We start from the raw sequence: 144179 nt of genomic DNA, 5'->3' as shown, positions 1-144179 counted from the left end.
TTTCTTTAAATATTTGGTAGAATTTATCATTGAGGCCATCTACTGTTGACAATTTCCGTTTTGGAAAGTTATTAATTACTGATTTAGTTTCTCTTCAGAGTGTCTATTTCTTTTTATTTTATTTTATTTTATTTTTATTTATCTGACAGAGATCCAAGTAGGCAGAGAGGCAGGCAGAGAGACAGGAGGGGAAGCAGGCTCCCTGACAAGCAGAGAGCCCCATGCGGGGCTTGATCCCAGGAGGTCCTGGGATCATGACCTAAGCTGAAGACAGAGGTTTAACCCACTGAGCCACCCAGGTGCCCCCAAAGTGTCTATTTCTTGAGTAAGTTTTAATAGACTATCTTTCAAGGAACTGGTCCATTTCATTTAGGTTTTCAAATTTATGGACACAGAGTTGTTCACAGTATATATTTATTTTTCTTTTAATGTCCATGCAATCTAGTGTACTGTCCTTTATTTCATTTCTGATATTAGCATGATATTAGCAACTTGTGTTTTCCCTTTTTTTTTTTTTTTTTTTTTTTTTCTTATTTAGCCTGCCTATTTAAAAAAAAATAATCCAGGGGAGCCTGGGTCGTTCAGTTGGCTAAGCATCTGACTCTTGGTTTCAGTTTAGGTCATGATCTCTAGGCCCTTTGCTGGGCTCAGTATGGAGTCTGCTCATCCCTCTCCCTCTGCTCCTCCTCCTGCTCTTGCTCATGCTCTCTCTCTAAAATAAATAAAATCTTTAAAAAAATAAAATAAAAACCTAATCCAACATCCTTGTCGGTGATATTTCATCACCCCCTTCCCTCTCATTTACAAAACAGGAGGAATAGGAAAGCCCTTTCCTTTCTTTATTACAGGGCTTGCCCAAAAATATGGCCTACAATTATAAAACACATACTTAAATCTATTTTTTTAATGCTGAATAAAGATGTCATTTACCACTATATGACTTCCTTCCATGATTTGGGATGTTAGGTAATTTTATCTAAGAAATTTAAAAATGGTTTTCTGTGAACCTGTGAACTTAATCAATGGCTCATTTATTCATTCACTTAGTCATTAATAGTAACTGAGCAACCTGAAGCAGGCACTATGCTACTTTCTACAATACAGTAATCAATATGCCATTCCCAAGCAACCTATGTAACAGTGAAGAGATAGAGAATTAAAGATACTCTATCACTCTACCACAGGTAACTACTCCCAGTCTTTGTCTGCATTCCCACTCCCATACAATTCTGACTCTCTAGGTGATTATTTTTAAATGAATTCATATCAACTTAGAACTTCCTGGGGACTTAAATACTTAGATATTAATATAGATAATGCATATGTATTCACTGAAGTCCAGTTTGGTTAAGAGATCTCTTCTTTCCCATTACAGCATCAGAGAGTGGTGTTCTCAAAGGCTAATGAAAGTATATTTAATTAATCACCTATTTTAACCTCCCGTGTCTTCCCATTTAATTGTTAATAAAATCTAAACTCCAAAAACCTAAAAGTCTCTGCAGGCTTAACCAAGCTAGAAGAGCCAGAAACACAAATCCATACTTTTCCTAGGCCCCCTGGATCATTTCTAAACTGATATTGAGAATCTCTGAAACCTAAAACAAAAAACAAAAAAATAAAACAAAACAACAAAAAAACAAAAAACAAAAATGACTAATTTGGGGAATTTATTTCAAATCTTGGCTAGGAATGTTTTGAAAATACTGGCATTATGAAATGAATAGTGGGATGTGAGTCAATACATTTCAATTCTAGTTCTGAAGAGGGCCTAATTTATTATCTGTATGACATTAGGCAAGTTACTTTATTTTTGGGGGGCCAAATTTGTTCATGTGTAAAATTAAGGTTTGTCTCTGGAGTACTTTCTAGCATTGCAATAGCTAAAAATGTATTATCATGGAAAATGATCTTTTAGAATAAAGTATTCACAGTAGGAAAGCCTTAGGGTGTCTATGGGCTCTGATGCTGTAGCAGCTGAAAAGAGTTTAGCAACAGTATTAAATGTGAGAACTGTTCATAAACTGCAAACAATATTAGGGAAAGAATAACACCATGTGAAAAAATTTCAACAATGCCCTCTCTTTATGATCAAATGAAATTAGTTGCCTTGAACAAAACTGATTTCTTCACCTTCCATAAGAATGTGGACTGATGATATTACCTATATAGAAAAATAGAAATTTCTGATCTTTATACATGTGAGATCAAATTTTTCCCGAGTTTTGATAAACACATAGGTGAGCTACTACACCAATGATCTTAATATCTATCATATGTTTTGGTGGAACTCAAAGATGTAGAGAAACTGGAAATGTCATAGGGAACAGGAAAACTACAAAATTACATTTATAATTTTGGGTTTAAAAAATGAAGTGGTCTCTATGATCATGTAAACTAACTTTTTAATATTTCTTATCTTACCATCCTAAAAATAAATGATTCAGATTAATTAAGAAACATTGAATTTGAGACAGAGATTTTTTTCATTACTCATGGAGAATTTTAACACTAAGTTGCCATTACTGAGGGGGGCCATAATTTTCAGGAGTAGTAACATTTTAAATAGTATCATTAGGTTATAGAAGAAATTGCTATTTATGGAAGGAATTGGAAGTCACCTTCCAATGCTAAAATTATTATTCTATTTGGGAAAATACAGTTCGGCTATCTGATAAAACAATTTCACATATTAAAAAGTAGGTTGAAGGAAAGATGTGTATATAAGAATAATAAAAGGAATAGATGGTAAAGAAACAGTAAGAGACAGCTCATAATGGAGTAGAGAAACACAATTATCCTTTCCAAATAAAGATATTGATGAGAATATAACAAAGAAAGAGAATCTGAAATTGGTCTGCAACATGAAGCTATACTGCAAACATGAGTTCATAGCCCAAAAACATGTTAATCATGCTTAACCATTTAAAGAAAATTACCTGCTTCCCCTTTCTCCCCTTCCCACACATGCCTTGTTGGAAGTGTGGGTTCAAACCCAAAAGAAGACTTGTAGTTGTTTATTTACTACTTTTTCTTTTTATGTTCAAATTTCCCAAGGTCAACATCACCTTGCCTGTTTTTGATCAACGATGGTAATTGTGAAACTATGCCCAAAGACAATACCCAATAAATAGCTGATGATGATAACTTTCACTTATTCTCTTATATTCTTGATTTACTTTCTTTCTCTTTCTATGAGAAGATAAAAATGAGTTCAATGTCTCAAGCTGCTTAGAGACCACATTATATTTCAACTCTTCTTCCTACATTCTATATTTTACCACATAGCTTACTTATAAAATAGGTTACTCTTCAACACTATTTTATTATACTGATTCACTTTTCACTTTTCCTGTCTCTTCTATTGTCCAGCTTAAAAATAAATGATTCTTTCAAGTTCTTTCTTTCTCACTAGTCATTAAATTTTACTTACTTGTATATGAAGAATATAGTGATAGGATTAATACTCCAATTATTCGGCTGGAGGGGAGTTTAGTGTGTGTGTGTGTGTGTGTGTGTGTGTGCGCGCACAAGTATGTGCATGAATGTGTTTTGCATACTCTAAAATAGATACATCTCCCTCTTCTATATAATTTGAAATGATTGTTGAAAGAAAATCAGATGCAAGATCACTACCTAATTGGTTCAGAAAGTCAAAGGAAAAAAATGATTATGGTACTTTTACAGAGGTTGTTCATTGCTAGCAAATAGAAGTCTTGATTTGCTCTTCTCAGCAACAGCAAAAAAGAAAAAAATGGGGGCCCTATAACAATTATTACAGAAGGAATTTTCAGTTTAAGAACCACTTAGTGGAAACAAGAATAATTTAATGTGAAGTCTGCAGAGTAAAAATATTTCTCATAAACCAGTTATGAAAATTACATTATGCTGATTGTATAAAACTGTACTTTAGGAAGGTTCTGTAGAGATAAACTTACACTTTCAATTATCCAATATCTTTACAGAATTCTGCCACTCTTCAGTGGACTGACACTCTTAAAGTTTCATATGTAAATTCTTTGATGAATACCTTTACAGCTCTATAACTTACTACCTTTAATGCACTGATAAGAACAATAGTACACTGGGGATGAACCATGACCTTTGGGTAAAAGGGTGGCATCCCTTTATCATATGCTCTTATACCCAGCTGAATTAAAACATGTCAATGTAAAAGGGATTTGGCAGTTGTTAAAATTCTGTTAACATATGCATAAAAATGAGTGAATTATTATTCCATTTACTCCCAAAATGATTATTCAATTCCCACAGGTACTGGGATTTCTTTTAACATGGTGTAATATCCTAAGTATATACTTGACAGATTTCAGGAAATTAACTATATATGGTAGCACTTTATTGAACAATGCAAAATTTATCTTATAAAGAGTCCTGATCATTTTATATATTAGTATATATGAGTTTGAGAGTTTGGAATTTCGAGAATTTTAAGAATTCCTTTAGTTATTCCATTGTATATGTATATGGTTTGTATTCATCACTGATTTGTGTGTGTGCACATGTGTATTTGTGTATCTTTTATCCCCTTGGTTTCTACTGTTGAGTTTCTACATAGATTTATATTAGAGTTAGCACAATCTTTTTTATTCTTTACTTTTTCTTCTTTTTTTTTTTTTTCTCATTTTAGTGTCACACCAACTCACAGCCTAGTCAATCAAGATAAAAGCTGATAGAATGAATTCACTCAGCTAATACTGGCAAGCAAATGAATATGGTTTCCATTCCAAAGTTTGATATACTACATACTTAAAATGACAGCTTAAAGGACACATTAAAAAATAATTTGTTCTTGAGAAATGCATACTGAAAGGGCATTTTGTTTTCAAGATCATTTTTAAATAGCAAAAAGTGTTTCTTACAGAGAAATCAAAGAGAGGTAAGCAAAAGAAAAAGAGGTAACAAACAAAAGTGTGAATTTTTACCACACATCACTAAAAATCATGTATGTATTGAAATTTTATATGTGAAGTACAACAAAGCATGCATTTATCATTTTCATTTTAAAAATATACTTGAGAACATCTCCATGCCAACAGATAAATTTCTGCAACAGAACGTCTAACAGTTTCATAGCATTTCATTGTTTAACATCTCAGATATTTTAGTAAGTTTCTATTTTGATACAATTTTGAACTAACAGAAAAAAGTTGCAAGAATAGTATAAAAAACATACTTTATATCCTTTACTCATATTAGCAATTGTTCAAATTTTTCTTTATTTCTCTCTCTTTCCACCCTCTTTCTATCCCTCTTTCCCTCTTCCCTACTACTTTAGCACATTTATATACTTAAAAATAATTGCATTTTGCTGAACTACTTGAGAGTGAGTTAAGGAACCATACCTCTTTGTTCTAAAATTATTTACTGTATTTTCTAAGAATAAACATATTATCTCTTATAAAGAAATGCAATTTTGAAAATCAGACAAATTTCAATTATATAAAATTATTGTCTAAACCAAAATCTATATTTAATGTCATCAACTGTTCCAATAATTTCTTTTATGACTATCTTTCCCTGAACCAGGATCAAAGTCAGGACTAACACTCAATTTAGTGGTCATGGTTTTTAGTTTTCTTTATTCTGGAACATGTTCTCAGCATTTTCTTGTTTCTTTTCATTGACACTTTTGAGAGTACGAACAGTTTATAGAATGTCCCTCAACTTCAATTTACCCATTTGCTTGTGATTAAATTTAGACTTTATGTTGTTGGCAGGAATAATGCAGAAATGATGTGTATTTCTATATGCATTTATAAAAAGGCACTTGATGTCGTTTGCTCCAATACTGGTGATGTTAGATTTGATTATTTTTTTTAGTGGTATCCTCCAGGTTTCTCCATCATAAAGTTACTGTTTTCCATTTTCCATTTCTAATTAATAAGTAATTTAGGAAGAGATCTTGTAAATATCAAATTCCTTAAAACAATTTTATCCACGTGTTTTAGCATCCATACTTTCTGTATTTATTAGTTGGCATTCTACTGTAAGAAATAGTTTTCATATACTTTAGTTTTATAATATTAACTTAATACTAAATAAATAATATTAAACACACATTCCATGCTAGATTTTCTGAAAATAAACCCAGTATTTGTGATTTCATAAGTATTTTATGTTAAATTCACAAATATTCAAATGGAAATATAGCTGAAAAAGTATTAGAAAAAGATATCTAGGCCCCAACATAAAAATGTACATGAGTCTAAAAATCATCTCAGGCATAGCCTAAGCGAAATTATCAATAAATTTAGCAATGACATTTCTTTTAATTCTTTTTCTAAATGGTTCTTTGGGGAGCCTGGGTGTTTCAGTTGGCTAAGTGTCTGACTCTTAATTTAAGTGAGAGGTCTCCCCCCTCTTTTTCTATAAATAAATAAATATAATTGTTGGGTAAAAAAAGTCTATATATATATATATATATATATATATATACAGTCCCCTTGTAGGTCTAAATTCTGTTAATATTTTAAAATTGAAGAAAAAAAAGTTCTGTAGTATAAGAAATTTTGTTTCAGAGAAATTCTTAGATACATAGTATATGTTTAATAAGTACATTAAAAAAAAACCTTTTCCATCTCCCTGTTTATTTGTATCAATATGGCTTATAGCCATTTTTTATATTTTATTTTAATTCCAGTATAGTTAACCTGCAGTGATATGTTAGTTTGATTTGTAAGAGCTCTTCATATATTTAAAATATTTATCATGCACTAAATTCCTATTTGTTTTCATCTGTTTCAGACTTTTCTATTGTGTTTCGCCAATCTGTCCATTTCTATGCCAGTTAGTGTCTACTTTAATTCATAAATTTGTATATTTTAATATTTGGATTAAAAGTCTTATCCAAAGTTGAGGCAAACAATAACCAAAGAGCATAAACAAAATTAGACCACCCTCTTAAGAGCTTCTGAGACTCAAACATACACAAATTAAAAACTTTCATTTTTTTATGCTTCACTTAAAGCTAAATCATTCCATCAAAACCATCAGTTATATTTCAGCATAGTAATTAAAAAGACAATCCAACTGCTTATTGAATGTGCTATATAGGTATAACATCTAATATGGCAATATTAGAAATTTTTTTAAAATTCTCTATTTATTTGAGAGAGAGAGAGATCATACGCATGACCAGGGGGGAGGGGTAGAGAGAGAGGAAGGAGACTCCCCACTGAGTGGAGAGCCCCATGATATGTGGGACTCAGTCCCAGGACCCTGACATCATGACCTGGGCCCAAGGCAGAAGTTTTACCAACTGAGTCACCCAGATACCTGGAATATTAGAAATTTTAAAGATGACATAGTGCTACATAAAGTTTCTTACCCCAGGTCAATGTTGGTTTTAGAATCCATCTAGGTTTGAGACCACATTTTGATTGCAATTCAAGCCCGTTATGGGGAGAATAAAACACCCAGGAGCTGAGAGTCATCAGTCGTAGATTTCATCTGAATCATGAAAAACACGAACAAAATGCATTCTGAATGATAATCTCAATTACTATTATTTACTGTCATTTACCCCGAGAGCTCACCTTTAGCAGGAATTACAACACTAACTACCAGCAAATTGCAGCCCAATACCTGACCATAAGTCCTCTGTCAAACATCTAGGTACAGGTGGATGAAGCTGTAACAACCCACTGTGGGGGTATTCTCCATTGACAACAGCGCAATGCTTATAAGTCTCACAATTAGAACATCTGCTATTCTACTTCCCAAATATTCTTGTGGGTTTCTTAAGATTTATTTATTTATTTTAGAGAGAGAATGAGAGCACACAAGCAGGGGAAAGAGCAGAGAGAGAGGAAATGTGGAGCTCAACTTGAGGCTTGATCCCAAGACCCTGAGATCATGAACCCAGCCAAAACAAGAGTCAGATGCTTAACTGACTGAGCCACCAGGTGTCCCCAGTAACTTTTCTCTGGTTATTGTAACTGCTAAATTATCTGGCTCAGATATACAAACACAGAGTATCTTCAAAATAAACCCCCTAATCCTCTCATTTGCTTATCACAGTGTTTATTTGTTCTTGTTGTTCAACAGGTGTTAGTTATGTTAGCAAAGGTTGTTGTTTAATCTTAGTGTTTTTAACTTGTTTTTCTTTCGACATTCTGTTCATGCAGAAAAATCAATGTGGAGTTCAAATTTCACTTTGGCACTTACTTTGGCAAGAGATGTATTTTCTCCGAGCTTCAAATTTGTTATAAGGAAAATACAGATATATAAAGTTGTTATGAAGAGTAACTGAAGTAACACATGGCAGGTGCCTAGAATAGTGGTTGGCATATACCGAGTGCATCAAAATGTTGGCATCTGGTGCAGTTCTCGTTTTATATGTATTATTTTGTTTTGAGGTGGAACAAGGCCAAATATTAAAAAGAAAAAAAAATAGTCATTGTCCCATTCCAAACCCATTCTCTGCTGCCAAAGAGAGCTCAAATAACTGAGAATTCCTAAACAGGTCTCCAGCTCTTTGGTGGATAGTAGGTTGCCTGTAGTTTTTACTACCTTGGCCTACAATGATTAAAAAAAAAAAAAATCAAAGTGGCAGAAAATACTAGGTCAACATTATTTAGTTAGTTCTATTGATATTTTTAAAAGATTGATCGTTAATTTTATCACAGTTCATTAAAAGTAACAAAAACCCTAAGAATGGAGTAGAACCAGGAGCTGCCACATAGCATATTCAGGAAAATGGGTAGAGAACCCATTTTCACCCAAATCTCAGCTTTTTTTTAATTTTTTATTTTTATTTTTTTTTCTCTTTCAGCTTTTTTTTTTAAACTATAGCTTGAATAAGAAAAAAAGGAGAGAAGAAGGAATGGGGTAGAAATATTTACCTTGCTTTTTGGCAACTAAAGACACATCATACCATCAGGGGTAAAATTTACATGCTTTAGAAATTCTCTGTCTCCCCCCAGAATGAACACAGGACCCTCAACATGCAAGGAAGCTCAGTCTCAATACCTCCAGCATCTTACTGCCAGCTATTATTAGAGTCACCCAGGTGTAGACAAGGATTACTGAACTGTTGATAGAGCTCTGCCATTTAATTACTATTTGCCCTCCACTTGTCTTTTTTTTGGGGGGGGTTGGGGAGGAACTGATAGACTGAGCAGTTGTTATCCATGGTCCATTAGAGATCAAAAAGCCCTAATTGTTGATTTAGCTCAGTCGCAGGTTATGGGAAATAGGCTCTGGCTGAGGATGTACTTATTGATTGCTTTTGTGGTACTTTAAATTTTCATTTTTATTTAGGCAATTAAAGGAGATGGAAGAGATTAGATTAGTATTTTTGAGTAAGACAGCATGCCTGCCCAGTTGATGAGGATATAATCACATGCAAAACGGATATGGTCCTGACTCAGGAGTTTAGAGCTTTGTTTAGGAGAAACATGAGAATAAAAAAAAAAAAAAAATTGAAAAGAGAAACTACAGCCCAGATAGGTCCTTCAAAATAGCAGAACTTACTGCTATGAAACTTTGTAATGAAAATGTTCCCTGTCACGGAGTAGATTTCCCTGAAGAGGACTTATTTGAGCTGGAATCTGAAGGATAAACACAAGTTCAGTAGGTGAGGACGGGATATACAGGAACGAGTTCTATGCAGAGACAGAGCCACGTGTGGAAGGCCCTGACACAAAGGGAGTTTAGCATCTCACAACATAGAAGAGGAAGAACACTGTGGCTTGGAGTGGGGATAGGCTAAGATGTGAGAAGAGAGGTCGCTGGACCAGGCTGTCACTCACAGTTATCCATGCATTTTCTCATCTGTCCAATGAGTATTTATGGAGCACTAAATAGGGTTTTTAAAACACTGGGACTAGAGCGGTGGATATAACCAAAAACTTCTCCGAGCAAAACAATGTCAGGTAATACAAACTACTTTTCAGAGAGTTGAATCAGGCTGAAAAGATGGATACAAGTTTTTTTTTTTTTTTTTTTTTAGTAAAACCGAATGTTTGGGGAGAAAAAAAAAAAAAAAAACTTACCTGAAGAAGAAGTGATATTTAATGGGGGGTGGGGGGAAGTAAGAAAGAGCTATTCATTGTGAGAACAAAGGGAAGAGCATTTCACGCAGAGAAACAGCTTGTGAATGACCTTAGGAAAGTAACAAGCTTCAGTTACAAAGAACAGAGAAAGACCGATGTGACTAAAGCATAATGAGCAAGAGAGAAAGTGAACTGATGTGACACTGGAGAAAGAAGCAGGAGCTAGATCACACAGGGATTTATGGACTGGGGTAAAGAACTTAGTTACATTCTCAAAGTGATAGAAAGCCTTTGAAGAGTGTGTGCCGATGGTCGGAGTGATGGTAGGAAGAGGGAATAGACAGGCACATCACCTACTTTTATTTTTAGAACATCAGCCTGACTTCTGGATATAAAATGAATCCTGTAGGGGCAAGATCAGAAGATTAGTTATCAGGATGTTAAATCAACTGCGCTAGAGAATGAAGATTGTTTAGATTACAGTTTAGATGAACACAAAGGTGACTGATCTCAGGTTGATAGGTATTCGAGAGGATATGCTGATACACCTAGCTAAAATGAAGGAAGAAAGAAGAATGATCCCAATTTTTTGTCTTGAACTGTGGCATGGATGTTAGTACTCTTGACTGAGAGGTGAAAAATAAAAGCTTTGAAGAAAACACCTGTAGTTCAAGAGTTCTGTTTTGGGCAGTTAGGTTTGAAATGCCCTTTAGATATTATAGCAAAGATGTCAGGTATGCAGTTTGATAAACAAATCTACATTTCCAGGAAAAGGTCAAGGCTGAACATATAACCTTTAGGGTCATAAACATAAATGCTATGAGAGTCCCTGATGTGAAATGGAAATATTTAAGGTAAGAGGACTCAAAATTAGGTTCTGGGTCAGGCCCAGGTCAAATTTTAGCTTCACACACTGGAAATAAGATTACATCTCCCCTAAGCATTTCACTTGAATTATTTAAGGTTAAGCAGAGTATCCACATGAGCTTTCCTCGGACTAACTTGTTTTCATTAACAGGGGTGAACACAGAGTGTGGACATCTACAATTCCCACTCCTCAACCATCAGTCTGAATACCCTTCTCTACCTTGAATCAACCAGGAAAAACACATTATTATGCCTTGGTTTTTTCCCTATTATACATTCACCATTCTAGGTTCCTTCTCACGCTCCCTTGCAAAATCCCATTCCAACAGTGAAAAACCTGGCTCCCACCAACTTCCATACATTTACTCAATTTTTCAATTGGAGTATACATTTCTAGCAATATTCATAATGTTAAGACATACCTCCATGTGAAACAACTTTATCAACTGGAGTATAGTAATGTATAGTTTCCTTCTTCTTATAGATGCTGTTCAGTTCCAAAGTTATTTAGGTCAGCATCATTTTTTCCTCCATCCTTGGTGAGGTAATTTCACTTATTTTTAGTACTGTTAGATCACTTTATCACACTTTGCATTCCATCCTAGGATCACTTGACCTCCAAACTGATTCTTTAAAATTTGCATGCATTAAGGTTAAATCTTTCTTATCTGAAGTTCTATGGATTTTCACAATGAATATTGTCAGATATGCACCATTAAATCATCAGACAAAATATTTTTAACACCCTAAACTACCCACTGTGCTCCATATGTCCAACTCTCACCTCCTCCTAAAACTCTTGACAGCCACTGATGTTTTTACTATTTCTATTAATTTTGCCTTTCCCAATTTCATATTAAAATTATGCAATTTGTATACCTTTCATATTGACTTATTTTATTTAGCAATATGCATTTAAGTTTTACCCATGTCTTTGTGTTCTTGATAGTTATTTTTTTTAATCACTGAATAATACTCAGCTGTATGGAGGACTGAAATTTATGTACATATTCACCTCCTGAAGGGCATCTTGGATGTTTTCAGTTTTTGATGGTGATACACAAACTTTCATACATAGGTTTTGGTATGGACAAAATTTTCAAATTAGTTGGATAAATATGCAGGAGAACAACTGCTACATTGTACGGTAGGACTGTGTTTAAAAGATGAAACCCTGGGGCTCCTGGATAGCTCGGATGGTTAAGTGTTTGCCTTCGGCTCAGGTCATGATCCCAGGGTCCTGGGATAGAGGATATTTCTCCCTTCCTTCTGCCACTCCCTCTACTTATGATCTCTTGCTCTCTCTTGGTGTCAAATAAAAATAAAATCTTAAATGAATGAATGAATGAATAAATAAATAAATAAATAAATAAATGATGTGACACTGTGTTTCAAATTGGTTGTACCCATTTTGGATTCCCAAAAGCAATAGATAGAAGTTCTTGTTGCTCCATATCCTCATCAACAATTGGTATTATGATAGTTTTGCATTTTATCCATCCTAATATGTGTGCAGTGGTATCTCATTATTGCTTTAATTCACAATTCTTTACAGAGAAATTATATTGAATAACTTTTCATATGTTGATTTATCTAATTTTATTTTATTAACACTTGTGACTTTTAATATACTATCAAATTTATAAATGTGTTTATTTTTCACATCAAGCTTATGTGCTAGAATATAAGGCCCAGATGGTTTTCCTCTATTTTGTTCACTGAAATATCATAAGCACAACCCTGACATACATCTCTTAATAAATGACTACAGAATGAATAAATTATAAAGTGCATTTAAGGAAGAGGAATAATGTATACTAATGATGAACTTCAACCAATGAGGCAGAAGAAAAATAAGGGATAGCTCTGCTATTACAGAAGCAAGAGAAAAAGTAAACAATTATTTGGGCTGCAGAAGAGGGTAAGACAAAGTCAATGATTAGTCCATTAGGTCTGAAAGTTAGGATGCTATTAAAGATTGTAACAAGTTTCTCAATGGAGATGTGGGGATGAAAGTATTGTTTATTTTGTTATTGTTTAAAGAATAAACAATTAGGAAAGGAAAAAGTCTGAGACAGAACAAAAACAGCTCATTCAAGGATTTTGCATCTATGGGGAACAGAAAAATAGAGCAGTAACTGGAAACAATAAAGACTCAAGAAATGGCACACATAACAAATGCTAAGCATGGTCCTCTGCTGATAAGAATAACCAGTATAACAGAAATTGCTGGTATAGGAAAGGAGAAAATTATAGGAGTAAGTATATAGGAAGGTAAAATTCAAAACAAAAATGGAGGTGTTTTGCTTTCACAAGTGTAAGGACATTTATATATTATTCAAAAAGGAAAAAGAAGAAGAAGAAAAAAAAAGGTACAGACAGATGTAGATAGATTTGCTGGTGAGACATCAGTGAACCTCCTTTCTACATTTATTAATTATTTTACAGAAAGGATATTAACTTATAGAGAGAAATGAAGATGACAGTGGCATAGAGATATGTAGAAGACTGAAGAGAGAGGGAACAATAATGACAATTAATTGTTTTGAAGAATGGAAAAGTGAACATATAGGACAAAGGTAGTAATATTGTCAAGTAATATCAAATTTCCAAGTGGAATTTATGATTGGGGATTTTAAGTGTTAAAAGTTGGTGCAATTGCACAAAGATCCAGTTGTGGTTTTGGCACAAAACTGGATTTGACCACACAAGGATATTATTAATCTATAAGGACTGAGGCAGAAAGGAATAAATCAGCCAAGGTTACATTTTAAGACAATGGTATTATAATGATTAGTAGGCAACTGTTATGAAAAAATCTGTATTTTTTTCTGTGCAGGAGGACCAGAACTTGAGACTTTGCCTGCTCATAGCAAGGTGATATGGCACTCCCCATGAGATACTGTGTCACCAGGAGTAGCAGGCTGCACTGACCCTTGGACTAACAGCTTGGTAATCCCAGGAGTCAGATCAGGAGAAAGATATAAAATTACCCTTGTCGGGGCACCTGGGTTACTCAGGCAGTTAAGCAGCCAACTCATGGTTTTGGCTCAGGTCATGATCTCGCAGTCTTCAGACTGAGTCCCACCTGTGGCTCTAGGCTCAGCAAGGAGACTGCATCAGATTCTCTCTTTCTCTCTTCCCCTCCGCCCCTCCCTCTGCTCATGCACATGCTCTCCCTCACTTTAAAAATAAATAAAATCTTTTTTTTTTTTCCAAAGTTCCTTATCTTCTCTAGAAAAATGATGTGAAACATCCATTTAGGGAGTTTATCTTCATCAAAAAACAGCGAAGGGGACATGAAAAGAATTAATTAAAAAAAAACCTTAAATCATCTAGCTGAAATATTAGTTATTTATGGAAAAAGAGTTAAGAGTTATGGAAAGGAAATTATTTAGAAGTTTCCCACTATACTCCAAGGAGAGAGGGCAGTCAACTAGATTAGTGTGGTGCTGTTGGAGAAAGGAAGCAGACCTCTCCCAACCATAGCTTAAGAGGGACTGAACCATATTTTCTTAAGTTTGAAAAATTTCAGTCTTTCTCAGAAGACTGAAATAAATTAGATAAGGTTATACATCTTTACATGTATAGTACAACTACATACACAATCATAAATGCAATGTAAACATATGTATAACATTTTTCAAATATCAAAATATTATTAAAGAGCAAGTGTCATTATTAACAAGGTACTCAGTATACTGGCCTTTCATGTATAAAGGGCAATAGTTGCAACAGGCACTATCATATTCCTCAAATTCATTCTCCTTAAGAATTATTTCATAGTATTGATTTTTTTCTTTTTATTTCAAAACAAAATAGGTCATTAACTTGGATTTATAAACCTATGTGGGATCATAATTTTTATGCTACTTCATCTTATTGCATGGTATTATATATAAATAGCTATGCAAGCCATAAATTGAATCACATCAGACTAATTCTGCTTCTGCTTTGTTTTAAACTGAAACTTATGATATAAAAATTTCATCATTTAAATTTTCAAAAGTTTTAATCATGGCTACCATTTAATTTCTTTCACAATGCTTAAATTAATTAAATGTAAAGTCTACTTCTGTGGATCATATGAAAGAACTGTGCATTCACCTTACCAATATCTTAAAGATATTTTGTTACTAATGAGTTTTCAAAAAGCAACAAAACTCATTCAGTAAATCTATTTCCTTTTTGTGATGTGTACATTTGAACTATTTGTCTTCAAATCTCATAGTAACACATCAGGAAACAAAGGCCCAAGAGAGAATAATCTTGAAATATATAAAGGGAGTTTAATGGTAAATGAAGAAAATATTGGTAATTCAATTCAAGTTCTCAACAATTCCTATCTGAAAAAATATGCCTGGTATAAAACCTTATTATCATAGGAAAGTTATAATTACTGTTAAATATGGAAGTAGAGTGCTCTGAAGATGGTTGTGACTTTGTGATCTAAAATACAAGAAAACCACCAGCATTATAGGTTATTTTCCTCAGAATAAAGAGTTTTTGGTGAGTAAATTTCTTTCCCAGAAGTTTCGTTCCCACAAGGGCAAATATGAGGGCAATCTTGATTAGAAATGGCAAAAAGCCCATCAGATAAAAGGACCAACTGAAATTACCAAAGCAACAAAGAAATGGAAAATAAGACAGTGTTTTTTTTTTTTTTAAATAGATATTACTTAAGTGAATTAGTAAGGCATGCCTTGTCTACACTACACAGACACAACAGGCACAACTTTTTTATGGAGCATTCTTGTTATGAAATACCATATAGGCTTTTAAAACTCTGTTGTAAAAGATACAAATATTTCTATAGAAACTGGCAAATGAGAAAAAAAAAAAAAAGAAACTGGCAAATGAGAAAAAGCAAATTTCAAAAAGAATGTGTAGTATAATATTAAAAAAATAAAGACAAGGTTATATACAGCATACTGTGTATCAATGTCAGTTACCACAATTTATTACCTCTCATCCCCACAGCCACCCATCATTGACCCCATTGTCACAATGGAGCTGGATGTTATAAATATCTTTGCATTGCCAATAGAGGTGCTGGAGGGACACTGTAAAATGAAAGGCACTTCTCTTGCTGACTCTAGGGTGTTTTTTCTTGGGTTTTCTCCTGTGAGACTCAGTAGCCAGCAACCCACAGGACCTTCAGTGATACTCCCCTTCCAATAGTGTATAAGTCTTGTTCTGCCATCTGGGAACCAGCTCAATCCCAAGAAAAGCCAACAAACTTCTTCACTATTGAGTAGACTAAAGCCTTGCCTTCTCCATTGAAATCTGAATCCCATCCTAAGAAAGGGTGGCAGGGGAGGGGAGCTCTTTCAAGTTATGCCTTCCTTGGTTACCTTCCATCAACTCTAGTCTCTTCTTTAGAGTTCTCTTTTGTTCCCTCTTTGAAGTTAATCTTCTATAAATATTTCATTAATCTTTATAATAAGCCTTCTCTATTCAGATTACTGTGTGTTTTTTCCTCTCCTGACTGAACCATTATTTACACGCGCACACACACACACACACATACACACGGGATTAGAAAATTATATTTGAAATAATTAGCAGTGATTATTTCTGGATGCTTGGCTTTGAGTGCTCTTTGTTTTCTTCTATACATTTTCTGTATTGTCTAAATTCTTTACAACAAATATACATTACTTTTGAAACCTGAAAATATACAACATTTAAGTAGGCATTAGAAAACTCTCCTAAGCTAAGAAAATAAAAATATATCTAGTATATTTAAACAATATTGGGAATCTAAATGTTTTAAAAATGCTTAGGTTGGGAGATTCTTTTTTTAATCATCCCAGTTTTATACTGTATTCTCTAAAAGGCTTAAAATGAATTTAGAAAGAAGTAAACACAATGAAATGAATTCAACGAAAAATGTCAGACACTTACGATATCGCAATTGTTATTATAAACTAATTGCTGTTGCAGACAAGAAAAAAGAAGTGGAATTACTTTTACAAACTTGTCCTAGATAAAAATTGCTCTATTCAGTGCCCTTTAAATGGGAAGTGACAGAGTATAAACCGACCAGACAGTACAGTGGATGCATTATCAGCGTGCTGACATGGCCTCCTTTGCCTGTTCTCTCTGATTTAATGTCATCAGACACAAGGTGATTTAGAACATTCTTAGTAATAATGGAGAGGCTGAAAGCAGATGTGTAGATATTTTTAATGCCTTTTTCCTCCCCTTAGGTTTGTTCTTTAGTTAGGGTTATGCTGTGGAGACAATGAGTATATTGCAGAATACAATGAAAATGAATATCAAAAGCAGATTGCATTGACAAGAAAAAATCTATTTATTTTTTTAAAAAATGGATTATCATCCAGTAAAAGTAAAAAAAAAAAAGTATGCATGCATGTGTGCACTTTTTTTTCTAACAGAGTTTTAAAAAATTTACAACTTCTCAAGTACCTCTGAAATAAAAGAATGACTAAGTTACCAGAGGACTGGTTATATTCCAGTTTTCAGTAAGATGCTTAAAACATTTATTAATTTACACCCTTCTTTTACTACATATGCCAAACAAGTAAAAAGTGTTCTAAAAACTAGAGATTATTATAAGATTGTTTTAAGTATCTTCAGGTCATCTGTTTTCTTCTAAGTCAATGTCCTCAAGGGTCTTCATAGATAAGACAAAGCTGATATTTTTCTCCATTACTATAATCAGATTTTCACACTTTACCTAAAATTTCTTAAGGCTTGCATACAGGGGAAGTTAACACATCAAAATATTTATTTAAATATACTTTTATAACAGCATATATTATCACAAAGCTCTATCAATCTGTCCTTACCTTTCTGATCTGTGCAAACTCAAGAGTATCACTAAACATACTGAATCATGTTTGATCATCCATAAGTTTACAAATAAGATGTAACTATGCAACAAAATTGGCTCTTTGAGAGCAATGATAATATATTATTTGTTTATCTATGTTTCCCAATGATTTCTGCTAAACAAGTTTGCCTTTAGCTGTATCACAGCCCCTCCAAATACATGGCATCTTGACTTGCACACGAGCAAGCACACTAACTTGAAATTCATATGAACTTCTATTTTTTTTTTTATTATTACTACCTTTGAATAGCCAGGTCAGGCACAGCTCCAGCAGGATCTGAAATAGTCCTGGACAATACAGGAAGGACATGAAAAGTTCTGTTCCTTCTTTCTGGGATGTTCTCAAATTCACCCTTCACTCTTAGCCTAGTATCCCAAATGCCTGAAGCCTACTTCTACAGCAAGTCTACTTCTTGACTTCTTCATCCTCTTGGGAAGTTTGCTTTTTAAGTTCTTTATCTTATTGCTTACCAGTATCTGGACCTGTTCAACTTATCAGAGAGAGTCAGACTGGGATAGAATTCTTCCTTCAGCTGCAATTATTTAAGCTCCATTTAATTTCCTCCAACATCCTAAAACACCCATCTTCCAAAGGGGGAAGAGGTGCCTGCAGCTATATTGGAGAGACTCTTCATTTTACAACTTATATTCCATTATATTATTTTCAGATAATCATTATCAAAGACCTTTTTTCATACTCTGACACTTCGGTCTTTTGCTGTTCAACTTGCTATATTTCCTTTTTTCTTTTTGAGATGAGTCCGAATTGACAAGGTCTGAATGATCTTTAACATCTACGGTTTTGTACCTGCTTACATATGCTTATAGAATCCAATTTAACTTTAGTTCTTTTACTTGAAAAACTTGAAATCTCCATCATTACACCTCTCCTATCAATTATCTCTAAACCATTACTTCTGCTTCAATAAGTTACCTTTTATGAATCACAATTTATGGCTCATTTATTCATGTTGAAGTCTAAAACTTTCTTCCTTGGAAACTTTTCTTATCCTTGGATATTCTTTGATGTTCTCTGATGCATCCTTAATCACATGTGTGATAAACACTGTTGAACTCTCAACACAGTGCTAAGGCAGGGTTTCTCAAACTTGGCTATGCATTAGAAACAGTTGGAAACAGAACATAATTCTGTGCCTGAGCCACACATCAAGAGATTATTATTTAACTAATCTGTGGTGGAGCCCAGGTACAGGTGATTTTAATACTGCACTTGCACCTCCTCATCCACCCCTTCCCTGAAGATGATTTGAACATACAGTCAGGGAAGAGAGCTACCTGGCTAGATCATGTGAAATAGAACAAAATGTAAGAGGTATAGTTTTTTCTTCGTGGCCATGTAACATAAAGAGACCCAACAAACAAACACAAAACAATTAAAGCACAATTAAATGTAAACTGTTTTGAACTTCACAGAAAAGTCTAGAGGGTAGAAAAATTAAAAAGATAATTATTATCAGAAAAATAATGATTTGTACAAGTAAGAGTAACCAGTGAAGGCTTCATAGAATATACACAACTTAAGTAGGATGTTGGGCCTTTGGGTAAATTCAGAGAAGGTTGAAGAAGATATTAAAAATTAGGGGCAGATGACAAAAATATTGCATAATACTTAGTATTGTGGATATTAAAAATTAGGGGGATAGTAGTGACAAATGACAAAAGTACTGAGTCATACTTAGCTTACTGTTGTTTGACTAGAGTATGTGTGTTTGAAAATTATGAGAAAAGAGTAAATAAGGTGGCAAGCTCAGAGAGGAGTCAATTCCTCTGGAATTGCGCACAGTCAGATTAGAACAGACACAGGATAAACTCATTTTTTTTTCATTCCAGTGAAAGAATACCTGAAAATAAAAGAAGGGCACCTTCATAAAAATCATAAACTCAACCCTTATTTGGAAATGTGAATACAGCCCTGTGGTATGCAAGATAAGAAGTAGCAACTAGTAAGTGGGTTGGGAAGATTTTTTTCATTAAGTGACTACCATAAACAGAAAGACTGCAAGGCAAGGTTTCCTGCGAGAGTAGATGACTAATGAACAAACTTCTAAGTCATAGAAACCCAACCTCCACCCCTGCTCATTCGGTCAGACCTACTGTCCTATAAGTGAAGTATTAGAACGCTACTATCTCAGAGCATGCAACCAGGCAATTTGAGATTTAACTGCAAACTTTGTTTACAAGAAGAGTAACTTGGGCAGTTTAATTTAACTTTTAAATTCAGTTTTCTTAGCTGTAAATTGGAATTACCAGAAAGGTATCTACTTTATGGGTATGTTGTATAGAATAAGCAAAATAATGCAGTTAAAGCAATTAACTCTTTTTATATCCCAGAAGGTAGAGCTATAATCATAAGAAACAATGGATGTCGTGGAAGAGCATCCTTACAGAGTTAACCTCCACAAGATACAGAAAGTCAATGATGCATGTTTTATTTCAAGAGAAGACCACCCAGACTGGAAAGGCCCCCATGGCAAGTAATATGCACTTCTGAGATTCTTTCATTAATCAGAACCTGCAATAAGCAAATTCCAGCTAGGTAAATATTCTCCTGGAGTCTCCTGAAGAAAGGAGCTACCTCACAGAATCACAATAACTGCCATTCTAATATATATATATTCTATATATATATATATTCTAATATATATATATATATATATTTTTTTTTTTTTAACCACAAACTGAAGATGTTTTAGAACATCACAATAAAAGGTTGATGGGGTACTAAAACTTGAGAAGTAGAAGGAAGTTCGATAAGAAACCAAGAGGGATATAAAAGCTTGTAAGTACAGGTAGAAAATATGATAGGTATGGGTTTATAGTCAGGCTATACAATCTATTTAAGAAAGGACTTCCTAAAATAGAAACTATATCAGACATCATAATTGCATTAATAAACAGAAATAATAAGAAATGGATGAAGTAATGGTGAGAATAAAAATAATAACTATGAAATATAAATTATTAATATAGCAATATATATTTAGATAGATTAAGCACACATATATTTCAAAAACTGGAAATACCAAATTCAGTGACAAGTTTTTTACCTTTTTAGGTAGGACTGAGCACTAAAAGAGGTACTAGTGAATTTTATTATAATATATTTAGCACTACTTAACTTTTTAAACCATTTGTATAAAATACTGTGGAAAGTAATAAATTGGTTTAAAATATAATTACCAACATAATAAAATATTAAGTAATTTGTATGAAAATTCTGAAAAAAATTAAGAGGTAATGATGCAATATGGAAGGGAACAAAAAATTATCTACTTAATTAGCTTGGGAGATGCATTCAAGGAAGAGAAGGGTAAAAAAAGGAGGAAGTGATACTTGTCTTACAAGCTTTAGAAAATCTAATATAGAATACACAAGACTTTTTAAGAGACTGGGTGGAACGAAGGATGATTCATTCAGAGAAATGAAGATAATGATACCTGAAATAATTCATGACAAAACTAAAATAGCACCATTTAATTCGTATCAGAAGCAGATACAGCAGTGCAATAAATACAGACATTGGGCTGCATAACAGTTGTGGCAAACTTACACAAAATTCAGAGGGGAATAAAAAACAGAATGAGAATGAAAAATGATATTAACTACTGTCAGGAAGAAGCTACAGCTTCTGGTCTGGGATTATGTCATTTCTTTTATGAGTGATGCCCCAGGGGAGGAAATAAGCAGATAACCTGGTGTAGTCTTTTTATCAACTGGACCTCCGGGAAAACAAACTAATGCTATTTACTAGAAGGAAGAAACCTTATCTCTGAATTGCCCTTAACATGATCTTCCTAAGAATTCCCTATAGTAAACAGTCCTCAAGATCTATAAGGCTTGTTTCCCTGGGGAGATGCACAATTCTGAGGTTAAAAATGGAGATGATTCAAAATGGAAATCCTCCCACTGTGGGAGATGGGAGATGATACTATGAGCCTTACCTATGAATCATGTTTATTACTCTGGAACGAGGTACATGTCCAATGTAAGAAAACAGGCTCTGAGAAGCTATCCTTGATATCTCAGAACTCTGCTTTGAGCTTTTTGATTTCCCTTGACAGTAGTTATTAAAGCTTAATGTTGGGTGAGATCTCTGATCCATGTGAGTCTGATTTTATAATAATATCTGTGTGTTAGCTCAGCTATGAATGACCTAAAATAGAGAAAGGTAGCTAGCTGAATTTCAAGGTAGTTGAACTTCAAGATGATAACTGAACAGCTGGCAGAAATACATGTTTCACACTTTTGAAAATAAAGTTGGATTCTACAAAGAAAAAAGCTTCATTGTGTTCCAGTATATATGTTTATATCCATTATTCCATCTCTACACACACATACACACACACTCAAACCCACAAACTGGATTAGATATATAGAGATGATAAAGACACAGACAAAGATACATAGATACAGATATACAGAGTAACTCACATGTTACATTTGAGAAAACTAAACTCAAATGCTCAGGTTACTTGTACTAGGATTGCTTCATTTGAACTGAAAAGATAATCTGTGCCTCCAATTTAAATTCTTGGATTAAAAGCCATTATCTTCAGGATTTAGGCAATAGTTCAGTTCCATTCCATTCTATAAAAAGTAATTTGATTATTCTTTTTGGTTTATTTATTTATTGAAAAGATTCAGTTATGACAACCTCTAATTTTCTCTTTCCATTAGTTGACTTATAGGATCTAAATAATTTGGGGTGTTGAGTAATCATTTATTAATTCTGGCCATAGAGAATAAAATAAATGAAGACCTAAGCCACTCTTGATTCTTAAGTTTCTAAAGGGTAAATTAAAATATGATAAACTACCAAAGGTTTTTGTTTGGTTGGTTGGTTGTTTTGTTGTTTGTTTATATTTTGTGTTTTGTTTTGTTGTGTATTTGTTTTTTAGGATGATACTGTAAAGAGGTCTTCCCAGGACAAAGGGAACAAATACAGGTAAACATATTGCCCTTAATGCTTCCTCACAGTCAATCACAGAATATGGGTTACTATGGTTTTATGTTAGAAGTAGAAAAACTTAGAAATGGCAAGTTTTGACTTATAAGTATGTGAAATATTTTTTAGTTGTGCTATTACTGGCACTGAGCAGATTCTGAGACGATGCAAAACATCCTATAACCTATAAAATATAAAATTCTGTCTATATGATGTTTTCTTTTTACTTCAGGACTCCAAAAGCACTATAAACACTTAGAGAATGGGTCCTAACAGCCCAAACAGCTAACTTGTCAAAAAACAGTAGCAGTATTAATTATAGGAGCCAATAGATATATCAGTTTCATTTTAAATAAGGGAAATGAAGCACACAGAAATTGCATAATTTGCTATGATACATAGAAATAAAAACGTGGGGTGCCTGGGTGGCTCAGTCAGTTAAGCATTCAACCCTTGATTTCAGCTCAGGTCATGGTCTCAGGGTTGTGAGACAGAGGTGTAGACCTGTCTCGGGCACCACACTGAGCTTAGAGCCTGTTTTACATTCTCTCTCTCCCTCTTCTTCTGCCCTTCCCCCACCTCCCCACTCATGCTCTATCTCACTCTTTCTTTAAAAAAAAAAAAAAAAGTGAAGCAAAGAAATGAAGATGTAGTTTCAACCAGAAATGTTTGATTCAAAAGTCCTTTCTTCACATATCTTCCCACATCTGTCCCCACAATACCTGCTCCTTTACTTAGTGAGTTACATTTTGAGATGTCTTGGGGTAGAAAAGAGAACACAAAACTAACATAATTAGGGGAAAGACTGCAACTTCAAAATTGTTATCATTGCTTTAATGGGTATATGCAAGTTTTTAATGAGTAAATCAATCTGAGAGACTGATTTCCAGTCCAAAATACCTTGTATGAGCTAAACATTATCAATGTAGATATGTTAAGTGATTTGCTAGATTTCAAATCAATATAAGCCAAATATTCTATTCTATTAACAAGTTCTTACTGGGAACCTCTTATCATATGCTAGCTACCCAGATAAGTTTCTTAGATCCACTCTCTGAACTCTACCAAACCATGTAAATCTTGAAAAGAAATCCTGGGACCTCCATTTACTGGTCTGTTATTTACTTTGTATGTTTACCACTTCTATAAATAGTAGAGAATTGATCCTATTACATACATTAAAATAGAACTATAAAATAGAGATGAATTACACTGAATTCTGTAGTTACTTGATTTTATTTGGTACTGCAAAAAGTTCACAAAATATATCACTCACCTTGCATGGACAACTCTTAGTAATATTTCAAGTCTTAGCCTAAATATCAATTTCTCCATGCTATTTATCATCATAAATATCACTTCTCATTAGATATCAAAGCCTCTTGTTATCAAGTTTCATAACGCTCTGTATGTTCCTTTACAACATTTATCATAGTGTAATTATTTAGTTCTTTTTGTGCATATGTATTCAATTCTTATTTCTTCCAATTGACATGCCATCCATGGGAGCAAGAACTTTATATCTCCTGTTAACGGCTATTTTCTGAGACACTGCTTAGCCTAGAACAAAATACTCATTCAGTTATATTTGCTGAAGAACTGAATAATTTGCAATATTTCTGAAGCACAACCTTGAATCAAATGTACTGAAAGACTAGTAAGTGGGTTGTTTCTAGTTTCTCTTCAGGATCGAGATTTTAATTCAGCTTTGCCACTTATGTTTTGTGCATGATTCAATTTAATGACTCAAACAAGGTTATAAGGGAAACATCATTCTTTTTTTTTTAGAGTTGTGCATAATGAAAAATATGGATCTAATAGTTGTATACACAAAGTTCAGATTTCACCAAGTTTATTCAAGGGCTCCCTTTGAATATAAAGGATATGTCTGTATTTCAAAAATATGTCCTCTGTTGAGAGTATCATTTATCATTCAGTAAAGTGATCTAAATGGCTAGGGACTTTGATGTTCCTAACTGGGGAGGGCTTGCTCTTTGCACATGAGCACATGCACGTGCGCACACACACACACACACACATTTCTAACATAGAGTTGTCATTATCTTTTGAATGCTTATTCATAGGAAATGTAATGTTCTTTCTGGAACATTTCATCTCCTATAAATCTCAGACAAAAAATTCATTTTTATTAGCTTACACTAGTTTAAGTCAGTTCAACTAACATATTTTAGTCACAAAAATGAAACATCTTTGGTCCTTCTGAAACCCACAATTTACTATCTATCTGTCTACTCCAAATTAACAACTTCAACTCAGGCAGATTGCGATAAATGTTCTGATACAGGTACAATTTATGTATCTCATTTAACAATTTATGTCCATATGCTAACATTTAGCATGGAAAAAAAAGACTATTTCTTCTTGTCTCCCTTCCTCCCTCCCTCCCTTCCTTCCTTCTTTCTTTTTCCAATTAAGAAGAGGTAACAGAAGATAAGACTGGGATGATCTGTTATGGTCATACTATAAAAGGTCAAAAGTAGCACTGTGGAGTTTAAATATTCCTGAAATTTTACAATTATTTCCTAAACACTATGTACTGGACACTATGTACATTCAATGATAAATAAGTTTTGGTCCATGTCTTCTTAGAGCATATCATCAAATATTGTGGTAAACAGATGAATAAAACATGCATTTTTATATATATGTATATAAATATATGTATATAAAATATATATAATAAATATATATATATTTAAAAGTAGCACTAATATAAGAAATGAAGTAGTAAATTTTGTCTGAGAGGATAGAGGATAGAAGGTAAAAGAAAGCTTTATAAAAGTGACTGTCCCTAATATTAGTTTAAGGGATAACCAAGGTTTAATAGCAGAAGGAGAGCAGGAAGATAATTTCAGAAAAATAACATGATAACAACATGAGATGAGTTGGAGATTAATCGTCATTGTCGCCGCTAACAAGTAACGTGGAAATAGAGGTTTCTTGTTCTATGTTATTATTTTTTTTTTAAAGATTTACTTATTTATTTGAGAGGGAGAGAGAGAGAACAAGCAGGGGGAGCAACAGAGGGAGAGGGAGAAGCATTCTCCCCGCTGAGCAGGGAGCTAGATTCAGGGCACAATCCCAGGACCCCTTGATTATACCTGAGCTGAAGGCAGACACTTAACCAATGGGCCACCCAGGTGCCGCGTGGTTTTAAGGAACTTACTGAAGTGCAAAATGAACTTGGCTAAGATGTTTCTGAGTCCTAGGGACCAAGAGGCAAGTACCTGAGTTCTTCAAAGAAAAGGGAAACAATAATTTAACTCCCATATCAAAATGTCTACTATGATTTATGCATCATTTGAAACACTTCACACTTACTAACTCATTCAATTCTCATAACAACTTTTGTCACCCCCTGTTTACTGATTTGAAGATAAAAGTTCAAAGACAATAAGTGATGTTACAATATTGTACAAGTAGGCACTGGAGGATGGGTAATACAATCCCAGGTATTATGGCTCCAGAGCTTGTGCTCTAATATATGGAACCAGGCCTTAGAAAAGGTAAAATTCTAAAAACAAAATAAGGAGTTCCATTTTGAATATGTTGATTTTGAGATACCCCTGGGGTAAATCCATGTGGAACTGTTCACTTATTTGGGATTTTGTGTCTGAAATGAGAAAGACATCAAAGGCCTCATAATATAGACATTGAAGTCATCAAATGAGGATAATAGCTAAAATACCCTAAACATTTCATACAATTGAAGATAAATTAAAAATGCTAGAGCACAGAGAAATACCTTCTTTTAAGGAGACAACAATGAAGGAGAGGTAATGAAAAAGGGTCACAGAGCTAGAAAAATACTCAGAGTACATGGTCATGAATGAGAAGGTAAGTGTTAAAAAGAGTGCGGTTTGTCATGGTTTAATTAAAACCTTCATAAACTTTTTATACACTGATTATATATCATAGATTCCTAAACATTTAAATAAAATTTTATCATGTTTTCTGACTGTAATTAATGGATGCTGCAAATGAAATGCTGACCTTCATCCCTATAAGTAATAATAATGGGTGGGTTTGTAACAATGGTTAATAGCTCTTACCTCAATGTTTCATTTGTCCTTTTATTTAATATTATTAAACTCTATGAACTCTTGCAAAAATGAAGTAATTAATCTTTATAACATCCTCCGCAGGTAGTTAGATAGCTTCATTATGATAAAGGGAAGAGAGAACATATATTGGTTAAATGAATATTGCAGTATCAGCACCTTAGCATTTCTGATAATCTTTTCAACCCACAAGGATAATTATGTTTTTCTTTTTATAATCTCCTTCAAATATCTGAATGATCCACATATTCTTACTTTCATTTATTCTCTTCACAGTTTTCTGAACGTTGTAAGAAAAATCTACAAGTATAAAGGAAATTTATCTTTTTAAAAATAATTAAAGTTGGAGTTAATAACTTGATAACTTAATTATTCACTTAAATCTTTCTATTTCCTTATAACTTATATTTTATCCTTAAATAAACTGCAAATCATTATAAAATATGTATATTCAAAAAAATTATAAAAAAAATTTTTAAGAGGACTTTAAAATAATCTGGGTGGCTCTTATTTTCATTTAATGTGTTATAATATCTACTTTATTAACTTTAGAATTTCAGGCCAAAATTAAAGGAAAATGGGTTCTAGTGTTAAGATTCTTAATCTGCATTTTTTTCTTGATTGCTGTTTTCTAATATAAGGGAAATTATTAAATTTTTTAGTTATGTCTGTCCGTTGTTTAATATTATTAAAAAATCATTTTTTTAATCAAATTAATTCTTTGACCTTTTATTTACAAATCCCTGTGTTTGTACTGCATTTCCCAAATACCATCATTAGTCATTCTCTCCAGATAATTAAAGACTGATATGCATATGACACCAGCTGCCTTTGAATATATAGAAACTCTAAATTATCATTCCTCATCTTATATCCAAAAATATTGTGTATGCCTTTGGCAAATGGCCTAGTAAAATATAGATACACATTGCTTGTATGACTTTCCACATCTATAAGTATGGTAACTTATCAGAAAAGCAGAGGAGTTTAGACTGGTCTTTTTCTTGAGTGTCCATATTGGATCCTACAACTTGGCTCCAACTCAAGAATGTATTTTTTTTTTAAAGATTATTTATTTATTTATTTATTTGATAGACAGAGATCACAAGTCGGCAGAGAGGCAGGCAGAGAGAGAGAGAGAGGAGGAAGCAGACTCTCACTAAGCAGAGAGCCCGATGCAGGGCTCGATCCCAGGACCCTGAGATCATGACCTGCGCTGAAAGTGAGGCTTAACCCTCTGAGCCACCCAGGCACCCCCAAGAATGTATTTTTTTAATGATTATGACCTTTTTGGGTTTCTTAAAATTCATATTATGCTTACAACATTTTACAACTATAGCTTATGTAGCTGATGGTTAAAGAACAGATGTTTCCTCTCAAAAATACATAGAATTACTAAGGTGTCTGGGCGGCTCAGCTAGTTAAGCATTTGACTCTTGATCTCAGCTCAGGTCTTAATCTCAGGGTCGTGAGTTCAAGCCCTTCACAAATGGGTGTGGGGACTACTTAAAAAAAAACATAGAACTACTAATATTTTCTTTCTTCCTATCAACAGAGGAGACAATTGTTTTCTTTTTTCACAGATTAGTACAAGGGTCCAAAAGGACCACTTAGGGAGCTTGTTATGTGTCCCCCATGGTCTGAAGCCACAATCGACTAAAGTCAGACTCAACCCCGGGGAGACAGTGGCCATTTTCCTGAGATGGCTGATCCAAGAGAAGGAGATGCATTGGGAGCACACTGCTCTTCCTCTGATGATAAAGGTAAGGACACCACTTAAAGTCACCTCATAAAAGCCCCCTACTTGGGGGCTCTGGGGCTTCAACAGAGAAAGACTATGCAAGCAGACCTCACAGAGCAAAGTACAAACAAGAATAGCTTTGTGGTGTTCTAACTCACAATCTGCAGCTCTCAGAATCTGAGAACTAGCATTACAAACCTCCTAGCCCATACTACAAAAAGTGCTCATGAATATTCCCTGGGGAAGTCTCTACGAAATCATGAAAAGTATTCTGCAACAGACTGAACTTTATAAACATCTTCCATGCACTGACACCTAAAGGTGATAGCAGTGGTCAAACATATAGGCATATGTCCTTCCCCTTATTTTTGTCTCCTCTGAGCACCCACCCTAGACAGGTCAGAAACCAAAGTAAGCTGGGGAAAAGAAATACAAAAGCATGATGGAGAAATAGAGCTGAAGTGTCCCATGATCCCTTACAGCATTGCAGCCTTCCCAGAGGAAACTGGGGAGAGGAGAGAAAAGATGTGACTTGTAACAAACATGTTTTGCATGTCGATAATTACCCTGGACAGTAAGAGTATTCTTGATGCAGTGTCTGAAGGATTTTTTATTATCCAAGAGTGATGAGAAAAGATATGCTAACCTGCCTAACATTTTATTCAAGGGAAAAGAAGAGTTCTTCACAAAGCAGTTTTAAAGAAGGAGTGGGAAGAAGTAATAGCATTTTGTTGTTGTTTGAACTTAATTACTAAGTACAGCTCAGACCATTAAAATGATCAATTTAAAAAAAAAATCTTTTCCCCTTTATTATTTGAAGTGGGCCAAATAACAAGTAGTAAGTCAGAGGTCTTGGTAATGATTCACAAGAAGTCCAAGTTCCAGTCCCCAAATGTCCAGGGTCAGAAATCTAATGATGAGCGCTATGAGTCTTTCTCTACCAACTTATTTAATACTATTCTTCATTTCTGCCTGCTCCAGAAAGAAAAACATACCTATCTTTTTATCTCCTTTTCTGGAGTTTTCATGGTCAGTTTTCTCTCTGTGCCTCCCAGATAACAAGCATCATCTCCCTGGTAAAGTCACCCTTGATTCTCCAACATATTCCTAGGCAGAATCTCTGTCCTAAGCTATAGGCTCTGTCCTAGACCTTTCCGACTTTGCCCAAGGGTCTGAAGGGATTCTGGCTAAATATACAAGGAGGACAAGGGGCGTTAGAGAGGAGTAGGGAATTTGGGTAAATTGGAAGGGGAGGTGAACCATGAGAGACTATGGACTCTGAAAAACAGTCTGAGGGGTTTGAAGTGGCGGGGGGGGTGGGAGGTTGGGGTACCAGGTGGTGGGTGTTATAGAGGGCACGGCTTGCATGGAGCACTGGGTGTGGTGAAAAAATAATGAATACTGTTTTTCTGAAAATAAATAAATTGGAAAAAAAATTAAAAAAATATATATATATACAAGCTGGAAAAGGACAATGTTTCACTTTTAAATAATTCTTACAACAAACCTTTATCATTAGTATGCCAATCAACTTTACAACTGATTTTTTAAATCAAAGTACAAATATACTCCAGTACATTATGATCTAATTCATGGACCCCAAGAATGTTGCTCTATAGTTTTTGATGATAATAGTACCTCAGGTTTCATTTAAGCTGTTTGAACATTTGTTACTCAGAAAGTCAGTTGTCAAATCCTAACATGAGATATGTGTTTTCTGGAACAGCTCTATTACATCTAAGAAACTTTTATTTCGAAATCAACAACTTAAGAATTAATTATTGGTATCTTCAAATTGTTTTAATTTCTGGTTTCTCAAATTCAGACTTTCTTGAGAATCTAACAATGGTCACCTGTTTCACTTCAAAGGTCACAGAGAAGTGATCTTGGTTGCAGCTCACCAGTTTCTAAGACACTCCAGCATCTAAATTATTTCTGGAAAGAAATATAAAGGTTCCTCTCTGTGTCTCCTGCAAATTCAGAGGCAAACTAGTGCATAATTATAAACTCCCAACAGAAGAGGATTGGTTAATTTTATCCTCAAGCTATAGTCTAAAAGAAAATTCTATTCTGTAGCAGCTGTTAGGACTCTTGAAAGTATATAAAGTCATCCTTATTCTTAGTGCAGCTGGGATGAATTCAAGCTCTGCCCTCAGCCTTGAGAATCCAAAACTCACCCAGGGTTGGTCAGGAAAAGATTTTCTATCTTTTTGAGAATTCTGTGTAAGAAGCCAATTCAAAACAGAAATCTATACATACTTAAGAATATGTAAAATAAACAATGTATACTACTCAAATTTTACTTAAGTATCCTGTATTGTGCAGTATTTTACTGCTTTCTGCATGAAACTAAGTTTATTATAATTGACCACTAATATGGCATCCAGTGACCACGATTCCCCCAATTTCAATTTATGTTTTCAGCACCATCTCCAGCCAAAATTTCATCCAAGAGTCAGCTCAGTCTGTGATAGAATCTGCATAAATAATAACAAGATAATCATTGCCTCTGCTACACTATGAACACTTTTTTTAGAACAATCTATTAATGCAATGTTTTCAAACTCTCTGTGCTGAAGATACAAGGTTTTTTGTTTTGTCTTAATTTCTAATCTGTAGCAAAAAATAAAAGTGAACTATTAGAAATATTAAAAGGACAAAAAACATTAGATTATCATTTCTCTTTTCTTACCAAAAAATTACTCCATTATTGTATTCAATTTTTTTACATGCTTGCTTTTCATTCCTATACTTCTTGCATACCAATCACCATTTCTAGATGAATAATGATCCTTAATTTCTCCTATGCATAACACTGAAGAACTATAATGTCCGGTATCATAGTACTATAAAAAATTGGTATGTAATATTTTGTTTTGATAGTCGTATTTCCTTAGAATCACTAGAAATTATTTTATATCCAAGTTAATTCCTATGTTTGTAATTAAATACATTAAAAACAAGCTCATTATGTGAGATTTCATTTACTCACATAATGCTATGTTATGTATGCCCTTGTAACACCTGCTCCCTCTGCCTGGAGTTCCTTTTCTTCAATTCACCCTGCAAATTTAAAACCAGAAAACCCTGAAAAATCCAGTTCAGTGCCAATGTCTTCATGAAACTGTCCCAGATTTCAATAGCTGAAAATGGTTCTTCTCTGCTTCCCAAACTCTCCCCAGTCTTCTTTCATGGCACACAACTCAGAGTTGTGTCATGTGTGTGATATTATCACTTCTAAAAACATGTGCTCCCTTCAGGGGACGGCTGTATCTTACCCAGGTACCCATTTATTACATGATTTTTTTTCCTCACAACTCCTTATTCTTTTGATTCTCTATCCTCACTATATTTATTAATTTAATGTTTGAATTACTTTTTTAATCTGTGTGTTGAAATAAACTATAAACTTTGTGGCATCAAGAACCTCATCTAGGGGCACCTGGGTGGCTCAGTGGGTTAAGCCGCTGCCTTCAGCTCAGGTCATGATCTCAGGGTCCTGGGATCAAGTCTCGCATCGGGCTCTCTGCTCAGCAGGGAGCCTGCTTCCCTTCCTCTCTGTCTGCCGGTCTCTCTGCCTACTTGTGATCTCTCTCTGTCAAAAAAATAAATAAAATCTTTAAAAAAAAAAAAAAAAACCTCATCTAACCTCTTTAGCCCTCCATCTCTGATGATGAATTTAACAATAACAGTACAATTTATGTCAGGAATTACTGTAGGCCATTTAGTCCAACAATGCAATGAGGAAGTATTATTATTATCCCCATTTGCTGATGAGGAAACTAAAGCACTCCTTTTAAATAACTTATCCAAGGTATGATAGTTACTTTATTAATTAAGTGTCTGAGAGTGGCTGATACTTCAGTAGTACGTTTTCAGAGAATGTAATATTTATTAGCCTTGTATCTTATTTAATTCTAATGACAGGTATATAATATATGATAAATACATATTTATGAATAAATGAATCATTTCAAAGAAAGTTATCTATTACTGTTACCTTCTTATTAAGGTAACTTGTATTTCCAAAGACATGGATTTTTTTCAGGACACAAGTTACAATATGATATTTTGTAAGAAATTTACTATTATTGCATTTTTGGGAAAACAAATCAACTGTTGCTAATTAACATATCTTTAATATATTTAATAAGCAACATTTTGTGGTTCATAAAGAACTAAATAGTTAAAAAAAACACTGCATATCAATTTGTAATAAAGCAATACCAGTACAATAAGATTTTATTTTTTTTAAAGATTTTATTTATTTGATAGAAAGAAAATGAGTGGGATATAGAGGCATAGGGAGAAGCAGACTCTCTGCTGAACAGAGAGGAGCCCCATGTGGGGTTCGATCCCAGGACCCTGAGATCATGACCTGAGTCAAAGGCAGATGCTTAACAAACTGAGCCACCCAGGCGCCCCATAATAAGACTTTATAAATGGACTTCTGTTAGCTGTTTCATTGAATACATCAGTTAAGTTAGCATTCTGGAAAATTCAGCTAAGCAAAACTTTTGAAAAAATAGAAACTATAAGAAAATAAAATATAGTTTAAGAAACTTTGGCACTGTTTAATAATTAGTATATAGAAAAGTAATGTAATAAGTTGTTTACGAATAGAACAACTTAATAAAGACTTTAAAAATAAGTTGTATAGGGGCACCTGGGTGGCTCAGTGGGTTAAAGCCTCTGCCTTCGGCTCAGGTCATGATCCCAGGGTCCTGGGATCGAGCCCCGCATCGGGCTTTCTGCTTGACAGGGAGCCTGCTTCCTCCTTTCTCTCTCTGCTTGCCTCTCTGCCTACTTGTGATCTCTGTCTGTCAAATAAATAAATAAAATCTTTTAAAAAAAATAAGTTTGTATAATCTAAATGTAGTTCAATGAAGTACATCATTCAGTATCTCTAAAATAGGAACTAGAGTTTTTATTAATAGATGAGAGCCAACTGCTATCAATAACCTTAAGTGGGGAAAAAAAAAAAAGACTTTTTGTCACAATAGCATTTAACCATGAGTACTAGAAAGTTTACCCAGATGTCATTCAAAAAAAGGTACAGCGTTCCCAGAAAGAATAATGAAATCCAAAGATGTTCATTGCCACTTCAGGTTCAGTTTGAAGATGTATACTCTGGGGTCATTTATATGTTTCCAGAGAGAAAGGCAAGAGAGTCATGAACAATTGAAATGAATGTGATATTATCATTAATATGAGTGAGATTAATGTTGAAAACATCATCAGCAGTTTCTTCCCGGGTTCAGAATGGTGCAGATTGGATTTTACTCCAGAAAGTGAAGGGCAAACAAGACAAAAATAATGGCTATTGAGGAGGAAAAAAAAAGGGGAGGCAACAGATCAAGGCATCTAATATAAGTGTAATCTCACATGAGACAAAACATGACTGGGTAAACTGTGAAGATAATATTTGTAGAATCTTACAGCTTTTCTCTTAAGATTTTCAAGACTACAAACACACACACATACACACACACACACACACAAGGCAAATAGGAAATACTAAACATTCTATTTTCTTCTCTCTGATTTTTCTTTATAATATTTATCCAAAATTAGAAAACATAATAACTGGAAAGTTAAGCAATAAAACCTAATCTTGAATATTAGGCAGTTATTGTTTCAATTTTATTGACTTATAATGAGACATCTTTTAATATTGTTCTTCAGGGTCTGATTTGCATGGAAGAAATACACTGCTAAATGCAGACCATTGTCTAAGCTTCACATGATTCTTTTAGTTGAGGAAAAGTGGTGGAGTCCTGTGGCTTCTTCTCAGGCCCTCAATTTATCATAGAGATTAATTTAATAAACTGATGTATACTTCATTATCTGTGTAGAAAACAGTTGGTAAGGTGTTTTATAGGAAAGTTTGACCAAAAACCTATAAGGTTAGTAACTTAGCAGTAGATCAAATGTTTTACTTTCAAGACTTTATCTCTGTTTTCAGATAAAAAACTCAGACTACAATAAAATTGGTAGCCTTTACGACTGTGGGATCAGAGAAGGCGCTCTTTTCTCCACAGCTTCTGTATTGTTGTCTCCTTGAACTACAAAGAAGTACTTGTAAAACAGAATCCTCTAATTTGGAGACTGCTAGCTGAAATTATCATGTAATAATTAGCAAAGCCGGTCTGGAGCAACCCATGTCAAGTATGATGGAACATCTTTGAAGATGCTGGACAAGGAAGAACATTCAGAGAATACTATGAAAAATAATTTGTTTACTGATCTTTTAACTAAACGTAGTTGGGTAGTAATTAACAAGTCTATCTATCAATTACTTTTTAGAATTCATTATAAAAGATATATCAAATGAACAAGAAATTGTCTTTTCAAGTCTGTTAAACACAGGTCAGCGACTTTAAAATAATAATGAAATATATTATTATTGACCAATTAAAAGGCTGCCCAGTAATTATTTTAATAAGACATCTTATAAAAACAGAAGCTCATAAATATGATTCAATTATTCACTGGAAATAAAATCATTTAAAATTGAGAAGCTATTAAAAAAAAAACTCCAAATGAAATCCTTTAAAACTTTGTGAGAGACAAATATGCATATATGTCAAATTAAGCAATTTATAAGAAACTTATTCTCGAAAAGATAAATAGAATTTATAAACAACAGATAGGTCAAATGACCATAATAATAGATTAGAATGACCAAGCACTAAATCTTCAATAAGGCAAATAGGTTTCAACTGTATTAATACTTTACTGCATGAGATTTTTGTAATGTTTTTTAAAGTAAAACATGGATATACTTAGGACTAAAATTTTTAAAAAGTAATGTGAAAACAAAAGATATTAAAATATATTCTCTCAAAATACAAAATAACATATCAAAGGTACACTTAAACAGAAAAATCTACAAAATTTTGATCAGGGTGACGGAAAAAAATAAATTTGTGAAATAAGTAAATATTTAGATCATTTAAGGATTAGACACCACAGGTGTTGAATGGATTAGTGAGTGTATTTTATTATTATTATTAAGATTATGGTTATTACTATTCTTTTTAAATGTTCTGAGATTTTTACACTGATGCAAATTCTTAGACTTTGATCTGGCCACTATGCCATCATAGTGGACAAAGGAACAAGGTAATGTGATTTTACTTCTTTAGAGCTGCTAATTTATGTTCTTCCAAAGAATAAGCAAGCAAAAATCTGGAATATAAATGGCAAGCCTATTAATATCAATAAAGACTATTTTCTGCAACATTTTGTTAATTAATTAGTTCATCAAAAAAATTTTGAAAGCCATCTAAAAATCAGGCACTAGGCTATTTGCTTGGGATATACTTATAAACAAACTATATATAAAACATGGTCTTAGGGCATGTAACTAAATGTTGGACTAACATGGTAATGTAGTTGGCCCAAATGATGAGTTATATATGAGCAATTACAGAAAAAAGCAGTGGAAATAAGACGAGTAAATGACTGAGCTCTTATTATATAATGAAATTGAGAATGGTCACATGGCCTTAAGGAAATGAAAAGGCATTGGGAAAGAACTGATAGTATACATTTCAAAAAATGTGGAATTACTTTTAATAAAATTATATAATCTTCATTTTTATTAATATGTTGCAACAAATTAAGTAATGTTGATAGAGCATGAGGATTGTTATTAGATGTTTGTGTTATTATAGGCCAGTTGATGACAGCTAATCTATAGACTGGGAATTTATAATGGGCACTTCCACATTATTCAGTACTCATTCCCATACTGACTGAGTTAATAAGTAATAAGTAACAATAGACAGTGGACTTTGGAGTAAATTCCAAATAGCAAATAATATTAATAAAATAAACAAACATCAATATAAATTAAATCATAACAGTACAGTTTACTATCTATATGCCACTGAGTAGTACACTCAATATAAAACCTACAGTGTTGGTTATTTTCTAAATCAGCGTTCTTTAAATAAAAGATTTGTAAACTGGGATTTATATCAGGATTTTCAAAGGAGTGGGTGAGTGAGTTCTAAGCAAATCACCTTATGGATTTTAAACTTAGTAGCTAAACTTTCTAAAACCGATCTGCTTGAGAATGTGCCAACAACTCCTGGAGCTAACGGGCTAACATTTTTCCATCTCACTTTTCACAGGCTACCCTCTCCCAAGTCCACAAAACAATGTACTCAAATACTTTTGGGTCTTACTTAAGGTTGTTGCATTGCTTCAGGGTGTGAAAACATCTGGATGCTTATTACAGGAATATTGTGTATACCACACATTTTTCACTTCCTAAAAACATAAAAAGGAACAGTAGATTCTTTTCCTATGAAGTATATAACATAGTTGATTGTTATAAGGCATCATTTCTCAAAAGAAGAAATATACCTAAGAAACATTGAGAGGATAAAGAAAATAAGGTCAGGAAGGTGATACAAATATATAGTACTGTAATACCCCTTCTTATTCTTGTTACATTCATCCAATATCTTCATCATATCATTTGTAACTATTTTGGTTTTCGTTTTTCACTTTAAAATATTTTTCTGAGTCCTCAGCTTGTTTTGTTTTGGACTTCATATTGCCTGGGTCCACTTTATACATGCTTATATTATATTCCTTGGTTTGGCACAGAGGTTTTTAGATCACAATTCTTTGCAACCCACTGAGTTTTTTCTTTTTCTTTTTTTTTTTTTTTTTTTTAGTTTTTTCATTTTGAAAGTTGTTTCAGTTACATATTAGCATGCTAAAAAACAAACAAATAAACAAAACTACCACAAATTTAAAGGCTTAAAACAATAGCCATTCTAAATTACTTCCCAGATTCTGTATGTTGTTAATTTGGGCAGGGTTGAGTTGCTTTGTTGCTCATGGTAGGGACTGAGATCACTCATGGTATCTGGCAGATAGATGGGCTGGTCTAAACAATCTAAGGGGGCTTCACTCATGCCTGGAGACAGATAGAAGGCTGTGCTTGCCTGATTTCCTGACTAGGATGAAAGGACTTTGTACATGGCAGCTGACTTTCCCCAAGGTTAGAGTCCTTAGTAAATCAGCTGGTAGCTGTATGGCCTTATATTTATTTCATTTTTTTGTATGGCCTTTTATGACCTAACCTCAGAAGTAATATAGCATTAACCCTGCCATACTCTGTCGGTTGAAGCATTCACAAACTCCCCTAGTTGAGAGAAGAGATGTAGACCTTATAAATCAAATGGGAAAAAACTAGAATGCCTTTTTATTTTTTTTTAAAGATTTTATTTATTTATTTGACAGAGATCATAAGCAGGCAGAGAGGCAGGTGGGGGCGAGGGGATGTAGGCTCTCTGCCGAGCAGAGAGCCCAATGCGGGGCTTGATCCCAGGACCCCAGAATTATGACCTGACCTGAAAGCAGAGGCTTTAACCCACTGAGCCACCCAGGTACCCCTAGAATGCTTTTTTTAAAAAACAGTATTGTTGGGGCCCCCAGGTGGCTCAAGAGGTTAAGCATCTGTCTTCGGCTCAGGTCATGATCCCAGGGTCCTGGGATCCAGTCCCATGTCAGATTCCCTGCTCAGCAGGAGCCTGCTTCTCCCTCTCCTCCCTGCTTGTGCTCTCTCTCATTATCTCTGTCACTATCTGCCTCTCTCTCAAACAAAATAATAAGATCTTAAAAAAAAGAAGTATTGTTTTGGTAAAAAAAAAATTATGTGCATATCAGCAATCTTTCTCAATTTAGTTTCTTTTTCCTGTTCAAACTGAATGCAAACAGAACTATTAGTGCACATTATTTTAGAACACTTAACTACTACGTATTACTGTCACAACTATATAAAAATATTTTATCCAAATATCTGAACTCTTATTGGCATATGAACATAGGGAAATGTCTAGAAGTAATTTATCCAAAAAGGAAGATTATATTCTCTCTGATATACCTAATCCACTGAAATAAAATAATATCATCAACATCTTTGTCCACCAATTAGGTTCCTGACATATATCTACACTGTGTGAGGTACTACAGGCCATATAAAGGCAGAAAAGCAATCTTTTTTCTCTCTGAACTTACTTTCAGGTGACAGGTGTACCCTAACCTAAACTCCTATCTAAAAACACTTGATTGTAGATCGGGGTTTGTGGAGAAGGAATAACAGGTAAGTTTGAAATGCGGGTTTATCTGTTTGTGCTCGTTCGCTTTAGGCAACAGAACATTTTACCGTTAACAGGGGAAAAAAAAGTTAAAACAGTGAATACTGAAGAGGGAAAAAATTATTTTATTTGCACTCTTGCTGAGCCACTTTTCGGAAAGATTTTCAAGTATCTGAGGCAGAGACTTCCTACAGAGAAGAAAAAATACAGAGAGGAGAGGAGAGTCTCAGACAGCTTTTGGGAGCTCATAATTTTGCCTGGAGCATTGAACAAGAAAACGTAATGAGTTGCTAATTTTATGTTTCAGGCAAAAGTTACAAAAGGAGCTTTTGAGAGGAAATCAATGTGAATAAAATCATCATGGAAAAATTCTCTCTTTTACATAAACACCTCCCAGTATTGCCTCAAAAATTAGAAGACAGGTCAAGATGAATAAAATTGTTTGATTTCTGTAAAAAGGAAAATCTCTTTAAGATATACATCTTGAAAACTAGGGATAAGAATGATAAATTTTTCTTCATGTTTGTCCTATTACAGAATAGGATAGGATAACCTTTAATAGGATGTATATTTTAATATTTTGATTAATAAGCTAAAGTATTATTCATTATTCAACCCATGTCATTTATTTCCAGAGAAAAAAAGTAAGCAATGCAAATTGAATAGAAATACATATCCCCTATAAAATCATATAACATTTTAAAAGGTTACTCAATAAGTTGTTAATTTTAACCCCAGGTCAATTTCTTATCTTAAATATATACACATAAAAATATTACTGAAATGCAGATTCCCAACTATAACCCAGCTCCCTATTTTATGGAACATAAATTACATGCAGTCATAACTGCCCACAATCTAATACAGATGTCAATATTTAATCAAAATTTGATCCTATAATATACATATGTTTATGCAAAGATGTTTCTATATATGTCTACGTCATATGTATATAGACTATACCATAAATGTATATGAATGACTCTGGTTTTTTATTTGGTAGAGAAATTATAAAGCAGAGTCACAGCATTAACTTCCATTTATTCACTTCTCTGCTAAATCTTACTTTTTAAAAAGGGATTAGTATTAAACATTAATTATATTTGCATTTAGAAAAAATATGACTTTAAAATATTCATATTCTCTGATTCATCCCATATCCTTATTGGATTTTTTCTAAAACACAAATTCATTTAAAAGATTTTCATTCATGCATTATATCTAACAGCACAAAGCTTAACTCCAATAATCACTGAATTGTTAAATTAGTATTATACCTATTAAAATGTTTAAAGAATATTTTAAAACATGATGAAATCTCTAAAATATAATGCTAAATAAAAATAATAATACAAATATATAAAAATGATGTCCTTTTATATAAATTTAGTGTTTTTTTCCCATAAATATGTATGTCCTAAGCATTTTATATTATCCTGGTTGTATGGGATGCCTCTATGAACTAAACAAAGATCTCTGCCTTTGTAGAACTTATGCTTTGATGGGTAGAAAAACATAAATAATAGCAATATGTAAATTATTTATTACATTAGAAAGTCATAATGCTGTGGGACAAAAAGAAAAAAAAAGTAGAATAGGAATGGGACACTGAAAAGGCTGCAGATTTAAGTAAAAGTTATCACTGGAGCCCACAATAAAACAAAGATTTGATCAGGTGAATGTGTTAAGTGGTTTACTGGGAAAATTTTAGGGGAAGAGGTAACAGCTACAGTAAGGATTTGCTTGTCTGACCTGTTTGAGGAGTAATCATTGAAGCCCATGCGAACACTAAGGGGGCAAGGATGACAGAGAGATAAAAGAGTACCAGATTATTATCAGTCTTTGATCCTGGGTAACATGGCTTCTACTCTGAGTAAGATGAGAAATTTGCAAAGGCTAGAACTGAGGAGTAATGTGATCTTATCTTTTGAACTTGGACAGGCTAAATTGGGTGATTCCTTTACTGGTCTTGAATGGCTCCACTCATGAGTGTGCAATCATTTCCTGGCCCAGCTGGAGTGGTGGAGGTGGTTACATTGCTCAGCTTAAGTGGCTTATTTGTATTCCTGATGTTCTCCAGTACTCCAGCAGGCTGTCCTATTTATTCATGTGTCACGCTGTAGTCCCAAAAAGCAGCAAGAAGAAGGTCCAAGGCCTCTTAAAGCATAGTTCAGAACTCACATAACTTCATTTCCTACCATTTTCTGTTGGTCAAATCACATTAGTCACAATCCCAATCCAAATTCAATGGGTGAGGTCCACCTTTTGTTGAGCTGGGAAGCAAACTGTGACATTTGTAATCTAACACTCTGTCCTCTGACCACACTACTTAACAATCTTCCCACAAATATGCTCAAAATATGCTCACCCTTATTTCAAGACCCTTATTTCAAGAATTCTCACTCAATAATGGCATTAGGCTTGCAATGCAGGCTCTTGCAATCTAAACTGGATACAGATGCAGCTCTGTCTCATCTTTACCCAGAAACATATGAACATGTGTGTATAGATACATACATGTGCATGCACATGTATGTGCACACACATATGTACATGTATATAAATATATAGATATATATAGATAGATAGATATCTCCCACACATCTAAATAAAATACTTATATAAGGAAGGATAACTGCAATAAATATTCCATTAATTTTTACCAAATTTAAATTGAAAGTTCAGTTGTAAAGAGTGAGTCTAAGTTGGAAATGTATATATATTTATATAGGTGAATAATTTGGAGAGCAGACATAGAAATTTGGGCCAAGGGAACAACACGTGGACAGTACTAGGGGGAAGGGGTGCCTATGTGGGTCAGACAGCTAAGTACCTGCCTTCAGCTCTAGTCATGATCCAGGGTCCTGGGACTGAACCCCACATCAGGCTCCCTGCTCAGTGGGGAGACTGTTTCTCCCTCTGCCCCTCCCCCTACTCATGCTCTCTCTCTCTCTCAAATAAACAAATAAATTCTTAAAAATAATAAAAAAGAAAAGTACTAGAGGTGAAAGTACTAGATTACTAAATAAGAAGACCTTGAAAAGAAGTTGCATAGAGAGTTGTTATAAGATGTAGATCATAAAAATGGCATGAAGAGAGTTAGTTGTGTTTAAGAACATAATTATGGTTACAGAGCAAAAATACATGAAGATTTGCAAGTCAAGAGACAGCAAAATCATTACGAAGGCTTTTGTAATAATTAACCTAAATTAAGGCTTAGATGATTAACCTAAACTAAGAAAGTGGTGATAAGAACAGACTACAAGTGTATTTAATCAAAGACTCAAAGACATACTAGGTGCAAGACTGACATAAGTTGGTGATTGATTAAACATTACAGATGAGGCTGAATATGCAGGCTTTTCTCTTTCAGATTTTTAACTTGAATCAAATTAAAAGAATTGTTCATTGAGATAGGAATACATGACAAAAAATCTTTTGGGAGAACAGTGACAGATTTAATATTAGATATGTTGAGCTTTAAGATGCCTGAAGAGACTTGGGGAGATGTGTCTAGGATATAGTCAGATATTTAAGTCAGTAAAACATTGGGGTGATAATCAGGCGATGGCCTTATCTCCAGTTTAGACACTGTCTGGGGCCAGGAAATCACGTATACGCAATGGGAAGAATGTGGAAAGAGAGAAAAAAATTGAAGACCGCTGATACTTAAGGGCTGGGAAAGGAGAAAAGGAATAATAATGGCAGCTATAACAAGCCACCACAATTATTGAAGTTCAACTACAACATGTGGATCTTGCCATGTATCACAATACAAGAAATTAGGAATTCTATTAAAATACAAGCTGGTCTGCCCCCAGGGCCCACATTTTTTTACAAACTATTATGTGGATTTTCATAAGTTGGGTCTTTTACAGAATAAGAAAATAAAAAAAAACCTTATCACCATTTTTTTGTTTTGCTTTTAAGATTTTATTTATTTATTTGACAGAGATCACAAGTAGGCAGAGAGAGAGAGGGAAGCAGGCTTCTTGCTGAGCAGAGAGCCCAATGCGGGGCTCAATCCCAGGACCCTGAGGGATCATGACCTGAGCCGAAGGCAGAGGCTTTAACCCACTCAGCCACCTAGAAGCCCCCCTTATCACCGTTTGTATACTCCAGAGAAATCATGCTTTTTTCTTTACTCTCAATCATTTAAAATACTAGAGAAAATAGGATATGGCACTATCTTGACCAAGACCATATAAAAATAATTCAACTGCCAAGAATCACTCATTTATAAAAGATTTTTATTACTAATTATCTGACAACCTAAACAAGTCCTAAAATTTTGTACTTAGTATTAGATATTAATAAAATAATTTCTCCTGTGCCCTGTCCCCAACTCCCCTGGCTTCTTGGGTTGAATTTCTAATACAAAGAGCCTAGATGCAAAGCTTCAGTTTCTGAAAAGGAATTTATTGTAGATAAAATGACTGTAGATAAAATAAGTGGGCATTTTTTAGTCTAGTGAGCTTATTTTCAGGAGCTTCGTGCATATATATACTATGTTTAGCTTTTGTATTTCAATAAGCTCTTTAATTTTCTTAATGTGATTGTGTTAAAACAATCTTTTCTTGGTTCTTTACCAAAACCAAAAACATCTGATTTTCCCACCTTAGGAAGTGATCAAAATGATACAGTGGCCATTGATGTGCATTTCTGCACTTAATTTTAACAGCTCTGATTGGAATTTTCTCCTAAAAAGGAACTCTATCTCACAGACTATATTTCTCCCGGTTCCATCAATAAACCCAGAGTTCAGTGTGACCATCTGCAATCTGACTAGAGCTCCTAACTCTTACCAAAGAGGTTTCCATACCTGAAGAATTTAAAATACCCTTGACAGGGACTTAGCACTAGAAATTTGGATTAATTGCTCCATGGCTGTGTTATATGTGAAAGTATTTTTTCAAAAAAATCTCCAGGTGACCTTAGGGGTAGCCACAATTGTGCACCAACATTTTACTTTGTCCACAGTAAGTTTTAGATAATGTTACCGTCCTTATTTTTTAAAAGAAAATATTTTGACAGTAAGTTATATAAAATCCTTATTTTTTGCTTCTCCTGTAAATTTATTAACAAAATAATTTCATTTTTTTAGACAAGGCCTCTGAAAAAGGTCTTCAGCAACTTTAAAACACTAAAATTATTTCAATCAAGCGTACTTTGGAATAATTAACCCTTCAAAGAGAGTTTAAACTCTTTTAAATAATGTCAATTTTACTGATCACTCACTGAAATCAAACTATGGAATGTCACCCCAGGCTATCAATCCCTTTGTGAAATTAAAGATCCAAACATTGGCTGAGAGCAGTAGAGAGAAGTGACACCTTCAATATCACTCAAACTCACCAAATATCCTAATCTTCGGTGACACAGAATATTGTTAGAGTGTTTCCCATCATTTTTCTTCTTTGTTTACTTCAAAGTATATAGAACAAAAGCCTTTCAGTATTTACATGTCAGAAGCCAGATGACAGACATAAAACTGACCAGTTGGCCTGTCTAACAGTATTTTAAAGCAAAGTCCTCTGAAGTTAAAACTGACAGTTTACTATCAGGAGGAAAAAAGATGGCAGAGGAGTAGGGGACCCTATTCAACTAGTCCCCTGAATTGAGCTGGATATCTACCAGACCATTCTGAACACCCACAAAATCAGCCTGAGATATAAGAAGATATAACTGGACCTCTACAAACAATACCTCTGGCAGTTGGTCTCGAGGTATGAAGCAGGAAGTCATTATTCTGTGGGCAGATATCAGAAGATAAATGAAAGGGGGAGGGAGCCTATGTGATCTTGCACAAGGAAGGCAAAAGCCTCCTGTGCTGGGGGCCTGGCACAACTTTGCAGACCACTAGCAGCGGGAAAAGGACTTTAGAGCAAGCCCCCAGACTGAAACCTGGAGCTATGGGGCATGCATAAAAACCAGGGGTGACTTGTAGTTTTAGAAGTACAAAGGGCAGGGATGTGCCCAGCCCAGGAAGTGAGGGCTGGGAGTAATGCTGTGGGGTGCATAACACAGGATGCTGCAGTTTTTAGCAGTACAGACAGAAATGGAGATAATGTGGCCTGGAGACTTCAGTGAAGAGCAGACTGCAATCTCTCTCTGTTCTGAGACAGAGGCTTGGATATGGTCACTTCTGCTCTGACTCTAGGAAGAGACACAGAAAACCACCAGGAAAAGCCATCAGAGAACAAAAGCCCCCAAAAAACCAGTTTCACTGAACCTATCCCCTACCCCCTACAGTGGGCAGGGCAACTCTGCCCAAACTGGGTTGCCTGAATAACAGCATGGCAGGCCTCTCCCCCAGAAGACATTCTGGAAGAACAAGAGGCTGACAACCCTAAAGTCACTATAAAACAGGTACATCTCACTTGGGTTGCAGTCAATAATTTTTGTTCTGCACATTCCCTCAACCACCCCTCAACAGAATGACTAAGAGGAGGAACCCCACAAAAAGGAAAGAATCAAAGAATGTAGCCTTTGCCACAGGACTAATGGATATGGATATAACCTAGATGTCAGAAATAGACTTTAGACTAACAATTACCAAGGCGATATGAGGCTTGAGAAAAATGTTAACAATAATACAGAATCTCTAAGGGCAGAAATGAGATCTAATCAGGCTGAACTTTAAAGATGCCATGAATTAAATGCAATCTAAACTGGATACTCTCACTGCCAGGGTAAACAAGGCAGATGAACAAATTAGCTAGAGGATAAGATGACAGAAAAGAAGGAAACTGAAGCAGAATGGGAAAAATGAATTAAAATCCAAGGAATCAAACTGAGAGATTAATGACTCAATAAAATGCTCCAATTATCAGAATTATTGGGATCCCTGAGGGGTTTGAGAGAGAGAGGGGTCTAGAAGATATATTTGGGCAAAGTGAAGCTGATAACTTCCCAATCTGGAGAAGGAAACAAGCATTTGTGTCCAAGAGGCAGAGAGAACCCCCCCACCCCGCCCAAGGTTAATGAGAACAGACCAATGTCATGGCATATAATAGTACAATTTGCAAATCTTTGATCCAAGAAAACAATCTTAAAAGTGGCAAGGGAAAGAGATTTCTTACATACAGAGGGAAGAACATCAGAATAACATCAGACCTGTCCATGGAGATGTGGCAAGCCTGAAAGGGCTGGAAAGTCATATTCAGGGTACTGAATGAGAAGAACATGCAACCAAGGATACTTTATCCAGCAATGCTGTCATTCAGAATAAATGGAGAGCCAAGGAGCTTCCACAACTGACAGAAACTAAAAGAATATGTGACCACCAAGCTGGCCCTCCAAGAAATATTAAAGGGGGAGGGGGGCTTCTATAAAAGGTTAAAGACCCCAAGAGTGATTTAGAAGAGAAATTTACAGAGACAATCTATAGAAACAAGGACTTCACAAGCAACATGAGGACAATAAAATCATATCTTTCAATAATCACTCTCAATGTGACTGTCCTAAATGCAACCATGAAAGAGCACAGGATTGCAGACATGGATAAAAGGACAGGATTGCAGACACAGGATAAAGGGACATGAACCATCCATATGCTGTCTATAAGAGACTCATTTTGAACCTAAAGATACATCCAGACTGAAAGTGAAGGAATGTAGAACCATTTTTCATGCCAACAGTCCTCAAAAGAAAGCTGGGGTAGCAATTCTCAATATCAGACAAATTGGATTTTAAGCTAAAGACTGTAGTTAGGGATACAGAAGGACAATATATCATTCTTAATCCAACAAGAGGATCTAACAATTGTAAGTATCTATGCCTCCAACATGGGAACAGCCAACTACATAAGTCAACTGTTAACCAAATAAAGAAATACTGATAATCATACTCTAATAGTACGAGACCTCAACACTCCACTCTCAGCAACAGACAGATCATCTAAGTAGGAAATCAACAAAGAAACAAGAGCTTTGAATGACACACTGGACCAGATGGACCTCATAGCTATATATACAGAACATTCCACCCTAAAACAACAGAATACTCATTCTTCTCAAAGAACAGACCACATCTTGGGTCACAAATCAGGTCTCAACTGATACCAAAAGACTGAGATTATTCCCTGCATATTCTGAGACCATAATGCTTTGAAACTCAATCACAAGAAAAAATTTGGAAGAAATTCAAATACTTGGAAGCTAAATACCATCCTGCTGAAGAATGTTTCGCACAGCTTGCATGGAGCACTGGGTGTGGTGAAAAATAATGAATACTGTTTTTCTGAAAATAAATAAATTGGAAAAAATAAAAATTAAAAAATAAAATAAAATAAAATAAAATAAAATAAAAATAAAAATAAAAAAAAAAGAAAATTGAACTATAAAAAAAAAAAAAAGAATGTTTCGGTCATCCAGGAAATCAAAGAAGCATTTAAACAATTCATGAAAATCAATAAGAATGAAAACACATTAGTCCAAAACCTATGGGATACTGCAAAGACAGTCCCTCATGGGGAAATACATAGCCATTCAAGCCTCACTCAAAAAAATAGAGGGGCACCTGGGTGGCTCAGTCATTAAGCATCTGCCTTCGGCTCAGGTCATGATCCCAGTGTCCTGGGATTGAGCCCCACATGGGGCCCCATGCTTGGCGGGAAGTCTGCTTCTCCCTCTCCCACTCCCCCTGCTTGTGTTCCCTCTCTTTCTGTGTCTCTCTCTGTCAGATAAACAAGTAAATAAAATTTTTAAAAAATATAGAAAAATTCTGAATGCACAAATTAACTTTACACCTTAAAGAAGTGGAGAAAGAACAACAAATAAAGTCTAAGCCATGCACGAGAAAAGAAATAATTAAGATTAGAACAGAGACCAATGAATTAGAAACCAGAAATATGGTAGAGCAAATCAATGAAACTAGAAGCTGGTTCTTTGAAAGAATTAATAAGATTAATAAACAACTGGCCAGACCTACCCAAAAGAAAAGAGAAAGGACAAATTAATAAAATTATGAATGAAAGGGAAGATATCACAACTAAAACCATGGAAATAGAAACAATTATTAGAAATTATTACCAACAACTATATGCCAATAAATTAAGCAACCTGAAAGAAATGGATGCCTTCCTGGAAACCTCTAAACTACCAAGACTAAAAGAGGAAGAAACTGACAACCTGAATAGATCAATAATCAGTAATGAGAATGAAGCAGTGATCAAAAACCTCCCAAAAAACAAGAGTCCAGGGTCTGATGGATTCCCTGGGGAATTGTGTCAAACATACAAAGAAGAAATAATACCTATTTTTCCTGAAGCTTTTCCAAAAAATAGAAAGAGGGAAACTTCCAGTCATTCTATGAGGTCACAATTACCTTTATCCCAAAACCAGGCAAATACCCCAATAAAAAGAATTACAAACCAATATCCCTGATGAATATGGATGTCAAAATTATCAACAAAATCCTAGCTAATAAGATTCAACAGTACATTAAAAAGATTACCCATCACGACCAGGAGGAATTTATCCCTGGGTGCAAGGGTAATTCAACATTCACAAATCAATCAGTGTGATAGAACACATTAATAAGAGAAGAGACAAGAACCATATGGTTCTCTCAATTGATGCAGAAAATGAATTTGACAAAATACAGCATCCTTTCCTGATTAAAACTCTTCATAGTATAGGGATAGAGGGAACATTCCTCAAATTCATAAAAACCATCTATGAAAAGCCCAAATGGAATATGATTCACACTGGGAAAAAGCTGAGAGCCTTTCCCTTAAGATGAGGAACATGAAAAGGATGCCTACCCTTCCCACTATTGTTTTTTTTTTTTTAAAGATTTTATGTATTTATTTGACAGAGAGAAATCACAAGTAGATGGAGAGGCAGGCAGAGAGAGAGAGGGAAGCAGCCTCCCTGCTGAACAGAGAGCCCGATGCGGGCCTCGATCCCAGGACCCTGAGATCATGACCTGAGCCGAAGGCAGTGGCTTAACCCACTGAGCCACCCAGGCGCCCCCTTCCCACTATTGTTAAACATACTAGAAGTACTAGAAGTACTAGCAGTCCTAACAACAGCCGTCAGACAACAAAAGGAAATAAAATGTATTCAAATTGGCAAAGAGGTCAAACTCTCTCTCTTCACAGATGACATGATACTTTATGTGGAAAGCCCAAAAGATTCCACCCCCAAATTACTATAACTCATACATCAGTTCAATAATGTGGCAGGATACAAATTCAATACATAGAAATCAGTTGCTTTCCTATACACTAACAATGTAACTGTAGAAAGAGAAATTAAGGAGTTGATTCCAGTTACAATAGCATCAAAATCCATAAGATATCTAAGAATAAATCTAACCAAAGAGGTAAAGAATCTATACTCTAGAAACTACAGAACACTTGTGAGAGAAATTGAAGAAGATACAAAAAGATGGAGAAATATTCCATGTTCATGGATCAGAAGAATAAACATTGTTAAAATGTATATGCTGCCTAGAGCAATCTATACTTTCAATGCCATCCGATCAAAATACCAATGACATTTTTCAAAGGGCTGAAACAATCCTAAAATTTGTATGTAATCAAAAAAGACCCTGAATCGTCAAGGAAATGCTGAAAAAGAAAAACAAAGCTGGGGGCATCACATGGCCTGATTTCAATATATATTACAAAGCTCTGATCACCAAGACAGCATGGTACTGGCACAAAAACAGACACATAGATCAATGGAACAGAACACAGTCTGGATATGGACCCTCAACTCTCTGGTCAAATAATCTTCGACAAGGCAGAAAAAAATATCCAATGGAAAAAAGACAGTCTCTTCGATAAATGGTGCTGGGAAAATTGGACAGCTATATACAGAAGAATGAAACTCAAACATTCTCTAACAGCAAACAAAGATAAACTTAAAATGGATGAAAGATTTCAATGTGAAACAGGAATCCATCAAAATCCTAGAGGAAAATATAAGCAGCAACCTCTTCAACACTGGCCACAGAAACTTCTTTCAAGACACATCTCCAGAGGAAAAAAAAGAAAAAATAAATGAACTTTTGGGACTTCATAAAGATAAAAGCTTCTGCACAGCAAAGGAAACAGTCAACGAAACAAAGAGGGAACCCACGGAATGGGAAAAGATATTTGCAAATGACACTACAGATAAACGGCTGGGATCCAAGATCTGTAAAGAACTTCTCAAACTCAATAACCAAAAAACAAATAATCAAATCAAAAAAAGGGCAGAAGATATGAATAGACACTTCTTCAAAGAAGATATACAAATAGCTAACAGTCACATGAATAAATGTTCAATATCATTAGCAATCAGGGAAATTCAAATCAAAACCACACTGAAATACCACCTTACAGCAGTTAGAATGGCAAAATTGACAAGGCAAGAAACAACAAATGTTGGAGAGGATGTGAAGAAAGGGAAACACTCTTAACACTGTCGGTGGGAATGCAAGTTGGTACAGCCACTCTGAAAAACAAAACAGTGTGGAGGTTCCTCAAAAGATTACAAACAGAGCTACCCTATGACCTGGTAATTGCACTACTGGGTATTTATGCCAAAGACATAGTGAAAAGAAGGGCCTCATGCACCCCAATGGTCATAGTAGCAATGTCCACGATGGCCGAACTGTGGAAGGAGCCAAGACACCCTTCAATGGATGAATGGATAAAGAAGATGTGGTCTATATATACAATGGAATATTACTCAGCCACCAGAAAGGATGGATATCCAACCAACATTTGTATCAACATGGATGGAACTGGAGGAGATTACGCTAAGTGAAATACGTCAAGCAGAGAAAGACAATTATCATACAGTTTCACTTATTTGTGGACTGTAAGGAAGAGCATAGGGGACCTTAGGAGAAGGAAGGGAAAAATGAAGGGGGAAAAATCAAAGGGGGAGAGGAACCATGAGAGATTATGGACTCTGGGAAACAAACTGAGGGTTTTAGAGGGGAGAAGGGTGGGGGGATGTGGGTATTAAGGAGGGCATGGATTGAATGGAGCTCTGGGTGTTATACTCAAACAATGAACTATGGAACATTTTATCAGAAACTAATGATAAATTGTATGTTGACTAATGTAATTTTTAAATTTTAATTAATTAATTAATATAATTATCATTTTAAAAATCTGCCAATTTACTCACTGCATACTTTTTAATAAAGAAACACTTCCTAGCAAGTTTGCATTATCTTTCACAGCACCCTTAAAGATTCCCAAGGAAGAGGTATCAGAAAAGAGACAAGTGGACCTTGGAAACACAAACTTTAATTGTGTAAAAAAATCTATTTTCATAACATTTACTATACAGAGTTAGAGAAGCAATTCTCAGAAACCCTTAACCTGATTAGAATTTATGTAGAGCTCTCTAGGTTTCTCATAGCACTTTGTCCATATGACATTATCAGAGTGCTAGGTTATTATGAGAGCTTTTAGGTGAGGGATGATGTTTTATTTTAATTTTGTCTCACCTGGACTTGGTCTATAACAAATGCTAAATACTTATTTACTTACACAGTAAGTAAATAGAATAACATTTCTTGGCATCCACTATATGAATAATAGAAGAGAGGAATTAACACTTCTTTAAAAATAACTTGAGGTTACTTTAAATGTAGGTAGGTCAGAAATATTATAAATAAAGTTAGTTGACTTACTCCAAGAGAGTATAATGACAAATGACAACAATCATGCTGGAATTCAACATCAACAACAAATAATTAAACATTGAATGAACCTGACAGAAGACCTTTAAAATGTTGCCAAACTATTTGGATAAACTGAATGTTTACAACAAGCCTAATGATTTCATCAGTCTTAATTATAATTGTGGTTTAGTAAAATACTCACATCCACTAAAAGCAATGAAGAATGTGTCAAACGTTTGAAGAGAAACAATTAACAACTGCCCAAATGGTTATTGTTTTGAAAATAATCAGAAACTGGGGAAAACGATGGTAATTGCAAGAGAAAGTCTATTGTCTGAGACACCACAGTGATTCGCTTACACAGCAGTTCAGTGTGGTGAATTCTTAAAATGTATATCCTGCTTCTCTTTACATGAAATTTTATGTAATTTAAAAATATATTTTGTAGTATTTCAAAATAACAGACAACTGTTGTTTAAATATTCATACCATTTTGCTTAAAATATATGTGAGAAAATTTGAACAATTTTTTTAAAGGCTTTGGCTTTTGCATACAAGTTTCTTATATTAACATTAGTAGAAAATATTATCCAGCATTAACATTAGGAAACTGTGTAAACTGATTAACCTTTTGAATACTGACCATGGATTATTTGTCTTCAAGATATAATGCAAGCATTATAATATTTATATGGATATATAAATGATTTAACATCATTGGATCTATAATACTTGTGTTTTGTACTAATTAGCATTTCCTATAAACATTTCCATATTTTGAGATGGGGTACAGCATTAACATTTTAAATACACACAGCATTCCATTATGTTAATTTTGTATACTTTGCATAGAAATAATATTTTTGTTGGATATTGGTTCATTTATAACTTTTTAAAAAAGTGATACTGAGACCATAAATGCTTTGCCTAATTTACTTTAAAATTCCTTCTTGAAAAATACTTTTGAGGGAGAATATTCCTACAGGGAAAATGTAGTTTTAAAGTATACAGAATGTTCTGTTGGCTCAATTTTTTTAATTGTGAAATATAAGTCTAGAAAGAAGAGCATACAAAATTTTAGTATCATAAAAAACATATAAATGGAATGAACTAAAAAAATCAATATAGAGTATTTAGTTTCATTTGTTTTGCCAGTGTAACAGGAATATAACTGTATCTAAAAATTGTTGTAATTTCCATCTCTTTAATTGCTATTGAAACTATACTTTTCTCTATAAAGTGCTATGCTGCCCATGATTTTTTATCTAATAAATATCATAAATTCTAGGTACTAAATACAGATTTGGATTGTTACAGATTTGGTGCTAATTTTATTACTTGGTGTTTATATTTTATGGGTATTTATGAGTCTAGGCATCTAAATTATCTCCAAAATTCTCTTTGCAAGTAAGATATAAAAATGAGCTTCTATACATGTAATGATGCTAGAAAACAGGGGAGGATGTCCTAAAGAAGCAGAAATCTTTGTGCAATTTTCATAATATGTGGTATACATAGGATTTAAAAATATGAATTTCTCCTATCTCAATGTAAGCAAACAATCTACATTCACAAAAAATAGTATTTCACAGTAGCTAACTCTAAATACGTAACATTAGATGAGGAAATAGAGACTCATCAAAACTTAGGAGGCAAGGGAATAAACTACTAGCTTAAAAATTATACCCATTATTGCATAAGAATCAGGCAAATGATAATCAATCCATTCTGTTATCATAGGATGGTTTATCATTGATAAACAGTGCCATTCTGTTATCATAGATGAAGTACAAAATAAGAAACTAGAACCTAGGGAAATATATATGTAATAGTTATTCTTTTTAAAGATTTTATTTATTTTAAGAGAGCATGAGAGAGAAGCAGGGAAGACACAAAGGGAGAGGGAGAAGCAGACTCCCTGCCAAGCAGGGAGCCAGATGCAGGGCTCAATTCCAAGATCCTGAGATAATGATCGGAACCGAAGGCAGACACTTAACTGACTGAGCCATCCAGGCACCCCTGTAACCGTTATAACAGGCAATAGAAAACTGTGTTCTTTGAGAAAAGACAAACAAATAAGGTAAGCCCTATAATTTCATCCACTTTAGGCTTGAAGAAACATCCTGGACTGTGGTGAAGAGGAGAACCCTGGCAGAGCATGGCAGTCTTACTGAGTTGTGATAACTGAGACAGGCGCTCGGGGAAATTAGGTATATGCAATTCGTATGGCAGAGTACAGGAGAAATGGTGGTGGTCATTATACAGAATAAGAACTGCAGAAATTCACATAGGGTTTCCTCCAATTCAGTTAATAAGTAGTAAGCAGAGCATACACAAAGTGAAACTCCATGCAGCTGAGCAAAATACAACTGAGAAACCCTAAGATGAACAATTAGAAGAACTCATCCAGAGCTCAAGCATTTTCAGTTTCTTTCAACAACAGTGCAGAATAATTTGGGACAACTTGGACAGCACAGAAACCCCAAAAGAAACACACCATAATAGTATGACTAATTATAACTAGACCTACTCAACAAAACATAGTAGAAGAAAAGGATCAGGATACTCAACAACCTGAAAAGGGGGGGAGGAGGTTAAACATTCTTTGAAGAAGGAAAACAAAATCCAGCATTTAATAATGTGAAACTCATACTATCCAGATGCCAAATTTCCAGACATGCAAAGAAGCATGACACGTTTAATCAGTAATTAGAAAGAGAATCAGTAGAGAGAAAAAGACCATGAAATTTAAAAAATCATGGAATTTGCAAATAAGGACTGTTAATGTATTAAATAAAACATGTTTTAAAGAAAATCATGAATATGGAGAATATACTTGAGTCTGATTCTATTGATTATTTTGTCTCTTTATGTTTTGTTTTTTATTTTGCTTCTTTTTCTGTCATGTAATTGTGTGTTTTTTGTTGCTTTTGTTGTTCTTGTTGTTGAAAGCCAGGTATCCTGTTTAGGAAAGAAGAGAGACTGAAATAATAGCATTCACACCTGGAAATTGGCAGAATTTTTCTTTTGCTAAGCCTTTAGTGTGAGAAGATTGTATTAACACAGGTAATAAATCAGAGTGTGGCTTTTGTAATTGTTATGGGCACTCCTATGGAACAAACAGACCTCAAAATCCACACATATAACTTTGTAGTTAGGGTGGGGCCATTATGTGGTAAGGGGAAAAGGATGCTCTATTTTTTTTTACCAACTGGTACAGTATCTAACATCTGTCCTAGGTAAGCAAATGCTTACATCCCTTATCACTGCCTCCTCTGTTTCCTGTGATTTCAGGTTATTAGTTGTGCTAAACATTCAGCTTTTTGATTAAGTTCAAGGAAAGCTGTAATTTTGTTCATGTAGCTATTTTGATGATTTTAGAAGTGTTGGAGAAACACTCATTACAGCTTTCTGCATTCTTAGCAGAAAATTCACTGTTGTTTTAGTTGCATTGTTCTGATAATTAAAGATATCGAACATCTTTTTGTGTGCTTGTCTTATGCCTTCCTTGTGAGGTGTCTATTCAAATATTTTGTCTTATTATTGAGTCACAGGAGTTCATTATGTGTTTTGGATGGATGTGCTTTGTCAGATATATGATTTACAACAATTTTCTCCCTGTGTATGGTTTGATCCTCTTTTTAGTGAATTTTTTCTTATGACGGCTTTCTCGGTATTTACACTTCATGTTCATTTGGTATCCCTGTAAACTGCAAATTTCTGTTTTTCATTAAATTTGGGAAATTGGGGGCCATTATTCCTTCAAATATTTTTTCTGCCTCATTTTCTTTCTTCTCTTTCTAATTCAATTATACATATACCTGCCCATTTTTATATTAACATGGTCTTCAATCTTAGCACCTTTTTGGATTGCCTTAGGAGTATGAAAACATAAGGACAGATGCTGATAAACTTTGGATATGCAGTCTTTGTTTTCTCTCTGAGATTTTTATTTAATAATTTATACTAGAATATACTCCATCCAGAGAAGGTATTTCCCATACCGATTGGCTTTGGCTCTTTTCACAAATTTAGTTCAGTTTTCTGTAATGTGACAAACTTTATTGACCTTTTCCATCTCTCTTTAAATTTTTCGAAAGGTATTTAATTTTGTTTATGTTTTTGAAATGTTTTCCTTGACTTCTATTTGCCTTCCTACCCACTAATGTTAAGGAGAATTCTCATAGTTCTGTTGATATGACTCATTTCCCTAGGAAATTTTGGGAAGGAATACAAAAAGCTGGAATTTCTAGTCCTGATATGGTCTCAGATTGATTGCCTGTTTTCAAACTTAAGACATGAAATTAAAGTTCTTTGGAAATTTTTAAAAATTTTTTTGCAGTTGTTAGAAACATTTTCTAATCATTTCTATATTCCATTAGGGCATTTTTCTAACCATTTTCCTTTATATTTCATTAGGGGTGGAAGTCCCTGAGATTCAGGTTTATTCTATCATATTTTCCATGAAATCCAGACTACTGATATTACTTTAAACACTTTAATATTATTAGAATACTTCTAATGAATTTGTCACTTTTATAATTCAAAAAGTGAAAAGGAAAACAAATACAATACATGTATTTTTATACAATTTTTAAAAATACTTGTAAAAATACATGTATTTTTATACAGTTTTTATACATAAGTTTTTGCACCTATCTGCACCTAAGAAAAACAAAAACTGTCCACTGGATAATGGAATTTTGAAAAATAAGTAGAAAAATAATTTAAAAATACCAATGGACAATTATATAGGGGAAAAAGTTATCATTTATTATAAAATATACACTATAAATAACATTTAGTAAATATATTAAAATGAGATATTAAGTTTTTATCCTAGATTTCTAAAAAATTTTTAAATGTAATGTGAAAAAAAAAACCAAACATATAAAAATCATCATATAGCAGTTGACACCCTCTTCTTATGGGAACTGGTTAGATACACTAAATGTCTCAAAAGTATGTCAAATTTCAAAGTGTGCCCTAAAATTAATGAGAATACTGGTATGTACAGGGATATTACAAATATGTATATGACCAAGGGCTTGTAAAAAAAAAAAGTGTGAAAAAAAAAGTGTGGTGCAGTGTCATTTATAACAACATCCAACCAGGAAACTAAATGCACAAATGTAAGTTGGTAAATAATTATGAAAAACCTATCAAAATTGAATAATATAGATATGCAAAATCATAATTGATAAATATTTTATGTACATAAAATAATTATATTGGTATATAAAAAGCAAGCTATATATAATATAGATTTTTTATTAAAGAGTCCACATACATTGGGCACCTGGGTGGCTCAGTGGGTTAAAGAGTCCACATACATTAAAATAAATCATTAACTTGTAAATAACCTAAACTTAACTGTGTGCAGAGAAATAGAAAATAGAATTTTAGTTTGTGTTTTGTAGGTGTTCATGTCTGTGCATTTCTCTAATTTTCAAAAACTCTGCATTATTTGTGTAAGTCATGGATTATTTTTATAAGTAGAAAAAATTCTTTAAAATATTTTTTATTTAAAATATAAAAAAAAGAAAAAAACCTAAATAAAACACCTGTGTTTGGAATGTGGGAGAAAGAGCATACCCAGAAGAGAAAAAGACAGCTAAAGCTGTTGAGACATTATGGACACACTGCACGAACATTATTACTGTGAAGAATGCAAAACCAGAGAAGACAAGAAAACAGGAAGTTTCAAAGACAGGCTAACAGTTGACAGCGACAAAGTGTGCAGAAAAGTTAGGAAAAAAAGCACTCAAATACCTCTATTAATTTCTTAAAGTGTCTTCTTAAATGCTAAAAGCAGTTTTAATACCATCGTGGCACTAATAAAGGCTTTAGTTCTGCAGAGAATGTATTTCCTGTTTCTTTTAAAGGATTATTTATTCACAGCCATATGACTTAGAGCGCTTCCAATGGGAGGCATATTTTTCCTATCCCATCAATGCAGAGTTTGACCATACAATTTACTTCAGGCACTGAAATGTGAATAAAAATAAAGCAGGCCATTTTATAGTTCCACTAGCTCTCTTGCTCTTCCCCCTTCCCAATAAAACAGGATGTTTCAATGTAAGGACACTCCTTAAGACGGGGTACTCAAAGGGCATCTGGGTGGCTAAGTCAGTTAAGCATCTGACTCTTGGTTTGGGCTCAAGTCATAGTCTCAGGGGAAAGAGATTAAGCCCCAAAGCCAGCCCCACAGGGATCCCTGGAGCCACCCTTTCAGCAAGCCCTGTGGCGAGCACCAAGAGGAGACCCCCCCTCTTGGAGTCCCACAGGCTCTGTGCCCTGTGAGGAGTCTGCTTGAGGTTCTCTCTCCCTTTCCTTCTACCCCTCCTGCTCATGCTCTCTCTCTCTCTCCCTCTCTCCAAAGTAAATAAATACATCTTAAAAAAAAAAAAAAAAAAAGAAAGACTGGATACTGAAAATAGATACAACAACAATACAACCTTATGCATGGAGCAGGGGCTAGATGCTAACAATATTAAGAAACTAAGAGAGAAGAATATGTTTGATCAGAGGCAAAAAAAAAAAAGATGCATTAGGGATAAAAGCAAAAATGAATGAAGTAAAATATGAACAAAGAAATAAAGAAAATCAACAGAATAAAAACCTTCTTCTGCTTTGAGAATATCGATACAAGTTATAAACCTTTAGCCAATGAATCAGAAAAAAAAATAATTTAGCAATATCAGTAATGAGAGGGAACCATAGTACAAAATTTATACAGACGTGTGTGTGTCTGTGTGTATCTTTTTTTTTAATTTTCTATGCCTTCTTGGTCAATTTTCTAATTTTTGTTAATTCAAGGAATCTGTCTATTTCACCTAAGTTGCAATATTTATTAGCATAAAATTGGAGGTTACTCCTTTATTATCCATTTAATGTGAGTCAAATTTGCAGGTATGTCTCCACTTTTGTTCTCAACATCATTTATTTGTTTTCATTTTCTGTCTCTTTCTTTATTCTTGGTAAATCCAGTTACAGATTTATCAATTTAATTAATCTTCTCCATGAAACAACTTTCAAATTCATTAATTTTTTCTATTGTTTATTTCTGTCTTGTTTCATTGATATCTGCTCATATCTTTATTATCTCCCCACTTCTGTCCTCTCACAGGCAGTCTCTAAAATAGCCCCTAATTATCTCTGCACCTGTTATCCATATCCTTGTGTTAACTGATCCAGACAACCTCATGAGGAACTCACTGAACTTTCAGATGAGACCACAGCCCCAGCCGACACCTTAACTGCAACCTTGTTCAAGACCGAAGACAGAGGCACCCATCTAAGCCACATTCAGAGTCCTGCCTCACTGAAATTGTTAGATAATAAATGTTAATTGTTTTAAGCCACTAAATTTGAGAGAAATGTTCTATGCAGCAATAAAGAACTAATACAAATTCTCATACCTGGAAGGATACCTAAAAGAAGCTGCATGGAATTCAGCTTCCAATCTCCATTCAGAGTACAGAGTATTATAAAGAGCATCACTCCCACTTTTATAATAAAAGAAACATCATATAGACTTGTGGTGGTTAACTTTAAGTGTCACCTAGACTGGGCTAAGTTGATAGCTCATAAAACAGTATTTATTGATGTGTCTGTGAGGATATTAGCATTTGAATTGATAGATTGAGTAAAGAAGATAACCCTCACTAATGTAGGTGGGAATCATCCAATTCTTTGAAGCCCTGGTAGAACAAATGGCAGAAGAATGGTGAATTTGCTCTTTGCTTGAGCTGGAATCAAAATTCTCCTGCCCACAAATGTAAGTGCTCCTGGTTCTCAGGCCTTCAGACTGGGACTAATTTATACCACCAGATTTCCCACTTCTCCAGCTTGTTGACAGCAAGTCATAGAACTTCTTGATTCTGCAATATCATGAGCCAATTCCTATAAAATGCCTCTTCATGTATGTATGCATGTATGTATATATATGAATATACATGTGTACATATATCTCCATCCTGTTGGTTATGTTTCTCTGGAGAACCCTAATACAAACCAGCAAATTAACTTCTCAAACTTATCAAAGAGCTGAGGTCCAGGATAAATAATTTACCAGAAATCTGAATAAAGACAGGTACCTACAGGAAGAACCAGGACATGAGAATTTGCTTATCTGGGACAGATTCTACTAGATCTATTTCAGTAAGAATATTCAACTAGTAATTAACAATTGATCCTTAAAAGGCCAACTATGAGCTAAAATGAGAATGCTAAGTCCATCTAGACATATGAGTTTCATACATTTTCAGTTCAGGAATGCCACTAGGTTTTCACAGAGAAGCTGCATGAAAATCAAGAAAGCTTTCTGGTATGTTGGTTGTAGGAAGAAAACAGCAGGCACTGCTAAAAATCTACCTAGAATCATCTCCCTGTCTCCAATATTCCTTTTATGTACAAGGAAGGGCAACAAAAACTGTAGCCTACCATTACTGGTGGAATCCCACTGCATCTGGGGAGGTGGCATCCTACATGCACTGAAACTCCACCAGACCCACCTTTCCCATATTTGACTAAGGAAGAACCCTTGATGTACAGTAATAAAGGCAGGGAAACCGATGCACTTGAGGGAATAGGGAAAAGTCCACTGGAACTGGAGAAGGAATAGAGTAAAAAACCAAATCTACACTTAGGCTTGAGGTAGAAAAAAATGATAGGCCCACTAATATATCCACATGAGGAAGACATAGACTTGTGAAGGCCAGGATGCCAAGACCCAGGTTCACAGTACCTACTTAAGGTATTTATCAGTGTGAGGCTTAACAGGGCAAGAGTGAGACTTACTAGAACAACAAGAATGCCCCCAGTTCACTCACCACCAACATGCTAATGAGCATCAAGTAAAACATAACAGTGGGATACAACCACAAAGCTGTTTTCTGGGGAACAGTACCAATGAAAGCAAAGCAGGGAACCAACATTAAGAACAACCCCTTGGAAATTCTGCCTTCACCATAAATAAGAGGTATGACCAGAAAGACTTGAACCTCTAGCATACTGAAGATGATCACAGCAACAAACTTCAAACCCAGCTCCACTCTTCATTAGATCAACATTAACTACCACTAGAAGTACCAAAAGAAGAAAAAAAAAAAAAAAAAAAAAAAAACCCTACCAGAAAGAAAGGTGTGCTCATTTGTAAGCCTAAACATTACTTCAGTTTCTGCTGTCCTATACAAATCCAACTTTCACCAAAAAACACATCTTTTCTTGTAATGGATTTCAAGATTTCTCTTTATGACTGGCTTTCACCACTATGGTTATAAAATACGTGTATTATATGTTGGTGAAAATTTTATCATATTCACTCTATTTAAGTCTCACTGATCTTCCTAGATCAGTGGCTTATAGCTTTCTTCAAATTTGGAAATCCTTTAACTATTATATCTTCAAATATATTTTCTTGTAACCCTTCATTTCCTGTAATTCAATAACACCTATGCCACATTGCTTGGTGTATTCCAATAGTTCTCAGAGTCTCTTTTAATTTATTTTTCAGTCTCCTTTTTTTTCCATGTTTTAGTTTGGATAATTTATATTGCAATGTGTTGTCTTTTCTCGTGACATCTTCTATCATCTGTTAAACGCATACAATGAGTTTTTCATTTCAGATTATACTTTTCTGCCTCTGTCAAGCCCATTTAATTCTCTGAATATTTTCTATTTCCTTTCTCACTATATTTACTGTCCATTAATCACTAAGCACATTTTCAGTAACTGGCTTCAAATTATTTTATTAGTAATTTTGTCATCTTTTTTCCCTATGATTTGACGTTTCTCTTGTCTATGAGTCATATCATCCTGCTTCTTTGTATGTCTAACACTTTTTGATTTGATACTGAACATGGGGTATATTTAATTATTGACTAGATTTTGTTGTCATCATTTAAAGATCAAAGGATATGTTTCATTAGGCATTTCAGTGGCTTGCAGATCAATTTGATTCAGCAGACGCATATTTTTTACCTTTGTAAAAGGTAAGGCTCCAAAACATTTTTTGAGATTTTTTCCTGAATTAATAATGTGGTCAATTATGTCTCTCCACTCCAAGTTGAAACTCATGAATCTCTTAGATCTGTATGGGCTCCAGAACTTTTCCACGGACAGCTCCCAATAGCTGGTTTTCCCTACTATATGTATTTCTTTTTTGCCTGGTTTTGTGTAATTTCACTGCATACACTTTCAGATTATTATTTACCCGAACATTTGAACTAACCATTTGGATTACAGAGCTCTTCATCTGTGTAACTTCCTCCTATCTGATATTCTTTCCCACAAATTTCAGTGGCCACTGCCACCCAGATCTCCAATCTCAATCTCCTTTAATTAGTATTCCAAGTGTTGTTTTTTTTGCTTGTGTTACCATCTCTGTCCCCCAGTCTGAAAAACTCCTTAAGAAAAATTATAAGGATAATTCATGCCAATTAATTCCTTCTCTTAGGAATGTCAGACTTGTTCTAAGTTTAAAATGTGGAAATAATTTTGGTCAGTTTTCTAATTATTAATTTCTAGAAGTCAAGTCTAGTACCAACTATCACTGGAAGTTGACATTTCTCCATTGAATTTTTTAACTTATGTATTACTTTCTATTTCTAAACATTCAATTATGTTAAGACTATTGTTATTTTTTGTTCTTTTTTCTCCATAGGGATTTTCAAAGTTTGCTTTTCTTTATTCAGATGTGCTGACCCATGTTAGTTTATAATATGTGATGATATCCACATGACATTTTTATGAATTAATACATTGTGAATTGATAATTATTTATTGATAAAGTATGCTTTCTTTGTTTTTATAGTGACATATCCTTGCAGAATTAGTGATTTCTATGTCCTTCTCATTTTACTTGGAGCATAATTTCTGGAAATTTCTGTGCTCTAGAATGTAGGTGCAATTTTCCAGACAGGTTTTGTGTTTGTGGTTAATAAGGATGTAAGGAAACTATTAGCTCAGGACCACTCTGAATTAAATTCAAAGCTTGAGGTTTTATTGACCAACAGCCGATGTGAATTACCTATACAAGATGGGAGGGCCATTTCAGAGGTATACCTCCTGAGGGACTTTTTTAACTCCTGCAAAACACCAAGGCAATTTTCTTTTGTATAATACACCATGCACGTAGGAAAAATCAGATCTATTTCTGGATAACCTTACATCTCAAATTGCATCTAATTTTTGTTTTTCCCTCCATATCCCTTGAGGTCACATAAAGTATGTTCAAATTTCACAGACTTTGCAAATATGTTCAGAATTAAAGCTACTTCGACTCTGATTTCTTCTGTAGTTCCTTGCCTTCACTGAAATTTTTGTCTGATATTAGGTTACAAACTGATATTCAGAGCCTTTTAGAATATTAAAAATATACTAGCTTTTTCTCAGAGAAGCATTAGTCAAATTTTCTATATCCTATCCAAAATCATAACAGAAGTCCTACCTCTTTCTCAAAATATATTTTCAGGATATATAAAGTATATATGAAAAAAATTAAACTTCAAACCCTGAGCAATAAGTGAGCTGATTCCTTTTGACATAGAGTACAACAATATATGATAGTTAAAAAATATTTACCATGGTCCCAATTAATTCAGAATATGGCATCAGTTAGAAAGAAGACAGTATTTAAATGTAGAAGGACAAGAAGAAAAACCTAATTTAAATATTTAAAAAACCTGTGATAGAAGGTATTTGCAGGGACATGAGTTCTCAGATGAAAACCCTATGTAGAGGATATAAGAAGGTAAAAAAGTATTTTAAAAACATATGGGAAATATTCAAATAATGAGCCTATAAATAAAAAGACATTTCTGAAAGACATAGTACATTGACTTGTCTGATATTTAAAACATTTTTTAATCCTGATATAAGGAAAAATTGGTCTTAAAACTAAAATTATCTGTTATGTTTATGAAAGCAATTGAAAATCAAGTCATAACTGTGAATGACCTGGTGAGGTCTTTTTAAAGATTTAATTTATTCATTTTAGAGACAGAGAGAGAGAGCACAAGCAAGAGGAGGAGCAGAGGGAGAGGGACAAGCAGACTCCACATTGAGCACAGAACCCAAAGAGGGGCTCAATCACACAACCCAGAGATTACTACCTCAGCTGAAATCAAGAGTCAGATGCTTAACCAACTGAGCTACCTATGTGCCCCAACCTGGTGATATTTTAAAATATAAAAAAGTATATGGGGTGCCTGGGTGGCTCAGTGGGTTGGGCCTCTGCCTTCGGCTCAGGTCATGATCCCAGGGTACTGGGATCGAGCCCCGCATCGGGCTCTCTGCTCAGCGGGGAGCCTGCTTCCTCCTCTTTCTCTGCCTGCCTCTCTGCCTGCTTGTGGTCTCTCTGTCCAATAAATAAATAAAAATATTAAAAAAAAAAGTACAATCATCTGTGAAAAAAACTGGAATGTTAACAATAAAACCATAATCTAACTCATCTCAGCCTTCTCTAACATCTTAAATATTTATATAATAGTAAATCATCAAACAGGTTTAAGAAAAATGTTAGGATTCAATTACATAAAATTTTAAAATGTATAATTCCAAAGTGTACATACACACACACTTTGAAGTAATATACATGGTAAATTAATTGCTGCAGAAAATGAGGCATCTTGAGATCAATGTGAACTAAAGAAATAAATATATTTTTAGATAAATTGTTATAGATTTATGCCAAACACTAAAAGTCAAATTTAATATTTGGGAAATAATCAAGATAATAAGTATTTGGGGATGAACTTTCAAACTTAATTATTTCATTTATAATCTTAAAATCCACTTAAATAATATTCAAGATTGTTAACCAAAGTAAGTACTTTTACCTTTACAGAAATTTTTAACTTTTATAGAAAAAGTTTGGGGGTACTTTGGTGGTTCAGTGGATTAAGCCTCTGCCTTCCACTCAGATCATGATCCCAGGGTCCTGGGATGCAGCCACTCATCAGGCTTTCTGCTCAGCAGGGAGCCTGCTTCCCCCTCTCTCTCTGCCTGCCTCTGCCTACCTGTGATCTCTCTCTCTGTGTCAAATAAATAAATAAGTAAAATCTTTGGGAAAAAAAAGAAAAAATTTGAAGGATGCTAGAAGGAAATAGGTAAGGAAAAGAGGGAAAAAGAAAATAAATGAAAAAGAAACAGAACTAATGAATTAAGTATTATATTCACAACCTCAATATAGATTAACAAAGACTGTGAAGTTATTTAAAGAGTGGAAGAACGCCTAAACCTATATTTATAAAAAAGATATTGAAAGAAATAATTTATCATTGTTATAGTTATCAAGTATAATTTTTAAATTGCATTTTTTAAACTTTAAGATAAAATTGAAAATAATTAACAAGAGTATTTGTAAAGTCTAATCATGGCAGGAATTAATTGAAAAAATGCATATGCAAAAAAATACAGAACTAAAAATAAATTGCAATTATGCCATAAAACACAACAGAAAACAACAGAAAAAATAGGTAATATAAAATATATGTCAAAATGTGGAAAAATAGATCTTTATTTTAAGGCAAGTTACCACATAGTATAGAATAATAATTCTTAGCAATCTTATATTAAAAAGAATCTGAACAAAAACAGAATTTCAGAGAAAGACTAAAAATAAATGACAAAGACATATCAAGCAAAGGTTAAAAAGAAAACTCGTGTGGTTAAAAAAAATAAGTATCAGAATAGAGGAGAAAGCTAAGAGGAGGTAATGGGATTTTAAAAAGTAGTAGTTTTATATTGATGAAAAGATACAAATCCACAAAAGTCGGCAACAATCACGAACATTTTTCTGACAAATTACATTTCATGAAAAATGTATAAAGTAAAATCATTACAAATAAAAAGAGAAACTGATAAAAACACAATTGTTATCGGAGAATTTAGCACACTATTATAGATCTGTGGCAGTTCAAGCAATTCTAAAGCACGAAGTGTATAATTTTAGAACCATATAATAAATAATGTTAGAATAATTTCAAATGTTTTATTCTCAACAAAAGCTACCTGAGGAGAGTTTGTTTTGTAACTGCCACACTAAACATGAAAAAGCAGCACAGAGGTGAAGCTTCTGGCAGGACAACCTGTAGTTGTGGTTTCTCCCACAGCTTTTTGTCCTCACTGGGCAGAGGACGATTCCTGCAAAATTATGCTGTGATAGAAACCAGTTAGAGTGCTTGATCAGCTCACAATTTCCACTTTTTCAGAATTATCTCTGGAAATGGCAAGCCCACTATCGGCTTGAACACTGTTACATGACTTGCCACCTAACAGTAGCTGCTTTATTATTGGGACTCAAACTCAAAAAGAAAGTTCCACTTATTCTCATTAGTCAGATATGTGATCCCAGATGCACTAATGTTTGTATGTCCCTAACCTTGATTGTTTAGTAGGGTAACTCAGTATTCTCAAACAACCTCCATCTGTTAATCTGTATAGTGGTTATAGCACTGGCTGTGAAGTAAAAGTCCTGGGCTCATACTCTGATTTCACCACTTAACAGCTGTATATGTGTGCACGTGCACGCACACACACACACACACACGCACTCTCCCCTATACACTAAAAGTGACTTTCTGGAAACTTGGGTTAAAGTGGTTATATGTTAGGGGCGCCTGGGTGGCTCAGTGTGTTAAGCCGCTGCCTTCGGCTCAGGTCATGATCTCAGGGTCCTGGGATCGAGTCCCGCATCAGGCTCTCTGCTCAGCAGGGAGCCTGCTTCCCTTCCTCTCTCTCTGCCTGCCTCTCTGCCTACTTGTGATCTCTCTCTGTCAAATAAATAAATAATTTAAAAATGGTTATATGTTAATTTACTTCATTTTAGGGGCACCTGGGTGGCTTAGTCCGTTCAAGTGTCTGCCTTTGGCTCAGGTCATGATCAAGGGTCCTAAGATAGAGCTCTGCATCAGGCTCCCTGGGAGCCTCACTGGGGAGTCTGCTTCACCTTCTGTCTCCCCCTGGCTTGTACTCTCTCTCTCTCTGTGCCAAATAAAGTATTTTTTTTAATTACTTCATTTTAAAAACTATTGTGCAGGGGGTTATAATTGAATGCATTGCTTCTGTAAGTTTGTTTCAATTGGCTACTACATCTATTCTTCAGGATATTTGAGTTAAGACATAAGTAAGGTGTGCATGTGTGCAAGCACATGCAAATTTTGAGTGGAATGAAATTTGAAAATCCATTTGGTTTAAGCTTAGAGTGTAGAGCCCAACTCGGGGGTTCAATCTCACAACCTTGAGATCATGACCTGAGCCAAAATCGAGAGTTGGATGCTTAACTGACTAAACCACCCAGGAGACCCTTTTTGTGCCTATTTTTACATTTCTGGTGTCCTCAGATTTCTGTTGACATGGGCCTTCTTTTCACATTGCCTGATAAATTTCCTTCAGTCCCTTGGATTCAACTATCAATAATATGCTTATATATGCTAGTCTTCTACCTCTAGTCTCAGCACCCACTTTATTGCTTCCATTTATTGTTTGATAGAATACTGAATTCCGTATGTCTGAAAGTGACATCATGATCTCATCTCAGAGGGGTTTTTTGTGCTTGTTTTATTATCTTATTGAAGTACATCCCAATCCATTCTACTGCAAGTCAAAACTACATGGGAGAACCTACATCTAATGAATCACCAAATTCAGCTAATAGGATTCTACCCTTTCCAAACCTCTTTATTCACTCAGTATCTTTATATCCATTCTCCTAGGTCTGTAGATTTCTGTATTTCCCTACATGATTCTCTAGATTTCTGTATTTCCCTACATGATTACTGCCTTTAGTACTTTGAGGCCAGAATGATGGTACTAAAATGAATATTTACATATAACTTTACTGTGGACATGGGCTTATTTTTATATGTATTCATTATATCAGTTGTTTAAATGAGGTATAATCCAAAATATAATTTACCACTTGATCACTTTAAAGTGTATGTTTCAATGGCTTGAATACATTTGCAATGTAGGACAATCACCACCACCACCTCATTCCAGACCATTTTCATCATCCTAAAAAGGAAACCCCATCACCATTAAGGAGCCACTCTCTATTCTCTCATTCACCAGTACTGGCCCCCAACAATCTGCAAATCACAGATCTGCTATTCTGTCTGTCTGGATTTGCCTACTCTGGATAATTCATGTAAATGAAATCATAAAATATGTGGCTTACTTTACTTAGTGTGATGGTTTTAAGTTGAATCCATGATGTAGCATGCAGCAGTACCTTATTCCCTCTATTGCTGAATAATATGCCCTTATATGGATATACTACATTTTGCTTATATATTTCTTAGTAGATGAACATTTGAGGTGTTCCACATTTTGGCTACTGTGAATAATGCTTTATGAACAATGATGTGCAAGTATCTGCTCAAAAACCTGTTTTGAATCAATTGGGATATATATATCCAAGAATGATATTATGGCTCATATATTAATTCCAAGCTAAACTTTTTGAGGAACTGCCAAACTGTTTTTCTAGAGCAGTTGTATCATGCAACAAGCTCACCAGCAATCTATGAGAGTTCCAATTTCTCCACATTCTTGTGAGCCCTTGTTATTTTCCTTTGTTTTACAGCAGCTACCCTAGGGGGCAGGAATCTCTGTGGTTTTAACTGGCACTTCCCTAATGACTAATGATGTTAAGCATCTTTGCACATATGTATTAGCCAACTGTATGTCTTATTTGGAGAATGTCTATTTAAATCCTTTGTCTAATTTTCAATTGGATTGTTTGGCTTTTTGTTGTTGAGTTATAAGTATTTTTACATGTTCTGGCTAGTAGATCCTTACCAAATGTAAGATCTACAACTATTTTGTCACATTCTGTGACTTATCTCTTCCTTTTATTGATAATTATCCTTTGATGCACAAGTATTTAATTTTAAAGAAGTCCAACTTATCTATTTTCTTTTATAGCTTACACTTTTAGTATTGTACTTATGAATTCGTTGCCAGATTGTAGTTCATAAAGCTTTATCCCTATGAGTTTCCTTGTAAGAGTTTTAGAATGTTAGGTACTAAATTAAGGTATTTCATACACCTTGAGTTAATTTTTGTATGTGGTGAGGTAAGGTCCAGCTTCATTATTTTGCCTGTTGTGATTCAACTGTCCCTGCACCATGTGTTCAAGAAATTCTTCTATGTTCAATGATTGTGGGACTCTTATTGAAAGTCAACTGACCATAGGTTTATTGGTTTATTTCTGGATTCTCAATTATATTCTTTTAGTCTATGGGCCTACCACTATGTCAGTATCACAGTTTTGATTATTGCAGGTTTATAGTAAGTTTTGAAATTGGGAAATGTGTAGTCTCCAACTTTGGTTCTCTCTTTCAGAACTTTTGGGGCTATTCAGTGTTCTTGAAATTGCATATTAATTTTAGGATTTTTTTTTCTTTAAGATTTTACTTATTTATTTATTTTAGAGAAAGAGAGAATGAGGGTGAGCAGGGGGAGGAACAGAGGATGGGAAAAAGAACCCCAAGCAAACTCCACGCTCAATGCAGAGCTCCACACAGGACTCAATCTGATGACCCCAAAGACCACAAACCCAGCCAAAACCAAGAGGGTGAGCTCATCTGACTGAGCCCCCAGCGACCCTCAGCTTGTTTATTTCTGAAAATTAAAAAAAAAGGTACTTGAAATTTTGATAGAGGTTACACTGAATGCATAAATAATGTGGGGGATTATTGCCATCCTAATTGCCTTCCAATTTATTCATGTAGGTATTTTAAAAACTCTTTCAACAATATTTTGTATTTTTTAGTGCATACATAAGTCTTATACATCCTTGCTATTTTACATTAAAGTCTACAGTTTTAAAAGGCAATACACCAATAACTAGAATTTGTGATGCAACAATTTATAGTTCATCATTTCTAGTAAACTGAAGTCACTAAATTCCTGAACTGGCTTCCATGGTTTCTAATAAAAAACTCACCTCTGAATCTTTTAGAGGATCACTTCATATGATGAGCCATTTCGTTCTTGCTACTTTGAGGATTCTGTCTCTGGCTTTCAACAGTTTTATTATAACGTGTTTCAGTGTGATGTCTCTGAGTTTAGCTGACCTGGGACTCACTGAAATTCTCAAATATGTAGACTCATATATTCCATCAAATATGTAAAGTTTTATCATAATTTCTCCAAATATTCCTTATCTTTCTTCTGGCTACACCTGATGGTGTCTCACAGGTTTCTTAGGATTTGTTTATTTTTCATAATTCTTTTTTCTTTCTGCCTTTTAGACTGAAAAACTTTGATTGTTTTAACTTAGGATTCACTGATTTTTTTTCCTGCCTGATTAAATTTGTTGCTGAATCTAATGATTTTTTCACTTCAGTTATTATACTTTTCAACTCCAGAATTTCTATTCATTTTATGAATGAAATCATAGGGTATTTGTCTTTCTCTTACTGACTTATTTCACTTAGTATAATATGTTCTAGCTCCATCCACATTATTGCAAATGACAAGATTTCATTTTTTATGGCTAAGAAATATATATATGCATGCCACCTCTTCTTTATCCATTCATCAGTGATGGATACTCAGGCTCTTCCCATAGTTTGGCTATTGTTGATGATGCTATAAACATCAGGGTGCGTGTATCTCTTCAAATCAGTACTTTTTGTATCCTTTGGGTAAATACCTAGTAGTACAATTGCTGGATTATAGGGCAGCTCTATTTTTAACTTGAGGAACTGCCATACTGTTTTCCAGAGTGGCTGTACCAGTTTACATTTCCACCAACAGAAAGATGATTCCATTGAAAAAGGATTCCCTTTTCTCTCCATTCTTGCTAACACCTGTTGTTTCCTTTGTTATTAATTTTAGCCATTTTGTCACGTGTGAGGTGGTATCTCACTGTAGTTTTGATTTGTATTTCCCCGATGAGGAGTAATGTTGATCATCGTTTCACGTGTCTATTAGGCATCTGTGTACATCTTCTTTGGAAAAATGTCTATTCATGTCTTCTGCCATTTAACTGGATTATTTGTTTTGGGGGGGTGTTGAGTTTGCTAAGTTCTTTATAGACTTTGGGTACTAACCCTTTATTAGATATGTCATTTGCAAATGTATTTTCCCATTCCAAAGGCTGCCTTTTAATTTTGTTGACTGTTCCCCTTGCCGTGCTGGTTTTTTTTTTATCTTGATCAAGTCCCAATAGTTGATTTTTGCTTTTGTTTCCCTTGCCTGGGGAGATGCATCTAGTAAGAAGTTGCTATGGCAGATGTCACATAGATTGCTACGTGTGCTCTCCTCTAGGATTTTGATGGTTTCCTGTCTCACATTCAGGTATTTCATCCATTTTGCATTTAATAAATACTATAATCTTTTTAAAATGTATGAAGAACATGGGTGCCTAAGTGGCTTTGTCTGTTAAGCATCCTGATTCTTGGTTTCAGCTCAGGTCATAAACTTAGGGTCATGAGATCATGCTTCACACTGGGTTCGATGCTGGGTGTGGAGTCTGCTTAAGATTCTCTCTCCCTCCCTCTGTCTGCCCTTCCCACCATACTTACAGGCTCTCTCTTTCAATAAATAAATAAATAAGTAAATAAATAAATAAATAAAATTGATTTGTGAAGAACAAATAAAGAGGAGAGTTTAAAGTTACTGTCTAGTCAAATTGTCTGCGGAGTCAGACATCCTGGCTGTCAGTCCAGGATACATACTCACAGATAGTGGGACTAAGTGTTTAGCAGCTCATAACAATTTGACATTATTGCAAAATTTTCATTATATCTTACACTTGTATTGATCCTCAAGTGGCTGGAAATTTTTAAGTTTTTTGTTAGAAGTAGTTTGTGAAATGCTGGTTTATAGTAAAATCAAAGTCTGAGTCCTTGCCACTGACAACAAAGGGATACAGTTTGGAGGCTTTTTGGAAGCTCTAAGTATTCATTCATATCTTTTCAATTCCACTTGTAATTACTAGTAATGTAAGGATATGTAAAATAAGAGCAACCTCTCTATCAAGGCGATACCTTTTCTAATTTACAAAAATTATTAGGGCATGAACTCCTGCAGGAATCAAATACACATTGGGCAAAAAATAAAGACAGGAGTGCTGGATCCAAAGACCATATGGGAAGGCCTGTGAAGGCACTAAGCTGAAGTATTAGAGTAACTAAAAGACATTTGTTTGACACCTGGAAGAACGAAAGTATAAGTAAGGCAATGTTATGATGAAAAGCATGTGTACAAAGTGTACACAGAATGAAAGAGACAGAGGAAGCTGAGCTGATACGTGTCTTCACTTTGTGTTTAGGGGTGTCACAAATCCCTAACCCAAGATGTGAACTCAAAATTACATTCTTTAGATATCCTTGCATCACCATTATCAAACTCTATACAGCTACTAATGAACAAATAGAAAACCTCAGTGAACTTTGCTGAAAACGAAAAGTTCAGGAAATGAAAGTCTTTACTGCAAAGAAAAAAGTCTCCTCTCTTCTGATTTTTATTCTATTTGAGTCTAGCTTAACTCATACTCTCATTTGTGGGAGGAAAAGAAGGGTAAAATACAATATTTCAGGGGAAAAAGAGCTGATATTTCTGTTATAATATCTAACGATGGTCTAGTGCAAGTACTGAGTACAAATACAACAATATACCCCTGGTGGAAATTGAGCAAGTTAAAAACAAGTGGCTAGAGCAAGTTACGCATTAATTTTGCCACTAACACATTCCCATGGAAGCAGCTATTACCACATCATTAGTTACATGATTGAAAGCCCTCTGATTTTAGGTGGATAAGGCTCTCTGCTAAGATGAAAATCTGGAAAACCTTGGAGAGCCAGTTTCCTCACCTTCATAGTTCTAAATGAGCACCATCAAATATTCTGGAAGAATGAGGGAATCAAACATGGATTAACAACATAGGCAAGTTTATTTCGTTATGTAACTCAAATGCTAGAGTATTATCTTATTCAGAACGCTGTTCTGAAAGAGTCAATTTTTTATTAAAGAGGTGCGAAAGTTGCATGTAATTTTTGCTGAATAAGGATTTCAGAAAATAGACCTTTAAAGTTACTAGCTATAACTTGCTAGTAATTAAATTACCAAGTATCAATGTTTGCAAAAATTTTGCATATCTAATATTTTTTCTAGATTTGCCAAAAAACAACCAATTGAAATAAATGAAAAACTGTATAATTTATAAAACAAATTCTATAACAAGAACTTTTGAAGAACAACATATAAATATGTCTACTGGTATTCATAATTTCTTCTGTTATGAATGCTGTTATATTTAGTCAAGTTTTTATTATTTGTCATTAAAAAACAAATGTATCATTTTTAACAAAAAAAAACTTTTAACAAAAGGTAAATGTATTCATTTTTATGTAAAATACAGTAAAATACAATAGCAGAGCATCTTTTACATTAATATAACCATAACTGGTTGGAGGTGGCAAAATGTCCAAAGAAAACATTGAATTTCCCAGGGAAGTAAAGAATGGCAATTTGATGATAAGTACTAGTCCTGGTCATTAAGACTAATGGGAATTACAGAAAGGGATTTTTAGCAAGTGTCTTAAAAATTACTTGACCCAGCACACAAAATAATCTTGTATCTTTCTCCTCTTCTTTCTTCCTACCTAAGGCCATACATGAAGGTTAGAACTGCACTGGTCATTTCAAAACAGGATGCAAAACTGAGAATATGAATCAGGATAAAAACATGGTAGAGATGAATACTAGGACCTTCAGATAAATGGTGATGTTATGGAGCCACCACAGAAGCCTTGAACTGATAAAAAATTTCTTTAATGAGAAATAAAGAAATAACTATATGTTGTTTAAGCCACTTTTGAAAAGGCGAGTATGTCTCCACAACTTGTAGCCGTGAGCACATAGTAAATGCCTGAATTATTCTAGATACCAGGAATTCAACAGTGAATAAAACACAAAAGTCCATATTCTCTTGGTACTTTTATTATAATGAATATAGATTAAAATTAAGAAAAAATATATGTAACAAGTTAGGTGTTAATAAAGTGCTATGGTAGAAAAAAGTGATGATGGGAAAAGGAGGGTGATGTCTTGGAGATATACTTCTATTTTAAGTTAGGAAGTTTTTTTGTTTTGTTTTGTTTTAAAGATTTTATTTATTTGACAGAGAGAGATAAATTACAAGTAGGCAGAGAGGCAGGCAGAGAGAGAGGAGGAAGCAGGCTCCCTGCGGAGCAGAGAGCCTGATGTGGGGCTCGATCCCAGGACCCTGGGATCACGACCTGAGCCGAAGGCAGAAGCTTTAACCCACTGAGCCACCCAGGCGCCCCGTTAGGAAGTTTTTTGAATAAGGTGACAAATAAGCAGAAACTTAAAGTAGGAGACATAGTGAGCTACTCAGACATATAAAAAGCGTTTTAGGTGTGCAAATAGTGACAGCAAAGGCCCTGGGCTCCATGCATATTTGCAGATTTCAAGAAACAAATCTAAGTAAAAGAGTTAGTCAAGTAGTATGGTAGTTGTATTCTTAGATCAACAATTCCCTACCTTTAATATACATATGAACCACCTAGAATTCTGTATTTCTAATCAACACTTCAGGTAATGACGGTTAGGGTCCACCAAAAGTCAGCAAGGTCTCAGGTGAAATTATTAACCCCATTCTTCTTTCCTTCTGTATTCACAGTCTTTGCAATGTAATTTTGCAATTCCTTTCATTGAAGGGATAAAGTCTATTTCTCTGCCCCTTTACTTGCATACAGCCACGTGAACTTAATTTGGATAATAAAGTGAGGAAGAGATGACTGTGTGTCAATATTGAGCCTACATCTTAAGAATCTTGACGTGTTTTTGCTTCTCCCTTAAACATGCCATTGCCTATGATGAGAGACATACAGAAGTCAGCCCAGCCCAGCCTAGACCACTGATCCCCAACCAACCCAAAGATGTGTGAGAAAGCCTACTTAAAATTATCAAAGCTTCCCAGCCCAGTACATCAGTCTATCAGCAACAGACCCATAGTCACATGCATCTTAATTAGTAATTTAGAATTTAGTCACTGAGTTTTATAAAGCAATAGCTTATCTATATAATACACACATTTAAAGGAAATTGCCATGGATAATTTTAAACATTAAATCACTATTTATTTGGGAAGACTACTGATTGTTTAATGTATATTTATGATCTACTCAGAAGTATAAAATATGATCAACCAAGTATTATCTAATCACATGGTCTACTTTGATTGTTCATCTTCAGAATCAAACTTACTAAATAGAACTAGGCTGGCTATGACTTCTATCATACTGTAAACTATAAAGTACTTATTTGTGCAAGAAAGATACTGAGGGGCGCCTGGGTGGCTCAGTGGGTTAAGCCTCTGCCTTCAGCTCAGGTCATGATCTCAGGGTCCTGGGATCGAGCCCTGCATCGGGCTCTCTGCTCAGCAGGGAGCGTGCTTCCCTCTCTCTCTCTGCCTGCCTCTCTGCCTACTTGTGATCTCTGTCTGTCAAATAAATAAATAAAATCTTAAAAAAAAAAAAAAAGAAAATGTTTAAAAAAAAAAAAGAAAAAAGAAAGATACTGATTTTTTCTTATAGAAAATAATAGTTGAGAAAGCTGTACTCTCATAAGCTATGTTCATCTTAAAATGTGAAAACAAAACCTTATGCTAATTTAGGACTACCTATCTGTAGCAATTAATCAACTCAGATATCTATCTTAATCTTTGTGTAGTATCTTACTATTATTTAGCCAAAGTATGAAATACAACAACAATCCAGAAGATTAAGAACTGGTATTGAGGGCGCCTGGGTGGCTCAGTGGGTTAAGCCGCTGCCTTCGGCTCAGGTCATGATCTCAGGGTCCTGGGATCGAGTCCCGCATCGGGCTCTCTGCTCAGCAGGGAGCCTGCTTCCTCCTCTCTCTCTCTGCCTGCCTCTCTGCCTACTTGTGATCTGTCTCTGTCAAATAAATAAATAAAATCTTTAAAAAAAAAAAAAAAAAGAACTGGTATTGAATGAGAATTATAGGTATCCTTGGAAACACAAGAATACACACACACACACACACACGTGTACATATTTATATTTATATATCTATACCTCTTTCCCATGGTCTCTGAAAAGCCCTAGACTAAGGAAACAAACTGTGGGTTGCTGGGGGGGAATGGGATGGGGGGATGGGGTAATTGGGTGATGGGCATTAAGGATAGCACTTGATGTAATGAGCACTGGGCATTACATGTAACTGGTGAATCACCAAATTCTGCCCTGGAAACTAATAATACAGTATATGTTAACTAAATTGAATTTAAATAAAACAAATTTTAAAGCCCTAGAAATACATACAACCAAGTGACAACACAGTTGAGATATTCTCCTTTGGAAAGAATAAGGGATCCTTGGAAAATAGAGAAGAAATTACACAAAGAATGAAAGAAACATAACTAAAGGACACAGGTTCCAGCTTCAAGGCACTCCCATTGGCCAAATCTGTGAAAATGTGAACACCAAAATAAGTAAAGGAGCAACAAGATATTCATGGCATCAGATAAAAATCTTTTATTTGAACATCAGAATAAGGAAAAGAGCAACAGGATATTTACTGAATCAGATAAGAATCTTTCATTGTTTATTTAAAATCAGTGTCTGCTACATTTGTCTAATGCATAATTCTTATGCCCCTTTGAATTAATAAGTAATTTGAAGGGAGAATATTATAATTCATTTATTTATTGCTGCCCCGAAAATTAATTACAAAAGGGTCAATAGTAAATGTATGGTATTTTATTCCATGAATATTATTTTACTCTCTTAATTATTTTAATGTATAAACTATCTCAGATTTGGCCAGTGGGAATCCATTCAAGTTGAGTTATTTTTGGATGGAATTTACACAGGAAATTGGCTTATGCAATTCCAAGGCTGGCTAAGTGGTCCCTCAAAGGTCCTGTTTCAGTGTTGAAGGCTGGAGCTTGAAACTGATAAGGCAAGGAGGAAGATGAGAAGAAAACAAGCAGGATGGAACCCCAAGAATACAAGCTAGAACTTCAGGAGGACTACATCCATGTCCATTCTAAATGTCTCTGTCCTTGATGACAAGGATATTCTGCAGGTGCTGGTGTCCTCTAATCATGGAGCAAATCACACATATCTGCCCCAGGAGTCAGAGACACTGAAGAGAGAGGTTCAAGAAAAGGTGGAGTGACTGCAGGCCCAAACATTGCTCTGTCCCAACAAGGTAAGTCAGCGGACTGGTGACAATCTGTGTCAGCTACAAAAAGCTATCTTTCTTCCCATCTAAATCTCATAAGAATCTCCCTTGTGACTCATCCTAACCAGAAATGTATAAGGAAGGGAAATTTAACAGTTCTTTCTGAAACAATTGAAGCTTTGGAGCCAGAATATATCATAGGAAAGGCTACACTGTGAGAGTTCACATTAATAGCCAGTAGGGGAACAACTGAGTTCTGAATCCTGGAAGCTCTGCCCCCTACGTTGGAATATCTACTTAGAGGCCCAAAGTACCCATCTAATTACCATAAGTAGCAAGAAAAGAATATGAACTGGTACCTGGGTGGCTCAAAGGGTTCAGTTGCCTTCGGTTCAAGTCGTGATCTCAGGGTCCTGGGATCAAGCCCCACATCGGGCTCTCTGCTCAGCACGGAGCCTGCTTCTTCCTCTCTCTCTGCCTGCTTCTCTGCCTACTTGTGATCTCTCACTCTCTCTGTGTCAAATAAATAAATAAAATCTTAAAAAAAAAAGAAAGAAAAGAATATGAATTAATTTATAAACATAAAAAATATAAACATAAAAAACATAAAAAATAAAATTCATCATATGAAGTACAGCCAACAAAAAAGGACATACCAGAAAAATATGGCCACCATGGAGATGAAAATTGTAACCTTGTATCTCAAAATAGTTAAAAGAAACAACTTGAAATACAAACTTTCAAAGAATGATGTAAATCAAATGTAGCCCATCTCAAAAAAGAGATGGTCAGGAAGTCATAGAATATAAAAGGGGAATTAAAAAAAAAGTTTTAAAAGAAAATATGTGTGTGTACATAAAATAAAGGATAACAGGAATAATAATAAAGGGTAGAAAGGAGAAAAGTGATTAACAAGAGAATTTTAGAAAAAAATACAAATAATTATAGCTCTGGATTATAACCCAAAGAAAAACATAAATATAATGAGTTTATATTAAAATTAAAATAAAGAATCACATGAATAAGTAGATGGGGTAGAAGGGAGAGAAGATTTCATTTCTAAAATGTTGAGAAAAAAAGAAAGAGAAAGTTTCCATTAGGCAAGCCCCACAGTATTAACTGCTGCAAGCTACATCCAAGGATGGGTGCTACAATAGTTCGAATGCATGTGTGTCCCCCCAAATTCGTATGTGGAAATATTAATGAGCAATGTCATGGAATTAGGAGGTGAAGTCTTTGCGAAGTGCTAAGACATTAGGGTAGAGGCCTCACAGATGGAAATTATGCCCTTCTAAAGGAGGGACCTCACAGAGTACCCTAACGCCCTCACCATGTGGAGAACACAACGAAAAGCAGGCATTCTGCAACCCAGAAGAGAGCCTTCACCAGAATGTAGCCATACCAACACCCTGGCCTTAGACACCCAGCCACCAAAGCCATGAGAAATAAATTTCAGTTGTTTGAAAGCCACCCATTCTGTGGTATTTTGTTATAGCAGCTAAAACAACTATGATAGGTGCTAATATTAAGAAGTAGATATCTGAGGAGAGGGAACATATTTGCATTACTTCAAAGTCTCTCTCTCAATTATTAATTCCAAAGGAGGGAGAAAAAACAGTAACTTCACTGAGGAGAGATTTGGCAGATACTATCTTAACAAACTGATCAAAATTAATATTATCAGGAAAAAGACTATCAACATCATGTCCTTTCAGATATAATACACAGAGAAAGATACATTTCTGTACTATTTTTGCCAAAATGCACACCTCAATCCAATCATAAGTAAGAGCATATAAACAGAAAATCCATGAGAAAAGAAATGGATATGAAATCTTAACCTACAACAAAATGCTTAACCTTACTCATAATATTGGAAATTCAAGTACAACTACAATTACACCAGCAATATGAGACCAAGAAATTAGGACTGACCTTCAAACTGAAATTAAACAAAAATAACTACAAGACAATGCAGAACTATGAGGTTAATATTCAGGAAAGGAGGAAAACTCAGGCAGTTAATCCTGGCCAGTGTAACCTTACTTCTCTCAAAGGCTTTTGCCAATTTTTTAAAAGGATGGAAAAAAAAAAAAGTATTCATGATCTGCTAAGGGGGAAGTTCATAAAAAACTATGCTTTGAGAAGGAACAGTAAGAGGTTATATTCCCAGAAAAGAGAAATGTGAATTGGAAATGGACAAGAATACACAGGTTGGGAAGTCTAGTGTTGCCTGATCTAAATCCCCAGTAAGATTAAACTATTCTAGATCTATTAATTCTTCTGTTTCCAAGAGAGACCCAATTTAATATACTTTCCAATACCATATCATCATCCTAAGCCTCAAGTCCCTTCTAACTTATAAATATACAGTTTGGAACCCATCAAAAAAATAAAAAGAGTTCTAAAACAAGATGACATGCTAAAAAAAAAAAAAAATCAAGAGGAATAAACCCAAGAATTACCATCCATGGATCTGACATTAACTGGGCTGTGTTCAAGGAAAGAGAAGACTGATAATTTTCAAGAGCACAGGAACAAGTGGGAATTCTAGAATAATGATAATAAACTAATTAACTGAAATTGCCCTAGCAATATCTTAGTTTAGGTATGCTGCAGTTATTCTAAATATTAGCTCCACTCAGCCTTAGATTTTCCCTTTGCACTGCACTTCAGAGTCTGTCTTGTAAATCCCACAGCTGTATTCCACTGTTACTTTTATCTGAGACTTGTTATCCTGGTAAGGGGGTGGGAGACCAAAGCAGGTATACATTTTCTGTGTTACTGGGTCTCGGGTATATGGCTTTAATCAGTGTCCCTCTCCCTCCTCACCTGTAGTTCTGAGCATGGCATGTATCACTCCCCCTCTTCCATGGGTAAATTCTTAAAACCCCCATTGCCTCAGCTGCAATGGGTTTTAATCAGTCATAATGGAAGGCATTACCATATCTCTCTCAGTTGCTGACAGAACACCCAGAAAAAATAAATGAGTAAAGATGAAGAATTGAACAACTCAATAAGGAAACCTGACTTTACTGGTACAGACAGAACACTCCTATCAACAACATAATACTTGTTTTCAATTATGCATGGAACAGTTACCAACATAAAACCCTAGTTAGGTCCTAAAAAAGCCTCAACCAATTTAAAAGAATTAGAATCATGCAGAGAACAAGGTAAACTGCAAATAACTTTTTAAAAGCGTACCTAGCTGAATAAGATTCATAATTTTGAAGACATTACTCACAAGATTTTTATTTATTTATTTATTTATTTTGACAGAGAGAGATCACAAGTAGACAGAGAGGCAGGCAGAGAGAGAAGGGGAAGCAGGCTCCCGCTGAGCAGAGAGCCCAACATGGGGCCTGATCCCAGGACCCTGAGACCATGACCTGAGCCTAAGGCAGAGGTTTTAACCCACTGTGCCACCCAGGCACCTCTACTTACAAGACTTTTATATGAAGAAACTAAAATCTATTAAGTCCCCTGATTTTAACATGGATGTTTTACACGCGAAGTATCTTCCTCTATGTATACAACATGGTCCACATACCATAATGCAAAAGAGTGATTTTTTTTGTTCTTGCTATCTAAAACAAGTCATTATACACATTTTTCACTCTGAACTACTAAATACTTTAATAGAATAAAAGGAATAACCATAGTTATTTGGCAAAACTAGCCGAACTTCTCCATTTAGCAGTCATAACGAGCTCAATTGTTGGCCCACTATTCCACATCACACTACTACTGTGGTAGTACTCAGTCAAAAGGATATTATTTATGGCAAAATGGGCATATTACATCAAATATATTATTGAAAATGTCATTTCATTATTCAGGAGAAAAAATATTGTAGATCAACCAAGAGATAATTAATTTTACTCTGAAGTTGAATTCCCTATTTTAAAGAAAAAAAAAAGATCATTAATTCCAGCCCTTTCCTAATTATAAGATTGAAAGCAGTAGAAAATTTTTCCAAATCCACACAAGAATCAACTTTGAGTTTTCAATAGGGTGGTAGAGAATTTCTATGACATTGGGATATCTTTATGTAGCCAGAAAAAGCTCCATACCTGAGTATCCACCCCAAAATTGTTTGCAATCCTTATTTTATTTCTAGTTCACATGAAGCAATACAAAGACTTTTTGATAGCTGTATTTCTAAGATCATAATATTTGGCAGAGACTTCCAAAGATATAAATAAAAGTCTTCACTCATTTGAAAATGTAACATCTAAACTTCACTCTCTAGAACATTAGCTCTTTCTTATATAGTCAGAAATCAGAACAACCTATAAAAAAAAAAACTCTTGTATACATTTCAAATGCTCATTTGATTGAACTGGCTGTCATGCCAGGATTTTTAATAAAAATCTGAGCATTTTTTTTCTCTTTGGTGAGAATGTACTAGCAGTAATCTAATAGTCAGAAACAGCAGCAGTGACTTTCTAATCAATAGGCAAATAGATTCCCTACCTTCAACCTGACCTGGCTGCTTTTAAACCAATATATGATAGAAACAGAATTGCTCCTTTTTTATTTTCAGAGTATTTACACTTATTGATACCTATTTTGGAAATTATATCAATTATTTTAAAAATATTTTTGGGCTATGCAATGTAATGGAAAGAGCAAGGAGGCCTAAGGCATTCTAACACCTCCAGGATACGACTGTAAGTTATATTAATTCCCTCATTCTCAGCTTCCTCAGTAAAATTGAGATTATTATAGAGTTATTAGAATCAAGTGAAAGACCGTAAGTCTCCTAGCATATTGCCTGCTAAACATTGGGTAATAAATAAATAGTAGTTTCCTTACCCTTATTTTCTTCTGGATTATAATGCAGAGTATTAAGGTAGAAGAAGCATTAGCATATTCTATTTTTCAAATAATATATGGCCACCCAGCCTAATTCAGAATAGCCAGCATTTATCCAATCATTAAAAACACACACTTAATATATATAGTGGGCTCCTACTGTATGCCAGGCACTGTTCTAGGGTCACGGGATATTGGTGAACAATATAAAAAAAAAATAGTGCTCTCATGGAACTTTACCATCTAGCAGGGCAGAGAGGCAATGAACAATAGTCATAATAAATAAGTTAACTGTAGGGTATGAAAGAACATCCCCTGGGCTATAGGAAACAGAAAAAATGGGAAAAGATAATGGGTGCTTCAGAATGATAGGTAACATTTCAAAGTACAATTACAGTAGGTCCATTGAGAAATGACATTAGAGTTAGAATCTGAAAGTGGTGAGGAGTTAGTCAAATTAACTATATGAGGGAAGAAGTTTCCATGCAGGAGAAAGAGGAAGTACAAAAGCCCTAAAGCAGAAGCATGACTGGTATACACATGAAGCAAGTGTAGTGGAAACAGCTTGATCAAGTAAGTGTGCAATATGAAACAGAGACACCAAAGGGGAAGAAGAGGGGTATACTAGAATACCACTCGTGGGCCACAGAAAGAAAGCTAGTGCTTCCTCTTAGTGAAATAGGAAACCACCATAGGGTTTTGTCAAGAAGAGTGGTGTGATATGATTCATAGACACTTTAAATAGGCTTGAGCTTGGCCTGTTTTTATAAGAAGGAACTAACAGGACACGTAACAGGGAGACCATGAAGGAGGCTATTTTGGTAACCCAGGTAACAGAACACGGGGACTCAGAAGAGGCTGATGTATAAGTGTTGACAGAGTTCTGAAGTTAACCACCAGGAATATAATAAGTAAAGGAAATACAACCCCTGCTTCAAGAAGATTTGAATCTAGTTTCTTAATTTCACTGTCCCACCAAAATATATTCATTTGAACCATATATATTGTCATTTTTGTAGAAAAATGGTGAAATTTCTATAACTTCATAAAAAGTTTGACAAATATTTGTTTAACAAATGAATGTTTTAAATGGGCTTAATACAACATCAAATTTGTTATAGAAATTCATTTTTTCATTTATTCTTCATTTATAATGTATCTCAAGGCACTGGAGTCCCTACTTTCAAGGAGCCAATGTGTGAAAGAAATAAAAAATACAAGTTATTGATACAATGGTTATACATGGGTTATCAGAGAAGTTCTTATACAGGGTTATCATAAAAGTGTTTTGGAAATATAGAGGCAATTGGTTAACTCTGCCCAGGAGGTCAATATATGATTTGATAAAAAATGATATTTGGGTTGGGTTTTGACATATGAATATCATTTCAAGAGTCAAAGAATCAGAAAATTCAGTACATAGCCACATCAGAAATTGTCATGGCCTTACTCTGATTTCTGAAAATATTTCATGCCACTCATTAGTTTTACTAAAAAGAGGAAAAAGTCAGTCTAAGCTATGCCACAATCTAAATCTAAATGAACACACAACTTCATTGTTTGGAGAACTATTTTATATGGTATAAAATTTACTGCTAATTAAAACATTAAGAATTTATTCATTAGTAGTATGTATATGCAAAGACTACCCTTCTGAAGGGAGTTCCAAAGAAAAAAATTAATAGAAAGAGACTTTTCTTAACTTCTATGCCAAAATTCCTGGACTTTATATTCAGGTAACTACTTGCAGTTTGAGTACTTCATTACATTTCTGCAATGGAATGTTGCAAGCAGATACATTTCGTGAAAATTTTGAAATTAGAAGAAAACTGGTTAACACAATTCTTTCAAGGAAGAATGTGTAGTTCTCTTCAAAAGAAGGAAGACAGAGAAATGGAGAGGGAGCAGTGGAAACAGGGTTACTCTAAAAGACCTTGGACTCATCCTTGTAGATCTAGAACATTTCAAGTAACGTCTTATGTCTGTACTTGAGCTCTTTGTATTTTTTTTCTCTTTCTTAACTGAGTACCCATCTAGAAAGTTCTCGTATTCGATTTTAAATATACTGACCTTGCTGTCAAAGATTCCTGATAAAAAGCTTTAAGCTAAAGGCCAGCACAACCTGTGCAAACCCTGTGCTTGCTTATTGCCCTATGTTTGCTGAATGGATGATGCCATTCATCCCTAACATTGTTAGAAAACCAAACAAGTACCATGTGTGAGTGAGAAAAATCCTTGGGCACTGATAAAAAGAAAACTCCTTAAGACAAATCAGGTAGCCATTTCATGATACAGTATAGAACTGTTCTTAGAAATAGGTTTTAGTTAGATCGGTTGTAATTGGTGACTAAAGAGGACACAACAAATATTATAAAGATAAAACAATGCAATCTAATCATACATCAATCTAACCTTATCCATGAGGGTATGAACAAGGCCAACACAAACAGGTGAGCAACAGGAAGTGTTTAGAACAAAATGAACATGGGAAGAGGAAGAGGGGAAAGATGGCAGAGGAAGAGCAGACTGAAATGACATCAGGTAGCAGGAGTTCAGCTAGATAGTCATCAAACCATTCCAAACACCTACAATTCCAACAGGAGATCAAAGAGAAGAAGAACAGCAATCCTGGGAATAGAAAATTGACTACTTTCTGAAAGGCAGGCAGGACAAGCAGAGAACTGAATCCAAAGCGACAGGAAGATAGACTGTGGGGGGAGGGGAGGGCTGGCTCCTGGCAAGTGGTAGAACAGTGGAGCACAAAATCAGAACTTTCAGAAGCCTGCTCCACAAAGGGATATCACTCCAGAGTCTAAGCAGGGGTGGAGCCCTTACAGAAACAGTGTGGTCTCAGCACCTGTGGCATCACTGAAAGATTGGGGGTGTCTGAGTATGGCAGAGCTCGCAGGTATCGGAGCGGGGAAGCCTACTACAGAGATAGAGCTGAGAAGTGAGCTCTCAGCTCGTGGTTACTGTAAACCATGATCCATGGCACAGTCAGACCACTGCTCTTTGAGCAGGGACTGCACAGTGGCAGATCCAGGGAGACTGAGAATCTGTTGGGTTTGGAACACCAAACAGGGCTGTGCACCAGAGACAGAAATGCTTGGTCACAGGTCAGGTGAGCCTAGAACATGGCTGGAAACCAGGGAGATGGAGTGATTGATCTCTTTTCTCTGAAGGCACACTGAGGAATGCTACAGAAAGCATTCAGGGAACAAAAACTCCTGAGAGTGACCTTGAGCAGATTTCTTAGCCTGGCCCCTGGCAAGGGCGGTGCAATTCCGCCTCATGCAAAGACATTTGAGAATCACTACAACAGGCCCCTAGCCCAGAAGATCAGCAAGAACATCCAGACAAGACCGAGTTCACGTTCAAGGAGAACAGTGGAACTCCAGAGCTAGGGGAAAGCAATGCATGGAATGCAGAGCTTTCTCCCCGTGATCCTTTACTCTTATAAGTTAAATTAAATGTTTTTAATTTTATTTTTTTCTTATTCTATTTTTTAACTTTCTGTCTTTCCTCTTTTAACATTTTTAACTAGTTTATCTTAATACCTTCTTTAAAAAAATCTTTTTTAACATTCATTATTATAGTCATATTTTATTGTTCATTGTATTTAACCTTATATTTTGTATACAAGTAGGTTTTTATTTTTGCTAAAAAATTTTCAGATACAATTTCTTCTAATAGATCAAAATATACACTAAATCTAGCACAGAGCTTCGGTCTAATCCTCAGCCTGAGCATATACTCTCCTCCCTTTTTTTTTCTTCTTTCTTTTTCCAACACACTTATCAATTTCTTTTTTAAAATTCATTTTTAAATTTTCATCTTTACATTCATATTCCATCCCTTCATCGTGTTTACCCTTATTTTTGTATATATATATGCTTTCGTTCCTTTAAAATTTGGTTGGTAGTTTCTTCTAAGAGACCAAAATACACCCAAAATCAAGTGGGTGGCTCTATTCTATTCACCAATTGAAAACATATATATATATATATATATATATATATTTTTTTTTTTTTTTTTTTTTTTTTTAATTTTTTACCCCTTTTCATCTCCTCTTGGTTTGGGATATCTTCTGATTTGGTTAGCACACATTTTTCTGGGGTCTTTGCCATCCTTTTAGTATTTTATTCTCTCGTTCATATATTCTTATCTGGATAAAATAATAAGGCAGAAAAACACACCACAAAAAAAGAACAAGAGGCAGTACCAATGGCTAGGGATCTAATCAATACAGACATTGGTAATATGTCAGATCTAGAGTTCAGAATGATGATTCTCCAGGTCCTAGCTGGGCTCGAAAAAGGCATGGAAGATATTAGAGAAACCCTGTCCAGAGGAATAAAATCCCTTTGTGGAAAAACAAAAGAACCAAGCTGAAATTTAAAAAAAAAGTATTAATGAGGTGCAATCAAGAATGCTAGACAAATGAGGCAGAAGAGAGAAATAGTGACATAGAAGACCAAATGATGGGGAATAGAGAAGCTGAGCAAAAGATAGACAAACAACTACTGGACCACGAGGGGAGAATTTGAGAGGTAAGTGATACCATAAGTTGAAACAATAATAAAATAATTGGGATTCCAGAAGAAGAAGAAGAGAGGGGCAGAAGGTACATTATAGCAAATTATAATAGAGAATTTCCCTAATATGGCAAAGGGAACAAGCATCAAAATCCAGGAGGCACAGAAAACTCCCCTCAAAATAAATAAACATAGGTCCACACCCTTTCATGCAATAAAAAAAAACTTACTAGTCTTAGTGACAAAGAGTAAATCCTGAAAGCAGCTTGGGACAAGAAGTCTGTAACATACAATTGTAGAAATATTAGATTGTCAGCAGACTTGTCTGCAGAGAACTGGCAGGCCAAAAAGAACTGGCAAGATATATTCAGAACACTAAATGAGAAAAAATATGCAGCCAAGAATACTATATCCAGCTAGGCTTTCACTGAAAATAGAAGGAGAGATAAAGAGCTTCCAGGACAAATAAAAATTAAAAGAATTTGCAAACACCAATCCAGACCTATAGGAAATATTGAAAGCAGCCCTCCAAGCAAAGAGAGAGCCTAAAAGTAGTAGACCAGAAAGGAACAGAGACAATATACAGTAATAGTCACCTTACAGGCAATATAATGGCACTAAATTCATATCTCTCAATAGTTACCCTGAATATAAATGGGCTAAATGCCCTAATCAAAAGACACAGGGTATCAGAATGGATTTAAAAAAAAATCAATATGCCGTCTACAAGAAATTCACTGTAGACCCAAAGACACCTCCAGATTTGTTTCCAGGGTGGAAAACAATTTACCATGCTAATGGACATCAAAAGAAAGCTGGGGTGGCAATCCTTATATCAGATCAATTAAATTTTAAGCCAATACTATAAAAAGAGAAGAAGGACACTATATCATACTCAAAGGGTCTGTCCAACAAAAAGATTTAGCAATTTTAAATATCTATGCCCCCAACATGGGAGCAGCCAACTGTAATAAACCAATTAATAACAAAATCAAAGAAACACATTGGCAATAATACAATAACAGTGGGGGACTTTAACACCCCCCTCACTGAAATGGACAGATCATCCAAGCAAAAGATCAACAAGGAAAAAAGGCCTTAAATGACACACTGGACCAGATGGAAATCACAGGTATATTCAGAACATTCCATTCCAAAGCAACAGAATACACGTTCTTTCCTAGTGCACATGGAACATTCTCCAGAATAGATCATACCCTGGGTCACAAATCAGGTCTCAACTGGTACCAAAAGATTGAGATCATTCCCTGCATATTTTCAGACCACAATGCTTTGAAGCTAGAACTCAATCACAAGAGGAAAGAACCCAAATATATGGAGGCTAAAGTTCATCCTACTAAAGAATGAATGGGTCAACCAGGAAATTAAAGAAGAATTGAAAAAAGTTCATGGAAACAAATGATAATGGAAACACAATGGTTCAAAATCTGTGGGACACAGCAAAGGCAGTCCTGAGAAGAAAATATATAGTGATACAAGCCTATCTCAAGAAACAAGAAAGGTCTCGAATATATAACCAAACCCTACACCTAAAGGAGCTGGAGAAAGAATAACAAAGAAAGCCTAAACCCAGCATGAGAAGAGAAATAATAAAGAGCAGAGCAGAAATCAATGAAATAGAAACCAAAAACAATAGAACAAATCAACAAAATTAGGAGCTGGTTCTTTGAGAGAATTAATGAGATTGATAAACCACTGGCCAGACTTATCAAAAAGAAAAGACAAAGGACCCAAATTAATAAAATCATGAATGAAGAGGAGAGATCACAATGAACACCAAAGAAATACAGTTATAAGAACATATTATGAGCAACTATATGCCAGCAAATTTGACAATCTGGAAGAAATTGATGCATTCCTAGAAATATATAAACTACCACAACTGAACCAGGAAGAAAGAGAAAACCTGAACAGACCCATAACCAGTATGGAGATTGAAGCAGGCATCAAAAATCTCCCAACAAACAAGAGCCCAGTGCTAGATGGCTTCCCAGCGAATCTCTGCCAAACATTTAAAGAAGAATTAATTCCTATTCTCCTGAAACTGTTCCAAAAAATAGAAAGGGAAGCAAAACTTCCAAAATCATTTTATGAGGTCGGCATTACCTTGATCCCAAATCCAAACAAAGATCCCATCAAAAAAGAGAATTACAGACCAATATCCTTGATGAACACAGATGTGAAAATTCTCACCAAAATACTAGCCAATAGGATCCAATGGTAGGATCCAGTTAAAAGGATTATTCACAACAACCAAGTGGGATTTATCCCAGGACTGCAAGGTTGGTTCAACATCTGCAAATCAATCAATGTGATACAATACGTTAATAAAAGAAAGAACAAGAACCATATGACTCTCAATAGAGGCTGAAAAAGCATTTGACAAAGTACAGCATTCTTTCTTGATCAAAATGCTTCAAAGTGTAGGGACAGAATGTATATTCCTCAATATCATCAAAGCCCTCTATGAAAAACCCACAGAGAATATCATTCACAATGGGGAAAAAGTGATAGCTTTTCCACTAAGATCAGGAACACGGCAGGGATGTCCACTATCACCACTGCTATTCAACATAGTACTTGAGGTCCTAGCCTCAGCAATCAGACAACAAAAAGAAATTAAAGGCATCCAAATCAGCAAAGAAGTCAAACTCTCACTCTTTGTAGATGACAGTATACTTTCTGTGGAAAACCCAAAAGACTCTACTCCAAAATTGGTAAAACTTGTACAGGAATTCAATAAAGTGTCAGGATATAAAAATCAATGCACAGAAATCATCAGCATTTCTATACGCCAACAACAAGACAGAAGAAAGAGAAATTAAGGAGTTGATCCCATTTACAACTGCACCCCAAACCATAAGATACCTAGGAACAAACCTACCCCAAGAGGCACAGAATCTGTACTCAGAAAACAATAAATTACTCATGAAAGAAATTGAGGAAGACACAAAGAAATGGAAAAGCGTTCCATGCTCATGAACTGGAATAACAAATATTGTGAAAATATCTATGCTACCTAAAGCAATCTACATCTTTAATACAATCCCTATCAAGATTCCATCAATTTTTTTCAAAGAAATGGAACACATAATCCTAAAATTTATATGGAACCAGAAAAGACCCCAAATAGCCAGAGGAATGTTGAATAAGCAAGCCAAAGTTAGTGGCATCACAATTCCAGACTTCACGCTCTATTACAAAGCTGTCATCATCAAGACTGTATGGTACTGGCACAGAAACAGACACATAGATCAGTGGAACAGAATACAGAGCCCAGAAATAGACCCTTAATGCTATGGTCAACTAATCTTCAACAAAGGAGGAAAGAATGTCCAATGGACAAAAGACAATGTCTTCAACAAATGGTGTTGAGCAAATTAGACAGCCACATGCAGAAAAATGAAACTGGACCATTCCTTACAATACACACAAAAATAGACTCAAAATGGGATAAAGACCTCAATGCAAGAAAGGAATCCATCAAAATTCTTGAGGCACACACAGGCAGCACCTCTTCAACCTCAGCCACAGCAAATTCTTCCTAGAATCATCACCAAAGGCAAGGGAAGCAAGGGCAAAAATGAACTATTGGGACTTCATCAAGTTAAAATGCTTTTGCACAGCAAAGGAAACAGTCATCAAAACCAAAAGACAACTGACAGAATGGGAGAAGGTATTTTCAAATGACATATCAGATAAAGGACTAGTATCCAAAATCTATAAAGAACTTAGCAAACTCTACACCTTAAGAACAAATAATCCAATCAAGAAATGGGCAGAAGACATGAACAGACATTTCTGCAAAAAAGACATCCAGATGGCCAACAGACACATGAAAAAGTGCTCCATATCACTTGGCATCAGGGAAATACAAATCAAAACCACAATGAGATATCATCTCACACCAGTCAGAATGGCTAAAATTAACAAATCAGCAAATGACAGATGCTGGCGAGGATGTGGAGAAAAGGGAACCCTCCTACACTGTTGGTGGGAACGCAAGCTGGTGCAACCACTCTGGAAAACCGCTTTGAGGTTCCTCAAAATGTTGAAAAGAGAACTATCCTACGACCCAGCAATTGCACTACTGGGTATTTACCCTAAAGATACAAACGCAGTGATCTGAAGGGGCACGTGCCCCTGAATGTTTATAGCGGCAATGTCTACAATAGCCAAACTATGAAAAGACCCTAGATGTCCATCAACAGATAACTGGATAAAGAAGATGTGGTACACACACACACACACACACACACACTCACAATGGAATACTATGCAGCCATCAGAAGAAATGAAATCTTGCCATTTGCAATGAGGAACTAGAAGGTATTATGCTGAATGCAATAAGTCACTCAGAGAAAGGCAATTATCACATGATCTCTCTGATATGAGGAATTTGAGAGGCGGGGGGGTGGTTGGTGGGGTAGAGAAGGAAAAAAATGAAACAAGATGGGATCGGGAGGGAGACTACCATAAGAGACTCTTCATCTCACAAAACAAACAGAGGGTTGCTGGGGGGAGAGGTGTTATGGAGAGGGTGGTTGGGTTATGGACATTGGGGAGGGTATGTGATATGGTGAGTACTGTGAAGTGTGTAAAGCTGATGATTCACAGACCTATACCCCTGGGGCAAATAATATGTTATATGTTAATAAAAATAATTAATAAAAACATTAAAAAGAAAAAAAATGAACATGGGAAGAAATGTTGTCAGATAAGGGCACCTGGCTGGCTCAGACAGTAGAGCATGTGACTCTTGATATCAAGGGTCATGAGTTCAAGTCCCATGGAACTTAAAATAATAATAATGTCAGATAATTACAAAGACAGGTTACTTTTTCTGCTTACTGTGTTTCCTATTTCTTTGTTTACAGAGGAACTCTACTCAAGAGAGTATAAAGGTCAGTTGTCTAATGGAAGCTGGCAAGAGTACATGGGTATCTTTTAAAGACAACAGAAAGAGGGACAAGAGAAAACAGATTTAACTTCTCTTCCCCATCTCCAACCTTAAGACTTGAATCCTTGGGATGCCTGGGTGGCTCAGTTGGTTAAGCAGCTGCCTTCGGCTCAGGTCATGATCCCAGCGTCCTGGGATCAAGTCCCACATCGGGCTCCTTGCTCGGCAGGGAGCCTGCTTCTCCCTCTGCCTCTGCCTGCCTCTCTGTCTGCCTGTGCTCGCTCTCTCTCCCTCTCTCTGACAAATAAATAAATAAATAATCTTTTAAAAAAAAAAAAAAAGACTCGAATCCTTGAGTACTTTACCCTTAGACAATTTCTTTAGTGACAAACATAAAAAGTTGGCACATTTCCTGTCTGGATAGTAATGAACTTCCTTTTCCAAGGATGACACTGCTTCAGGTTCTTTCACAAGTTGTGATCATTTTTTAAATGTTAATATTTATTTCTGGTCACATAGAGGAATTTCACCAGTAACTGTAATTCCTAGAGAACTGACCACAAGCAGAGAAGACAAGATTCTATACCTTCTCAGTGGTAAGAAAAAACAAATACATCCAACGTTTGAAGATCCAGACAGGAAATAATTCATTTATTCTTTTATAAGTACATACTAAACACTTCATTTGAAGTGGAGATGAGTATTATTTTTCAGAGATTTGGATTAGTAGCAGAGGAAGATAAATAAACAGTGTTTATAACACAGCATAATTAAGTCCTTAAATTTGTGTGAATAAACAAACAGTTTATTACTAAAAACAGGTTATTACTAAGAATGCCAAAGCATAATAATTTAAGTTATCTCAAAAGATGATGAAATCAAATCTCTATTTCTGAAGCCTCTTCAGAAGGGAGGGTAGAGGTCTTATTTGGCAAATTATTAACTATTATATACTAAATTTAACCAAAGAATAATATTCATGTGAAATCTCAATCAAAATTATCCTCAATGACATGATATTAGATGATTAGATATTAGATGACCTATATTTTAAAGTAGTTCACTTTAACCATTGTTATTATACATTGCTTTTGGAATCTCAAAAAAATAAAATGAGGACAAATAACTAAAACTCAATAAATTAATTTAAATATAAGTACAGAAGAAGAGAAACTATTTTCCTCTTTATATTTTTTATAAATATAAAGCTGTCCTAAAAAGCTCAACAGCTAACAAGATAAGTGTGAAACTAACCAGTAGCACCAACTGTTGGCTGAGTACAAAATAAACAAAAAATCAATATATTTCATATATAAGATTACTAGACATTTAGGAAATATGATTTTTAAAGGATTTTATTCATAATTACATCAAAACATTTATAGATCTAAGAAAAAAACTTGAAAATAATTTTCTAGACCCATGTAAAGAAATTTCATAATCTATACAGGAATATAAAGTAGTAATTCTTTAAAAGTAGGAATATAACAACTTCAGAGATAGAAAGACATTAATGAAAAATATAAATTTTATCTAAATTAAATTTTCTAATACAACAGAGCTCCAAAAAAAACTTGAATTTTATCTTTTAAAAATAAAAATTCATCTTCATCTTGGAATAATAGATCGGTGAAGGGAGAAAAAACTGAATTAGTATAGTCATATGCTAAAAATTCCCCTAAAACATACTGTTACCAAATTACAGCAATTCAACAATGCGCTATTATGATCTGTCACGGCATGGCTTCTGCCACACACCAATTTGTATCTAGCCAGTTACTCTTTACCTCCGCCCACTAGCTTTTCAATTCCTCATATGCCACTGGCATTTTCAACATGCAAATTCTTCTACCTTGAATAATACTAATGTCACAAGTCTCATGGCTTGCAGCTGCTTCTCCACCAGGTCTTAAACTTTAATGCACATTTCAAAGGCTCAGACATTTATCTCAACTTCTTCTACAATTGACCATGTTTTTTTCTACTATATTGTCATGTTGTTTCAATACCACAGGACTCTCCTAGCCCACAGGAACATCAGAGTCACAGTATTTGAAAAACCAAGAGAAAATACATGAATGCCTCAGTAGTTTACAGGGAACCTAAGGGCTCAATCCTCATGTCCCTCTTTAACTATTTACCTACTGACTGGACCAATGGTATGGGGAACTGTCATGGGGCCTGCTGTCTCTCAGAGAAACCTGTTAAAAAGATGGGCAAAGCCTGCTTCTATTCCTGAATCAGTGGTCCTATTTACTGCCCTCTGAATTATGACACTTTGGATAGAGATTTTAATAATTTAGGAAATAAGACTCTTCTGAAGGCCCCATGCTCAGCTTCTATTTCTTTCCATATTTATATCTTCTCTTATTGGTAAAATCCAAATCTAATCTGAGAAATCATGTGGACTCAGATATCTTCCTAAAAGTTCCTACCTTAGACTTGGGGGGAAAAAGTGTTTTCCTGTTTAATTAAAAAATTTGTCATCTTTGCTTAATGGTCATATCTTTAGAATGTCTCTTAGGAAAGTTATTGTCTGGCCTAGACATAAGGCAATTACAATAAATTCAACAAAGCATGCATACAGAAACTGGGTAAACACTATTGTTGACAGCTAGCCATATCCTCCTGACCACAACTTTTCCTATGTTTGCCAATGTACCATTTTATACTTTAAGTTCCTTTAGTGTGAAACTTGATCTATCCTTTTGCCTTCATCTTCTTGGGGCCCAAGATTATTTGCAAATAATATGTATGTACAATAATATGTGAGAAACTGTAAGTTATTTAGTAAACAGTTTAATCACTTGAAAAATAAATAAAATCATACTTCATACAATTTAAAAAGCACTATTTCTGTATAACTACATAGATAACAGATAAATAGGCAAGTAGTTAGGTAGATAGTAGATGACAGATAACAGAATGTATGTATATATAATGAAACTTTAATTCTTCTACTGAAAATACTTGGAAAATATGATATTTATACAATACTAGGAACAAGAAAGTCTACATAAAATGAAAACAAAAATAGGACCCTTTAGGAATAGCAGATATAATTATATAAACTATTTCTGTGCAAATCAAAAATATCATAAACAAACTTTAAATCAAGTATAATGCACAAAATATAATAGAGATCATGGATAAAGCATTAATATACTTAATAAATTCTTACAAATCAAGAAAATTTAATTTCTGCCTCAAGATTAAATATTTAGCCTTTTAACTACTTTATTCTCCTCACAAAGTGCTAATGAAAATAAAGAAGAAAAATTAAATACAAACTCAAGATCAAAAGAGAAAATGGTTCAATCAGCTGAATGGAAACTAGGAGATACAAAGCAAATGTTATCTTTTTTGTTTTGTTTGGTTTTGTTTTCCCTCAGATTTACTGAAGTATAATTTATAAATGAAAACTGTACATATTTAATGTATACAATGCAATATTTTGAATTTGCACTGTAAAATGATTATCACAATCAAGATAATTTAAATATTCACCATCACACAGATGGTGACCATTTTTTTGTGTATGGTAAAAACACTTAAGATCTATTCTCTCAGCAAATTTCAAGTGTACAACACAGTATAATTAAATATGGTCACCATGCTGTTCATTAGATCATCAAAACTTGTTCACCCTAAATAAGTGAAACTTTGTACCCTTTGACCAACATTATCCAGCCTCTGGCATCCACCATTCTACTCTTCTATGAGTTTTACTTTTTAAGATTTCACATATTAAGTAAGACTATGCAGTATTTGTCTTTCTGTGTCTGGCTTAATTAGCAAAGTGCCCGCCAGTTTCATCCATGTAGTTGCAAATGACAGGATTTCCCTCTAAGTAAGGCTGAATGGTATTACATTGTATATATACACATCACATTTTCTTTACCCATCAATCCATCGACAGACATTTAAGTTATTTCCATGTTTTAGCTACTGTGAATAATGTTGCAGTGAACGTGGGAGTACAGATATTTCTTCAAAATCCTGATTTCCTTTCCTTCGGAACTGCTGGATCATTTGATATTTGTATTTTTAATTTTATCAGGAACCTCCTCCACATTGATTGCCATGACTATGCCAATTTCAGTAATTCCTTTTTTTATTGAATAATCCCAATTTCAGTAATTTCGAATTTTAGGAAAAATTAGGCAGAGCTCAGAAACCCCCTACCTCTGTGACAATGGAAGGAAATGAAAATAGGCAAATGTTACCAACAGAACTGTGGAAGAAACTCCACACCCAGAGAAAACAAGGGTCCTAATAATAATACCTCCAGATGTATTATTGAAAGTATTCAGTTTTTCCAGATCAAACAGCCCACTAATTGTTAGGCAAGAATATTGAAAAAAGAAAACAAAGTCAGAAGCATCCTGGTAAAACTTGTGAACTGAAATGACAAAAACTTTGCAGGTTTTGGGAGAGAAAAATCAAGCGTCATATGAAGCAAAGAGACTATCAAGAGAATTCCCAGTGCCAAATATCAGGAAACCATGGAGTTATTTCTAAACAATTTTGAAGGAAGATAATTTTAAACACATAAGTTACACTCAGTCAAATTATCATCTAATTGGCTATGCATATATGCATTCAGGTATAGATTTAATTAAAGCAATTTATCTTTGAGATCTATTACTTTGGCTTTTTAAAAAGATGAATAAGCTGTACAAACTTCTAAAATCAAATGAACAATAAAGACACAGAGAAATAAGCAGCAAATAAGGAGAATTTTTTAAAAATATTATAGACAAATGACACCAATAAACTTTGAAAACTTTGACAATATATGTCAATATCCAAGAACAAAAAAATGAGCAAACTTAACCCAAGTAGAAAGGAAAAACTTAAAAAAAAAAAAAAAGAAAAGAAAGGATAAACTTTCATGGGCTAGTATCTATATGATAAACTATAAACGTGATCAAAGTTCTATCCAGCCAAAAGTGCTAGATTTTATACTATGCACCAGACCTTAAAAAAGTGAATACCTATATCCTTTAGGAAGGGAATGGGAAGCAGAAAAAATAAAGAAACTATGCACTAAATGAACACCTTTTATTATAGGTGGCCTGTTGATTTAAGAAATATTAAAATGTAGGGGTACCTGGGTCACTCACTGGGTTAAAGCCTCTGCCTTCAGCTCAGGTCGTGATCCCACGGTCCTGGGATCAAGCCCACATGGGACTCGCTGCTGGGCAGGGAGCCTGCTTCACCCTCTCTCTCTCTCTCTGCCTGCCTCTCTGCCTATTTGTGATCTCTATCTGTCAAATAAACAAATAAAATATTTTTTTAAAGATTTTATTTATTTGACAGACAGATCACAGGAAGGGAAGCGGACTCCGTGCTGAGCAGAGAGCCTGATGCTGGGCTCAATCCCAGAACCCTGGGATCACGACCTGAGCCAAAGGCAGAGGCTTTAACCCACTGAGCCACCCAGGCAACCCTAAACAAATAAAATCTTAAAAAAAAAAAAAAAAAGAAAGAAAGAAATATTAAAATGTAAATTAAAAATGGCAATTCCTTTTATCTTTTTTACAACCATCCAAAGCCTAGAAAAGAGATGGAAACCTTGAGTTTTTATATGAACTTTCATATTTAGATACCAAGATAGACAATAACAGATTAACATATACACGCACACCAAAAAACACATACCAGTGTTTAGGAATACATTTAAAAGAATCAATAACTGTTTAGCAATCAAAAAGAATGTTATAATAATGAAGTTGAGTTATATTACTGACATGAACATAAGACATCATATAACATAGCAATGACCTGCTACAACACTGTAAGAAGAGCCCATAAAATTCAATCATACAAAAAAAAGAAGTCTCTTTATTCCAAGCTACTGAATTGACCAAGAAAAGTCTGCCTTGTCCCCATCCTAAGAGTTCCAGAGTTCTACTCATGACCCAGTTCCTTGTTTTAGCAGCTACTGTTGGTACTGTCCCCTTGAGGTTAAATACCAAATGAATGGGTAATTCTAGGTGTTCTAGCTAAGAATTCTCTTACTACTCTAGAGCTAGTTTCATTGGCCCAATCCAGAGACACTGGACCACAAAATTACTTAGAAATCAAGCCATCATTCTCCCTATTTTCGAAGTCTGAGTTACTTCCTGTTTCTCTGTCCAATTTCAGTATCTCTTCCATACATTTCTCGCCCACCTTGAAAAGATGAAACTGTTAGTTTTTTTCCCAATTAAGAACTGATGCTTGACAGGGGATGGATACTGCCTATTGTTTTATATCCAATTCTGATCATTGAACGTATTACTCAATAATCAATGAACTCCACTGTAAAAGTATATTCAAATATACAGCGTAATATCATATTTGTAAGATATTTAGCTCATAAGGAGAAAGCTAGCTAGCTGGAGGGTTGAGTAGAGAAAGAGAGTGAAGGAAGATAATGGATGCAAAACAGTTGCTTACTGGTGAGCACACTTGTTAACTACATGAGTGGCTTTCTTCTGGGAAAGAATTAAAGTGGCAACTTTCATTTTTTTCAGTTTTTTATTCTTTAATGTTATCTTTCTCATAATGAGCCATGCTTTTCATATTCAAAAACAAAATTAGGGCGCCTCTGTGGATCAGTGTAAGCCTCTGCCTTCGTCTCAGATCATGATCCCAGGGTCCTGGGATGGAGTCCCATATCTGGCTCTCTGCTCAGCTCTCTGCTTCCCCCTCTCTCTCTGCCTGCCTCTCTGCCTACTTGTGATCTCTCTCTGTGTGTCAAATAAATAAATGAAATCTTTTAAAAAAAATATTTATAAATGAGCAAGAATACATGGAAATAAAATTTTTAAATATATGTTTTATTTTCAGGTGACATTTATTTTATTGAAAGTACATATTATAAAATGAGTAAATACATTTTCCAATCTATATAAGTAGGGTAACAGACACAGAGAAAAGCACAGGTAAGCACAATTGTTCCAGGCAAAACAGGAATTGTGCAAAGAACTAGAAGGACTGATTAGTATGGAATGTCAGACATAATTATCAGTTATTAAAAAGGACCTAAGAATGTGCTGCAGGATAAACGTTTTACCAATATCCCAGAAGAAGAATTTCATTAATTGACTTGATTATCCAACCTGTGAAAAAGTAAGTCTCTGAATTGCCCTGATGTTTAATTATGTATCCAATTGGAGCCACAATTAATAAAAAATGAAGATGGGACATCCTCTAACCAAGAACTGATGAACGTAAGGACCAAAAGAATAAACCACCATGTCTGGAGTTGAGAGTGATGAAATGGAAATAAGAAGACTGCACATCTATGCTGTGCTAAGCCAGACCCTCCTGGATAATGAATGTTGCCTTTGGATTATTACTAGTCAGTTATTAGAGGTAATTAGAAGTAGTCTTTTGGCAGAATTTATGTCTTACTAGTACTTCTTATGGGTAGGTGTTTATTATCTGATACAGATTTACAGCAATACTCCCCACATTATTTGACTTCTATTCAAGGGAGAAAATTAGAAAAAAAAAAAAAAAGACACTACAAAACTTCTTGTCTAACTCTAGCATGAGACCATATGGGGCTGTTTATCCATGTTGGAATAAAGAGCTCCAAAGAATTAGGCGCCATCTTTCCCCTTAGCTCCAATCTTACTACTCAATGTTGATTTGCAGTATTTGTGGGCTTGCCTGTGTGCATCTATTTTGGTGTTCCAGAAATTTTTACAATTATTTTTCACAACACCCTTCTGATCGGAGGGTAGTTATGTGTATATTTTCTTTATCTTCATTTGAGGGCAATTTGTTCCCTATCTTGCTTAAGGTTTTGACATAAAGTTGTGGCATATAGATGCCACAATAAAGATGAACCTATAAGGACATATCATAATCACCCAAAGTCCATAGTTAACTTAAATGTACACTCTTGGTTTCTACATTTTATGGGTTTGGACAAATGCACAAGAACATATACCCATCTCATTATGATATCATACAGAATATTCTTCACTGGCCTAACAATTCTCTGTGTTCTTCTATTCATCCCTCTCCATCTGCACTTTGGGCAACCACTGATTTTATTGTCCCCAGAGTTTTGATTTGCAATTTCATGTATTTTTTTAAAAGTTAAAAGAAAACCAATTTTTAAATGCCAGTTGTAAATAGTTATGTGATGACTAGCATACAATAAATGCTATAAAAGTGACTGTAATGCTATAGAAAAATGCACACATTGTGAATAAACACCAATCAAAGTAAATAATCCAATAATCCAGTTAAGTAAATAATCCAATAATCCAGTCACTACCTATCTATGAACAATATTCATACCTAGATATTACAGAATACTAATAAAATATAATTAATTATGGTTAAAATCATACTTTTGTACAAACTTTTAAACTGGATGTTTTTCTAAGATTACAGAAAAGTTTTAAGGAAAGAACAAAGAATAAAGAAACTAGACCTAACTTGAGAAAAACATATCTTGTGGAGGTTATATTTGAACTGTGTCTGAATGAAGCCTAGAAGATTTTACTAGACACAGTCCCTACTTCACAGTGAATGATGAATATATATTCCTGCTTAGATAAATGAATAGATCAAAGAAATATTTTACACACCCAATCTTTCTCATGTAGTAGCACAAAGAGAAAAAAGATACTGGTATGGAACATGGATAAATAGATAAAGCTGGTTGGATCTAAAGCAACTAGTCCATGCAATGAACATGATGAGCTCACTTCCAAAATCCAAATTTACTCTGTCTCATAAAGGTAAGATATAAAATAATAAGGAAAAGTATAGCATGTTGTTCTTGTTTTCCCATTATGCATCAAGCCATATATATACATGTAACTTTTAAGGGAAGATTAAGTAACAATATTAGATAAAATATATTCAAATTAAGAATAAGTTCTAAGTTAATGGCTTATACATAATAAATCTTCTGAGTTAAGAAGACATATCACACTGAAGTCTAAAAAGATTTGAGAAAATCATTGTTTTTCTACAGCGGAGGGAAAAGTGGTTCTCAGAATTAAAGCGTGTTGAGAATAGAAAGAACAAAAAGAAAGGAAATTTTCTGATTATCTGAAAGTCTAAATACATAATTCAAAAATATGACTATTAGCACAATTAAAAAAGGAAATCAGAGAAATAAGCAAAGTATATCGAGTAGGCTATAGGTATATTTCACATACCTGCAAGAGTAATTCATTTGTATACTAAAAGAACATCAACCATATGCATTGAAAGCAATGAATCATACGATAAATTCTAGAATTTAAATTCCATAATTTTGAGATGCTTTATAAAACTATATAAACAAGATTCCTCTGTTTGGATTTTTGCCAAAGAGTAACCTATGCATTTTAATTTACTTTAAAAAAATTTAAGGTGAAAAAAGAAATGGGTCTTATTCTGTTGCTGACCTTCCCTGTGCCACCCAACCAAGCCAATCAATTTTGGATGCTTTACCAAGTCCTGCCTTCATTGTTTTTCTTTTCTTTTCTTTTCTTTTCTTTTCTCTTCTTTTCTTTCTTTCTTTCTTTCCTTATTTATTTATTTATTTATTTATTTATTTATTTATTTGAGAGAGACAGAGAGCAGGAGCAAGGGGAAGAGGTTAGAGGGAGGAGCAGACTCCCCGCTGAGCAGGGAACCCCATGGCTGGCTCCATCCCTATCCCCAGGGACCCTGGGATCATGACCTGAGCCAAGGGCAGATGGACTGAGCCAATCAGGTTCCCCTTCATTGTTTTTCTTAAAGTCATCTACATTTCCTACATCCAATCTTTCCATCCGGGGAGCTACAGCAAAGACTCACATATAGAAACATCTTTTTAAATGATGGTTCCAGTATGAAACTTTGAATTTCAATTTGCTACAGAATGTTACTACATAGCCAATTACATAATTTAATATTTTCTTCCATATTTTCTTTATAATTTCAGCAGTATTGAAAACCAAGTGAATTTTCTAGCACTATGGTGTTCACCAAGAGGAACACTTATAAAATATTAGTATAGAGGTCTCTCCATCTCCATCCTCACTGCTAAGTAAGAGTAAATGTAACATTCCATAATGTAATATTAGTTTAATCATTAGTGGAAATATATTGCACTACTAAAATATTTGTTTAATTTGCTTGAATAAAAATATTTAAAACACAAAATATACAGCTTTTGCTGTGGCACACAGATTTTCTAAGTAAAATTTATTTCATAGAAATTGAACCTGTTAAAATAATAGTTGGCTCTATTTGTCATTTTATTTATTTCCAACTTGTGTTTTACATAAAATTTCTTTGAATAACAACAATTAGAGTATGTACTCTTGCTAGAGTAATAAAATGCCCCTAACTCGCCATTGATATGGAGAGAATACAAATATTCACAAGTTTCCAAGTCTATGTAGATTCTAAGACGAAAAAGAATTTATCACAGTATTAAGGAAAAAAAAAAAAACTTTTTCTAGTGCCTACGAAACACTTCAAAGGAGTCTGCAGAGGTTCCAATGGGATCTCATCTTCCTTGTTTGAATTGTTTTAGAAACAAGAACTTATATGAGAGAGAGAGAAATAATGCACATTTTTATTTTCAGAATTGTATGCAGAGTGTGTCTTCCTTATCTTCTGTATTCTTTTGCCAGTTCAAAATCAACACAAGATGTATTAAAAATATCGTACCAGCAATTATTCTTTCCTTGGAAACCAAGAAAGCTCTAATACAATGGAAAGAATGCTGGAACTAAGAGTGGGAACTTTGTTCCACTCTGACCTAGGTGAGGGATATATTTTTGGCTTCTCTCTTCTTTAATTTCCTCATGTAGAAATGAAGAAATAAAGACATGTGTCCTGGGTGCCTGGGTGGCTCAGTGGGTTAAGCCGCTGCCTTCGGCTCAGGTCATGATCTCAGGGTCCTGGGATCGAGTCCCGCATCGGGCTCTCTGCTCAGCAGGGAGCCTGCTTCCTCCTCTCTCTCTCTGCCTGCCTCTCTGCCTGCTTGTGATCTCTCTCTGTCAAATAAATAAATAAAATCTTTAAAAAAAAAAAAAAAAAAAAAGACATGTGTCCTGTCTTTTTTAAGGACTGCTCTGAAAGTCGTGTTAAGAGAATATCTAAGGGGAAAATCGTAAAATCCAACTTGCTGAAGAAATATAAAATATCTAAAAATCACTAACAGTGGGGAAAAATTGTGAAATGCTATCTCCTGTTATGTGGTAATGTAACTGATTCTAACAAGCCTCTTCCTGCAGGTGAATCCTCAATATTTCTTAATTGTATTCTATCACTCCCTTTTTAAAGAAATTCAGCAGCCTATGCTATTATACAAACTAAACTGGCATGCCAGTACAGAACTTTTTAAAAATTCCACACATAAAAATACACAAGCCTTTCAAATCTCACACAGAAATGAGGTTTGGACTGCAGGCCTAAGACCTATTATTCAATATTTATTGAGATAGACATGTGATTTAAACTAAGTTGAAGACAGAAAATGTAATCATTATCCATCTATTTGTCATGTCTGTGAAAAGCTACTATGACATTTCATTATACCTTTTCATTATGCTATTTACTATGTTAATTGAAACTCTGTAATGTTGGAGGTATATAAAAAATTCTTTAAGCATACAGCATATACTGGAATAAATCCACTAAGCCAGTACATTTTAGAACTCATATTTAGGTTATAGTACGGAATTACCTATGAAAACTCAAAAGTCAAGACAAATGATTGCCATTTAGAGGCGAGTAGAGGTGATAATCACACCTCTTTTATCAGTTTGATTGTTTAGTTAACAAGTTATCAATCAAGTCAGGATTAACTCAGAACCAAAGCCCTCATCTTAGGGAAAGATAAGGAAGTCTCCTTTGAGGCAGAGCCAACTAAAGCCCCTTTGATCCCTCAGGACTGCCTACTTGCTTTTGATGTTAGAAAAATTTTTCAGTCTTTTATTTCACAATTTAAGTTATGGCTCAAAAGGCAAATGCTTCATTTCTCCCTAAAAAATACTTTGTGAATAAGTTTCAGTAAATTTATCATAATAAATTCAAAACTTTGAAGATAAAACAGTAAGAGTATTGCTAATTTGTGCTGTTGGAACAAGACAACATCTTTTTTAGGTGAACATTTAATGTGTACAAGTATGCTGACAAATGTATTTCTTCCTTAAAAGTTAAATTTCATGGTAATGGATTTTTAAATAGGTGACTAATGTTTTTGACAAGCCTGAAATTTCTGGAAATGTTCTCTCACTCATTGGAACAAAATGATTTAGCATGAATCTCTGGGTCATGATATTCCAAAATCTTTAGAAAAAAATCATAGAGCAAGTTTTCCATCTGTTATTTTTAGATGAGGTAAGTATGTTTAGGATAAACTTAACTAGTTGTGCTCTGTGTTCTACACAATGAGTAAAATATCATTTGTGAATTTAACTCTTAAAGAATTTCAATGATTTATAAAATCTTGTACTTCTTTGAAAAATCCATTTCAAAATACAATCTGTTTATGTACACTTATGCTTTAAGAAGAAGAGCTAAATAATAGCCAAGTTTTAGAGAAAATAGATATTTTGCAAGTTTGAAAATGGGCTAATCATTTCAGTCACCTGAAATAACAAAGCTTTACATACTAACTTTCATAAGTCTGTAATGGAAAAGTAGCAGCTGTTAATGCTTTTTAAATACAGATTACATAGATGATAGCTAGATAGACAGATACACACATATATGTAAATAGTGGGCTACAGATTTAAGATTTATTTTGCATAGGAGGATAATAGTAAATACATAACTTTTGATTTTTTAAATACATGATTTGGGGTCTTTTTACTGCATCAAATAAAGCAGTTTAAGCTTAGCCTTTATGTTGCCATATATAAAAGATTATACACATATGTTTCTGTTCATCAGCTGCCTCTAAAATAAAGAACAAAGCTCTGAATTTTGCCTCTAATGCAATCAGAGAGCATTTCTATTTCTTCAAACTTTTTTGAATAATATGTTAAACTCATCAAATTAGATTTTTAAGCAAGTGAAACTTAGCACTTTCCATCTATTGTAGGGGCAGATACAGATCTTTCTCAACTTAGTATGGAGTTATGTCCCAATAAACCCATCATAAGTTGAAAATATCATGAGTAAAAAATGCATTTACAACACCCAACCTACCTACTTAGGTTGCTTAGCCTAGCCTACTTTAAACACACTTAGAACAGTAACATCAGCCTATAGTTGGGAAAATAATCTAAAATAAAGTCAACAATAAAGTGGTGAATATCTCATGTAAGTCACTGAATCATGTAAGTATACTGATTACCTTCCTGATCCTGTGGCTGTCTAGAAGCTATAACTTGCAGCCATCATCCAGCATCACAATAAAGCATCATCACGCATGTCCTACTGAATTTTTAGATTTCTACTGAATGCATAATGTTATTGCACCACTGTAGAGTTGAAAAATCATTAAGTTGAACCATTGTAAATTAAGACTGTCTTCACTGAGATTTGTTGATATTAGCGATTTATGTTCATTTGACCATGGATACTTCAGAGCCTTTTATGGGAATCATAACATATAGCCAACATAAAATTAATATTTTCTCATAAGGAACCACTGAAAGAATCCCACTGCATGGGGTTTATCACATACTGCTAAATAAATGAATAAATGGTGAGGTTTCCTTGATGAAGGTTGAGAAGGATACTGGAATGCCTATGGTATCATGGAGCCAATTCCTCAAAAGATGAAACACAAATTTTTTGTTAGAAAATACTTAGAGGGTGCCTGGGTGGCTCAGTGGGTTAAGCCGCTGCCTTCAGCTCAGGTCATGATCCCGGGGTCCTGGGATCAAGTCCCGCATCGGGCTCTCTGCTCGGCGGGGAGCCTGCTTCCCCCCTCTCTCTCTCTGCCTGTCTCTCTGCCTGCTTGTGATCTCTCTGTCAAATAAATAAATAAAATCTTAAAAAAAAAAAAAAAAAAAAAAGAAAAGAAAATACTTAGAGTCATGTTGTTAGCTTCTGTATGGTCTGCTGTCACTACCCTCATCTTTACTGATAGTCACTTCAAATTTACCATCCATTGCCACACTCAAGTTTCCTTATCTTTACAACTAGATTTTTGGTTTAAGTTAGCCAATATGACTGGTCCTTCCAATACTCATGCTTCATTTTCACAAAATTTACATTTTCTTACATCAAACACCATGCATAATTTCAATTTCATTCTATTTTTCCACTTTTTGTTGCAGGTACATTAATGGCTTCCCTTTCTTAAAAGTATATGCTCTTATGGACTACACAACAATAAACTCAGTATAACTAATCCCTTATTCATTCAGTCCCTGTTATGTACCTTTTCCTTCTCCTCTTTCTCAACTCTCCCCTTTTCCCTCTGCTCCCCACTTCTATTAGCACTACAGCATACTTGGCACCTGCCAACACAGGGCTGCCTAAGCACTTTACATATTTTCTAATCTTTTGGTAAACACTTTTCTCTCCATTTTAAAGATGAAGCAACTAAGATCTGGATAGTTGGGGCATCTGGGTGGCTCAGTGGGTTAAGCTGCTGCTTTCAGCTCGGGTCATGATCTCAGGGTCCAGGGATTGAGTCCCGCATCGGGCTCTCTGCTCAGCAGGGAGCCTGCTTCCTCCTCTCTCTCCCTCTGCCTGCTTCTCTGCCTACTTGTGATCTCTCTCTGTCAAATAAATAAATAAAATCTTTAAAAAAGAAAAAAAAAGATCTGGATAGTTAATTTTTCCTTAATTAGTAAGCTCTTTGTTGTAAACTATATTTTATTCTATACTCAATATCCAACCACCAAAACTTACATAACAGTGGCTGATCTTTAGCTCTTTTCATAATTTTGTCACCAAGACAAAATTAATAGGAAGTAAGAAATATCTTAATTTTCTCAGGTTGCCATAACCAAAAACCATATAAAGAGAATTCCATCTTTTCTGGACTTCAATCTAATTTATGCATCATGAATTACAGAAATCCTCCCTTTAACCAATATAAACTTTTTTTTTTATTATTGATTTCAAACTTTACATCTTCTCAGTCTTTTTCCCAAGACACCAGCCGTGAAAAACATAAGTAATCCTCATATCCAGAAACACCACACAAAGTTGCAACATGAATGCAAACATCCATGAGAGGAGCTTGCTTATTTTGTTGCACACTTTTTTGAAATAGATTGCTAAATTTATGGCTTAGTATTATATCTACTTCACTGTGTAATTTTGAAAAGCATAAACTTCTAGAGAGTTCTTGCTTATCTTGGTTGGAACACTATTGAAGATTACAATAAACATAATTTAAGGTTAAGAGAACATAAATAAAATAATAGCTTATTCCCTTATTGGAATATCATAAGTAAAATTCTAATTTAAAATTTATAATGTTCACTAAAATTTACCCACAGAATACATTATGAAGCGACAGTTGGCTGTTTTAAAGATAAATGTAACAGCAGCAAAATTAATGTAAAAACACAAATTTGAAGCCCATGAATTTAATACTTCCCTTTCAAAAGATTTTCATTTATTTGCATTTTCTACTATACCAATAAATATCCTAAATGTCGAGTTTTTAACCAAAATAGCACATTTCTCAAATACTTCCAGTCTTTTACCATCACATTTCCTCCAAGGATCATTCACGAAGATTCTTACCATTTACCTTCATATGCTTAAGTAGAGGCAGATAAAACTACTATCAAAAGATAATTTAAAGAAATTATATCACTTTCGCAGAGTCTCAAAATGGTAGAATGAAAGTAGAAACTATTATGCTGACTTTGTAAGAAGTTGCCCTAAACTGGTAAATCAACGATGGATAATTTCACAAAATTATTGCAAATTTTTGGGTGGCTCACAATTTCCCTTGCATCTTCAGTCATGTCAATACAGTTCTTTTATTTGGCTTGCAATTTAAACATGCAAATTTTGATAAGAAATTTTCCACAAATATAGTTCTATAAGCACAATCAAACTTGTGATCAAGTGCTGATTCTGTATGTAAGCAACCATGACAATCTTATGGATCCTTAAAAAAATTATAAAATGTATCTGCTTTATATCTATATAAAATTATCTAATGTAATTCATACATGTTCCTTCTCAGAGCTTAGATCAACTATTTGGTCTTTAGTTTTTGGAACAGATCAAACTGAGAAAAATATGAAATAACTTACTTTTAATGATTGTATGTACTATATTTTAGTTAACAAATTCCACAATATCAGTAGTTAAGACTTTCTTCACGATTCTGTCACTAAAATTAGAACATTATAAAGATTAAATATCTTCATCCCATGCAGCCACATTTGTTTTCTTAAAAGTAAATATTTAATGGTAGAATTGACACAGAAAATGTTTAGAATATCCCAAATTTTCCTTTCAAAACTTTAAGATGGTTACATAGATATTTCAAGGATTAATTTTCTAGACTTTTAACCAAGAAGCTCATCATATGAATATCGTGGCCAATTAGATTATGTTAATATGTAAAGCAGGCCAGTACATTGCAGGGATGTGGCAAAAGTTAACAAAAAAGTGTATATACCACGAAGACCAACAAGAGTATTTCAGGGCCTACCAGCCACTAGCTTATTGCTTTTATTAAAGACAGTCTGAAAGCAAAGACAGCACTCACTTATGTCGCCTTATCTAGTTTAAAAAGGCCTTTAGTGACATCAGGAAAGTAACCTTACATTATTCAACCAGGTTCAAATTCCTTAACCAGACACATACACATCAATAAATTTTAGGCAGCCTTCTAAAACTAAAAGTGGCTGAACCACATAATTTTATTCTTTCCATGACAAAAATCCAGAAAATGGTAAATCTGGGGTTAATTCAGATACTCACCAATGTCAGAGACATAGATCAGCTGCTCTGCACAACTCCTATTTCCCCGATGTTTGCAAGAATGATGTCACTACAAGTTCCAAAGTAAGGGAAAAGGGGGGAAATTTCTTTAAATCTCTTAACAGTTTCCTAGCACAATACCCTGATTTCTCATTAAGTTGAACTGGATCAATGTCCAATTCTAAAGTACTCTCTAAAAGAGAAGAGATTTCTATGGTTGACTTCAGGACCAAAAAAAAAAAAAATCCTACTTTGTGGTGGGACCTACCTTTCCTTAGCACACCCATGTCAATTCCTTAACAAAAGCAGGTTCTACTAGCAAAAAAATAGGAGGAAACCTCTGTTGGAGACACAAGTAAGAGAACCAGTCTGTCCCTCAAGATGCGTGTTTTATCTACAAGCTTTTTTCCTACAAATTTCTTCAGTATTTCCCCCTATTTTTATGTAAACTTCATCTCGCAGTGAACAGTTCTTCCAAAATCTCTCTATTCTATAGCATTTTACCTGATAGTAAAATAAATGATATTGTGATCTGTTCACATTTTTCACATTTTCTCTTATTAGCATAGTTGGTGTTTTACATGTAAACCTTATGAATTGCTTCAAAAAGAAAGCTAACTTTGCAATTTTTCTTCATTAAACCTTAGAAAGTATAACTATGTAAAAATCACATTGTATTTGCATTGGTAGCACCAAGATGGAAGATTTAATAAAGATATAAGTGATAGTTTCTATGATATAACTCCACATTGTGAGCTATTGATCATTACCCAAGTTTATGGCATATTGTGTTTTTTACTTCAATAAAAAGTATATCAAGTTAAAAAAATGCCAGTTTATGAGTGTGTAAAGAGTTTAACAAGAGCATTATTTGAATTAAAAAGATATTGATGATTGATGATTACTTTGAAGAAATCAATTTTTGATAAAATATACTTATGTTCTCAATTTTTTCTCCAACCTTAAGTCATGCTTAGGGAATCTGCAGATTGACACGCTTTGTCCATCAAATGACGTGTACTGACAAAATAGCAAGGAAATACACATATCATAGCCCAGAAACTATTGAGATTTATAAAAATCATATTCATATTTAAGATAAGGAGGAGCTATTTCATAGAGGTACATGTCTCTAAGAATGGGATTAACCATTAACATTGAAGGAAGACAGAAAGGAGGGAGAATACCAATTCAGGGAAAGTCAAAGGTTGATTCTAATGAAAAGGTAACTATTGGGTAAGAATTAGTCACTTGCTTTGTAAGGATGTGCACTTCAAGCAAAGAAAAATCTAGTACTATGTATTATTCTAACTTATGACATTTCTCAGTTGAGCTTAATGGAAGTTCTTTTTTGTTATAAAAACACTCCAATTGTACAAAGTAATTTACTAATAGAAGAGAATTCAAATGAGAAAAATTTAGTTTGGGGGCAACATATTTAACTAAGAAAGCAAAATTTGCATAGTTGATAGAAATGGAGATAGAGATAAAGAATTATTTTGAAAAAGTATGATTCTACCTCTTCCCTGAAAAATTCTTAAGTATCATTTGCTATAATATTATATAACAGTCTTACATATCTGGTAAATTGACATAGGTAGTATATACGCATTATTAGAATAAGATATATATGATCCCGTGTGAAAATAGACTCTTGTGTATAAAAATGTAGTTGTCGACAGTGGGGTAAAGGTCTGGACAAACTAGTAGGGAGATTCTCCTTATTGAAAACACACAGAAATTAATATGTTTTTTTTTTTTATTCAGTACTCAGTGTCACCATTAGGCACCAGGGGATTGAGAAAAGAGAGCATGCATAAACGTCTATTTCATGTGCCTTTACCTTAAGAAAAGATAACACACATATGGGAAGTTGAACAATTAATAACATAGAATTAAGTATAAAATAAATGGCTTACATAATAATTTTCATAGAATCGAAGTATTTCTCAACTAATCTACAGAATACTCACTAGCCTTTTACTACACTGAAAAAATTGTTGGATATCAAACACAACTGTGAAATTTGCCATCTTACACTTCATTCTTAAAGCTCATAACTCATATTAACTATATGCTATATTTCTCAATCTCAAAACTCATATATTAACCAAGCCTGTTTCATTTTAACAGAATATTTTCCAAATTGAGTTGATCATGGAACACCTAACATCTGTAAACATGTTGTATAAATACTTTTTTATTTCCTACACATTTTAGGAGATGCCCCTAGAGATGCTGAGAAGAGAAAGAGGACTCTTTCAGATTAGTTTTAGTTGAGCATCACTGTGGAAATGGAAATTCAGCTGAATGTTGAGGAGGCAAGGATTTTTGTTTGTTCACATAAAGTATAGGTAAATTAGGAGAACATTACAGGCAAAAAAGAAAGCTAAAATTTCAATCTGGAGTTTCAAAGGCACCTCAAAGCTCACCGCAATAATGAAATCACTCTTCAGATTCCAATCCTCTCCTTGGATGCTTCTAGTAGCTGGGGAATCTACTTTGTTCTGCAAGCATATTGAGCTTATTGTTATTCATCTGCAATCAAAAACTAAAGGGACCTAACTATTTCACCCTTTGACAGAACTTCTCTTGTGCTCCTTCACTATAATATTAAGTCTTTGGATTTGTAAACCAAATCTGCTAAAACTTTTTAAATAGCTTTCAATTATCACATTTTTTGTACTTTCACCTATCTTCCCTGTCATCCTATTCTTTGGTGTTTTGACTATCTGGTGAGTACAATGGGGTGGACTACTCTGGAGGAATCCAAAATCTAATCTTCAGAAATATATTACTGTATCAAGTAAAAGGAACCCATATAAGCTATATTTTAACTCTCTAACCTTCATATATTGATAACAGTGCATGAAATATCGGGCTGTTTATCAAGATGGAGAATGTAAATGAGGATGTCAGGATGCTTCCTAAACTGGGATAGTGAAGACAAAATAGGAACAGATGTGGCCCACAGTTATGAACTTAAAAAGAGAATCATGAAATAGTCATCCAGTATCTTAGACTGTCATCTGGACCAAAGGTAAGCAATAGACCTACTCCTATTTCATTTCTTATTGTAATTTACAGATCCTCTCACTAGGCAACAATATAGGCATAGTAGTCTGAGACTTATGGATGGTGATAACCTATGGCTATGGTGATCATGAAGGAGCACCTTCTAAATTATTTGGACATAAGAATGAATGTTCAATTACTTGAGGTAAATCATATTCCAGAATCACTGCCTCCTACAAATTTATTTAGTCATCAATCAACAGATCAATTTAGAGATGATAAATTCACCTGAAGTACAGGAAGGAAATGTTTCCAAATCATCAAGTGAACTAAAGGCCTTGATACAAAGTAATCCAGTTGGTGTTAAAAAATATATTTTATGAATATTTAGAAAGACTTGGACATGATATCTTATTACTGATAAAGGAAGGGTTTAATTTTCATATTGATTATTTTTTAGGATATTACTTTGCTGTTCAGGATCTGACAAAGATGACAACAGTATCCATAGCCACTATGATCCATTATTACTGAGGGGTAGGTGACTGCTAAGATAGGAGATAACTTTGTGGAGTCCAAATCAAGTTTTTAATCCAAGATCATATTTCAAACTTCTTTTTCACCTTATGTATCTTTACTGATAGGAAGTCACCCAAAGGCTCATAAAAGACTGTTAAACCTAGGGCCAAATTCTCTAGACTGTAGAATATTGAAGAAGAAAGAGAAACTGGGCAGAGATATACTTAATCAAGACACAGGCACTAGATATAAACTAAGAGTATAATTTGCTGAGACTCAGGGGGTTTGCTTTGTCTGATCTCTGATCTAGGCTGGTGTCCCCAGTTCTCAGGGGCTCCTCCTGGGAGGTTATATATAGTTTTAAGTATATATGTCTTGATTCTTGAACTCAGCAACCTTTCCTACCCATCAAAGTCCAAATTCCAACACCTCTTTCTGCCCTGAAATACCAACTGAGACCCAGGAAAAGAAGAAAAAAAAAAAAAAAAGAGAGAGAGAGAGTTTTCTAGCTTCAGCAGATATTTTGTGCTCCCACCTTTCTGATACCCTGTCAGAGGCACTGTCCACTCTCCCAGTCCTGCAGCCAAAATGGCTTCCTTCAGCTGGATGTCTTAATATCTTAATAGAACTCAAGTCTCTTCCTCAGGGATGATGAAAGCCTCATTAAAGTTCTAATGTAACTCTTTCCTTTACAGAGATTTTTAGGTTAAATTTATTCCCACATGGCCTTGTTTACCCCATATAGCTTTGAAATGAGGTTATATGGACATCTAGGGTGGGAATAAAAATATTTAGATTCTTTAAAATTGAAGTCAAATTAAAGCAGTCTTTAAAAAGGATCTTTAGGATACAACATGGCCTATCAAGATTCTACTGGCCTGTGCTATACAAAAGACGTTTATCTTCATGAAGTCCCAATAGTTCATTTTTGCTCTTGCTTTCCTTGCCTTTGGCAATGTTTCTAGGAAGAAGTTGTGTCAAAGAGATGGATGCCTGTGTTCTCCTCAAGGATTTTGATGGATTCTTTTCTCACACTGAAGTCTTTCATCCATTTGGAGTCTGTTTTTATGTGTAGTATAAGGAAATGATCCAGTTTCATTATTCTCCATGTGGCTGTCCAGTTTTCCCAACACCATTTGTTGAAGAGACTGTATTTTTTCCATTGCACATTCTTTCCTGCTTTATTAAAGATTAGTTGAACATAGAATTGAGGGCCCATTTCTGGGCTCTCTATTCTGTTCCATTCATCTATGAGTCCATTTTTGTGCCAGTACCATACTGTCTTGATGATTACAGCTTTGTAATAGAGCTTGAAGTCTAGAATTATGTGGCTGCCAGCTTTGGTTTTCTTTTTCAACATTCCTCAGGCTATTCAGGGTCTTTTCTGGTTCCATACAAATTTTAGGATTATTTGTTCCATTTCTTTGAAAAAAGTTGATGGTATTTTGATAGGGATTGCACTAAATGTATAAATTGTTCTAAGTAGCATAGACATGTTAACAATATTTGTTTTTCTAATCCATAAGCATATAAACAGTCAACAAACCAAATGACAACTGACAGAGTGGGAGAAGATATTTGCAAATGACATCACATAAAGGGCTAGTATCCAAAATCTATAAAGTATTTATCAAACTCAACACCCAAAGAATAAATAATCCAGTCAATAAATGGGAAGAAGACATTAACACACGCACTCTCTCTCTCTCACACACACACACACACACACACACCCCCAAGTGGAATATTATGCAGCCATCAAAAATGAAATCATGCCATTTGCAATGAAAAGGATGGAACTAGAAGGTATTATGCTAAGCGAAATAAGCCAACCAGAGAAAGAGAATTATCATATGATCTCACTGATATGTGAAATTTGAGAAAAAAGGCAGAAGATCATAGCGGAAGAGAAGAAAAGCAAACAAGATTAAACCAGGAAGGGAGACAAAGCATAAGAAATTCTTAATCTCAGGAAAAAAACAGAGGGTTGCTAGAGTGGAGAGGAAGGTGGGAGAGATGGGGTTGCTAGGTGATGGACAATGGGGAGGGTATGTGCTATGTGAATGCTGTGAATTGTGTAAGACTGATGAGTCACAGTACCACACCTGTACCCCAGGTGTTACACTGTATGTTAGTTTTTGTTTTTTTTTTAAAAGGCAAAAAAAAAAAAAGACTCCATTGGCCAGTTTATTTTTCCTAAGCTGCTGCAAGAAAAAATGGTGAAATAAAAAGCCATTATCAAAGGGACAGCTGATTGTCATTGTTCACATGATGAAAAAACAACTTTGGCTACATTTTGTACCTGAACTAGCTTAAGATTTCTGTTTACACAAGATTTTTTGATAGTTCAGCTTTAAGTCACAACTGAAAGATCTCCCTCTGGTTTTCTTAAGGCTGTGTAGGAAATAATGTAGGAAAAATTTTTGTTTCTTCAAAAAAATAGTTCAATTTTCTTGGAAGGTTAAAAAATCGGGGCATCTGGGTGGCTCACTCAGTTAAGCGTCTGCCTTTGGCTCAGGTCATGAAGACAGGGTCCTGGGATCAAGTCTGGAATCAGACTCCTACTCAGAGGGGAGTCTGCTTCTTCCTCTCCCTTGACTCCTCCACCCTGCTGTGCGCGCACGCTCTCTCTCTCTTTCAAATAAATAAATAAAATCTTTTAAAAAAACATACATTCATCCTTGCGGACTTGATTTTTCATGAATAATCTTATTTAAGAATACGTCAAGTCCTTTCACATTTTATTGGTGGTTTTTTTGGAGAGGGAATTGTGTAGATCATCTTTCATTTATAAATTGTATACTTAATTGCAATCCTAGACAAAAAGATCACGCACTGTCTAGTCGTTTTACAAAGTCTTCTGGGTTTTCCATATAAAGAATCACGTCATCTGCGAAGAGAAGAGAGTTTGACTTCTAATACTATGTTGAACAAGAGTGGTGAGAGTGGGCATCCTTGTCATGTTCCTGATGTCAGCAAGAAGGCTGCAAGCTTTTTCCCAATGAGGATGATATTTGCTGTGGGTCTTTCATAGATACTTATGAAGTTCAGGAATGTTCCCTCTATCCCATACTTTGAAGCATTTTAATCAGGAATGGATGCTGGATTTTGTCAAATGCTTATTCTGCATCAATTGAGAGGACCATGTGGTTCTTCTCTCTTCTTTTATTGATTTGTTCTATCACATTGCTTGATTTGCGAATGTTGAACCATCCTTGTAACCCAGCAATGAATCTCACCTGGTCATGGTGGATAATCTTTTTAATGTGCTGTTGGATCCTGTTTGCTAGGATCTTGTTGAGAATCTTAGCATCCATATTCATCAGTGATACTGGTCTGAAATTCTCTTTTTTTAATAGGGTCTTTTCCTGGTTTGGGGATCAGGGTAATGCTGGCTTCATAAAAAGAGTCTGGAAGTTTTCCTTCTGCTTCAATATTTCGAAACAGCTTCAGGAGAACAGGTGTTATTTCTTCTTTGGAAGTTTGGTAGAGTTCCCAAGGGAATCTGTCAGGTGCTGGGCTCTTGTTTTTTGGGAGGTTTTTGATCACTGCTTCAAGCTCATTACTAGATATTGATCTATTCAGGTTGTCAATTTTTTCCTGGTTCAATTTTGGGAGTTTATAGTTTTCCAGGAATGCATCCATTTCATCCAGGTTGCTTAGCTTATTGGCATATAACTGTTGATAATAACTTCAGATGATTGCTTCTACTTCCTTGGTGTTAGTTGTGATCTCTCCCTTTTCATTCATAATTTTATGAATTTGGGCTTTCTCTCTTTTCTTTTGGATTAGTGTGGCCAATGGTTTATTGATCTTATTGATTCTTCCAAAAAACCAGCTTCTAGTTTCATTGATATGTTCTACTATATCTCTGGTTTCTACCTCATTGATCTCTGCTCTAATCTTGATTATTTCCCTTCTTATGTGTAGAGTTTGTTTGATTTGTTTTTGATTCTCCAATTCTTTAAGGTGTAGAGACAGCTGGTGTATTCTGGATTTTTCACCCCCAGACTACTAGAACTCATACAGAAATTCAGTAACATGGTAGAATATAAAGTCAATGTACAGAAACCAGTGGCTTTCTTATACACTAACAATGAAAATACAGAAAGGGAAATTAGAGAATCAATTCCATTTATTATAGCACCAAGAACCATAAGATACCTGGGAATAAACCTAACCAAAGAGGTAAAGGATCTGTACTCGAGGAACTGCAGAACACTCATGAAGAAATTGAAGAAGACACAAAAAGATGGAAGAGGAGGTGAACCATGAGAGACTATGGACTCTGAAAAACAGTCTGAGGGGTTTGAAGTGGTAGGGGGGTGGGAGGTTGGGGTACCAGGTGGTGGGTATTATAGAGGGCACAGCTTGCATGGAGCACTGGGTGTGGTGAAAAAATAATGAATACTGTTTTTCTGAAAATAAATAAATTGGGAAAAAAAAAAGATGGAAGACCATTCTATGCTCTTGGATTGGAAGAATAAACATTGTTAAAATGTCTATACTGCCTAGAGCAATCTATACTTTTAATGCCATTCTGATCAAAATTCCACCAGTATTTTTCAAAGAGTTGGAGCAAATAATTCTAAAATTTGTATGGAATCAGAAGAGACCCCACATTGCTAAGGAAATGCTGAAAAACAAAAATAAAACTGGCGGCATCACGTTACCTGATACCAAGCTTTACTAAAAAGCTGTGATAGATCACCAAGACAGCACTGTACTGGCATAAAAACAGACACATAGACCACTGGAACAGAGTAGAGAGCCCAGATATGGACCCTCAACTCTATGGGCAAATAATCTTCGACAAAACAGGAAAAAATATACAATGGAAAAAAGACAGTCTCTTCAATAAATGATGCTGGGAAAAGTGGACAGCTATATACAGAAAAATGAAACTCAAACATTCTCTTACACCGTACACAAAGATAAACTCAAAATGGATAAAAGACCTCAGTGTGAGACAGGAATCCATCAAAATCCTAGAGGAGAACATAGGCAGTAACCTCTTCCATATCAGCCACAGCAACTTCTTTCAAGATATGTCTCCAAAGGCAAAGGAAACAAAAGCGAAAATAAACTTTTGGGACTTCATCAAGATCAAAAGCTTCTGCACAGCAAACGAAACAGTCAAGAAAACATAGAGGCAACCCACAGAATGGGAGAAGATATTTGCAAATGACAGTACAGACAAAAGGTTGATATCCAGGATCTATAAAGAACTCCTCAAACTCAACACACACAAAACAGATAATCATATCAAAATGGGCAGAAGATATGAACAGACACTTCTCCAATGAAGACATACAAATGGCTATCAGACACATGAAAAAATGTTCATCATCACTAGCCCTCAGGGAGATTCAAATTAAAACCACCTTGAGATACCACCTTACACCAGTTAGAATGGCCAAAATTAGCAAGACAGGAAACAACATGTGTTGGAGAGGATGTGGAGAAAGGGGAACCCTCTTACACTGTTGGTGGGAATGCAAGTTGGTGCGGCCACTTTGGAAAACAATGTGGAGATTCCTCAAGAAATTAAAAATAGAGCTTCCCTATGACCCTGCAATTGCACTACTGGGTATCTACCCCAAAGATATAGATGTAGTGAAAAGAAGGGCCACCTGTACCCCAATGTTTATAGCAGCAATGGCCACGGTCGCCAAACTGTGGAAAGAGTCAAGATGCCCTTCAATAGACGAATGGATAAGGAGGATGTGGTCCATATACACTATGGAGTATTATGCCTCCATCAGAAAGGATGAATACCCAACTTTTGTAGCAACATGGATGGGACTGGAAGAGATTATGCTGAGTGAAATAAGTCAAGCAGAGACAGTCAATTATCATATGGGTTCATTTATTTGTGGAGCATAACAAATAACATGGAGGACATGGGGAGATGGAGAGGAGAAGGGAGTTGAGGGAAATTGGAAGGGGATGTGAACCATGAGAGACTATGGACTCTGAAAAAAAACCTGAGGGTTTTGAAGGGGCGGGGGGTGGGAGGTTGGGGTAACCAGGTGGTGGGTATTAGGGAGGGCACGTATTGCATGGAACACTGGGTGTGGTGCAAAAACAAAGAACACTGTAACGCTGAAAAGAAATAAAAAATAAAAAAATAAAAATAAATTAAAAAAACAGTCTTCTGGTATCTTCTTGTGTACTTCTACATTATTAAGACAAACTGTCAACATATGTGACTACTTTTAGAAATCGGTGTAATTAAATATTTCTTTTCTCCTTGCATTCTCTGTAAGAGCTTTGAAACTTACTGATATCCATGTAATACATTAACATGTGATGTATTGCATCTCCTGAAGTTCTAAGTTCTAGTAACTATCAAGGTTTCAGTCTCCATTAAATATAGTAATGCATGTACAAAATTAATTAAATTATCCTCGTATTTCTTGCTAAAATATTAAAAAATGGCTCACTCATCTCTCCCCACCGTATTTACCTGCTGTTTCCAAATATTAATTAATTATAATTCATTTACAAAACCTTCTAAATGCTTCAATATCTTCTGTGTCCTTTAGAGAAATTTTTGAGAAGACTGGCCAAAATACAAATTTTGCATTTGTAGAAATGCAAAATAAAGGTAGAGGAATGCCTCAGATGGAGTTTTCATTCAGATGCATCAACGTTAATGAATAGCATCTTCTTCTATAGAATCCCCACGCATTTCCTGCAATTCATGATAACACCAAATACTATTAACAACGTATCCACTGCACTTCCTAGCATGCTCCCGTGTGAAGTCTCTTGGTTCCCAAACTATAACAGCTGAGATTTATTTGAGATACTGGCTACATCAAGTCAATATTAGGTTGGCTGCATTTCAGGCTAACTATCAGCAGTTCAGTCCAACTCCTGGATTTGGGGACAGGGAGTAGAGGACATAACTCATACTGTCTTATTTCTTTTCTCCTTAGTCTACTTTTATCTTCTTTTCCTATATTATATTTCCTCAGCTATGTTTGACTGTTTCTACCAGGGCCTGATTTCTGGCATCTGGTCCACTGAACAAATAGAGATTTTTCAATGAAGTATTCATTTTGGTATTAATGATAGTACATAAGCATTTGTTGATATTGAATCGAGGCTTTTACCTTGAAAGTCCTATGGGACAATATACACTTAGAGATGTAGTACTGAGGCAGAGTCAACAGAATATATCTCTTCCTTTAACATGTCTGAACTTCCGTATATATTTTCTTTATGAAGTATGTCCTCAGAAAATAAAAGAGCAGAGAACATTTAGGTCAAGAGAAGCTAAGAAGCTAGAGAAGTTATTCATACAGATTAACATTCCAAATTAGAAATAAATATGAGACAATCCCCTTTCTGGGTCTTTTACATACCCTAGAAAATAACTGTCTACCTTTTAGGCTTCACCCAGGTTGCATTTTGCTTGGTTTAAGAAATGACATTCAGTGAAAAGAGTCCCATGAAATGTTCTTCTATTTCATTTTCATTCACCCCAGCAATTCACTGTTATCAAGAGAATTATGTAACATCAGTTGTAAGTAAATTGTCTATATACTTTTATTTTCCAAATAAATTTGTATTTACTATGTATTTATTTTGTCTCTTATAATTTATTGTCTACCACAAAATATATCATGACATCAATTTCAGGAATAAACATATATCACATTAAATTATTGATATTTACCCACTCTCCTTAGTGTTTACTTTTCTATTAGTTTGGAAAATTCTAACTAACAACTAAATAAATTTTATTACTTTGTACTAAATTTGGGATATTGCTACATAGTTCATACCATTGTCTTCATGATGGACAAATAGATCATTTGAAAAACTGGAAAGCTGACACAAATGTCATAGAGAATATATCCAACACCAGCATCTTTAGACATAACTATTGTTGGGTCCATGGTCAAAGGAGTGAGACTGATACAAAGCGAAGGTCAAGCAAAGCTTTATTTTGCACCAAGCATCGAGAATCAAACTGACTGGCGAGGGCCGTCTCTTGCAAAGGGGCAACATCTCCCTGCCTTGCTGTCTAACTTTCAAAGGGCAAGGGCCATGTGGTTGGGCCTGGCCACGCACAGGTGGCCAATGAGATTGTAACACACGGAGAAAGCTGCACAGTTATGCTAGGTCACACATGGGTGGCCAATTGAATTACAATTTACCCTAGAAGATATGTGAACTAGCCTATCACCTTGGTCAGAATTGGCGCCCAAAAGGCACCCAAAGGTTGGGGCCCATACTCGTTGGTAGCTAGGGAGACAGTATGTGCTCCCACCAATTGAATACTTCCACCTGGCCTGACCCACCCTTGTATTTGGGCTTTGTTACCTGGGACTGGTTTCAGGGACTTGTTTTTAAGTCAGTCCCCTGGGGGGAGGGGCTGCAAGGACAGTTTAAGTTTTACTGCATAAACAAAATCACTGTTTAACCCAATGGCATTGCTCTGGCTAAATAGGCCCTTACACTATGTGTCAACTCGCTTGTTTGTCAGATACCAGCTGTACAACTTTAGGCAATTTATTTTTTTAACCTTCCCTTTCCCTATCTGTATTACTATTTATCTGTATTAAAATGGGTTAGTTCTGGGATGCCTGGGAGGCTCAATTGTTTAATCATATGACTCTTGATCTCAGCTCAGATCTTGATCTCAGAGTAGTTGAGACCCTATGTTGGGTTCCATGTCCAGGATGGAGCCTACTTAAAAAAAAAAAGAAAGAAAAAAAAAGTATAAGTCCTAGGATATGTATTTTTAATAAGTTTTTCAGTGTTTCAGTGTTTCCTATACAGTTGCATTTGGTCCACAAATAGATGCTATAAGCTATTACCCAAAACTGACCCTGTTTCATCACATTTTTATATAAAGTGTATCTATTGATTATAAAATTAAATATTAAATAAGTCAATGAATAAAGTTGTAAGGAGAAAAATCCTAAATTTAAAAAAAAAAAAAAAAAAAAGCCTAAGAAGAGTAAATCATTTTAATCTGGTTTGGGGATATAGTTTAATGATATGAATTTTTTTTTAATTTTTTGTCTTCACACCTGTACTTCCCCTTGTTATTTTTGATGATGCCTACTTTATTTTCCAGCTTGAGGACATATATTTAGTACACAAAATATCTGTTCAAAACTTTCTCTCAAACATCCTCATACAAGGGAAATGCAAAATAAGATTAGAGGAATGCCTCAGTTGGAGTTTTCATTCAGATGCATTAATGTTAATGAATAGTGTCTTCTTCTATAGTATTGAAAAAGAATGTCTGATACTTTCAACTTCTGTAATATGGTAATATGGCAAACTAGATATCCTAAAAAAAGCAACAAAAATAAAACATCTAAAACAAACTAAAATGTATGCTAAAATAAATGTGTTTGAAATTATTGATGAAATGGTAAGGAATTAGAGAAATCCCTCATAGAAGGAAAGAGGTATAGGGAGTGAGGGAAATAGGGAGAGGCAGAAAGAAGAGGAAGGAGAAGTAGAAGAAATAAATGAAGTATTAAACTAAAGGGGTTATTAGCTTTTGGAGAAACTGACAATCCAGATATCTGTGTTACGGAGTTTCAGTTTTAAAATCTATATGGTGGTGAATTGATTTGAGGACTCACACACAAAGCTGTGACCACTGAAAAATGGTCCAGAGTAAAAGACATATAAAGCTGTGACCATGGAAAAATGACAAGATTAAAGGTATATTTCCACTATCACAGTAGATACCATGTCATTTCTGTGTCTCTTCCTTGATGGAGGTGGGGGTAAAAGTGGTGGTGTCCTCAGTGTTTTTAAGACTAAGCAAGACGGGAAACTAGCTGTAATTCAAAAATACATCTGCTATTTAAAAATAATAAATTACATTATTTTAAAAAGTTCCTGGAAGATACTAAAAGATAAGTAATAAAGCAGGAAAAGTGTTAAACACTAATAATAAATATGGTGGGAAAACTACCATAATAAATGATGAAGTCTTTTAAAAAGAACAAGACAAAAAAGATGACAAAATTCTGAAATAAAAATGGACAAAATATGAATAAAGAATGCTCAAAATTATGATATAAAAATAGTTCTTTTTTTTTTTTTTTTTTTTTTTTGACAGACAGAGACCACAAGTAGGCAAAGAGCCAGGCAGAGAGAGGGTGGGGGGAGCAGGCTCCCTCCTGAGCAGAAAGCCTGAAGCAGGGGGCTCGATCACAGGACCTTCAGATCAGAAGGTGGAGGCTTTACCCACTGAGCCACCCAGGTGCCCTAAAAATAGTTCTTAAATACATGAAAAAACATTTGATCTCCTTCAAATAAGTGCAAATCATTCACTGAAATAGTGAAGCATTATATACGACATACAACCCTGGAAAAAATTCAAAAGTTGTCAACACTTCTGTTGATAGAGTTATGGAAGAATAGGAACTCATAAAATACAGATAGAACTACACAATGGTGCAGGCTTACAGAGAAGTTGGTAATATTACCAACCTGCATATTCATTTACTCTTTGACCTAGCAATCCTTTTATGAATTACCCTTAAGTTACACCTCAAATAATTAAAATGGCATGTGCGAAAGTGTATTAATTATGATATTAGTTGCAATTGCAAATATTGGAAATAATCTGAATACACATCCATAGGAGATTAGTTGAGCAACCTATGGTATTTAATGAAATGGAGTACTGTAAGACTACGAGAAGAATGAGAAAGTTATTTTGAATAGATGGGAAGTTATTTCTAGAATTATATTGTTAGTGAAGAAAGTAAAGCACAAAAAGCCCCACTTACATATAAGAAAAGTAAGGAGAATGATTTATGTGTGTGTATACCTATCCACATACACATGTGTTTATCAGAAAGCAAATTCAAGGTAAATCAACAAAGGTGGAAAAATGTCTGAAATTTAAAAAAATAAAACAAAATGCAATATAGGGGTACCTGGGTGGTTCAGTGGATTAAAACCTCTGCCTTCTGTTCAGGTCATGATCTCAGTGTCCTGGGATCGAGGCCCTCATCGGGCTCTCTGCTCAGCAGGGATTGCTTTCCCCTCTCCCTCTGCTTGCCTCTCTGCCTACTTATGATCTCTCTCTCTCTGTTCAAATAAATAAATAAAATCTTTAAAAATAAATAAATAAAATGCAATATAAATAGACACAAATGAATCTAACTTTATTTCAAATACATTACAAAACCACATAGTAACTAAGGGTATAATTCTTATTATGTTCTATATCTTAACAATTAAATATACATTTTATTATTATTCTATGTATCTATCATTGATGATACACATATTAATCTGGATATGTGAAATGTCTCATAATCTAGAAAACAGATTCTTTAAGTGCTATAGACACACTAGTAAGTATTCAGGGATATTTTAAGAATGTAGGCTCTGTAGTCACACAGTATCCATTCAAATTCTGTTATCTTGTGCAAATTCCTTAATACTCTATGCCTCAATTCTTTATCTATGAAAGGAGTTTATAAAAGTATCTGTGAAGTAATGCCACTGTGAAGATTAAACAGTTATTATACATAAACTGCTTAGAATAGTATCAAGCACATAATAAGAAATCAATAGACATTAGCTGGTAATACTAGCATAGAAGCCAAATTTCTCTAGGACCCAAAATACAGGACCATGAATTTGTATCTAAATTCTAGTGAGAGCTGAAACCAGTGTTTTGGTAACTATATTCTATAATGGCACTAACAGTAATTCTCAACTGAGAGTGCACATCAGTGTAACTGTTGCTCTCTTTAAAATTATAAATAAATAAAATACAGAGACCCTTTAGCACCAAAAACATATTGAACAGAAGTTTCAGACATGAAGTCCAACTCCAAAAAAGTTCAAAAATGTTTTAGGTGATATTGTAAGTATTCCTTATTAAGAACCACAGTGACAGGAATTTTGAGGGAGTATTATAGCTAAAAGGCAATAATTCTAAATCTAACACCTCAGAGAACTGAGCCTCAGTTTTTCTTCCATAAAATTAGATTAATGATTCCTTACAAGGAATTCCTTACAAGCAGGGTTGGTATGGTGATTAATGGAGATAATATATAGAAAACACCTAGTTCATTGTTAGTACTCAATGAATAATGGCTATTATACTTTTCTTGTAGAAGGCTGAAAAAACACATAAAAAGAAGAAATGGTGTGTTTATAAAAGATCACAGATAATGTAATTTAGTATCATATTTTAATAAGATCTGTAATTTGGGTAGAAATTTAAGCTCTATTTTAAGACTATTAGACCAAATCCTATAAAATATAAAAATACCACCTATTTTCACAAAGGTAATTGAAGGTCTTAGCACAATTTCAAATAATGGATTTATGCTGCTGACTTGCACACCTAAATGAGTGCCCTTGTGAATTGAAAGATATTCAAGCATGTTTATCATAGTCAGAGTCTGCCACTGCATACTGATCAACACCCCTCACTCATTAACATACAGGACTCTTTGCTTAAGCTTTCATTTGCATGCTCTTCTAAAAGCTCCTTTTTCCCTCACTGTTCAAACAGCCAATGACCTTTGTAATCAACAAGAAAATCAGAAGCAGGTGGGAGCTTATTTTTAATGATGTTGAGACCAAATTGTTTAGCTTAATTCTGAACTTTTTCCTCCAATCCTTTTTAATGCCTGACAAATATTAATTATGTGAAGTTAGAGAGCAACTCTGACTTCCTCATTGTCTCTGATCAAGCTCTGTAACTAACCCTTTGCTTTTATATTTAATTAATATGATGAAAACATTTCTCATCTATCAGTATTTTACTTTTTCCTGAAGCCCCCAGTACAAACATGAAAACACTGGGATTTAACTAATGTTCTGGCAATCTTTACAAATATACCTAGATTATTGTAAATGAAACTGATTGAAGACATTTTCTACAGGCTTGTAATTATTTATTTTAATGAATGCACACTAATGGATGGGAAATAAAGTTTCATCATCACAATTGGCCTTCTTTTCTCTTTTGCTCTAGAATATTTTTAGTCATATTTACTCAAAATAAACTCATTTCCCTAAAGTTTCTCAGGAGAAGAACCAGCAAATTTTTGTTCCAGCTTTTATATATCTCAAGTGTATAATGAATTAAGTTATAAAGACTGCCAATTATATCTAGATAATCTGCAAATTGGGTACCTTCTGAATCCAAAGTAAATTCATTATCAGGTCAGGTTCTCTACACTACTTAATGTTGGTGTACTCTAGAATTTCATACCACCCCAAAAAACTCGTTCAAAGAAAGAAATTTTCTCAAAATGAATCACCCAAATCTCTTGAAACAGAGTTCTGAATATGCCACAGCTGCCTTTTGTTTCTTTCCTCTTTTTTTTTTGCCTTTATTTCTTTAAAGAAATTTCATGTTCATTATACTTTACATCTCACATTCTATTCAGCAATCTCTCCATTATAATTACCATTTGATTTTAAAAATTTATTATTACCCTACAGACAATTAAATACTTATCTCATCTGACTGTAAAACAGAATATAGTTCTGGGATAAAAAAAAAATTATCAAAAATATTACTTTCCATTTAAAATAATCTAAAATGACCTGCCCTTAATGGGTTGCCAGTATTTTTTAAGACCATTTTAACTATTAATGTTTTGTAAAGGGACTGATTCTTTTCAGCTATTCACATATTATTCAGTGTTGTTTAAAATATTTATACCTATGTATATATTTAAAACACATACACAAATACAAAGATTTTTACTGGTAGTAAATTCTTAAAAAATTCAAGTAGAAGCTTGCTAAACTACAAATTATCTTTTCAACAAAAATCAAATGCAAATTTCTTTTGAGGTCTATTAGTGTGGTAGATGGTTCTCCATCCCCTCAGTTTCAGTCTGGAGGTATCTTTAGGTCCAAAATGAGTTATAGACAGCATCTGGATGGGGCTTGCTTTTTTATCCAATCTGATACCCCGCGTCTTTTAGTTGGACTATTTAGCCCATTTATATTCAGAGTAACTACTGTATGAATTTAGTGCCACTGTATTTCCTGTAAAGTCCCTGTTTCTGTAGAATATCTCGGTTTCTTTTTGGCTTATGTGACTCTTGGAGTCTGTTTTCGCTTGTAGGATCCCCCTTAATATTTCTTGCAGGGCTGGCTTGGTGGTCACATGTTCCTTCAGTTTCTGTCTACCCTGGAAGCTCTTTATTTCTCTTTCCATTCTGAATGACAGCCTTGCTGGATAAAAAATTCTTGGCTGCATGTTTAGTACCCTGAATATATCATGCCAACCCTTTCTGGCCTCCAGGTTTCTGTGGAAAGGCCTGATGTTAGTCTGATATTCATCCCTCTATAGGTAAGGAAACTTCTGTCTCAAGCTGCTCTCAAAAGAAAGCTGGGATAGCAATCCTCATATCAGACATACTAGATTTTAAACCAAAGACTGGAGCAAGAGATGAAGAGGGACACCAGATCATATTTGAAGGGTCTATCCAACAAGAAGATCTAACACTTGTATATATCTATGCCGCAAACATGGGAGCAGCCACTTATATGAGCCAATTAATAACCAAAGTAAAGAAAGACATTGAAAATAATACATTAAGAGTAGGTGACTTCAACCCCCTACTCACAGCAATGGACAGATCATCTAAACAGAAGATCAACAAAGAAAAAAGGACTTTGAATGACACACTGGACCAGATGGACTTCACAGATATATATAGAACATTCCATCCCAAAACATTATACTCATTCTTCTCAAGTGCAAATGGAACTTTCTGCAGAATAGATCATACTGGGCCACAAATCAGGTCTCAACTGATACCAAAAGACTGAGATTACTCCCTGCATATTTTCAGACCACAATGCTTTGAAATGTGAACTCAATCACAAGAGGAAATTTGGAAGGAACTCAAACACTTGGAAGTTAAAGAGCATCCTCATAAAAATGAATGGGTTAACCAGAAAATTGAAGAATTTCAAAAATTCATGGAAACAAATGAGAATGAAAACACAGTGGTTCAAAACCTTTGGGATACAGCAAAAGTGCCCCTAAGCAGGAAGTACACTGCAATTCAGGCCTCTATCAAAAAATTAGAAAAATCCCAAATATACAAGATAAACTTAAACCTAAAAGACCTGGAGAAAGAACAGCAAATAAAGCTTAAGCCAAGCAGGAGAAGAGAAATAGTAAAGATTACAGCAGAAATCAGTAAAATGGAAACCAGAAGAACAGCTGAACAGATCAACAAAACTAGAAGCTGGTTCTCTGAAAGAATTAATAAGATTGATGAACCTCTAGCCAGACTTATTGAAAAGAAAAGAGAAAGGACTCAAATTAATAAAATCATATATGAAAGGGGAGAAATCATGACCAACACCAAGAAAATACAGACAATTTTAAGAACATTCTATGAGCAATAATATGCCACTAAATTAGGCAATCTGGAAGAAATGGATATATTCCTGGAAACTTATAAACTACCAAAACGGAAACAGGAAGAAATAGAAAATCGAAACAGACCAGTAACCAGCAAGAAAACTGAAGGAGTAATCAAAAACTTCCCAAAAAACAAGAGTCCAGGATGAGACGGCTTCCCAGGGGAATTTTACCAAACATTTAAAGAAGAAATAATACCTATTCTACTGAAGCTGCTTTCAAAAAACTGAAAGGAAGGAAAACTTCCAAATGCGTTCTGAAGCCAGCATTACCTTGATCCCCAAACCAGAGAGAGACCCCATCAAAAAGGAGAATTAAAGACCGATATTCCTGATAAACATGAATGCCAAAATTCTCACCAAGATACTAGCCAATAGGATCCAATAGTGCATTAAAAGGATTATTCACCACAATCAGGTGGGATTTATTCCTGGGATACAAGGGTAGTTCAACATTTGCAAATCAACCAATGTGATAGATCACATTAATATAAGAAAAGACAAGAACCATACAATCCTCTCAACTGATCCAGAAAAAGCATCTAACAAAATTTAGCAACCTTTCCTGATTAATACTCTTCAAATTTAGGGATAGAGAGAACATACCTCAATCTCATAAAAGCCATCTACGAAAAGCCCATATGGAATATCATTCTCAATGGGGAAAAACTAAGATCTTTTCCCTTAAGGTCAGGAACACAACAGGGATGCCCCATCAAAATTCTTCACAGAGCTGGAACAAACAATCCTAATATTTACATGGAGACAGAAAAGACCCCAAATAGAGGAATGTTGAAAAAGAAAACCAAAACTGGGGGCATCACAATGCCTGAATTCAAGCTGTATTACAAAGCTATAATCATCAAGACAGCATAGTATTGGCACAAAAACAGACACTTTTATCAATGGAACAGAGTAGGAGCCCAGAAATGGATCCTCAACTCTATGGTCAACTAATCTTTGACAAAGCAGGAAAGAATATCCAGTGGAAAAAGACATTCTGTTCAATAAATGGTGCTGGGAAAAATGGACAGCCATATGCAGAAGAATGAAATTGGACGATTCCCTTAAACTATATACAAAGATAAACTAAAAATGGACAGAAGACCTAAATGTAGATAGGAATCCATCAAAATCCTAGAGGAGAACACAGGCTATAACCTCTTTAGCCTTGGCTGCAGCAACTTCTTTTAAGACATGTCTCTTGTCTAAACAAAAGACAAAAGAAACAAAAGCAAAAATAAACTACTGGGACTCATCAAGATAAAAAGCTTCTGTACAGCAAAAGAAATAGTCAACAAAACTAAAAGGCAACCTATGAAATGGGAGAAGATTTTTGCAAATGACATATCAGATAAAGGGCTGGTACCTATGATCTATAAAGAACCTATCAAACTCAACACCCAAAAAAACAAAAAACCCAGTCAAGAAATGGGCAGAAGACATGAACGGACACTTCTCCGAAGAAAACTTACAAATGACACATGAAAAAATGCTCCACATCACTTGTCATCAGGAAATACAAATCCAAACCATGATGAGATACCACATTATACCAGTTAGAACGGCTAAAATTAACAAGACAGGAAGCAACAAATGTCGGCCAGGATGTGAAGAAATGGGAACCCCTTTACACAGCTGGTGGGAATATAAGCTGGTACAGCCACTCTGGAAAACAGTACAGAGGTTCCTCAAGACGTCAAAAAAAAAGCTACCTTACAACCCAGCAATTGTACTAGTGGGTATTTATGCCAAAAATACAGATGTAGTGAAAAGAAGGGGCAACTGCATCCCAATGCTCATAGCAGCAATAACCACAATAGCCAAACTGTGGAAGCAGCCAAGATGTCCCTAACAGATGAATGGATAAAGAAGAATGTGGTTCATACATACAATGGAAGATTACTCAGCCATCAGAAAAGATGGATAGCTACCATTTACATTGATGTGGATGGAACTGAAGGGTATTATACGAAGTAAAATAAGTCAATCAGAGAAAGATAATTATCATATGGTTTCACACATACTGGAATATAAGAACTAGTGTAGAGCATCATAGGGGAAGGGAGGGAAAACTGAATGGGAAGAAAGCTGGGAGGTAGACAAACTATGAGAGACTCTTGACTCTGGAAAACAAACTGAGGGTTGCTGGATGGGGGGGGAGGGGCAATGGGGTAACTGAGTGATTGGTATTAAGCAGGGCACATGATGTGATGAGCACTGGGTATTATATGCAACTAATGAATCACTGAACATTACATCAAAAACTAATTAGTTGTTGACTAATTGAATTTAAATTAAAAAAAGAAAATTTCAAATCCACAAATCTTGCTTATCTCTACTTTTTATGATACATTTATATACTGGATAATTACCAATTAATCTGAAGCAGCTTAAAATGAAACACATTAAAATATGAATTTACCTGCAATAGAAAATCAAGACCGAAGGAAAAAGGAAAATCTGGTTACCAAAAGGGCCACCCTACGTTTTTCACAGAGTTCCAAATATAACAATGAGCTTTATAACACCCAGAAAAAGAGGTGAAAGGAATATAACAAACAGTATAGCTCTCATACTGGAAAAACTAAACAAATGAGAAAATTAAAATTAGAATCTATAATTAAGATGATCTGCATCTAACCACTATACCATTAAACTGAAAATTCAGCTGAAAATTTCAATACAGGTTTTAAGTTAAAGTTTTCTATGTCAGGAAGGCTTGTAAGAATGACACATACTACTAATGTCGTAATGTCATATACTAGTATTTTGGAAATGTCAGGGAAGACAGAATATAAACCAAATAGCAATAAACCTATGTAAAGCAGAAAGAAAGGTTTATCTACTCTTTCTACAGTCGTTCTTTGTCTTTATGGCCTGAGGGATGTTTGAGGACTTGACATTTAATTAATTTTCTCTGAATACTAACTCAAATAACGTATGGGTAGACATGATATCAGATCCAAAATAACTAAGAATTCAAAGACTGTATAAAAGGACAACCACCTGTGCTATGTTGTTGTGGATGTTTACTGAGAAATGAGCTGTCAGTAAAATTGAGATACATCATCGTGGAGAATAGACTTACTGTGGTGATCATTTTGCAATATATACAAATATCAAAATACTATCTTATGAACCTGAAACTAATATAATGTTATATGTCAACTGTATCTCCATTAAAAAAAAAAGCTCAATTAAAACCACACAACACAAAAACAAAACAAAACAGAAAAAGACTGGAAGACAAAAATAAGAATAAACAAGGTCATTAAATAGAAAACAATAACAAATATGGTACATATTAATCCAACTATACCAGTAAGCACTTTGATTATCGATGTACCAATTAAAAAACAGAGATTGTCAGGGTGGATCAAAAAACAAGACTCAGGGGCATTTGGGTAGTAGAGTTGGTTGTGTGCCTGACCCTTGGTTTTGGCTCAGATGGTGATCTGGAGTCATGAGATCAAGCACCACCTCAGGCTGTGCACACAGTGCAGAGTCTGCTTAAGACTCTCCCTCCCTCTGCCCCTCCCCACTGCATTCTCTCTCTAAAAAAAATAAATAAATCTTTAAAAAATTGCAAATACATATTGTCTGTAAGAAACCCCTATAAATTTATAGATACATACAGATTAAAAGTAAATGAATTGAGAAAAAGATACCATGGTAACATTAAACAAAAGAAAGCCAGAGTAGCTATATTAATAGCAGATGGGGCAGACTTCAAAGCAAATTATCAGGGATAAAGAAGGGCACAGTAAGGAAGATGTGGTCCATATACACTATGGAGTATTATGCCTCCATCAGAAAGGACGAATATCCAACTTTTGTAGCAACATGGACAGGACTGGAAGAGATTATGCTGAGTGAAATCAGTCAAGCAGAGAGAGTCAATTATCATATGGTTTCACTCATTTGTGGAGCATAACCAATAGCATGGAGGACAAGGGGCGTTAGAGAGGAGTAGGGAATTTGGGTAAATTGGAAGGGGAGGTGAACCATGAGAGACTATGGACTCTGAAAAACAGTCTGAAGGGTTTGAAGTGGCGGGGGGGTGGGAGGTTGGGGTACCAGGTGGTGGGTATTATAGAGGGCACAGCTTGCATGGAGCACTGGGTGTGGTGAAAAAATAATGAATACTGTTTTTCTGAAAATAAATAAATTGGGGAAAAAAAAAAAAAGAAGTCAATTCTCCATGAATACCTAACAATCCTTAATGTCCATGTGCCTAACAACAGAGTTATGTGAGGTGAAGTATGTGAGGCAAAAGCTAATAGAATTGCAAAGAGAAGCAGATGAATCCACAGTCAAAGCTGAAGATTTTAACACCCCTCTATCACAAATGGGCAGATCCAGCAGGCAGAAAATCTGTAAGGACATAATTGAACTCAACAACACCATCAATCAACTGGATATTATTGACATCTATAGACTATCCAACAACAGAACATACACCTTCTTCAGCTCACAAGGAACACTCACCAAAATAGAGCACATCCTGGGACATAAAAAACATCTTAACAAATTTAAAAGAATAGAAATCATACAATGCCTATCCTCCGATCACGATAATATTGAACTAAATATTAATAGCAGGAAAAAAAAACTGGGGGAAAAAAATCAGAGATGAAACAACACACTTCTAAATAACACATGGGTTAAAGAAGTTAGACCTCCTACCCTTCCACAGAGCCTGAGGAAAGGGGGCCTTATCTGTCTTGAAACATACCTTTTGAAGGGATGGCTCCTAGGTCTTCTGTAAAGACATGCTTGGATTGTAGAAGATACAACTGAAAGAGACAGTGAAGTATTTACATCTACAAGTTTTCTAAATTAATGCTTCTAAGAAGAGGGAGGTCAAGGGTTTTTAGTCAGGTCTGACTGGAATGAACAGTAAATTCTTCCAGCTGCTTTAAACTTTGCTTTCTCAGGCAGGCATTTTAAAAGGTCTGGTATTGTCCTAGGAACAGGAACTTTAAGCTGATAGAAACAAAGCTAATGTTTGTTCCAGGCTCTTAGTGATGTGTGGGACAGGATGAATGCAATCACTTCTGGATAAGTTAGCAGTTCTTAGAGGCCAAGTACGAGGCCTAGCTGAGAAGAGGGTCCACTAAAGAGAAGTTTGATCAAGGAAGGAGTCTTTGTCACCATACATAAAGGTGAGAACTAATTCTTCATTTTCATAAATAGATTCTTATTCTGGGAGTTATAATACATTGTTTATGGCATAGCTAGCTTCTACTTTGCTAGGAAAATTCTTGGTGTTCTAAAAGGCTATATTAGAGTATATTATAGTATTTCAGCTTAATAGTATGCATGTACATTTTTTAATAGAAAGGAAAAATGTTAAAGGTAACATTATACTAGCTTATTTTTTGTCACCTTATTCAATACCAAATTATCTGTATGTGATATTCAATGCTAAAGATAATTTTAATTAGGTTATATTTAACACATTAAAGCTACTTTTAGAATAAGTCACATTTGGTGTCTTATTTCTTATGTTACCTTAACAAAAATTAAAATTAAAATGTATGCATATTGAGCACTATAAAAATTCCAAACAGAGTGTGTGTGTGTGTGTGTGTGTGTGTGCATACACACACACAGAACTATGTGCTTTGTGGTAAGAGGAAGATTACCACATGACAAGAATACACTTTTCAAAATATATACGGGCTACAGTTACAGTGACAGTAAATGCTTAATAGAAGTTTGAACCATTTTCTAACTCCTGCATAGGGCTTGTTTAGAAGTACCCTTAAAAAGAGAACAATGTAGCAAACATTGGTAGAACATTAAACTATATAATATTCCTGTTAAACAACATGTAACAAGAAAGAAACCTTCCAAATTTTGTTTTTTAAACCATAATTGCACACCTCATGCTAACAAATTAAGGAAACAAATCTATTCATATTGAAATAAAAAGTGTCGGGGATCTGAATGTCATGTTGGGCACTTCCCTATGGAACACTCCTAGGTCTGCAACTGCATATATCAACTGATAAATGTTTCAGTTAAAACATAATACGTAAGTATGACAGGAGACCAACATACAAATGTTTATAATTGCATTGTAAGATGCTCCATAGCTATGATAATTATTCAAGATATACAGACAGAAGGTTTGTTTTTTAAGAGGTCTTCAGTTAGGCAACTTATAGTAAGAGCCTTCAGAACTTACAAAGAAAGAAAAGGAATAGGGGGCCCAACATGAATACAGGGTGAAAAATATTTGCAAAACACATATCTAATAAAAGATATATTGAGACTTTACAAAAAAAAGTCCTATAATTAAATAATAAAAAAAGATAACCCAGTGGGCAAAAGATGTGAATATTTACAAAAGAACATATATTAATAGCTAACATATGAAAAGATGCTCAACATCGTTAGTCATCAAGGAAATACAAATTAAAACCAAAATGAAATAGCATTCTATATCTAAAAAAAAAATGGCCACAATAAACAAGGCAGACAATATCAAATGTTGGCAAGCATGTGGAGTAATGGAACTACCATAAATTTTTGGTAGGTATGTAAAATGGTACAGTCCCATTGAAAAACAGTCTGGCAGTTCTCGAAAAATTAAACATAAAACTACCATACAATCCTAACAATTCCACTCCCAGGGAAATAACCAAAGATAAATAAAAAAGCATGTCCACACAAAGATTTGCACACAAATTAGGTTACATGTAAAGTTTATAGCAGCACCAGCCACAATAACCAAAAACTGAAAACAACCTAATTGTGGATAAACTAGTTAGTGTAGGAACTATAAGTGGGCATGAGTCATCTTATAAGAAAGGGGTGTTGAAAATGTTATAAAATGGATTTGTAGTACTGGTTGTACTACTTACTTGGTGAAGTTACTAAAAGTCACTGAGTTGTACATTTAAAATGGATGAATCTTCTACATATATAAAACATATCTCAGAAAAGCTGCTGAAAAATACTCTTTTTTCCTGCCTGTCTATCCACCTAGATTTTGAATTCAGATAGGAGATAAATATCATGTGGACATGTATTAAAAGGTTTTTGAATAAAAATATATGCAAAGATGTTTGTCCTAACAGTGAATAAGTCTGATCTGATGATCTGTCTCATTGGTTTGACAATAAAGAGTGGCATTTCATTTTTTTTTTTTTTTAAGAGGGAGAGAAAGAGAGAGAGTAGGGAAGGGGCAGAAGGAGAGGGAGAGGGAATCTTAAGCAGGCTCCATGCCCAGTGCAGAATCCAAGGCAGAGCTCCATCTCGTGACCTTGAGATCATGACCTAAGCTGAAATCAAGAGTTGGACACTTAACGGACTAAGCCACCCAGGCACCTCAAGAGTGGCATTTCCAATCAGATTATATGGAAGGTATTTTTAATAGACTGGATGGGCAAATCTGCACTTTTGATAAAAACTTTGATGAAAACATAAGATGTGTACGCAAAATACAAGTGTTTTCCAACCCTTTCTGCATAAAGAAGGTGCCTCTAAAATACTAATTTTATTAAGTTCTGGTATAAACTCTTGGTTATTCTTTCTAGAAATAGAGAAATTTACAGACTCTAATGCACTTGTAAGAAAACTCTTCAACTATTTAAGTATTTCTAAATCTGTTTGTTCACCAACATGAATGGGAAAGTATGCAAATGATCTGGTATAAAAACACAAAATATTTTTTACATAGGATAATTTGGGGGATATCGCTTAGAAGGAGTTCAAGGTATTGACATTATTATACCAAAATTTTCCCATTATCACCCACCTATTTTATGTTAGCAAGGTTATTCTGTTCTTATAACTACTGACATAAAATAAGTATATAAGAGATGCAAAAACCTACCTCAGAAATAGATGAACCCATGATATACAAACTAATTGGAAAAAACCCTCATTCTTGGTAGGAAGAGAACCAAGACCTGCAATCTAGACAGAAACCCTTTACAGTGAGTCAAGCATTTAGAGAATAAATTGACTATACAAGGTTAATTACTAGATTTTAAACCAAAAGGGGCTAGAGAAAGAGAGAAAGGAAAATAATTCTGAGGATTTAAGTCTAAAAGCTGAGGAAGAATAAGGTGGTGCAAAGAGTATGAATGAAGGTTGAAGACCAGAGTTCCTTAGCGGGAGTTATAAGTTCACACTGCATCAGGTTACTTTTCAGACCTAGATGGCAGCATTCTATAAATAAAAGTCAAAGATGCACAAAACAAGATGTAAAAGGAGGGGTAGAAGTAGGAAGTCTTCTACATGTGACAGTTAAACACATAATCACAGAGGAGTTTTCCAAGCCTGTGACACTAAGAGAACAGCAGACAATGACTAAATCCAGGTGAACAGATCCATTAAAAAAGTGGCCATAAAAAGAGAGGCCAGGAGTGCCTGGGTGGCTCAGGTCATGATCCCAGGGTCCTGGGATCAAGCCCCGCATCGCATTGAGCTCTCTGCTCTGCAGGGAGCCTGCTTCCTCCCTCTCTCTCTACCTGCTTCTCTGCCTACTTGTGATCTCAGTCTGTCAAATAAATAAATAAATAAATAAAATTATTCAAACCTTTTTCAAAAAAAAGAGAGAGGACAGAGAACAAAATAACTGATTGGTACTGGAACAATGATAAACATAAAAACATAAATATGAATATGTATCCAAATTAGATGAAACTGAATGTCTTAAATTCAAAGCAAATGGTACTTTAATTTATGACAGTATTTCACAACGTGTATTTTTTTGTTTATTAGAACCATCATAATTATTTTGCCATAAATAATTTCAGTGGCATTAACTAATCATGTGAAAAGTAAAGCACAAATAGTGAAACTTCTTAGATCTATGACTTTAGGCAAGTTTCTTAATTTATACAACCTTCAATTTCATAGTGTCATCAGGGCATTAAATGGAAGGCAGCTATGCTCACCACTATACCACCAACGCAAGGGCATTAAATGAAATAAAGAATGTAAAGCTTTTACTACTGTGTCTGGCATATAATATATTCTCTATAAATTTTGGCTGTTTGGTAGTAATTAGTACTTGCATTGTTCAATTGTTTGGGGTATAGAGGCAAGTAACACTAATCTTGCCTGCAATTGAAAATTGTATATAAACGTTTTCACTGGTATTTTAATATCTAAACTTGATTTAAATTAACAGAAAAACAAAATTCAGAGCAGGAGATGGGTATCTTGAGGTCTGAGTCAAACATTTACACTTGTTTTGTAAGAGCATCACAGAGCTACTTTGCTAGCACTGCTGATATGGTGGGCCTTGTTTTCATTGCAGCTAAATCAAACTTCACTTGCCTGATTAACCTATGAGAAAAAAAAAAGGGAAAAGGGGGAATAATATCTACTTATGAGATTTTTTTTTTTAAGAATAAAATGTCAAAGATAACGTACAGGGAGCACACAGAACAGTGAAATCAACTAATATAAGTCCAATAAATGATTGTTCTTACTAGAGTTCAAGTGGTTGCTATCAATAGACATGCTCCCTCTCTCACTGTTTGACTTCCACACATTCAAACATCTCTAATTCTCATTTTCTAACACAGTGGTACTATAAAAAAAGGAATCTTAAAGTTCCTTGCTTGTCTTTCAAATGCTCTTTCAGAAGCTTGTGCCACTGACATTAGCAAAGGGCTAAATGGGAGAACTTTTTAAAAAGGACTGACCCATAGGTGATCACTTTAAACATTGCCATAAGATAAAAGCTAGTTCATAACACAGAATGAATTATTATTTGTGCAAAAAAAATAAAAGATGTTTCCTGGATATATGACAGAATTTTTACCTCTATACTTTATTTTGTGCTGAGATGTTGAACTAGCAGTAACAGTCCTGAATTCGTTACTCAGTTAGAGTTCCCTATGCATTTCCTGTTTCCTGACCCTCCCAGTGCTACTACAGGACAGTAATATGCTTTTTTTTTTTTTTTAAGATTTTTTTTTTATTTGACAGAGAGAGATCACAGTAGACAGAGAGGCAGGCAGAGAGAGAGAGAGAGGGAAGCAGGCTCCCTGTTGAGCAGAAAGCCTGATGTGGGACTCGATCCCAGGACCCTGAGATCATGACCTGAGCCGAAGGCAGCAGTTTAACCCACTGAGCCATCCAGGCACCCAGTGATGTGCTTTTTGTCAAAGAACACCACCACGTCCTTCCCTGGATGTCTAGGCCAGCAAGTGTGATCCTCAGACAATCCTCATGAGTTGCATTATGTGAACTGATCACTCATATCTGCATGTGCCCCTCCTTCCTACCCATACACACCAACACACACATATTTTATTAACCACCATGAATTAAATAGGAAATGTGACATGCTTTTAAAGTAGCTGGGTATAGTGTATATTTGTAACTCACCTTAAAATTAACAAACCAGAAGTACATTTATCATTCTATGCCACTCTGAAGTAGGTAACGTCAGGAGAGAACTGTGACATTTATTCACTGTCAATATTTTCAGGTACTGTCTAGCACTGAAGGGCAACCAGTATTTTTCAATCAAAGGAAAGACCCCATGGCATAAGAGAAATGGTATTAGCTTTAAAGACAATATACATTTATCCAAGTTCTGGCTTCATCACTTACAATTTCTGTGAACACGAACAAAGTAAATTTCTTTATTCACAGAGTTTTGGGGATACTGAAGGACAATAGTACAGAAGGATTTTTGGCTTGAATGAGTAGTGACAGGCAATTTCTTGTACATATTTCTCTATTATTTAACATAGTTTCTATGAGGCAAGTATACTAACTCTTATAGACCTTACAAGTAAAACAAAGAATCATTTAATATTAAAGTGTATGCCAAATGCACAATGACGATGAGAGTAGTCATAAAGAATTTAATTAGTCCCAACCCACTGATAGTATTTCAAATAAGATCCACATAATTAACTCATACCTAACGTCATAAACAGATGATCAAATCATCGAACAAATATGTTTACCCAATAAAAATTATAATCAAATATATGTTTTATATATTTATAAAGAAAATAATCTGATATATAATTAACCAGTCTAGATATTTGGGTAGTATAATAACAAATATAAACTAATTTTTATTGAAAATTTATTCTATATCACCCTGTCCTAAAAGTTAATATATTAATCCCTGAGGTAAGCTTGTACTATTCTCATTCCCATAGTACAGATGGGAAAAAACAAGTAAACAATCAACCAGTCAAATAAACAAAGGAGCCCTGGAGCACATAAGTTGTTTCAGATGACTGGGCTAACACTGGGAGATAGAATCATTCAGCCATTCCAAGTACCAGTGGGAGAATCTGCAGAGAGGACATGGAGATCTTAACCATCACGTGGGTACCACAGAGATCCTCCAACTGTAAAATCTCAAATGAAGGGGCCCTGGGTGGCTCAGTTGTTAAGCGGTTCCCTTCAGCTCAGGAAGGTCCTCTCAGATTGAGCTCCACATTCCTGCTCAGCAGGAAGCCTGCCTCTCCTCCTGCTTCTGTTCCCTTTCTCACTGTGTCTCTCTTTGTCAAATAAATACATAAAATCTTAAAAAAAAAAAAAAAACCCTCAAATAAAAAGTCTTGGATGTGTGTGGATGTATGTATGTATATGTTAGGACTGGGTTTTGTGTGTGTATATATGTTATATAAATAAATGAAATTAAGGGCTCATTCTTAATAAATACCAAAACCATAAGATAAGGGTGGCTGAGATCACCAGTAACTGAATCTGAAAGAATGAAATTTATTTTACTTTTTTTACAGTACCTTAACAACATGAAAATGCAGTAAAAGTTATTTCAGACTATTTTCAGGTAAAGATGGTGATATTTAATCTGCCTGACTTGTCCCTTACCCCATCCCTATTTTCTGATTGAAAATGTGACAAAAATATAGAAACAAATGTAAAAGTTCAAAATCCATTGAACTAGCACTGTGTTCCTACAGAATCCAGTGTATATGAATGGGTTATGAGGCAGAATCATCAGCCCCTCACATGATGAACACTGCCAATTTCTACCCTCCTCAGCTGTCCACTTTCACTCAGGTTCATGTTAGAGCTACTGCACAAAAGAGCTGTGGGGTGATCTGAGATGTTTCAAGATCCTCTTTCTAATTAGTTACCTTTTCATCCATGACAACTCTAGGATTTTACTTCTCAGTAGTGCTACAGATAAAGCAGCCACATCAGACAGAAAAATGCATGTTCATACTGAAAGGTGAGCTAAATAATTAGAAAGGGCTAGAGAATGGAAGGGCATTGGGTGCTGTGAACTTGAAGAGTTTTTGCACACCTTCTGATGACAGAACCGGCAGAGCTTGCATCAAATTTTCCAGAGATACATTCACCTCAGCATAATCAGAGAACCAGACAGAAAGAAGAGAAACCTTCCTCAGCCTTGTAGATTCACTCTGTGCACATCAGTGGGCATCAGCATAACATCTGAGAAAAAACTCCAAAGGATGCAGGTGAAGAGTAAGAGAAAGGAGGAAAACACAAGAGGCACTGCTCCTGGGGAAGTGTAAGGCCTGGCTTGACCTCCTCTCATTAAAAGATAAGTGAAGAGAGAAAAAATAGCATGGGGCCCATGAAAAAATTCTGAAAACAAAATAGGGAGATAATGTGTTGAAGAAGAAGAGTGTGAAGAAGAAGAACACATTTTGGTTAAAGATTTAGCAATGAAAACAATACTTTAGGAAGAATGAGATCTATTTTTGCAATAAATGTAAAAATAGGGCATGGGACCTAAACGGCTCCTGGTAAGTAGGCCATAACCTCTCTTAAAAATTCCCAGAAAAGCAAATAACAAAATATAATATTAAAAACTATAACTGGAAAGTTATAGTTAGACTTGCTATGGATATAATCTGTAAGGAGTTAATAATTATAAGGGAACTGAAGCTAAATGGACCAAAACAAAATTTTTTCTCTAGCTGCAGTCCAGAGTTTATTCCAGCTTTCCTTCATGATATGGAGACAGTCAAAACAACTTGTAAAAGATACAAAGGGGGTACTTGTTTAAAAGATGATAATAAGACCATAAGGACATGAAGTAATTGAAAAAATGAAACAGTAATGGGAAAGAGCTATGTAAGATCATCCTGTGAAATGGTATCCTGTGAACACTTTGAAATTTCATCCTCTGAACTTTGAAATTCTTCAAATTACTAATCTGTCCCATTCTCTAACTGTACTTTCCAAGACATGATGGAATGCATGAGGAACTGGTCTTTTTTGTGGTAATTAAAAAGCAGTTTAGCAGATAGGAAACTAAGAATTATAAACAATATGAATGTGCTAATATTCTGAGAGTAAACAGTTTGCAAAATATGTTTTTTAAGAGTGCTTTATCATGCTAAGATATTAATAAAACTTCCATTTTCTTAATTGTAATGGTATTTTAATCAATATGAAATGGAGGGCATAAAGCATAGTGATTTTCCTATGATATATTTATTTTTAATAGGCAATTCATTAGTCAGAAAACCCTCTTTATGGGGGCACCTGGGTGGCTCACTAGGTTAAAGCCTCTGCCTTCGGCTTGGGTCATGATCCCAGGGCCCTGGGATCGAGCCCCACATTGGGCTCTGCTCTTCAGAGAGCCTGTTTCCTCCTCTCTCTCTTCTGCCTCTCTGCCTACTTGTGATCTCTGTCAAATAAATAAATAATCTTTAAAAAAAAGGAAAGGAAAAGAAAACCCTCTTTATGAAATGCAACTTTAAAATAATCATGCCCAAAAGATATCCATCCAATAGTACATTTATATACCAAGTAAGTGACAGCTCAATTTCAACTTGATTTGTTGAGATATTCCTCTCAACTCTGAAAGACATAAAGAGACTTTGTCAAACACTTCTAAGAAGTTATAAGTAGGGCACAGTCCAATGTTTAAAGAGTTAAATAATAAAAAGAATTATTACAATTGGTGTTTTATAACTTTCATCTCTTTGTTCAGACTAGCAGACTTTCCTTCATTTTCTCCAAGTAAATGATTGTTTTGAAATTCCTTAAAGATATGTTCAGCCTTTGTGAGGAAGTTGAGAGGCAACATGGGAGGTGTGGGGGGTAAGAAAGGAATAAATGAAACAAGAAGGGATCAGGAGGGAGACAAACCATAAGAGACCCTTAATCTCACAAAACAAACAGGGCTGCCAGGGGGGAGGGGTGTAGAGAGAAGGTAGTTGGGTTATGGACACTGGGGGAGGTATGTGCTATGGTGGGTGCTGTGAAGTATGTAAACCTGGCAATTCACATACCTGTACCCCTGGGGCTAATAATATATTATATGTTAATAAAAAATTTAAAAATTATAATAAAAAATATGTTCAGCCTCTATATAACTATATACCACTAACTAACTAACTATCTGCACGTGGAACTCCTCCAGGAGCAGGGACTGCTGAGAATCACCTTTTGAAACCCCAGTGGTCCTCTAAATCCATCTGGCCCCACACTGTTGTTATCCTTGCTGAGAATATCTTTAATATTCTTGCCATCCCAAATGTATGAGCCCATCAAATGATTGCCACTCCTTGGGATGACATCTAAATCCTTCAGCATTATGAACTGGCTCATGTGAAGCTATCCCAGATAGCTCTTTTTTATCATACTCAAGGCACCAGCCACCCCAAACTGTACTTATTTATTATATTCTGCTTTCTCTTGCTTCCCAGCCTTCACATGTGTTTTTCTAGCAGAACAAACAGTCTTAACTAACAACCTCTTTTTTCCTGGTTAACTTCTATTTTCTCTGTAGGTCTCACTTTAAATGTTACATCTCCTAGGAAATCACTAAGAAACTCCATAGTCTGAGCTTGGTACCTCTCCTGTGGGTTTCCGTATTCTTCTCCCAGAACATCACTTACCACACTATGTGGCACAGCACATTTCTATCTCCCCGTTAGATTTTAAATGCATCTCACATGGTACCATGTGGCTATTATCTGAGATCTAGGCATCTAGTAAGTACACACATCATAGAAAGAAAGAAAAGGAAAGGGAAAGAGGGAGAAAGAAGGAAAAAGAAAAACCACAGTTTAAAAATCTGGGTGTTTCCTGTTTCAAAGACTATGTACTAAGAACTTAAAAAAAAAATTGCTTTATTTTCAAAGCATTGAAACAAAATGAATTGTATTTCATCTCTTCTATGAGGTTGTTCTAAAACAGGCAACAAAAACAAAAATTTTGTTTATGTAAGAACTTACCCATTTCTGTGAGTTAGTCACCGAAATAGCAAATATTATGGTTATTTTTTATATTATGATTATTTTCTATGAACTTTAATTTATAAGTTTCCACCCAGATTTCTGTGTCCTTCAAATTAAAGCTGGCTATCTGATTTTCCACTAATTTGTTTATTCAATAAATATTTCTTAAGGGCTTATTGTATGTTAGATACCATACTACCTTTTGTAGCAAACAGCAAGTCATTTGCTTCTCAAAACAATCGCATGGGGCACATACTACTATCACAGTTTTGACATATGAGTAAACCATGACATGAGTAAACAGCAATTACCTAATTGTCACTCCCAGACAGCTTGACAAGCACAACCAGTGCTTGTAATCTCCAACACTGTCTTAATGCAGTTATCTGTTTTATCAGAATCTTAAATAAGTTTCTGTGATTCCCAAGCTTCTTTCTCTTCTTTTTTCTGTCTCTTTTCCTCTCCCTCCATAACTGGCCCATTCTCTTTCTCTTTCTTCACAGTGCATCATGTGTACCAAAGTCTTTGCCAGATAGAGCAATATGTAAAACATGGAGATTGTCCTCACTACTATTCATAAGTTCTGTAAGAAAGGGATTCAATTAGAAAACAAAGCCTCTAAATCCGATATATTTATTCAGTCCCTACTATGATCCCTACGTATTTATTTCAGGTGCCAAAACTGAACTATAACAAAAGACAGGGTATGGTAGTTGTCTGAAAAAATGCAAAAACAAATGCAAACAGGAGGAACTCCTGGGATTTGCTGAAACAAACTTGAGGGCTATAGCATTTGAGATGGTCTCTGGCATCCATCCACGTATGGCTTACTTTCTCAGCTAACCCACATCCCATGAAACCATACACTACTTTGAACAGTCTCCCATCTCACATCAGAATTATGGCAGGTGCACAGGCAGCCTCTGTCCCTCACATTTAAACAACTCCTTCTGCCACTGCTAACGGATCACATAGTCATGTCCCAGGGATCTTATCTCAGAGGTCATGAGTTCCCACAAGAGAGAGAACAGGGCCTCTCTTCTCTCAGATCCCACATTTATAGTGGGTTACCTACTAGGAGAACCCTTGTGGTTGGTGTGATCTGTGAGGAGCAAAGCAGCAATCACATCCCGCTCACTTGGTTTACTCTCCCATTTCTCCCAATACACAGCAACACAGTTCTGATGTGTGTGGTAGGGCGAGGGGGAAGTTAAGAAAGCAGACCGTCAAAAATAACTAGTTCTCTGGCTATCAATAAAAGCTTTGGACCCTTTAATTAATTACTTATTAATTTTAAAAATGGATGAATAGACAAAAACAGAAACAGACCCATAAATACACAAAACAAACTGCTGGTTGTCAGAGGAGAGAGGTGGGGGTAAGCAAAATAGGTCAAGGAGAGTGGGAGATCCAGGTTTCCAGTTAGAGAATGAGGACGACTTGGGAATAAAAGGCACAGCATAAGGAATATAGTCAATGATACTGTAATAATGAGGAAAGGGGGACAGATGGTAGTTACATCTGTGATGAACGTATCATAACATATAAACCTGTCAAATCACTAAGTTGTACACCTGAAACTAATGTAATATTGTGTGTCAACTACACTCAAATAAAATACTTCTAATTTGGGCCTTGTAACTAATGCCCAGGCTCTTCATGTTAGAAATGAAAGATTTTGCTGTTTTTCTCCAACATTGATCTGATAACTGTGCCCTAAAATAAATGATGGTGTGAGTTTGGATGGTTGACACGTGTGAAGGAAAGAGGAGAAAATGCCAGTTAATATCTCAAATGATGACGGCACTCTATCTCTTCACTGTGACCATATAACATAAAGCTCCCAAAATAAATATTTACCTGCAGCCCCACTGCCGATTATCTAGTATGCTATCTGAATAAGTATACTGAATTAATCATTATCAGCTCAGACTATTTTGGGCTTTGGTGTTAAAACATATCTGAACTGCTAAGCAAAATACCATAGTTAAGCCCAACTTTTCTAAAAGTTTCTTGAAGAAAAATTACATAATGAGAAATTATCCTTGGGTTTTGATTCATCAGCTTTAGGGGAACTGAAACAAAAGGAATCACCCACTGTGACACAGAGAGTCAGGAAGAAATAGAAGCACGAGGGGCCAACTCCCAGTGTGTGCACTGGGCTGTTTCAGGCAAGACCTAGATTAGTCAAATGAGGTCTAAAGACCAGGCAATGTATGCAGTATCCCCCCACCCAAATTTAATCCCAGTGCCTATAATCAGGACACCAGCAAATGGACTTCTAAAATCCATTTTGAAAGAAATATGTAGTCCTGACATTATCCTTCCTTGAAGCCAGGGATAAGGAATAAGAAAATGGGGACAGAGAGCTTTGACACTTCAAAAAAAAAAAATTTCTTCTCTTTGTCTGCTTTCCCATTAAAGAATACTCTTTTCTTT

Source organism: Neovison vison, chromosome 1 (assembly GCF_020171115.1).
Source record: "Neovison vison isolate M4711 chromosome 1, ASM_NN_V1, whole genome shotgun sequence".
NCBI classification, from domain to species: Eukaryota; Metazoa; Chordata; class Mammalia; order Carnivora; family Mustelidae; genus Neogale; species Neogale vison.
Note: the sequence above shows the minus strand (reverse complement) of the source record.